General features: G+C 36.7%; 7 protein-coding genes and 1 pseudogene across 9 annotated transcripts; 5 read left to right on the top strand and 3 right to left on the bottom strand.

Annotated features, from left to right (window-relative positions):
* Nucleotides 1–91: 91 nt before the first annotated feature.
* On the top strand, nucleotides 92–4,761 carry LOC146163773 (uncharacterized). The gene is made up of 10 exons (XM_083380589.1): nucleotides 92–217; nucleotides 306–402; nucleotides 1,201–1,344; nucleotides 1,613–1,710; nucleotides 1,925–2,090; nucleotides 2,406–2,476; nucleotides 3,031–3,085; nucleotides 3,188–3,282; nucleotides 3,345–3,416; nucleotides 4,190–4,761. The coding sequence occupies exons 1-10, from the start codon at nucleotides 164–166 to the stop codon at nucleotides 4,301–4,303; spliced, it is 966 nt and encodes a 321-aa protein (XP_083236715.1). The 5' UTR covers nucleotides 92–163; the 3' UTR covers nucleotides 4,304–4,761.
* A 4,666-nt stretch (nucleotides 4,762–9,427) lies between these two features.
* Nucleotides 9,428–11,714, top strand: LOC146163774 (signal peptidase complex catalytic subunit SEC11A-like; annotated as a pseudogene). The gene is made up of 5 exons (XR_014494499.1): nucleotides 9,428–9,525; nucleotides 9,643–9,752; nucleotides 10,022–10,171; nucleotides 10,543–10,738; nucleotides 11,329–11,714. The product of XR_014494499.1 is annotated as a signal peptidase complex catalytic subunit SEC11A-like (transcript).
* A 1,674-nt stretch (nucleotides 11,715–13,388) lies between these two features.
* Nucleotides 13,389–18,311, top strand: LOC146163775 (rabenosyn-5-like). 2 transcript variants are annotated; one of them, XM_083382041.1, is made up of 10 exons: nucleotides 13,389–13,564; nucleotides 13,881–14,006; nucleotides 14,149–14,249; nucleotides 14,828–14,870; nucleotides 15,722–15,883; nucleotides 16,102–16,301; nucleotides 16,379–16,449; nucleotides 16,663–16,855; nucleotides 17,142–17,359; nucleotides 17,467–18,311. In XM_083382041.1, exons 1-10 carry the CDS (start codon nucleotides 13,426–13,428, stop codon nucleotides 18,149–18,151), a joined length of 1,938 nt encoding a protein of 645 aa, XP_083238167.1. In that variant the 5' UTR covers nucleotides 13,389–13,425; the 3' UTR covers nucleotides 18,152–18,311. The 2 variants fall into 2 exon arrangements, with proteins under 2 accessions (XP_083238167.1, XP_083238168.1); XM_083382042.1 differs by lacking the exon at nucleotides 14,828–14,870 and adding an exon at nucleotides 15,021–15,060.
* Nucleotides 18,312–18,435: 124 nt separating this feature from the next.
* On the bottom strand, nucleotides 18,436–20,473 carry LOC146163776 (origin recognition complex subunit 4-like). Its single transcript, XM_083381654.1, has 2 exons — nucleotides 19,957–20,473; nucleotides 18,436–19,733 (listed from the first exon to the last, which is right to left on the bottom strand). Exons 1-2 carry the CDS (start codon nucleotides 20,247–20,249, stop codon nucleotides 18,722–18,724), a joined length of 1,305 nt encoding a protein of 434 aa, XP_083237780.1. The 5' UTR covers nucleotides 20,250–20,473; the 3' UTR covers nucleotides 18,436–18,721.
* Nucleotides 20,474–22,052: 1,579 nt separating this feature from the next.
* LOC146163777 (isoleucine--tRNA ligase, cytoplasmic-like) lies at nucleotides 22,053–85,980 on the top strand. Its single transcript, XM_083381838.1, has 28 exons — nucleotides 22,053–22,190; nucleotides 22,270–22,426; nucleotides 22,568–22,687; nucleotides 23,006–23,197; nucleotides 23,538–23,687; nucleotides 23,951–24,106; nucleotides 24,206–24,301; nucleotides 24,740–24,862; nucleotides 25,592–25,782; nucleotides 26,606–26,806; nucleotides 28,510–28,633; nucleotides 29,459–29,616; nucleotides 30,561–30,696; nucleotides 31,423–31,505; nucleotides 35,684–35,814; nucleotides 54,485–54,576; nucleotides 61,574–61,651; nucleotides 65,664–65,779; nucleotides 66,467–66,569; nucleotides 67,019–67,205; nucleotides 68,097–68,247; nucleotides 69,103–69,223; nucleotides 75,016–75,189; nucleotides 82,118–82,241; nucleotides 82,430–82,576; nucleotides 83,264–83,428; nucleotides 83,883–84,032; nucleotides 85,757–85,980. Exons 1-28 carry the CDS (start codon nucleotides 22,072–22,074, stop codon nucleotides 85,810–85,812), a joined length of 3,801 nt encoding a protein of 1,266 aa, XP_083237964.1. The 5' UTR covers nucleotides 22,053–22,071; the 3' UTR covers nucleotides 85,813–85,980.
* Nucleotides 48,188–50,925, bottom strand: LOC146163778 (uncharacterized). Its single transcript, XM_083381839.1, has 3 exons — nucleotides 50,757–50,925; nucleotides 49,426–49,806; nucleotides 48,188–48,962 (listed from the first exon to the last, which is right to left on the bottom strand). The coding sequence occupies exons 1-3, from the start codon at nucleotides 50,813–50,815 to the stop codon at nucleotides 48,347–48,349; spliced, it is 1,056 nt and encodes a 351-aa protein (XP_083237965.1). The 5' UTR covers nucleotides 50,816–50,925; the 3' UTR covers nucleotides 48,188–48,346.
* A 6,606-nt stretch (nucleotides 85,981–92,586) lies between the features above and the next one.
* LOC146163779 (uncharacterized) lies at nucleotides 92,587–97,460 on the bottom strand. The gene is made up of 3 exons (XM_083380590.1): nucleotides 97,090–97,460; nucleotides 94,936–95,630; nucleotides 92,587–92,867 (listed from the first exon to the last, which is right to left on the bottom strand). The coding sequence occupies exons 1-3, from the start codon at nucleotides 97,365–97,367 to the stop codon at nucleotides 92,587–92,589; spliced, it is 1,254 nt and encodes a 417-aa protein (XP_083236716.1). The 5' UTR covers nucleotides 97,368–97,460.
* A 24,219-nt stretch (nucleotides 97,461–121,679) lies between these two features.
* Nucleotides 121,680–127,199, top strand: LOC146163780 (uncharacterized). The gene is made up of 3 exons (XM_083381162.1): nucleotides 121,680–123,146; nucleotides 124,197–124,568; nucleotides 125,609–127,199. The coding sequence occupies exons 1-3, from the start codon at nucleotides 123,139–123,141 to the stop codon at nucleotides 126,438–126,440; spliced, it is 1,212 nt and encodes a 403-aa protein (XP_083237288.1). The 5' UTR covers nucleotides 121,680–123,138; the 3' UTR covers nucleotides 126,441–127,199.
* The last annotated feature ends 9,957 nt before the right edge of the window (nucleotides 127,200–137,156 follow it).

Here is a 137,156-nt window from a genome sequence, read left to right on the forward strand (position 1 = left end):
CTTATTGGTAAAGTACCTAATACTAAAATGGTTGTTTGTCCTAATAAATGTAAACAAAAAATAATTACAAAAGTTTGTGCGAAAATTATAGCAATGATATGAGATTTAGACATTGTGCGAAAATAATAAAACATTTTCCTTTAAATGTATTTTGAGGAGAGATATGTCGACCACCAGTGAACAAAGTAATCACGAGGAGTATTACCAAAATATTAAGGTTTGTTTTTAGTTTTTGAAATTTGGATCTAATTCTTAGTCAAATTTAAAAAATATAGATTTCTAAAATCATTAATTTTACTTTCAAGGATCAAGATTCAGCTGTCAGTGATGAAGATGGACCTAATCAAAGAACATCATTAAAAAATACTTCACCTGTTAGACCAACCCATTTTCACCATCCACGTAAGCACACAATATTGCATACTGAATTAATTATTATTTGTACAACAAATTCAAGTTACAAAAAAAATTTAGCTTTTATTAAATCATTTGGTTTTAAACATATTATTAAAAAGTAGCTGTTGCAACTATGGAATATTCTTAATGTAGGCTGTTTTAAGTTGTTCTAAAATTATAATTATAATATTAGTTTGGCTAAAATATATTATAAGGAATTATAATATGAAACATTTGAGGATTGACTTCTATGATGCCTAGAAGAGGTTGCAGCTACTGAATTATTTACATGAATTTATCTTTCTCAAAGATGCAGTACCTCTTGCTGGTCCAACATAATAATGTTAAGGGTGTGAAATATTAATGAGCCTTTTTTATATTTGAGCTCAAATTTCACACTAGTACTATGTTTTTCTCAATGTATGATATCATTTATGGTGGCAATTGTTTTAAATCCTTAAAATAACTTAAGTTGTTTAAAGTATTTTTTAACTTAATATTTGTTTCATTTACACTATAAAATTCTAGAGTTTTGTAAAAATTCCACCTCTGTTAAAGGACATTTTGGGTTTTATAAATATTTTGGGATGAAAAATCAAGGAAGCGCATGAAAAAGATGATTTCCATAATGAAACAAAATGTAAAAATGCCTAAGCTAACAAATATTAATTTAAATGTTTATGCGGTCCTTACCTATTGGTGTAATGCCCTCTATATTGCATGCTGTATAATTATATAGTTGTTGGATGAAAATTTTAGAAAAACTTTTTGTCCACCATACATTGTCTGGTATGTGATTTTCAGGTTATATTGAAGAAATAAATAATAACACTTCTCCAGTTATACAATCTCCTCAGAGAAGACATTGCAACGTAAATCCAGAGTCTGGAATAGACCGGACATCTATTCTTAATGCAGATGCATGGAACAACTCTATTGCAAATCAAAGTAAGGCGCTACCATTGACATCTTAAAAAAAGTATACAATTTTTTAAAGCAAAAATTGACAAAACTATTTTTATTTACATGCTGCAGATTGGTGCTGTGAGTATTTAAATTATTTGATAGTTAACTTGTGTAATATCTGAATTCACACCGTTGTTTATATTGGTAAAAATGGGACAGTATATGTATTGCAATAATTGCATAGCAGGAATCCCACATTTAAAACACTGTGTTTATTAGAACAAAATTGTAAATTACGCTATTCCCTAAGGTACTTGGTACACTAGATGGCAGGATAAAGAAACAGAAGATGAACTGGAGAAGATTGAAAGAAGAAAGGAAAACCTTAGAAGGAAGCGCCTAGATCAGGTTCCAAACCAACTAATAGCTGTCCTGCGAGTTTAATATTTTAGTTAGTTAATAGAATTTTCTATTTCGTCTTAATAGGTAAAAATAACGTTTATAGAAGCATCACAAAAAGTGCAAATCCCTAACAATTGATTAACAATTAAAGCCAAGCAATCGGGCTAAAAATTGACAGTTAACAGTAGTTGAATAATATTCATTTACTGTGTTAACCTAGCTGCTGAAACTCCCCTGCAGCATGGGTAGGATGGTTCTAAAGGAGCAAACGAAACTGGAAGCTCGATTGGTTGAAGAGGAATCCGACCCTCGTCTGTCCTCCAGATCTCCTGGAGCAAATGCCTCGTTACCGTCACGACCGAGATACAACAGCCCTGTCAACTCGTGTAAGACATTACCACAATTATTTTGCGATTTGTGGACAACTAAAGTTTACGGCTTGGAATATTTTATTAGAAAGTTGCGTGCGAAACTAGTTTGCACTCAACATTTATGAACACATATTTTATCAGAGTTGCGTCCTAAATTCGTTTAGACATAACATTAATGAACAAAATATTAACATTGAATTGGTCAGATGTATCAAGGGGGGCACTTTAAAAATGCTCACTCTCAATAGGTTTAGTACACAAAACATAAAACTTAACCCTTTTGATACCATGTGAAAAAAAATATATAATAAGTATAATTCCTATTTTAAGCTCCTTCTCGGACACTGCGAGAGGCGAGAGACTATGGACTGGGATTGAGCTTTCAGAATCTTAATACCCAGGCAAGTATATGATTACACTATCTGTTTTGTACTAAGATTTTATTTATTGTCGATTGGTCGTGGCCGATACAATTTCCTACGTAATGGGCACGGCTGGGGAAATTTTATTGGTCGAAAACGGTGATATTTAATTCCGTATCTAAACGTAGAAATCTCTCTATCACACTCTATTTACAGCAGGGCTTCTTAAACTGGGGTCAATTGACCCCTTGGGGGTTCGTGAACTAGTTTTAGGGGGTCCATAAAGACCTAAGTGAAATATTAATGTATATTTAAGAAGTAATGAGTTTTCAAAGAAAAATTTTAATTAAAAATAAAACGGTTTTTCACTGAATGTATTTAGACTCCATTTAACTTTACATCTTTTGAACGAAATCGGTAGATTTCAGAAGTCTTTTTCTATTGTGACGTCAATTTATGACGTCATCTCTGAAAATGTCTTGTCTACCGTGGTCCACGCGAAGCAAAAAAACGAATTCGGGTCCGCGTTAAAAAGCTTTAAGAACCCCTCATCTTTAGGGACACCGTAAAAATGTTTTTCTGCTTATTTTCAGAATGACGGAAATATGAGTAGTTCTCTGGACGGTTCGCTCATTAATGACAGCGAAGGTACGAAAATACGACACCAATACGTTTCTATTGACTAAATAGATGTAACACAAGTATACTAGCTATTGAATCATATTGAGTATACGTAGTTTTATTTTCCAGACGAGGTTGACAACAGTACGTTCATTCATGTCAATAACGAAACCACTATGTCAAAAGGAAAATCGATGCCCAATATAGCAGGATCACGAACTAAAGTAAGTCTAAATTGAAACATTTGCAAACGTAGAAAATCCTGTCATTGTTTTTTTTTGTTCAGATATTTCCTTATCATATTTTGTCGACACTAAACAACAGATTGCCAAAAGGTGTGGACCGTACTTGCCTGGAGGTAAAATGTTAGTTTTATCTTTTATCCTCTGATATTATAACGATTTGCATTGGCCTACAGCTGGAGACCATACTAGATATTAATTAAATGACGTTTTTTTGAAAAAAAACTTCACCTCTAAACGCGAGATAAGCATTTTTTGTTATTCAACAAGTTTACCGTCGAATATTTAGAACAGCAGTCCGACATATTCTGAAATTCGTTTAGATTCCTTAATACGTGTCTTGCGGCCATAAGGCATTGATCTTTATTTATCGTACAAGTCGGTTTCCTAGCTATTAAACCAAAATACGATACTGACAAAATGAGAAATAAAAAACATGCGAAACGTAAACCTAACGCGTGCTAAGAGTGCAAACAACTGCAGAAGTCGTTCGTGGCGATTTGACACTTTTGGACTATGGCCCATTGCGCCCCTCTTATATTGTTTAAACGAGGGGGTTTTAACATGTTATAGACCCCTAAGATATTTTTTCAACAATTTTCAAAATCACAATTTCACGTTGTTGTTAATGGCGGCCATTAAGTTTAGGATTTACAATCCACTAAGCAGCTTTAATTATGAAAGTATTTTTTCCTATACTAATATTGCTTTGTCTTATAGTTGTTTTGTGTTTGGATATTTAAGACAAGTCCAACTTTTGTACCACACAGAATAGTGCTTTACGTTTATGTTTTTCTAATCTTTCGAGTCAGTTCTTTTTTGTTTCAGGAAATTACCATATACTAATTTTTTATATACATAATTTGCGAAATTCTGTATATTTTTGCAGAAGCATTTGACTGTCACGGAATTTGAACAAATCTTTCTAATGTCACGAGACAAGTTTTGGCGGCTACCCAAATGGAAGCGAATGGAAATGAAAAAGAAAGTTCACTTGTTTTAACTTTACTTACCACGCTGAATATGGTTGTTTTTTCACAGTCAACTGACTGTTGGTAAACCTAAACGCTACGATACTACTACTTTGTTTCTAGTTGTAATACTTGGATTCTTTGTGCTTTTTAACTGTAGCCTACGTATCCGTCAAATGCATGACTTGTGTTTTAATCTGTTAGACAATTCTTGTTGATTGACATTGCTAAAGCCACCAAGGAAAGATTAAGGGGGCACAAGGCCATGCCCCAATCTATATTTTCCACACGTAACTAAAGTCGAATTAACGGTTGTTGCGCGGGATTCGTTTGACTGTGCGTAGTATGTTTAAGCCCATTTTGAGAGAGTTGTGTTTGCCGAAAGGTGCCATGAGTACTGTAACACTCTGAAAAATGTATATTAAATAAACGATAAGAAATGTGTCCAGTGTATTGTGACATTTCTGCAACTGCAAATTTCAACAAAATAAATGCACTGTTTTGCGTTTTGCGCGAATATTGTACGTGGTTTGTCAGTTTTCGGCCAGACCGCCCCAACAACTTGTTCGCAAATCGTAAATATATTAAGAAATTGTGCGTTTAATGTGTCTCGTTTTCGCCTTTCCTGGTTCAGTTACGCTTTTGCGTTATATCTCTTGAGAACATCGAATTTCCTAAGACTACCGTTTATGACGTAATTATTGACGCAATTTATCAAAATCTTCAAGTCCCCATTTCCTAAACCAAAACCTGGATCGTTCTACCCTTCAATGTCACCCTATAAAGTTTATAAAACCACTGAAAAGCAGTTTGACAGAAATGGATGTGACTGCATGTAGCAATTACTAACCTACTACGTTAAGCACAATCGTTTGTATAACTATAGCCTACATTTAGTTGTACGAGACAAAGTGCAAACGAATATGGTAAAACACGCTTTCAATAGGCATAGGCTACTTCGTTATTTGATTTAGGCGGTTATTTTTTTTTTTATTCTTATTTCTCTTTTATGTGTTTCAAGCGTATGTTTATTTTCCACTTTGGTGTAGAGAACAATTGTATTTATATACTGGTAGTTGAGTCAGTTAAAAAACTATTAGGAGTAAACATATAGAGAGTTTAAAAAAGTTTTAAATATTATGAAAGTTCATAAAATTACTCCTGGATTATTGCATATGGTCAAAACACCTGCCTTGATGAGATATACATTTTTCGCGTTAATTCGACTGATTATTCCGGGAACTTTGCGACACACCAGTGTGTGACGTTGTGGAACACTGCTCTAGTGCATGGGTTCTTAAACTGGGGTCCTGACCCCTTGGGGATACGTTGACGTGGACTATATTCAAGGGAGTTCATAAATGTCTTATTCTTACTTTATAATAATTTAAAATATGGAATATCCTACATTTTTTTAATAAAAACAGTGCCAGTAAACGTTTTCTATTATTTTCCTTTTTTACAGATATGTGTAGGCTACCTAAAAAGTTCTGAGGTTTGCCTTTAATTTATAGAGCCTCTAATAAAATTACATTCGGAAAGCAACCGAAATTGTTAGGGTTAGTAGGCCTATCCGAAACCGAAATTTGATAAACCGTTTTTGGCAGTTTACTCGAACCATAACTGAATATTTGGGGGTCACTCGAACCTTAGCCGAGCCCGAATCAGTGAAAAAAGCGGTTTACCCCGAAACACTGGGAACAAACTGATCATAAACAGTGTTACGCGAACTGTGCGCCATGGTAGCGAGTCTCATGGATCGTCTTTAGTGGCCGCATTACTGTGAAAAGGTAGCTGTCGAAGCCAGGGTGACCAGATGCAAAATTAAAAAAAAAAGTTTCGCAAAAACGGGCACAATATGAGAGAAAAACGAATTATTTCAAAATTTGCGCTTCGTCTAAAAGTGAACACGCCAAATTTTTCCATCTGGTCTCCTAGCAAGTGTATTTTTAGTACAAAACTTGTATTTTAAAGTGAATCTTTTTTTTAAAGGGAACTTGGCGCGCTGTGGTTTTAATAGAGTGCAATCTTCATAAGTTATACCCTTACTGAGCTAAAATTGTCGCACAAACCTTTAGCTATCCAAGCCCTTCTGAAGCTGCTTTTTGACCAACGAGTACGGATTTCGTATCATTGATAAACCGAAAAGGAATTGAAGTGTGGGCTACGTAAAGGTCATCGAGAGCCGAACACAAGACGTTCTGGTATTAGAATTGTATTAGTCGATATGGCCATGGCCCCCCCCAAACTAAAAAAGATGTACATTATTTTTACTTAATAGGCAGCTTATTTTCGCGATTCCTTAGGTAGTATGGCCTATTTTCGCCAAAATAAGACATATTTTTAAGCTTTGTAGTGGTGTACGAGCTTATGGCGCCATATAATGAATATTTCAAAAAAATGATAAAATTCGTTTCGCGCACTCGCGCAAAGCGGCGTTTTTCAGATTTGCAGAGACGGCTTAAGTGACCGTACGCTGACCTCGACTATATAATAACTAACTTAAATCCAATTACAATTAAAAGCTTTTTTTGTTGTTAATGCAAATCTGTATCAGAACCAGCCTGCCAATATACTTCATCCGGCCCGCCGCCTCTTTTGACAAATTAGACACGAGTCCATTTTAAATACTTTTTGACTATTTTAAGTGTGTAAATGCGAAAAATGTTCGCGCTTCGCGCTAATGATCTTTATACATCTAGTGTGTTTACGTTTCCATGCTATTTTTGAACTAGATCAGCGCGTCTTTACTGTTGTGCCGTGGAAAGCTGCCAAGTGCGTCGCGGACAAACGAAAAACGTATTCAAACATAATCGACAAATATTTTTTAACCATTTTTTTTTAAATGTAACAAAAACAAGAAATTTAAAAGAAATACCAGTATACCAAAAAAATCGCGCTCGCATCGCTCGCCAGGTGTGCCCCAAATGGTTAACAAACACTAAAATAGATTAACTATAAAATTTATCGCGTTTTCTCAAAGTAGTTTTATTACACTTTTTTAATAGTAGTAGGGGGGGTGACGACGTGTGGACTCGAATTTTAAACCAAGTATACGCTTTTTCAGCGAATTTTCGCCAAGACTTTACTGCCTCCTTAAAAGTAATTATAAACACGTTGTAAAAGTGCAAAAAAAATCCAAGGCCCACCTGATTCACAATTTTTATAAAGTTGTAATAACACAGAATCTCATTTAACATATGTTGTGCGGCCCGCAGAGACCTTTCTGAGTTTGGTTTTGGCCCGCGACTACTACACAAAGGTTGCCGACACTTGTGTAAGGATTTGAATAACCTATCCAATGTGCTCACGCCTTTTCGGGAAAAAGCAAGATGTGTAGACAATAGACATGGTAGCGTCTTTCAGCGATATTCTTCATACCGGGTCAAACTAGGAAACCGGCCCACTGTAGAGGCTAACCTTATTACTTTTTCGTGCTTTCAAAAGGTCTGTTTTTCGCGTTATTTTGCAGGAGTTAGTTTATTCGGCCAGCCGATGTTATTTTTACTTGAATTATGACGTCACGCAATTATATACTTTTGTGACGTCATATCGGAAAAAATTGTGACGTCATATCTGAAAAAAATTCATGGCCCTCCCCAAACTGAAATCCTAGATCCGCGCCTGGCTGTCACCTAAGCAAAGACGTCATAAAACGTACAATACAAAAGCCATTAGTTGGTAAAATCAAGCATACAGCAGACTCACCGAATCGTGTACTAACAGAAATGTAGCAAGCATTGGCGTATGATTGTTTCTAGACTCGCTCCTATCTGAGCCTGTGTATCTCAGTTGGTAGTAGAGCGACGGTCCTGGTACGACTGAAGGTCGTGAGTTCGAACCTCGCTGTTTTCTAGTCTGCCCTGCTTGCATCATTGATCAAGAGATTCGTTGAGTCTGCAATGGCTTTTCAGTGTATTTTTTCGAGTGTTTGAATATTCAACTTTAAAAGGCCAAATTGGTAGTTTTATAAAAGGCCAATCTGGCAACCCTGGTGGAAGTTTATAACACATGGCCTTTTTTTATATTTAATCTTTTGTCACAGATTTTTTCTTTTTAAATATAGCAATAATATTAGCTTACATTTATTATATTTTGTGGGTGATTTTAGCAGTGTAGTAGTGTAGTACAAAAGATTCACGTTTTAAGGTGTAAAAATAATAATTTTTTTGTATTTTGTGTTACTTTCTAAACTGCAAAGGCACGGACTTGAACGCATTGAACCGATCAAAAAATAATACAAAACTTTCAATAACTGGAATTCCCCTAAAAACTTTCTTAGCTATCTGAAAAGTTTTGAAAACTGAAGTTAAAGTTTGATCTGTTACAATTCTCATGCACTAAAGTCAGTTGATATGATAAACCTTTCACGAGCATTTAACATGGCATTTAAAAAATAGGTATATTTAAAGTCATGCTGTTGTAAAATATTTCTCACTGCTGTACAAAAGCAACTGCAAAATGACGCTTTTGTTATTTCACAAAGAAAATCATAAAAAACTGCAGAACACAAAACACACTGTTCGATTATAAACTCAATTTCAAAACCTGTGATGAAGACAATTTTTTTTTTACTTATTGTATAACAAACAAAATTATCTGGAAAAAATTAGGTATTTAGTCATTATAGTAGTAGGCTATAATTTAAAACTGTTTTCTGTTTTTATTTGATACTAATATCTTATACACAAATTTTGAGGTGTGCAGTAATATTTTTTGCACACTTTAGGTTGAAAATCCTACCAAGTTTAAGTGCTCAAAATACCAATTAAGGTGTGCACACAAGTTGCCTTATAGAAAAAATATTGGTTGTGTACCAGGTTGGAAAGTAAGGCCTGTTTCCCGTTCGGCTGCGGTCATAACCCGCATTTTATGTAAAATCAATGTAAAATGTGATCAGCCGCGAAAAATCGCTTAAACCCGTCGCGCTAACGGTTTTTAGCATAGTACTCCATTTTCAGCTGTACAAATTTTACAAATAACGTTATTACAGCCGCGCAATATTGGGCGAAAATGTTATTACAGCCGCGCAATTTTAAGCTGCAAAATCGTCTCCCACATGCAAAATCCAAAGTTTCCAACCGGGGTTGTGTACCTGCCACAGAATGCAGAATGTGTTGTGTATGTGTTTTTATAAATAAATTAAACTTCTCTGTTAGTGTGGATATTTTAGGAGTTTTAAAGGTTATCAGTATTTGAGGAACCTCCTAAAATGGAGATGTTTGACGAATTGCGTCGGATGAACAAGAGACAGGTAAAATCACCATTTTTGTGTAAAAATACTATTATAAACAACAGTACGCAAATGTTGCCTCAGAGTTTGTTTCCATTGTTTTTTTGTTTAGTATTCTTTTATAATTGATTTTTTTAGATATATTTCCAATTTCTCAATTTTGCAATGATTGTTGCTTCTGCTCTTATGATATGGAAAGGCTTAATGGTCGTTACTGGAAGTGAGAGTCCAATTGTTGTTGTTTTAAGGTAAACATTTATGAATATTTAGGGAATATTTTCTTTGCATAAAAATCTATTTGGGTTACAGTCCTTAATTCCCCAACACATAACCAACTAGAAAGTCTTTTGTAAACCTTTTTAATATATTCCAAAAATATATTATGCGAAATGTAAATACATTTTTTTCCTGTATTAACTTTGGGTCAAGTGAGTAGCTTTGGCTGGCTGACAGAAGAAAGCATTAGTTTTAAATGAATAACATAGCAAGAATGAAAATAGTAATACCTTAATTACAGTGGAAGTATGGAACCAGCATTTTATCGCGGAGACTTGTTATTTTTAACAAACTACCAACAAGACAAAATCAGAGCTGGAGAAATTGTTGTGTTTAAGATAGATGGAAGAGATATACCTATTGTTCATCGTGTGATAAAAGTACATGAAAGGTTTGTTGACTTAAGTGAAATTGATGTGTGTACTCAAGTGAAATTGACGGGTGAACATTAGTTACTCAATGACACCTATACTTAAAAGCAACCCACATTAACAGAACAATTACTTTAACTTTTTTAAGTTCATTTTTTGTGGCAACATTGTTAATTTTTATTTGCCATATGCAAAATTGTATTACATGCCTTGTCTTCGTTATTTTTGTTGCACTTAAATGTCACTTAAAAGCTAAACACATTTTTATTAAAAAACAACAATATGCTAAACAGTTATGAGTCTTGTGGTGATCGACATTTTACTTGACTGGTCTGGTTTAATATGTTTTTACCTATATAAATGGAATTCACATTCACCTGTAAAATGGCAGACGAGATGGCAAGGGTTTCTAACGAAAGGTGATAAAGTTTCTAACGAAAGGTGATAATAATGATGTGGATGACCGTGATCTCTACAAACCCGGTCAGCTTTGGGTGGAGCGTGATCATGTTGTTGGCAGAGCGCGAGGTTTTGTTCCCTATGTTGGAATGGTCACTATCTTAATGAATGATTATCCTCAGTTAAAGGTATGCAATGTAGAAATAATTTAAACTCAATTTTTTTAGTTTCATAAGTAATTCATGGCAGCGTTAAGTGATGAAAAAGTATTATAAGAATAAAATTTTATTTTAAAATACAATTGTAGATCAGGCAAAATTTTCTGCATGTCTGTTCAACATTGTCTGGTGTATTGTTCTGTCTTAATATTTAGTTTCTTGGTACCAACCCCATTATTCCTTTCAGTTAAATTTTACACAAACTTCTCATATGGTTGAAAGTAGACTGTGTATGTTTAAAAGTGTTCGACATTTTAAATTGATGATCATTCCGAACCAACTATACTACAAACATAAATAATTTACGTCAGTTTTAAACCAAAAAAAATTGCTTACAAATTGTTTCCTTTTTGATGTTTCCAATTGCTTACATTGAAATAAATTTCCTAATTTTACCTCTTTTGTTGCCAATGACTTGTACTAGGACTTAACTGGCTGGAACTTCATTTGTTATTTGTTGAAAATAATCTGACTTGTACATAAGTTATTTTGCAAATCACTTGACCGAGACTATGGCAACACAGGTAACACAGGTAAACTGAGTTTTTTGTGTGTTCCAGTATGCAGTACTGGGACTCCTCGGAATCTTTGCGTTGGTACACAGGGAATGAAATTCCCACATGATCCGTTTATAAGACGATGATTCATTTCAACATTTGCCAAAAGCCGTGTTCTGCCTTTCTTGTGTCCTAAGCTTGAAATGTAATGTTTTCTATGTGTTTATTGTACTTTTCCTTTATATAATGTTTAAATCAACAATTTATGTACTAATTTCGCATTTTTAATGTATGTTTTTTCTATTTTTAATGGCTTGCATTCTACACCACTACATTGAACGTGCGCATGTAGAACCTGCAAACAAAAGCAATTGATTGTTATTTGCACTTTTTCGCGCTTCGTTTATCAAGCGTTGTGAAATCATTGATACACTACCATTAAAAACATTCCAAAATAATCTGGTCATTTTTAAGGAAAAAAGTTTAGGAATATTTCAAGTTACAGTACTGCCTACAAATAGGCAGCGTTGGCGTATAAAGCATGTCGTTCCTATTTTACCCCGTTGGGAGTTGTATTTCGCGAAAGTGTTTTTAATCGAACCTTGATGCTGCACGACGACATTTCACTCTATCACGAAGCAAAGAAGTAATTAGTAGCAATAGCATAAGCATTTGTAGGCCTAATGTACGTCTGGATTTCGCTCGGCAAAAACTTTGCTTCGGCAACAAACGAAAACACGATAGATATTTGACAGAAGAGGCGCTCTTTATTATGTAGGGGTAAAATGGCTTCTACAATTAGCTAATGCTAATCGACCACGCTTCGATATAAATTTAACGCTATTTTATCGCTTTACATATTTTCCAGCAGACCGTTTAAGCAAACCTATTTCGTAAGATTACTAGTTTTATGATGTTTCTTATCCGTAGACTCTGTGATGTTTTTTTCTGTTTTCTGGGGTTCCGGTAAAAACATTTTCAACGTTCTGGTAATGAAATGATTTTGGTTTTGCCCCTGGTCACAAGACGTTTGTTTCTGTTTTACAAACGCAAAATAATTTAAAATTATTATACTGCGACAAAACTAGAAATTCAAGTGGAATAATTTGATCTGAGTGGTACGATTCGGGCTCAACGTTTTTTTTCGGAATCCGATTCAGTTCCGGCTTCGGTCCGGAGCACTTTAAATATTGCGGCTTAGGTACATCTGGTTCGACCATAGTTATTTCAAAGCCGGTTTATATAGAATCGGTTCGGGTACAAAATGAGTTGCACTAAACCTAAAAATGCGGCTCTATATTTGTAGAGAATAACATTTGCATTGTAACTAGTACCGGTATAAGCCTAAGTTTAATGACGTATTAAAAACAAAGCAGGCTAATTACTGGAATATTTACAAAACAAAAATGCACCTTTATTTCATAAATGTTCATTTTTTTCCAAGCCCTGTGCTAAACGAAGGCTTTAGTTTGAGGGTGCAAATATACCTCGTACATTTTCTTTTTTTAACTTTCAGTTTAGGACTTTAGGCTAGAGGTTGAGTTTCAGGTAGGTTCAAAATTGACCCGGTTGGTTGTCTATTGCACAAAATAAACCCAAACAAACAATACTACCGCGAAGTATCAACAAAATAAACTTCCGTCGTCGTTTTGTGCGTCAAATATTTCAATTTTTGTACATCGCGTATTTTTAGTTTTTACTTGTTTGTGTTGTCTGTTGTCTCCCGTTTCTTTTGTGAATTTGTAAACATTGTACAGACTTCGATTTAGTATAGTTTTTTGGCTAATGCTGGGGTTCCGAAGTTGGTGTGAACTAGAAACACGGCCCGCTGTTTTCCTTTGAAGACCCTGCTTTGCTACAAATGTTTTTTGTGCTGTTGCAGCGATTATCACTGTTTTGTAAGTTACCGGAGATATACGCTTTGTTTCGAAAGTATCCTTTGGAATTTTTATGGGGTCACATTTATTCAATATTAGTTGTACGGGATGATAAAAAATAGGTTAACGAACATTTTTTTATATAGACTACCATATTTTCTATAATATTTATTTTGATGAGTCAGCCTACGTCATATTCTAGAAATACATTTCCTATTCACTGCAGATGAACCCAGAGCAATTAGTGTGTTGCATATTACTGAACTTGGCATGAAAAAGTAAGATGACAGACCAAGATAATATTCGCGAAGGCTTTCTTTGCCCAATGTGCATGCAAGATCTTGGATCTGTTCATAAATTGCAAAACCATTTCGAAATTGCACATACTGCTGAAGACAAGGCTGTTTTAGATCAAGTAAAAGGTATTGTTACAGAATCTAACTAACATCCCTATTTTGCAGAAGTAGCGTAAGATATTGTATACAAGATTAGCTTTAGTTTGTTTGGTTAGATTCTAGCATATAACTAATAAATATAAATGAATAAAAACCTAAAAATGGTCTTCGGTAATTTGAAAATCGATATTTTTATTGTGGCATTAAATATGACTTACTCTACATTGTGGATTAATCGCGAATAAAAAGTAGTAATTTTACAAGCAATTTTTTTCAAATAAAGTTTTTTGTGTTGATTAAAACGTTTGTTAGCTAAATGATAATAAAACTTTGATATATATAGGTTTATTTAGCAAAGCCAAAGGAAAAATACTTGGACGCAATGATGAACAGCAGTTTTCGGACAACTCTCATTTTCTGCCTGGTGTTCCTGAACCAGACGCTATAATTTGGGAACCACAAGAATTAGGTAAAACAATAAACATCTTGCTAAAATAAAAAATTTAATGGAATTTGAGCTTGAGGATTTACCATACCCTCTGTTATTTAGAAAGTGGAGTTTTACAAATTTGTTTTTTTGTGTGTTCTTCTCATCACTGTATTTTTCACAGGAATTGTAAAGTCCAGCTTTGACACTTTTAAAAAGTTCAGGGATGCCAGGATTGATCGTTTTGTGATAGAGTCAAATAAAGTATTAATTCGACTTGACAAGGTATGTTTATAGGTGGATAGGAAGTTCAAAACAGAATTCTTTAGTAATTCATATTAAATTGTTCTAGTGAGAAGGGCATAAAATTTGTATAATTGTATGTGGTAATGGAACAAAAGTCTTTAATGTAGGGTACACTATACACGGATCAGAAATGTAGCTTGATAATGTATTGCAACTTACCCAAAAAGGTTGAGTAGATCGAAATCATCTTAAAAAGGTTGTTTCGATATGAGCTTAACTGAAGATGATACAAGCTTGTATTGGAATGTCCTAATCAAAATGATGTCGATCTACTCAACCTTTTTGGATTTGCAAGTCTTTAATCTATTTTGTTAAAATCGTGCATAAATACACATAAGCCTGAACCAATCGACATAAAACATTATGTTGCCCCCCAAAATGTATTGAAAAACATGCTTATGTTATATACCTTATGCTTTGTTAAATCACCCCTGAAAATTGTTTAAAAAAAAAAAAAATATTTTTGAATAATATGTAACTATTAGAAGTAGATTGACTGTTAACCTGTTTATTGTTTTATGTTGTTTATAAGTAAAGTTTGAAAATGCCTGTTTCAGTTGATGAATCAAATTAGGATAACAGGAAGAAGCAACACTAAAGGTAGATTTATGTAGATGAGCACTGCACTGGTGTCAATCCAATTTGCATAGTACTTATTTTCAGCTGAAACCTTGAGTGTTTTCTTTAACAATTTTCTGGTGCTCGAACCTTACTAATCTTTTCAAACAATTTTTTTTATATTTTTTTAAGCTTATTTATTTGGATGACTTTGATACAACAAAGCGTAAAGGTATTTTGTTGTTTTGTGCCAATATTATTTTAATACTTGATTTGTATACAAAGCATGCAACGATTTTGAATAACACTTTATCCTTTGATTTACTGTTTTATAATTTCACTGGTGCGGTAGTTTGCAGCATGTTTTTAGCTTAACTAGCCTGTTTTTGAACTAACAAAAAGAGCTATAAACTGTATATTTATTTTTTTGCTACCTAACTGAGAACAGTATTTGATTTGAAAACTATTTAAAAATCATATTAAAGTATAAAAAAGTCCCAAACTGAATAAAGGTGAATTATTCTATTTTCGGTCATTAAGAATAATTTGGCATCTTAAATAAAAAAAAAAATGTATCATGGAAAAAAGACACCTGATGTTAAAATAATAATTATTCTCCAAATACCTAATGTACAAGCTGTTTCTAAAATAAGAATTAGTGTATTGTTTTCTTCACCACAAAATCCATATTTTACTTTTAAATTTCCATAATTCCATTAATTTAAACATTAGCTGAGCCAAATAATTTGCCAGAAACTCACTGTATATTTAATATGAAATAAAAACCATTATTCTTTAGATTTTTTCATAGAATCATGTCCGATTCAATTCAGAGAATCTATGAACACAATTTTTTTAATGGATCACTTTCTTAAAAAATGTTATTTTTACAGAATTCGAGCAAACCCTTGTACCTTGGGTAAGAGATGGCGATGTCCCATTTTGTCCTACTTGTGGCAACCGGTTCAATGTGGCACGAAGGAGACACCACTGCAGACTGTGTGGATCAATTATGTGCAAGAAATGCTCACTTTATGTGCAATACGACTTGGCAGGTTTGTCCATATTTTTCTTAAAAACTCACCTCATATAATAAAGTTCTTAACATTCTCAAACTTTTGGAACTTGGATGTAAAAGTTTTGCTTTACGGATGACTTTTTAACAGTCAATCAGCTAATTCGAGCAAATAATAACTATCAGGGTTTTGCCTGATTAACCTGCATGTTAAAAAGAGACACAAACTTAATTTTGTTTTTAAAATTTATGTTCAAGATCAACTGGTGCGAACCTTGCATGAAAGCGCACCTGTAGGTCGGCAAAGAAGCCAGTCAATGCAGCTTTTGCCTCAGTCATCGTCAAACTCAGAAAAAGAAGCAGTGCGCTGCTGTCACGACTGCTTTAGAATCCTTCAAAAACGCAAAGACAAATTAGAGCAGAGGTTTCATCAGCCATTGCTTGTTGCTCTCTATGAGGTAACTGACACAAGCGTTTTTTCAATTTTCAATTTGTAAACGAATTCAGATGAGATAAGTTTATCTTCCTTGTCTAGAAACTGAAAGTCGCCAGATGTTCCGCTGATAAGATGGGTCCAGTGTACAGGGAAATGGCAGAGTCCTTAAAGTAAGTTGTTTTTTGGTAAACCTTAAATGCCCACCCTTAAAATAAACTAAAAGCAATTATGCAAGTTGGCAATTTTTAGCATATATTTGTTGATTTTATGCAAATCAAGTATTTGTAATCATTTTTACATGAATATTAATTGACTGTCGGAAAAGCCTGGTATTGCTGTCATGTATATCCGAAATCAAATATCAAGCTTTATATATACTTCAGTTCCGGAGAGGATAGATTTGAATTGGGCAAGGCAAATGACATGCGTCTGAAGTTAATGAAGATGTACGAGACTGTGGATGTCCTGAGCAAAAAGATAGCAGCTCTGAACACGCAAGACGAAGACAATCCTCCTTTACAAATGGCCCTTAGCCTTCAGTCCACAGTTCGACAAGCCTCACATGTATATCTGCAGGTGAATGTTTTCTCAAGGAACAGAATATAACTGTTTACTCTAAAAATAAAATTATTTCCAGCAACAGTTTACACTTTACTACAATAAACGTTGTTTATTTTATTTGAGCTATACAAACCATAGAAACTACCATAAAATAACACTTTTTTTATTCATTTTTATTAAAAATCATCCTGAACAAGTTGATTGCTGTTTGGTATTGATAAACTTGTTAACACCTTTAAACCTGCGCAAAGTGTATTGAGCATGAGGACGATTTTTATTTTTCCTATTGTAAAAATTTCAGGATAACATGCTAACACTCCAGTCACTCCCCTCTCTTCCCAAACTGGAGATCCTTCAAAAAGAAAGAAGAAAAGAGCAAGAGAGAAGAGTGAGAAGACAAAGGGAAAAGGCGGAGAGAGAAAGAGCAGAAGCCAAAAGGTTGCAGGAACTGGAAAAAATGAGGCAGGAACGAGATCTTGCTGAAAAAAGCAGGGTTGAGACAAAGATACAAAAAATAAGGTATTTATTTTAATAATGGTTGCGTTTAGTTCGTGAACTTAATTGTCATTTTTTATAGATGTAAAGGTTTTATTGTATTTAATAAATTTCACCTTTTTACTTGTTAGTCCCAATAAATCTTCCTATTCGTCGCTGAATGGTCTTGTGCTAAGCGATGGCTGGACTCCAAAGAATACTCCTGAAGTAGAGCTGTTTCATGACCGAGATAAGAGAAACAATGATCCTATTTTGGAGCAGGTTGAGCAAGTTCAGAAAATGTTGCATCAGGCAGCTACATCTGGAAGAGCAGAAGAGGTAAAGTCGCTGACCATTAATTTGGAGGAACTGCAAAGCGAATACAAAAAACAACAAAGTGTTAAGGCTTTTGGGTTTCAGAGTGGCAACAGGACGCACAAAAGGGCTCCCAGTGGACAGGCTATTGTTGTAAATGAAAATCCATTTTTGTCTAAGGCAAGGCAACCAGAACGGCCTAAAACTGTTATTGTTTCAAATAATAATAATCCATTTATTGATAATGAAGATTTAAATCCTTTTCTGACATCTACAAATGACGAGTCTAATATAAACCCCTTTCTGGAACAAAATGGTTCAACCAATCCCTTCCTTGATGATGATGGATACAGTCCTGTATCTGAAAAAGATGCAACTGTTGATCCTATATTTCATCAAATCTGCTATATTTCTAAATGCCTTGATACTGCTGTAAAAGCAGGCAAGAATGATGAAGCTGCTATTTTGAGACAAAACCTTAAAGAGCTGCAGTCGATGTACAACAGCAATAGTAGTAGTTAGTTTGCCTCATCTTACCACATCCAAGTATTTTTTTTATGTTTATATGGTGCAATTTTCAACTGTCATTTGTAGCATTAAACTATCTAAAATTGAACCCTCTTTCCGAATATTGTAAATCTGTATTGACATACAATCAATTATATAAACATAATTTAAAGTAGATGGCCACGTAGCATTAATATTGGCATTACTAACCCTTGGATTTCATTTTTGGTTTTGTAACAAGAGTAAGTAAGATACCTGTCTAATGCCTGTGTAGCATTAATAATGGCATTACTAACCCTTTGATTTCTTTTTTGGTTTTGTAACAAGAGTAAGTAAGATACCTGTCTAATGCCTGTGTTCATTGTAGTGCTGCTCGAACGGGCTCTATTTCCTGTAAATTTTGCATGGTGCAAAACTAATTTTTTGTTTATGCTTATGTGCAGTAATATTGTTATCAGTGTTATGTGACACCAGCTTCTTCCTTCATACTGTAATTTATTTCATGAAAAAAAACAAAATAAATGTTTCCTAATTTAATAAGATCACTGATGTTACTTGAGAAATGTAATAAAAGTAATGTTTTGTTTAAACAATAGAAGACTCCGCCCATTGTTTAACATCTGTTGGACATGAAGGATATTTTATAATTGCCTCTGTCAGCTGTCTGTGGTCCACCAGCAATATCATGGGTCTATATTCTTTTTGCAATTTTGAGGCATTTAGCATCATATTCTCCTTGGATTTTAATAGCTCCAGTTCAACAAGGTGTTCAAATGCTTTTAGCACAACTGGTTTTGTATAATTTTGCAAAATGTGAGACTTTTTTTGAGAAAACTTTAAAAACTCATTATATACCATTTGAAAATTAAAAGGTTCTCCCTCATAAATGTTTGTTAAATGATTCATGGCTATTATTAAACAAAGTTCCAGCACTGAAATGCCATGCAGAACATTTTCTTTTGAGTCACCGAATATTGCATTAGCAGAATCTGCTATATCTCTCGGTGTAATAAATGGATGTTTTGCAGATATACTGCACACAGGAAAGTACAACATCTGGTGCAATGTTGGTACCTCTTTGCAATACTCGTATTGCTTGCTTAAAATTTCAATTATTGAGCTATTTTCCTGCAGCTCTGCAATATGATCATTCCACTTTTTTATGAACGCCTTGTGTTTGGAGTTTTTTTTCTTAAAGCCACAACTGAGGTCAAGCTTGAGGCAAGTGGAAAATTGGTTTAGGTAGTCTTTTAGTGTGGATGGATTGCAGATGTATATTTGACGGTGTGAGAACCTTGATTTCACCCGTTTTTCTAGAAGTTCCATTACATCCAATCTACAAGTAACACCAACAACTGCAAGAGGGGTTGAGCCAGCCTGGGCAATATCAAACAAATTATAGAGGAGAGTCTGATTTTTGTGTTGTGCAAACAGGTCAAACTCTTCTAAAACAATAACTACTGGTCTTGATTCGGCAGCATATCCGGATCTTAATGCCGCCAGAAGAAATGCAAGTGTTTCGGCAAATGAACCAAAAACTTTGTCTCCAATTGTGTTTTCCAGTTGTAGTTGTCTTGTAATTTCATCAAGTGCAATCCTAATAAATAAAACAAAAAAATTATTACTCTGACATACTTTCCCTATGTTTTCTATTTTTAATATGTTATACAGTAAAGTGATATTAAATAGATTGCTTTATCTTTCTTTTCAATGATCTTAGTCAATTAGTTATTTATTATCGGGGTGTTTCTATCAGAATTGTGGAGTCGTTTGAAAACAACTTAAGTCTTGGTTTGTATTGAAGTAAACTATTTTTTTACCTGTCGTCAGTTTGTAAATACCCATTTAACCAGACCACCAGCAAACTCTTTGCAACGATTTCATTTTTTTTAAGATCCTGGATCACTTTATTGACTAAAGTTGTTTTTCCACTTCCTTTGGCACCAATTATAAGGACAGAATTACTTTCTCCAAAGTCAACCGTTCTCCTCAGCAAGTTTCCCAAATCAATGGAGGCAGATTCAATATCTGGTCGTAATTTGTAAGCTGTGTCGGTTTGTGTGAGCCTTTCTTTCAGAACCTTTTGGGTTCTTTCCAACAGTTCTTCATCCATTTTTTATCAAAATCACAACAAAGTATGCATGTTATCATTAGTCTTTACCCTTCTAATTTTAAGAACGATATTTCAAATAGAAAAAATACAGATAGAAGTAATATATCACCATGAAAAACACAATTAAAATTTATAAAACTATTAAGTGTAAAACCTATAAAAATGCAAAAGAATCATAAAACGGTTTAATAAAACTGGTATTCTTACAAAATGCAGTAGTTGAAACTAGGTTTCACATTTTGCTTACAAACTGTTTACAATTTCATTTAAAAACACAGGTTCAGTGTCATTATCTTCAAGACATTTAAATAAAACTGAGAATGTTGCCTTATCCCCATTCGTCCTTAGCCATTCAACCATTGCCTTCATACATTTCATTACAGGCTGCAAGTGTAATTGATTAGTTTGTTCCAAATAATTGTAACTAAGTCCAAGACCATATATCATTGGTTCCCAATCCATTTTGACAAGGATCTTACTAATTTTCATCAACTGTCGTTCAGTTGGGATGCTTTGTAGAATTTCATCAGATATGACTGGCAAAGATTGTTTCCCTGAACCTAAACATTATTAGTTAAATTTTAACTTATGGTACAAGTAGAGTTTAGACGCAATAGTTACATAAAGTTTAGGTATAAATATTTAAACAACCTAATAAACAAGAGACATGATTACATTCACGAGGGATCCCCATGTCAACTGCATCTCTTTTAAGATCTTCTGCTATCCATTCATATTCTCCACTTAATGCTTCGCAAAAGTCCCAAAACGCATTATTATTGCCAACTACTACGCAGTCCAGCAACTTTGCTACTTTATCTAGTTGTATCCGTTCCGAATTGACAGTTTGGTATTGTCTTGTGCTTAGGCATTTATTCGAGTATAAAATTTCGACGATGTAACTTATGTCGTCCAGCGAACGAATCAAAACAGGTCGCCATTTAAGCAACAGATTGCGAACTGACATTAGGAAAAAATTAATTGTAGTAAATAAGAGTTTATAGACAAAGCGATGCGCTTGACTGGTTTTCGCACGTGTATACATGATGCTAATTAGCATAAACTATAAACTAAGAGGCGCTCTGTTTTTATCGCCAAATTTAGGTTCATTTTTGAAAACCAAAGCTTTGTGAGGCCGAAAAGGATATGTGTTTTTTCAGAAATAACCTTCATACGTTAGCTTCCCAGTTTGCGATTTTTGTATAACACACTGCTTGCCATTTCTGTTGTGTATTTAGAAGATTGCATCATTTTGTCGACTATAGCAAAAACGTGATCCAATATGTTGTGAAAACTATGTATGTTGCTTTCAAATGTAAAGTTTGCGTTACTTTCTACTTTTCGTATTAACAGAGCGCCGCCCAAATATTGTTAGCACTATAAACCCCCTTACGAAAATGTGGTAGGATTGTAGACCATCGCCCAGTTATGTACTGTTTTTACTTGACTGTAAAGGTTAATTATGAAATTGAAAGACATTATACAAAGTATCTTATTTCCCTTCACTTTGACTTTGTGGATTAAAAGCAGTTTTATTGTTTCATGAATTGTTGTTCATGTTGCTCTGCCGAATATTGCAAGAGATTGTGATAGTTTTTTAAACCTGACATAACTACGATTCATTTTGTATGTATTTGGCAAAAAACTTTTAATGACATACTATTTATATATATATTTGTAGACTGTAGACTGTAGTCAGTTATTATGTATATTTGATTATGTTTTTCACTAGTTTAGTTACAGAATATACAATGACAATATCAATTCATTTTTTTTATATTTTTTAAACACAGTTTAGTGATAACCTGTATCCTGTTATAAAATGGTTCAAGCAGTTGCTGAAAAAATTGACTTTCCGAAAGAGGAAGAAAATATTTTGGAATTGTGGAAAACTGTAGATGCCTTTAAAACTTCTTTAAAGCAATCCAAAGGAAAACCAAGGTAAGTTTTATCAGTTTTACTACTTTGTATTGTTTATCATTACCTTAAAATATCTAATTTGTATTATCTGTAATTTAAGATATGCATTTTATGATGGTCCACCATTTGCAACCGGTTTGCCTCATTATGGACACATATTGGCTGGCACTATTAAAGATACTGTAACACGCTATGCCCATCAGAGTGGATTTTATGTGGATAGAAGATTTGGCTGGGATTGCCATGGACTACCAGTGGTATGTTATTAACCTTATGTTAAATCACAATATTATATACAAAGTTAAGCTAAGTGACTTTCTAGGCACTTTAAACTGCTGAATAACAATTGTTTATAAACTGCTTTGTCTTTGGCAAAAAATTATTTTTTTCTTTCGTAGGAATATGAAATTGACAAAACACTGGGAATAAAAGGACCAGAGGATGTAGCAAAAATTGGGATTGCCAAGTACAATGATGAATGCAGGTCCATTGTTATGCGATATGCTGGAGATTGGGAGGTTTGTAAAAACAAATAATGGTTCCTTATTTGTTTTGTTCTCAGAATATGTTAATGGCAAGGTTCAACTCTGCTCAATAGGGACAATATATATATTTATATAATATACCTGACAATGTATGTTGGTGTTGTGTACAATTATTATATACAGCCAACTAAGTAGCCAAAGTGCATAAACAACAAGATAACGATTAAGACATGTTCTTTGTTTATTATATATTTCATAATTTGTGTAAATTGTATAAACAGCTTGATAAAATCAGTGTCTAATAAACTAGGTTGAGCTAAGGTGAAATAACTTGCTTAAAATTATTAACAGTATATTGTTAAACGGCTTGGGAGATGGATTGACTTCAAGAATGATTACAAGACCCTGTATCCCTGGTTTATGGAAAGTGTTTGGTGGGTATTCAAACAGCTCTTTGACAAGGGCTTTGTTTACAGAGGCTTTAAAGTTATGCCTTTTTCTACTGGGTGCCACACTCCTCTGTCCAACTTTGAGGCAAACCAGGTAATTAACATTTATTAGATGTTGAATCTAGGCTTTTTATACTAACAGTTACTGTTGCCGAATCTCTTTTTTAATAACCGGTTGTTAGATTTTACATGCTGTGCACCATACAAATTAACAGAATCTATGCAAATTTAGTTGCAATACTTAAAATAAAAAAATGTTGTATATATATAAAAAACATTGTATCTTCGGATTGCAACCAGCCCATGGTTTTGTTTTCTGAATGACACTATAAGTTGGATGCCAAATATAGTAAATAGCAGATACTTTTTAGGTTATATAAAAACATTTAAAAACTATTATTGTTTCTCAACACAAAACACTCCTTTATTTCTAGAACTACAAAGACACAGTGGATCCAGCTGTGATTGTTAGCTTTCCCCTTGATGAGGACCCTAACGTTAAGATGATTGCCTGGACAACAACCCCATGGACACTTCCCAGCAACCTTGGTCTCTGTGTCAACCCCAAAATGCAGTATGTTAAGGTGAACTATTCTCTAATTTTATGACTCTAAAATATTTTTTTATTTACCTAAATGTGACTGTACAATACAAGTTTAACTGATGGTTAAGTAACCTGCGTGTGGACCTGTAAATACCTACAAACTGTGTTGGTTGTGTTATGAACATCTAGAAAGAAAAAGTATATTTTAAACTAAAAACAATATCAAAAATAGAACTTACTTTAAAGTTTTCCACTTTGTTGTTTTTACAAACCCACCAACTAAAATATTTTCTTCTGTCACAGGTCCAAGATGCTTCAACTAACAACATCTACATTCTAATGGAGGCAAGACTAGTGGCACTGTACAAGAATGAAGATGAATACAAACTATTGGACAGATTTCTTGGTAGTTCACTTCTGGGAAAAACCTATGAGCCGCTGTTTCCATATTTTCATCATGTAAGGAAAAAGCAACTTCAAAATTAAATATTCGATTAACAGTTTACTAAAAAATTGATTAAGTAATACTTCGCTGTTATTTACCATTCTCTTTAACAGATGAAAAAAACTGGTGCTTTTAAAGTTCTGTGTGATGGATATGTCACTGACGATAGTGGCACCGGAGTGGTCCACCAAGCACCTTTCTTTGGAGCTGTAAGATATGAAACATGATGCATGCAATACTAAGCTTATGATGCATATACAAGTTACAATTATATCCAAGAAAAATTTTCAGCTATTTAACACGAAACATAGTTTACTGAATTGTAATATTATAAAGAGGCGGAAATGAGTCATAAGTGAATATTTCATTCTTTGAGATTTATTTCAACCCATCTGGGTGTGTGCATCTGAGTGCATTTAGCGTTTACTATTTCTCCACTCAAAGCAATTTGCCAACTTTCATTAACAACGTTTAACTGCAAGCCTATCACGCCATGACGACAATTACCTATTCGCAAATTCTCTACTGTCATATTTATATAATTTTTTGTCTATCAAAGACAACATTGTAAAATAAACTTGCCACCCTATGCACTGCATGCATAGTATGCAGGACATTGTATTAAAATTGCGCTGTTTATCCTAAAGGACGATTACCGAGTTTGTTTGGCTGCCGGTGTTTTTCGGAAAGACGAGGCTCCGATTTGTCCCATTGACTCCAGTGGAAAGTTCACCGAGGAGGTTACGGACTTTGTTGGTCAATATGTCAAGGTAAGGACTTTCCTCTTCTTTCGTTTACAGACCACTTTTTTACAGATTTCCTGCATGTTGATGCATACATACAAAATAGGGTTGTGAAAGTCTTGCTACTAATCAAATGCGAGTATGATTTTTGTAACCAACTAACCAATGCCCCAATTTCCGTTGCGTAATTAGGCCAGCTAGATTATCTAATAATTATGAAACTTGCGTATATTCTTGCAAGTTGCAATACTTGTGACGCGATGGTGTTAAGTAAGCTTTACTACTTTCTTGAAATAACTTTGCAGGATTACAATTTTCGAAAATGGCCCCGGCACCGCACTCCTGTCCTTTGCCCCGATTTCTTGGTATTGTGTGCTGTTCGCACTATTTTAGGATCGTCTGTTTCGTACTAAAAGGGGATGTGTTGCCCGAATGAAGAAAACAAGCTAACAAATGTAGTAAAATTGTGTTGTTCCTATTGAAATTTAAACGCTATTGGAAAGCATACAATCTAAATTAAATTTTACCATTTAATTGTATGTTTAAGAAAAACGTTTTAACCTAATACCCCATGCGTTTGAAGTATAGTTAGACTGACAATAGAAGATGTAAGCAATGTTGCTGATGACGCAGAAATCGTGTTTTGATTTCTGCGAGTAGCCGGCAATGTTGGCGGCCATAATACGTTTCAGCGCTATGGTAATCCTCACACCCCTACCAAGTCTTTACTTGTAATCAAATCGAATCGGGTTTTAGGACGCCGACAAAAACATCTGCAAGAAACTGAAGCAAGAAGGGCGCTTGGTGCACCAGAGCACCACAAAGCACAACTACCCCTTCTGCTGGCGCTCGGAGACCCCTCTCATCTATCGCGCAGTTCCCAGCTGGTTTATTCGCGTTGAGCAGATTAGCAAGAACCTTCTAGAAAACAACGCCAAGAGCTACTGGTGGGTTTAATAATTGTACTGTAGTTGATTAAGTGCATCACAATAGGTTTTCTTCGTAAAAATATTGGGAGTTGTTCTACTTAATCGGTGTGGACGATTCAAGTGTGTCATGTAGTTACGCGCGGCATGTTTGTTTACTGATTAGAATGCGTTTAAACTCCTCTTATGGTAAAGGTTTACTCCAAATCCAACCTTTCTTTATTATATGTATACGATAAAAACGCTTTTAGTCTAGGATTTCTGCTCTAACGCATTATTTATTTTAATTAGTTATGAAAGTCGTACTAATTATGCGTGTGTGGAAAAAACAATAAAGCATTATCTGTAGTATAACGAATCAGCTGTACAAAATATATAAAACGCATTGGTGGATATTAAACGCAATAACTGTAGTTTGGTTAAACAGCTTTTTATAAGTCGCGCCAAAAGTAATTTAATGTGATCCCAAGTTCACGACAGATGAAGTAGCTAAATTACAAACACGCCTAATAATACATATATGAGAGAATCCACACAACGTTTATAAAAAGCGTTATCTTGCCCATTAGCCGATTCCTACGCTGCGCATTTTGCCGAATTTGAAAGTACGTTCATTAGGTTACGTCCTGTTCTACAAGCTCCACTGTTTTTACAAAGTTATTTATTTGTTTTTTTTGCCGATATGTTACTGAAATAGATTATACAAATTACTGTTGTAGTGTAGTTTAAGGTGATGTTTGCTATACAAAGATCCATTAAAATAATTATAAATAGACACGTTTAAGCGCGTTGCAGCCTCAGCTCTGACCTAATGTTAACCGCTTTCCCCCAAAAAAATACACAGGGTCCCTGAAGCGGTCAAGGAGAAGCGATTTGCCAACTGGCTGCGCGACGCTCACGACTGGGCGGTGTCGCGCAACCGCTACTGGGGAACCCCCATACCCCTGTGGGTGAGCGACGACTTCGAGGAGGTGGTGTGCGTCGGCTCCGTACAGGAACTCGAGGACCTGAGCGGCGTCAAGGCCGAGGACCTTCATCGTGAGAGGTAGATGTTGAATCTAGACTTGGACAACTAGATTTATTTTAGCTTTTCAAAATTAGATTAGAATTAAAATTAGAGCCTTTCAGTTTTTCCAAATTAGATTAGAATTAGATCATTTTGAGTTTTGTCAACTTAGATTAGGATTAGAATTATCGAATTCTTAAAAAATCGAATTTGATCTAGAATTTGAACTAGAATTACATGAATATTTACAATCAATTTCAGTAAATCGTAAATTTTCCTAATAAGAAAATGATGGTAAAATATATGTGTGCTAATTTTGATGCCTTTTAGCATAGAATATGCTTTTCAGACTGTGAAAATTATGTTCCGACGAAAGAGTTTGAAGTCAAATTCTTTGTTTTGACTAAGAGAATAAAAATGCCCTTGGACAAAGTAGCATTTTTTGGTCAAATCCGAATTAGATTAGACCTAGAATAAGAGCGCTCAAGCAATACACAAATTAGATTAGAATTAGAATTAGCCGCATTTTGCCGTATTTTGCCGCATCATTCATTGAATTAGAAAACTGAAATTATCTAGTTGTCCAAGTCTCGTTGAATTAAGGCTTTTTATATTGAAAGTTACTGAAGTTGTGCCGAATCCTGTGTATCTTTATTAATAAGCAATTGTTAGATTTTTAGTGCTCTGTGCCATACAACTAAACAAAACGATAAAACTACAATAGACCCAATTTCTACTTTAAGGTAGGGACTTAATTTACCTTTAAAATATCATGGAAATTGTTTAGATATAATTCGTTAGAATTCTTTTAGCTTTCCGCTGTGGAAAATTTAGGTTTCTACGGTAGCCGTATATCCCGCAGGAAAACGCTTTATTTTGCTCGATTGGTATACTGCCACGGCCAGCAGGCATGATGTACAATTGTTGTTGTTTAGTCAATTGTGAATGGAAAATGTTCGGGTTGGTCTAAACCAGTGGTTCTCAAACTATATTAGCTTGTTGAACAGCAAAAAATGAAAAAAATCGCAACGTACTTTCTACCAGAGCTCCGGCGTACGGAGTCGGTTAAAAATAACCCGAGTCCGACTCCAACTCCAACTCTAGAATCTCCTTAAAACCCATTTACGTAACAAAACTGGGTGGATACTCAAATCCACCCGTAGTTGTGCCATATAAGTTTATCCACCCACAATACATGGTTGAAATCATATTCTATTCGACCTTTACAATTACCAAAAATATGGACTCGCGACTCTGGTAAGTCTTACTCGAGTCCTGAGTCCAGTGTCCGACTCCAGCAAAATAAACTGAAATAACTTTTTTATAACTTTAAAATAGCAAGGAAAAATTGTTAAGTCCCAATAATAATACTAGTTTACCATTGGATATAGTGTGTACGTTACGCAACCAGCTTGACATTCTCCTGAGGGACATTACTGTACCGCGGCAAACAGTTTGAGAATCACTGTTTTAAACTGTTTGCTTGCTGAGACTTGCCGAGACTTTATATACGGGATTTGGCTGTGCTATAAAACTCGACTTTGGTAGTTTGACGCCTCATAAGTTCGTTATTTGTAGAGCTGCCTATTGTGCTGTCTTTATATAGCAGTACTGTAAAGTTACCAGCCAATATAGGCTAACTTTACGTGCTCCATGAAGTACGCCTGACATAAATTTCATCTCTCAAAACAACGCATGAACAGCTTGCCGCATGTTTTAACTAATCCTTTGTTTGTTTGCAGTGTCGACCATATCACTATTCCGTCTCGGATGGGCAAAGGTGTCCTTCGCCGAGTATCTGAGGTTTTTGATTGCTGGTTTGAGAGCGGATCTATGCCGTATGCACAGATGCATTATCCTTTTGAGGTGGGTTGTTTTTTAACCATGTGCTATAAAAAGATGTGTGATGGTATGAAAGTTGACGCTAGTTCGTTATTACATGTTATGGTGTGCTAACATGCTATGTGGAATCCAGTGGGATCGATGCAAATAAATCCTTGATATTTGCCCTGGCTGTGGGACATTTTTATTGTTGGAAATTTTGTTGGGCAAGCCTAGACTACTTGCTTGTAATATCACCCAACAAAAGCAGTTTCATAGCTTCTGTACTATATGTTTATTGTAAATGCAAGATCATTTTACTGCTACGAGCTTCTGAGGTTTACAGCACTAATCTTTTTTCTTTTACAAGAACATTGCATGGAAAACAAGAAGGTTTATCGTGTTATAGGGATATTATTATTGGTTACTTAGTAACGAAACCGTAAATATGGCAATGTAATCCTTATATGAATTACAAACCATGACTAAAATGCTGATTGAGAGGGTAAACAACACACTAATTTATTCTACGTTTAGCGTCTCTCAATAATATTTTTTTTAAGTTTAGCAACCTTATTGTCTGCGGTTTTGTTTAACGCATATGCCACCAAAATAAGTACAACAGGTATGAAAAAAAGGTGCTTACACTTACAGTCTTTATGTTACAACTATGCACCTGACATTTTGTATGACGCAAAATTCTGTAACGTTGGCCTTTGTACCATTTTGACTTGCTGTTATTATGTTAGTTTTGCCTTACCAATGTAACTAAATATAATATAGAATACCGCGCATATTTGGCTAACATTGCAAGTTCTTGTCTGGTTTGAACTGCAATACGATAATAATAACCTCGTCGAAATATTTCAGAACAAGAAAGAATTCGAGGACGGTTTTCCCGCCGACTTTATCGCGGAGGGAATCGACCAGACCCGCGGTTGGTTCTACACTCTGCTCGTGCTGTCAACCGCCCTGTTCGGCAAGCCGGCGTGGAAGAATCTCATCGTCAACGGCCTAGTACTGGCAAGGTTGGTCTGACCCTATAGGCTTATAGAGCACGATGGCCAATTGTTTTTGACAAGAGGGCGCATCAGGAATAAAAAATCTTTTATGGGGGGGTCAAAAATAGATATGAAACTCACATTAAAGTGTGATTATTTTTAAAAGAAAACTGTAAATATCATTCCTTTGTCAAACTGATTGGAGCGGGGAAAAGTAACATATGTAACAAAGAAGGAAAAACGTAAAACCTATGTTTGCCTAAACAAAGTTTCATTTAAAAAAGGTTTGGAATTTTTTTTATAAATTTTTGATCTAATCACATAGTAATTGCTATTACCCATACCTGGTTACCAATAAGTGTTAAATTATTTTCTCTTTATTTTGACTTGATTTCAAATTAAGAGACGGTATTTTTAACGATCTTTTTGGTGTGCATTTTTTAGCTTCTTGACCTATGTGTCAAAAACGTATTTTTCGATTTTTTATAACAACGGTACTAAATATTCCCGCAGTATGCTGCTCACGCGTGTACCTTACATTGTAACTCGAGTTTTTACCCTGCCTGACTTCCAATGTAAATCTTCCAAAAAATAAGATTTTTGCGAGAAAAAATGTTAGCTAATATTGCTGTGAAACCTTTTGAATGTTAAATCCCTATATGATAACACCCTAACTCAGTGGTTGTCATCCTTTTTTAGCTTTCGGCGCACGAAAAAAACTTAAGTATTTACAATATGCAAATATCAATATATTTTAATTTGTAATGGATAAGTGCGTATTTAATTCTGAACTGCTTGTATGTATGCCTATTAGTAATAAAAATATTTTTTTCCCTAAAATTGCCAAAAGTTTCGCGGCACACAGTTTGGGAATCACTGCCTTAACTGGAAACCTGTCGCGCATTCGGGCCAAACGCCAGTTCGACTTGTTCGCCCAATAAACAGCAACGTCAACTCTACTTTCGTTTCAGCGACGGACAAAAGATGAGCAAGAGAAAGAAGAACTACCCAGACCCGATGAAGGTCATCAATGCGTACGGAGCCGATGCTCTCCGACTTTATCTGATCAACTCGCCGGTCGTGAGGGCCGAAAACCTTCGCTTCCAGGTCGGTGTAACTTGCAACTTATTGTACTGAAAAAGCTTCATGTTGGCTTCAAAAGCGTTCGTTAAGTTTACTGTTCCAGGTATTTTGCTTCACTTTTTTCTGTGTAAACCCGGAATAAACAGTGGAACTTTTTTAAGTTGCCATTTCAACTTAACTCTTTTAGTTTTAAACTGTGTTTCGACTGAAGATGAATTAAACACCCATGGAACTTTTTTAAGTTGCCATTTCAACTTAACTCTTTAAGTCTTTAAAAAAATTGGAGCGGGCTTAAATGTAGCTCGCAAAACTTATTGTACAGAGAAAGCTACATGTTCGCTTCAAAATCGTTTGTTTCCTCTGCTTTTCCCAGTATTTTTCTCTACCTTTTTTCGTAAACCCGGATTAAAGAGTGGAGCTTTTCTAAAATGCCCTGTTAACTGAACTCTTTTAGCATTAAGTGTTGTTTAACTGAAGACCCATTAAAAACCCATATAAAAAGTATAGCGTAGGTCTCTATAAAATTATCCACTGTGCCTAAATATTTTGCCTTATTGTGACACATCAAATGCGACAGCGGTAAAATCGCACAATATTTTTGTCGCTAGGTGGTGGTAGTAAGTCAATGTTTGAACGGCTTTTCATGTCCGTGATTGTTTATAGATCACATTTAGTTTGTGGTTAAAATCAAAGGTAGTTTTATTTGAAACGACAAAGTATGAAAATGAATCGGTATTTTTATTTTTTCAGGAAAACGGAGTCCGTGACATTTTGAAGGACGTTTTCCTGCCTTGGTACAACGCCTACCGCTTTTTGGTCCAAAACATCATCAGGTAAAAAGCTTTACGCTGTGTAGCTGTGATTTTCACGTCATCTGCAGAAAACCAATATTTTTTTTGCCTCAAATTGAAAATTTACAAACAACCATTTTTGGAATATTTAAAAAACAAGAAAAATTAGGTTAATGCTTTGCCAGTTGTATTTCAAAAAAGTTATTTGGAATTATTATAGTTAAATGCACTTTTTCTAATAATTGATTATTTTACGTACTTTTGTCATAGTTTCGAGAAAGAATTGAGCATTTAAAGTTTTGCCTAATAACTAAAATATACTTTCTTGCATATCTATAATAAACTCTCCTTTACGTGGCTTTAACGCCGTAGGCACCAACTTTTTTAAACTACCATTTTCCCCGACCTCAACAAGAAAGTTTACCGCAATCGGAATTCGCCAGACTCTGTCGATGCTAGTCTCAAAAATGTTGGCACCCGCAGCAAACATCTTAAAATAATTAGTAGACTTGCACACTACTTTGTTGATACTATGTTTAAGAATATTTCACGAAAAAACATCACAGCGGCCGCACTTTACACAAGGGGAAATACTAAATGAAGTGTATATCTACAAAATTATAAATGAACTTTATTTCATTGATACTATAAAATGTCAATGTCGAAGAATTATTAATTTAAAGTTGTTTTTTATCTCCTGGTAAACGTCTTCTAAAGTTTAATTTTAGTGATTTCATTTTTCTCCTTTATGTAGCTGAGTAGCGGAGCCATTTATTAGAGCAAACGATATAGCGGGAACATTTTAAAAGGTCTAGTTAAACTTGTTTGCACAGAAAAAAATCGATTTATTTTTATCAGGCGCGCTTAAGACTTTATTCATCTTTACTTGGCCTCCCAATTCGTAGTTACGCACGACACACTGCTGACCGGAAAAATTAAAATAATTCGGAAAACTCCTGAAGGTTGAGCCGGGGTTATCACTAGCAAAGTCGGAATAACAAACTAACCTCTAGTTAGTATATGATAATTTTTAACACTTCATGGACGTTAACTTTATAATCATCGCCATTATTACGATATGTTTCACGGTAGCTTTGGTGTTATTAACTGAATTTACACTCTGTAGCTCTTGGAAGATGGCTGGGGACGTGCTGTTGTTTTTTATTGGGCGCAGACTGGTAGTTAGCTTTTCGCTTGATATTTGCTTGTAATCGACGAACTGGTCGAACGAAACGAATATATTATGGCCAATGTGTTGTTCGAAAACAGTGTTCTATAAACTTTTTTTATGTCGCGGTTAAGGGTGTTCAAAGTAGAATCTCAAGGTATTCTAGATAAATAGGTTTCGAATTTGGAATAACGAATCCAGAATAGCGAATCCTAGTATATTTTTATTAAATTACACTGGTCAACAAATTTTAACTTTTTTTTCTAAACGAAATTGTAAGTATTTCATCTGAGATGTATTTTTCGCGCTGATTTTGAATATACCTTTAGTTTTTCTCTAGAACATCACATTTTAAAAATGTCGTCAAATTTTAATTTTCCGAAAAAACGCCTTGAAAACAATGCTCAGCTGTGATAAATGGCCCTTTAGAACGTCTGATATAAACCTTTTTTATACACATAACTCAAGTCATCACAATAGAACTTCTATGATGGAATTTTCAAGTATTTCCCTCTTTTATAATCCTTTGTGATGGGGTTTTATTTCCTAAAATGTCGATTTTTTTCTCACTAACTGAAACTAGGTTTTCTGGTAAAAAAATTAACCTGATGCGCGGAAAAGGCACTTCGGGGGACATACATAACCCATCTCTATGCTAAGCTAAGCAGATCATCAACACCGAACGGAAAAGAATGCAATTTGCATTTTCTAAAAAGTTAGCACACAGTCACCAAATGCCACCGAGGCGCGTATTACCACATTTTTACCATGTGCATCCTTTGATATTTTATTAATATTTTGTTCCATTAAGATTCCTTTCATTTTGCTTAGCTCAGTAGTGAAAACTTTTTGTAGAGAAAATCTAAATATAGCGCTCCATTTTTCTAATCCTCAAGCAGGAAAATTTTCCAAGAGGCGCAACGTTTGTAATATCAGCCACTTACGGTTCTTGGGACCACCTACTGTAGGCTGTCTGAGTTTTATTTCCGTTATGTATTAATACCACATCAATCTCAAGCAAGTGGTTTTATTTTAATCCTAATACAAGCAGTTTTGACTTTTCGTTTGAAAAAAAACAGGCTGTTTAAATCTGTATGGCTTTCGTTTTGTTCTTAAAAACTCCATTCAATCTTCAACTTTATCAGGGAGAATTCATGACTTTCATGAGAAAAAAGTGAAACACGCATTGGGGCATTATGTAGTATAGGTTTCCTTGCTTAATCTAACAGCTTAAGTACAATTGTCCAACTTAATAATATCTGAAGTGATTCATTGCTTGTCGTTGGTCACTCAAATTTAAAAAGGTATATGTAACAACATTTCTGATTAAAATCTGGCATTCCGAACATTTATTCATTTTGATTTTTTCTGGTGTAGTGCTACGAGAATTTATTTAAACAACATACTTAGCTCGGATGCTGTTTTTTACATCTGGAAATTAACTACTTAATTACCAAAATCGTCGATAAAAATCTTTTTCTATATGTTTTTTTTTGAGATATCAGCAAAAAACAGATAAAATGGTGTGTGAGTCACATTATAGTTGGGTTATGTCACGGTGCGTAATTTGCCTATGGAAATAATACAGCAATACATTAAAAAAATTAAAATGCGAATATCTCAAAAACCTGATGTCCGACAAAAAAAATAAGGGCATTTTCAGAATCAGTGCCGAAAACACATTAAGGATAAATTGATCACATCTCCGTTTAAAATTTGCTGTTGACCAGTGTTATTTAACCTCGATTTAAAAAAAAAATCTCCCATATGTTAAACTGTTATTTGAAGCAGTTGTGTAAACTGTAATAATATGACCACTGTCCAGGTTGTTGCCAAAACTTATATTTTTGCCAATAGTGATACAATGCAACACTGCACACCGAACTCTTTATCAATTAGGTCCTGTATTTTAAAGCCATGTTGGGTCTTAGTGTTTTTTTGTTGGCCAACATGATCTGTTATGCAGTCAAATAGTGTACTGCTACAAAGGATACAAAATTGCTGTTGATATAACAAAAACTTGACAATTACGCTGTACATAACTGCATAACCTCGCTGAATATTGGCCTAAAGTTGACCTTAAGTAACCCTATAGCACATTTTATCGACGGCCAGCACGTTTTTAAAATGTAATGTTACTTTTGCAACTCAACGCAATTAGGCAAATTGCGAACTCCGCACCTGACATTACACGTTAGTCGCTCGGCCAATAACGCTTGATTGACACTTAATTATTAGACGAACGTTATCCGAGACGCGAAGTATTTTGGTCGCCCGAAAAAACGCTGACACTGCACTACCTGGCTACATTTATAGCAAGCACTATAATTTAGTCGTCGCAGCGACAGTACAACTTACCACACGCGTTTGCCGTTTGTACAATTAGGCGCAACAATCGACGGTAAAACATTAAATTATATCGGTTCCAATTACCCGAAATAAACGGCAGATTTGGATTGGAATCCAAGGATTCGATATTCTACTTTGAACATCCCTAGTCGCGGTCATCTCTTAGCAATATTTTTACCTTGCGGCCCACTTTAACCAAAAAAATATTTTTGATCTAGCAATAGGGTTTAGTGAAAGTCATTATAGTAAAAATGGCAATAAATCGTAACGCGAAACCGTGTAATGTTTACCACAAACAGTGCGGTTGCCTCTAAAATTGATTTACGAATCACACGTGTGTTTTTACCCCCTGTTTTGCAGCATTTTCAGGAGGAACAAACGTGCCTACAGATTGTGTTTTCAATTTAAAACTTCAGACTTTTCGCCTGTTAGTCCATTGCTATTTATAGAAGCGAGCATTTCAGAGGTCGTTTGTAATTCGTTCTGCCTTGCAGTTGATGAAATAATAATAATAATAGTGTTATTTTTTTGTAGTTGTGTATCTTTTTTTTATATCGTAAGATCCCAGCGAAACCACAAAGGTTGTGAAAAAGATCCAAAAAACTTTATTCAACAAAAGCAGAATACTATATAGTTACGCAAAAAGCATCGTCAGTTCTGCTAAGAATCTTAATTCGAATAAACTTTTTTTTCTGCTTTGCAGGTTAGAAAAAGACGAAGGCGTGACCTTCAGCTACAGCGAAAGTGACCTTGGCAAGTCGAGCAACATCATGGACCGATGGATTTTGTCCTTCACCCAGAGTCTGGTGCGGTTTGTCAAGCAGGAAATGTCAGGTACGACTAGCAAATAAAATTCATTCTGGGGCCGCAAACCATAACGCCTACTTCAAACATAAGAAGCGAGTAATTCGATACATTTTCGCTTCAGAGTCAACCTATCCCCTATATAGTTTCCCAATATTTTGCCCGACTGGCGTTTTATGCTCTACAGTACACGCAGTAGCAAAATGCGAGATTGCTCGACCGAGCAATCACAGACCTATGTTGCCTAATCATCCATGTCGTTTCACCCCGAAGGTTACATAACAAACATATTTTGCTCTATATTTTTACGCAAGCCTTTCCGGCATATTCTAACGTTTCGTTTGTGTATTTTGTTAGAAATCTCAAGTGCATGTCTATAGCACCTATAAACGTTGCACAACATACGTTCATCAACTTTACTGCTTTGATATTTCAAAAAGGGAGAAATACGCCTTTTGAACTTCGCTTTGTTTTCTGAGATATTCTCGATTGAAAATATCGCGTGTGAAAATATCGCATGAAAGTAATTTTAGTCGACCAAAACGAGTCCTGGTCATTTAGGAGCAGTTTTGTCGCTTGCGCGTTTTATATGTGCAGAACAATTGAGTTTCTGGACGACGTCCTGATTTTTTTCCTATGGTAAAGCTTTGTTTGTTTTCCGTCAACTTGAGTCAATAGATTTCTAGATAAGGTAATGGTCGTTAAGTGTTTATGATGCATTACTTGTAAAGTGGCATAATAATATGCATATTGGCAATTATCTAAGCGCAGAATTAATCTTGTAAGACAGAAAAATACCTCGTTTTTCTTAATGGCTAGTTAGCTCCGTTTTTTTTTGTAAAACCATTTTTAGTCGTGTTGTTTCGCAAAACAGAATTTATATTTGGAGGTCCCCCCGAAAATTGCCATTTTGCCCCCAGGGGATCAAGGGACGCGGTTGAAATACTAACCCAAAATAGCAAACCACTACACCTGTAAAGGTTAAAAAATATTCAATGTATATGACCGGATGAACAACCCGCTTTTATTTCACATGTAAACCCAGTATTTTGAGTTTCATGGACCAATTGTTGTCCGCCAAGCAGTTTTAGGGGGTTCGCGAATAAAAAATGTTTTCTTCTAAATTAGTTTTCTTGTAAACTTGAAAAAGAATTTCTTCTAAATCTAAAATATAGGTGAACGGAATTAAACAAACCAAGGGAGTTATGAATTAGTTGCTCTCGGTCTGATTTCTTTTATTTTACTTCGGTTATCAAGTAGTGACGTTGTTCCGTTTAGTATATAGATTTGCAAGACTGTGAGTCATCTGCCAAGTATACATTTTTCCTTTTTTTCTCTTCGTAAATAGTGCATTAGTCCGATGAAAAACACCAAGCTGGCAAACTCCCCAGCCACCACTAGCCTGTTGCTGCTTTTCGCAGCGTGTGGACAAACATGGCCTAATTCACACACAGCCACACACATTCACTGTGGAAAACGGGAGGCGAGCCCAATTCTCTATTGCCCTTTTCCCTAGTTTTCTCAAAACCGACTGGCGACCAGCCTGGAGACCTGGAGCCTGAAAGGAAGGATGTTGTGGTCAGCGCATTGGCCACTTCTGGCGCGTCTTGTCCTCGCAAGAATTTGAAGCTTTTTCAAACGAGGTGAAAAGGCCAAACCCTTTTATCAAATGCGCCGTCTCTGTCTGTTTGCGTGAAATGGTTCCCACGCGCTGCCCCTGACTCGAACTGTGTTCTAATATTAGAAGCGGCTTGTGGTAAGCTATGTTGGAACAACCTACTGTTTTCGCCACTCTCTTTATTTGATTACGTGTGTGTCTATCTGTTTTCCTTAAAGCAGCAGTTCTCAACCAGTGGGTCACAGAGTAATTTAAAAAACTAGAATGAGCTTTAATTGTATCACTATATTTTATTCTACAGGAATAATGGATTAGGGAGGAATTAAAAAGGAATGTAAATTTATTGTTTAGTCGCAAGTATCTCCCTATTGCACGGCTGAATAAATATTCTGTTTTGAAATACATTCTGCTGTTTTGTTCTAAACCCATTTTACAGTTTTTTCTTTCATAAAACTATTGGGCCACAGAATGTGTTTGCAACGTAAATGGGCCACGAAAGAAAAATGGTTGAGAACCACTGCCTTAAAGCGATTGACATTAGTTGAAATATCTGGTTACACAAAGATAACATCATCTTCCAAAACTCGCCCGACTAAATTTCTTGTCCGTTCGTAACCCGGGCCACTATTTTTCTTTTCAAAGTCAGCATTCAAGTCGTAAAAGTGCAGCGTTGCGTCTACAGGACAGACAGGCGACCTGACTGGATTGAAAATGTTTTTTTCCGCGCGACCCGCAATTACCAGTATTACTACAGTCATTGGAATCTGTCCAAGCGGATCATGCATTGCTCGCTGGCTGAAGTATCCTAATTTGGCCGACTCGTATCCGCGTGGGCGCCGATTGCAATTTTGCCGCTGGTGCAAGTCAAACTTAACGCTCGAATCAAGTTATATTTTTTCAATCCAGCTGATTGCCGCAATCTGTAGCGTCAGCCAAAGTCCGGGAGCGCTCTGCTCCAACCACGCTGACCGATGTACAAATATGTCTTTTTTGGCATGTCGCGACAAATCGGGGGGACCTAGGTCGCCTATTAAAAGTTGTATTGCCCGGTGCCTCCTAATGGCTGTTTCGTTCCGACTGCACATGCAAGTAAATTGCAATGTTGACGAAGCAGATATACTGCCACTTTGTGGTTTAGCGAACTTCCGAATGTCTCTTCTAATCGCAATCGGTGGAAATATAGAAGTACTGAAGAGCTATTTGCCTACGAATTGTTTTTATCACTTCATTATCAAATAAAAGCTTGAGAAGCGCACCGCTTCGAACAAAAATCAGTCATCAAGGTGTCACATACTAAGATCATCATCAAATAGGACGATTTTAAGAAAAGATTTACCACCTTGGTATACCTTTCGCCTTTAAAAGTAACTAAAAAAATCGGCTGTACCGTTTTCTCCTTGTCTAGGTTGTTTTTTTATTGATGGTGTTTCTCTTTTTTTTACGATGCTTTCAAAGGTATGTTGATTGGGTTTCTACAAGGTAATTATAAACAAGGTAACTGTATTTCGTCAAAAAGAATCCTGATTTTGGGCACGAAAAGTTGATATAAATAGAAAAGCTGCAAACATGTAAATGCTTTTTAGCCACACTGCGGTTTCATTTGGCCCGCATGTCCCGGTCAAATGTCATTTTCAGTTGACTTATCAGTAAAGGCTGAAATTGGCGCGAGAGGTTATGTTTGATGTTTCGCACAAATTACCAAAACCCCCTGAGATTCGCGATGTAATCTGTAGTTGTTGTCACGAATTGTGTTTTCACAATAACTACCCCAGCTTCAAGAAAGATTAGATAGTTCGTTTATTTTGATAGTATTTTGCTGCGTAAGTTCGATGACGGTCTAGCTTTGCCTCGTATCAGGTTGGTCGCGTCTCTAGAACTAACCAACTGCCCGTGTAAATCTAAGTACGCTTTTATTGTCGCAATTGCTGTTTCGCTCCTGGGTAAAGGTTTGGAGTTGTTATGCGGGTCGGAGTTGTTGGTTGAATAAAGTTGGACACCTTTTTAAATGTCGATAAATCCCTTGCAAGGATTACAACTGTCAAAACTTAAAGAAAAACCTTCATTTAAAATGTCAAGAAATCTTTGTGTGAGGCGCGCAGACAAATTTACGTAAATGCTGTTGATTTAGAAAATCTCGGTATCTGATTTGGCGCGTCTACTTGTCAGGCGCCGGTGTATTGCTATTAAACAAACTCGACGTCGGTAATTAAGATTAACCTACAAAAATGCGTCGCGTGGATGTGTCTGCTTCGTGCCTACTGGTTACGACAATCTTCACAGTAATTAAAGAAAACTTTGGTAAATCGGACTCGTTGTCCTGGAATTTTACAAGTTTTTTGATAGTTTGGACTTGCGTGGGCGGACGTGTAGGATGTTGGGTAATAATCGGTGCTTATAGTTCACTGACGTCAAACAGAATATGAGATCCCACCTAGTTGTAAAATTTCAAACGTGATAATATAATGTTTAATGTGTGATTCGCTTTGCAACTTATTTTCATTCCTGACAGGCATGAAATTTGTGATTCCCTTAGTGTTTTGGGAATATAATACAAGAATTTCCTTAGGTTATAATATAAGGAAATTTCTCAGGCTGAGATAGAATTTCGTCTTTAAAAAGTAAGTTACAGCTCAAACTTTTTTATAAACGAGTTTCCTTGAAAAGGCGCCATTTTTTTAATATTTTACCTATTGATGTTTTCAAATCGTTGTTGTTCGACATCCCCTTTCTTTTATATGGGTTCTAACACATTAAAAAATATAAAATAAAAAAATAAAAACATGACGATTTGGTTGTGTCGCCAATTATTTGCTTCAGTTTTTTACAATAGTTGTCATGAATTTTTACACTTATTTTAAGATTCTTGTTTCGGTATTTATAGCATCTTTAAACATGTTTTAAAGTTATTGATGTATTTTGAATAAACTTAGGCTGTTAAATGAATGACGAATTGTGTAATTAGGTTTGCGGGGTTCGAACCCCCATCACTTAAAAGAATATGCACGAATACATCATTGATCAACCTGATAAGGCCACATGTACAATTGAAACAAAACAAGCTCGCAATATAGATTCTCTTTTCCCTTGCTTTTGTATTAGGATTTGCAACACATAGAAAAACGGGCTTACAAGGTCTGCCCCTGATCAAAATTCACTTGGCGCTTTGGCGAATTGAACCACCCATCAAACCACTCCCACTCGACTCTTCAACGTATAAACCGGAAAACTACATTACACTTCCTTTTGGGGGTAGAATATTGATTTTTTAAGTTTAGTTTTAGGGTAAACAGTAGAGCCTCCGCTTCGACAAATTTATAGGAAATAAACGAAAATGTTCGATCTGCACGGAAGACCCAAAGCTGGCTCAATAGATTTACTTCAATTAAAACGACTTTTTGCTAAATTTCATCCCGTTAAATATGCGTTTAAGCCGGCATATTGTTAGGGTAAAGGCAGCGCTTCTGACGGCTATTTATTATTTTTTCAATTTTTTTAATTACCGTGGATTTGATCGGGACCAAACATTAAAAATAAGAAGGTAGTAGAATAGAAGAGAAAATTTATTATCCAAAGAACAGAAAAATGTTTTCTAAGTAAATTTGATAATACATTCTCTCATATGTAAAACTTGCCGTATACAAGGAACACACTTTCAAACGTAATTTTTGAAATAAAAGATTAAAGGATGATAGAAGAAAAACAAAAATAGACAAACGGTCGAAGTTAATTTAATCACAACATTCCAGTCTTAAAAAAATATTTTAAAACTGATAAAACAACTGTTCGATTCTCCCGGAAGGTCAAAGACGGACTTGTTTGGAACAACATATTTGCTCCAATTAAAACGACTGTTTGCTAAATTTCAGCTCATCCAATATGAGTTTGAACCGGCATATTAGAAAGGTCAAAGCAGTGCACGAAAAATCGGAAAACAACTCCTTGGCATAAGCCGACTTTAAAGTTTAAAGCGAGATGAAGCACCCTGATTGAATTATTCGTTTACTTTACCGTTGGTTCAAAGCCAGTACAAACCACTTACTGAAAATGGTTGTTGTGGTATTTGGCTGAAATGTCGTTGCGGTTAGTCGCCCCATTGAACATGTGATCTAAGTGTCTACGCAGAAAAGGACCACTGGGGACAAAAGTTAAATTTATTTCATTCGGCAAACGTTTTCAGAAATACACGCTATTTTTTCGTTGTATTCTTTCGTTTTTTCAGTTGTAGGGCGTTTTAAATAATATCACTCCTATAAAAGAGTTATGCAAACATTGATTTAGATATATTTATTTTTTAATATTGAAAACAGACCTGTGTTTAGTTTTCAATTGGAAGCTTTAAAACAGAAACGTCAGCGTAGCGGCCTGCCTAATATTTAGTTGCAGCTCACAACTCATTGTCGCCTCAAGTATACCCTTTTTCAGAAAAAATGTTGAATATTTTAAAACGTGTGAAACGCGCAGTATTTTACATAATAGTGTTGAGCATTGTTAATGAAATGTTTGTGTGGAGCTTTGACCTGTCTCTAAATTAACGTTAAATGTTGCACACTTAATGTGCAGTTTTTGTTGCTTAAATGAAGAAAAGTAGTGTTTGTGTTTATAAAACTGCTAACAGGAGGTTTAAACTTAATGACTAAAACTAAACAGTATTTTTTTTCCGATTTTTGTAATTTCAATTACTGATTTGATCATAGTTTTAAACGTTAAACATAGGAAGTATCAAGAAAACAGAAAATTAATATCCAAAGAACAGAAAAATGTTTTGTAACTGAATTTGATAATATATTTGTTTAATATGATAAACTTTCCATATGCAAGGAATACAATTGCAAATGTCATTATAGTTCGAAACATAATTTAGTTCATAAAATATTAAAAGATAATAGAAGGAAAACAAGATTAGAAGAATTGACAAAGTCTATTCGATCATAACAGTCCAGTCTGACAAACATCTTGTTAAAACTAATATAATGTCAAAGTTACTTTATATTGAATAGTTTTGTTTCATGCAGCGGCATGTCCATCCTAAACACTTTTACAACTTTTTCCTCAGAATTTGTAAAGTAATTTATACTTAATGTCCCATAAAACACACGTTTTGTTTCACTTCGGCGCGCAAACGACGTCAGCTGTCGAACTTATTGCAAGGTTGCGTAACGCAGCACCGACGTGTAAACAACACGAATAATCCTGTTACAAAATAGGCTTGGCCCGCCTGCGTTAGCTGCAAAACAACCGACTGTAGGCCATATTGGCGCACTCTACGATTTTTTGCCGTTATACGAATGTACGAGTGTCGAAAAGCGTTCGCTCGTCGAATGGTAAGACTGACCAATCCTCGTTTTGCTGGCAGCGGATATAAATATATTGCCTTGTCCCACAATTTGCGCATTGTCCACTTGCCTTGGTGTCCCCGTCGGGAACACACAATAAGGCCTACAAAGCAGTATCTATAATAGCATAGTATTAGAACTAACGACTGACTAAAGTCAAATATGAAGTAATAGCCACGACATAAAAATACTTAAAATCGTCTGAAAAAGACCTAAACCTGCCGTGATAAGGCCTAAACCAGTGGTTCTTAACCTTTTATAGGTTGCGACCCCCCTAGAAATAATAAATAGATTACGGCACCTCTACAAGATTTTTCCGTAGGTAAAAATCACTAGAATGTCACAAAAACGGAACTGGAACAACCAGAACAACTCTGCACAACGTAGAAAGTAATTGGAATTATTTTACTCTAATCTAGAGTTGAGTAAAAATCAGATTCTTAAAGATTATCAAATATCTTTTTGCGCCCTTGGGCATTAAAACTGGCACCCCGGTTGAGAACCACTGGCCTAAACTCATCGGAACAAGACCTAAATGAGTAAAAAAACGCCCAAAACTGTAGGGGTCGGGTATGGGTCAGTCGGGGGCCACCCACCTCGAATCGGCTGTTTTGGGTCTACGGTTTGGAGCCACAAGCATAAAGCTCACCGTTATATAAGATGATGCATGGTTGTTCTTGCGTGATGCATTTAAATACGCTAAAGGTCGCGGGTCTGTGCATCTGACGGCACAAGGTTAATACTGATAAACCGCCGGTTTTTTTACTTAATTTTTTAATGAATTCCACAAAAAATGCTCCTGTTGCACCTTAAAACTTTCACGTCGATCATTGCTTGCGCTCAACTTGCGTGCAAAGATGGAAATTGTTTTGGGGTGTGTTTTCTTCCTATTTTTAGCGAAAACGCATGTTTTACTCGAAGACTGAATCCTGGCTCAAACAGTAATCGGAAGCTGTCAGGTGGGTGTTGAACCATTTGTGATATATTTCCTCTAGTTGCATCTCTAGTTGTTTCAGCGCCATTTTGTCTTATATGGTCTTTATTATAACTCGCAACTGTTTTTTTTCACACCTAAACACAGCAGAATCGCCGCCATAAATAATTTATTTTATTTACGGCCTGCTGTTGCGTTAGGCTAATAAAAAGATATTAACTAAATTAGACTTTAAAAAAAAAAAACCTCTGAAAAAAATATTTACATTCTATTTGATTCGGCCACGCAAAGTTCTGGCTTTGTACAGAGCTTGACTGCCCGACTGCCCGTGATTTGGCTTATCCCTCACTCGTCCGAGAAAAGTTCTCTCATTGTGTTGAATTTATGAGCCCAAAGTGCGCAATAGTAAAGTCTATAAGTTATATTACGCAACGCAAGTTATTTCTTCCAGAAAACTCGTATTAACAGTGGTGAAAACTTGATAATTGGTATACGGTTAAGTGCCAATCTGTAATCGCAATTAACTGCCTTTCCATGGCACAAAAAAAATTGCCCTAGTAGCCCACGAATATCACGTCGTCCTCCAAATCACTAAAATTAGTTCGCTTCTTAAAAAGCCCACAAAAATCGTGTGGTGGACCTCATCTCAAATTTAAAATGCTACTTTTTCTCTTCATGGCGACCTTTCCATGTCTGCGTATAAACAATTTCCCGGATATTAGTCCGAAAATCTGCCTATACCATCGTCTATTTGTTTTGTGGAGTACCTTTTCTGATTAAGAAATGTAAAATACCGTTCTCGCCAAACGATTTAACACGAGTGTTACTGTTCCTGTGATATCCGATTGCATTATTTTTCTAGTAATACGGAATAAACACGAGCGCAAATACAGTACAAAGGGCATGTTTTCTTCGCTTCTTAAAGCGAATTTCTCCATCACCAATTTCAGCGTTTACTTAAAGCCTGTGATAAGGAGTTGTTTCGCAAAAAATAGCGTCACATTTCCCGACCTACTTTCAAGCTTGCGTTGACGACAGTATCGGGTTACGTTCAGTCCAGCCATTCGAATCAGCCATATCAGCCTGCGGTGTTTTCGTGTTTTGCTGCGCAAATAATTTTGGCAACTTGGAAGCAATCTGGTATCGCTGACCTCCTGTCACACACAGCCTTCAGCGCAAGGCATGTTATACACTTGCCTCCTTGAACGGCCGAATGCCAGCACGCCAATAATGAATTAAAATGGCATTATTTAACAAAATTTGGCGCAACTTAGCTTTCCTTCAGGAATAAAAGTGTAACGAAAGGTGTCTTTCAGACAAAAATATGACAGGGAGTGCGTAACTTGTTGAACATAAAAAATACAAAAAAGTTTCAGCTTATGCGAAATATTTCCCATGTTTGTAAAATTGTCGACCATTTTGTCTATTAACAGTTTTCATTTTTCTGCAATACAATATCGAACATTCTTTAACAAGTTTTCGTGTTTGTTTAGTTTCCTTAGTTTTGGTGTAAACCGAAAATCAGTTTGGGTGTTACGATATCGATGTATGGTGTGTGTAGATTTCAACGAAAGAATTTAACTATAACGCAACTATTTAGTCACTATGTTGTAATACTATTGCCTAAATTTCGACTATTGAGGTTAAGTTTTCCTTGCGAAAGGTAAAATACATGAGTGATTTTTTTATAGATCGTAAATGCGACTGTCCAATCCTATAATTCGAGCTTTAAACCGTGCAGTTGACTGGAAGGTCCATTGGCCCATCGCTGCTCCGGCCGTATCGCGCGTGAACCGGCCGTATCGCGCGTTGTTTTTTGTCATAGCTTACTTGTGTATTTTAATTTAAGCGCTAACGGAAAAATAATATACTTACTTACTTACTTACTTAAAATATGCGAAAAACGAAATCGAATCGTCGTATCGAAATTTTGTTTCTAATGAATCATAATCGCGTGAACCGGCCGTATCGCGCGTTGTTTTTTGTCATAGCTTACTTGTGTATTTTAATTTAAGTGCTAACGGAAAAATAATATACTTACTTACTTACTCACTTACTTAAAATATGCGAAAAACAAATTCGAATCTTCGTATCGAAATTTTGTTTCTAATGAATCATAATCGTAAAAATCCATAAAACCGCACACAAAATTGAAATGCGATTTTTCCTGGAGAGCATCCTGATTGATCTCGATTTCGATCTTGGTACAAATTGCGCCGACGACCCGCGGGCAGGTCAAGGTGTTCCAGACGTCGATCCGCCCACCTAAACCGCGCGGCCAATAGCGACACTTCCACGCTTACTGTTCCGTTCGCAGGCTCCCATTATGGACGCTAATCGTTTCGTGTGGCCGACGTCCGCCAATAGGAATCCATATACGTGCCAAGTCACCGCTTTTCTTGTTTTACCGGCTTTTGGTCGGAACTTTTGTGTATTATTTAATGGCAAAATTGCGGGGGATGGGCCCTATTTAAATTGCGGTTATGCCAAAGCGTGTCAGCTGTTTTGCCGGCCGGCTTGTATATCACTAATTATTGGGGAGATTATTTTTTCACCTGAAAAATTGTAAATGTTGACCTAAAATTAAATTTTTCTAACAAAGTTTTAACCTATGAAACATTAACACACATATGTGTGTTTACAACTGAAATATAAAGTTTTAACGTATAGAAATACATTTATTTACACACCATAATTGTTGTTTGAAGCAGTGCATCAGTGTATTGGCGTCAACCACACGTTTTTGATGTTTTACTGACTAACGGTCCAATTCAAATAAGGTATTTTTTTCGGGATTATGCAAAGTTCATGGAAATGCTTAGTTGATATTTTTGTCTTTTTAAAACGTCAAACAACTATAAAAATGCCAAACAAAAACAAGATTCTGGTTATTTTTAGAAAAATGTAGTGTAAATAGTTGAAATACAACGTAAAATCAATTACAAAAAACAATCTTAAAAAGCTGACTATAGTTTTTTTAATTGTGTAAACGATTTAGGTGCATTTTTTAAAAATGTTGACTATCGTGTAAATTTTGACAAAATTTTGACTTTTTTTTTTTTTGAAGTCAAAAAATAATCGCCCTACTAATTGTTTTACCAAAACTTGAAATTATAAAATATAGAATACCCTTTTGACATGCGTTTTTTACAACAATATTTTTTATTGCTAATATTAAAGCGATATTTCGTTCGTTCTCAAGAAAAACTAAATAACTGTTGTCTGTAATCTTTCGAAATAGTTTTAAAGACGAGTGTCCGATACTTGTCATTTATTCCGAAACCAATAGCAATACTTTTGACAAAAAGTATCATAATGTGAACACAAGCAAAATAGATAATATGAAAACATTAAAGCATTAAAAGGTATTTTTTTAGGTTGTTCAAATTTCGGATAAATTATCTTTTTAAGGTAGAGTTACTGCTTTGAAAGGCAAATCATTGTTAAAATTATTATATTAATTTGGTATTGTATTGGCGCCGATACCACCCTAGTATCGGACATGTACCGATACTACCAATAGGCATCAGGCATCGGCTTTGATCCGGTATAAGTCTGTAAGCTATGCTACTTATTTTGCAAACGGGAGTTCCACTTTTGTTTTGAGCTTCTTAAAAATAATGCTTTCCAGGCATTTTACTTTTTGAGTTTTTGTGAATACGGTATACCAGTTGACCGACTTTAGGAATGAAGTGGTGTTTATGCAATATGCTTGTTTACCAAACTTAAAGCTTGCGATGCCTTTTATATAAATTGTTTAACTTCTTCAAGAAAATAAATGGAGAAAATATGAGGGCGCTGGTCTAGAATCCTACCACAACAAAGATTTATTTGAGTTAGGGTGCGGGTTAGCGTTTGAGTTTGAGCAGGTTAAACAATATTATTAAATAATAAATATAATATTACTTGACCCACTTTCACCCAAACCCTAACCGACACCCTAACCAAATATTGTGCGTTGATTTAATAATAATTGTTTCAAGTGAGTGGTAGGATGGTAGACCAGCGCTAAAATGAGATAAAAATTAAGTTCGGACAAAGTTTCAATTGGTGAATAATATTAAAAAAAGGAAAAATACCTCCTTTTTCAATGTTTGTCCTTGCTGGTTACTAATGGAAAGTTCCTATGTATAAACTAAGCCGTTGCTGTTTTCCCAGAACGTTTTAAAGCTAAAAGCACAACAAGAGTGACAAATCGCCTTAAATTAGATGGCCGAGATCCGATATCACATTACTCTTTAGCTTCGTGCCAGCTCTCCGAGAGTTTACCCAGATTACGTTGGTTTGTTATTGCTGAAACCGCTGATGGGCCGTTCCCATGTCCGATACGCTTTTGCTGTAGCGCGAACAAAGCCAGGTAAAAGAACACGAGATCGCCTCATCTGCGACCTCGGATTATGGGAGTGTCGGAGTGAAGCGACTGATCAACTAGATTAATCGTCATAGTTGTTCTTCTCTTTGCCAGAACTGCGTTTAATTTAAAAATCGCACTCATTGGCATACGCCAAACAGTTAGCTCTCGCGCGGTATGTATTGCTATAAAAATCGGCGAACAAAACGGGTGACAATAAAAACGTTGCATTGAAGAAATGCCACAAGGCAAGCAAGGCGAAAAGGAGAAAAAAACTGGCCAAACAAAAGGCGAAAAGTTCACAAGAAGAAAAAAAATCGAAAAGTTCACATTTCGATCATGACGTAATCGTCGTGAACGCCTGTCGCCGGTTCCCCTTGGTCCCGAACCCCGGGCCTCGGTCGCGGCGTCTGCCGGCTTTGGCGCGCGTAACGCCGGCCAAACTGTCCGGCTTTTCCTGATCCGAACGGGTCCATGATGAGCGTGTGCACGTAGAAGGGCACCGAGCCGTCGGCGTCGTGGAAAGGCATCCGCGAAACCGGCAGGAACCCGTTTGATTTGTGGAAACTCGCCGCGCCCTCACTGTGGCTTATTGCGGCCACTAAGGGAGACGCGGGGTCGCAAGCATCGTCGTTGTGAGTCGGTTGGAGCTTGTCGTTTATCGCCGCCAAGGGAATGGCGCGGTGGTTGAGCAAGGTGAATCTGTGCATCTGCTTCAGGTTAAACCCACGGCTGATCCGGCTAAAGAAGCCCTCCTTAGCGGCGTTGCTCGTCCGCCTTGCGTTGCACTGCGCCACGATCTGCATGACGTCCTTATACACGGCGCTGCCCAGTCCCTTGGATGCGTATTGCGGCCCTATGGCGCAAAATATTCCGTTCCACATTGGTAGCTTTGTGCGCGCCACGCGCTGCCGAACATTCTCGTTTTCCCAAGCTTCGTATCTGAAAAAACGTGCGAAAAATAGAGTTAAATTTGCCATTCTACACCGAACAAAATTGGAGTTTCAACCCTGTATTTTTGTAACGTTTTTCGGTTCGCAGCGTACAATTTTGTGGATTTCACACCTGCTCAAGCAGAATAACTAGATAGCCGTTTATCCAGTAAACACGACAATTTTTGGATTTGCAATAAACAGTTGGTTGCACGCTTTGCACCTGCACAGCAATGCCACCCACAGTGCTGTATCGAGCATTTTTTATGAGTTTTAGGGGGGAACGGCCTCTCAAAATTCCCCGACAGTCTGTGGAAGCCTACTTCTCTAACAATGCAGCAGAGAATTGGTAGTTAGTCTTTGTAAACCGATCGTTGCGGTCTTTTAAAACTCCCCCTGGTCTTTAAATGCAAAGCTTAGAGGAAACCTATAGCTGACGCGACTAAAAAATGAGCTAGCGGACTTCGCCTTACCTCCTAACTCTCTCAAGTCCTTCCTTGGAAATATCGGCGAGTCCGTGTTTCTCGTAAGCTTTCCAGTAGGGCTCGTCACTTCCGATCGCCCAACCGCACCCGTCGCTAGAGGGCGGTACGAACATAACGCCGCCGACCACCTTTAGCGGGCTCGCGTTGTTGTTCTTGTCCTCCGGCGCCTTGATGGCCAAAATGATGCCCTCCTCAGCCCCGGCCGTGACGTCATAGTTCGCGTCGAGGTAGGCGCGCAGAAAGGCGTCCCTCTTTGAGTCGTCGGGCACCATGTACTTGTACAAGGGGTAGCGGCGAAAGCAAACGACAAAGACTTCGCGGATTCGCGCCCATTCGTCCGGGCAGGTCGTCAGCTCCACTTTGCCTTGGCTGCGAACGCAGGAAAGATAGGCGTTAATTGTAGGCTGCTCGAGTGCAATAATAGCGAAAAGTGTTTAAAAGGAATGCAGCTAAACTTGTGCTTAGCGTAATCCACTGCTTGACCATTATTCTAATTTCTTGCTCAATTTTCATTTTTTTAAATGGAGTTAGCGATGTGCAATATAAAAGTGCTAAAAGAAAAACCTTGCCCAACGATACTTTACATAGCATTTTTATTTTGTTTTACATTTGTTTCACTATACACAAAATATCCCGGTTTAGATAATGTATTTAACCTTGGTTTCTTTTTTCTGCCTTCTGCCTCAGCGGTATATATATTAGGGTTGTTCAAAAAAACACTTTTTTTTCAAATTCCAGTGGGGACCCCCTGGAATTGTTAGGTTGCGTCTAAAAACCCCACAAACCAAATCTGAGCACGTTTGGTTCATTTCTGACCGTGCTACGTCAATTTGAAAATTCAGATTTGGGCTAAAATTAAAAAAAAAAGACAAATTATCCTCCCCCTGAAATTTTTTTAAGCCATTTTTCATACAAAACAGCTTAACAAATGTTGTTGAAATGTGACATTTGTACCATGACTACTCACTTTTTTACTGCAAAACAGGTTTATTTCTAGGTATTCAATTGCAAAGCAATGCAAAAAAAAGAAGAAAAAACAATTTTTTAGGGGAGGATAATTTATTTTTTTCAAAAATTTTAACCTAAATCTGATTTTTAAAATTGACGGTCAATACTGAACCAAACGTGCTCAGATTTGGTTTGTGGGGTTTTTAGATGCAACCTAACAATTCCAGGGGGTCCCCACTGAAATTTGACAAAAAAGTGTTTTTTTGAACAACCCTAATATATGTACTTAGAATCAGCCATGTTGAAAATGAATGCAGAGATGTTGGAAACGTCCAAAATGCTACCTACATCTATATATAATATATTCTTACCGGAAATGTCTTTTGCCTTCCATGTTTTCCCTGTTGTTGTTTTTGTTTTGCTTGCACATCCAAACTATGGCGATTCCTCCAACAAGTTTTGTTGTCGCTCGAGCAAGTTTATATGCAAGCCTTGCCAGTTGCTTTTTTTAATTAAATTAGCGAACGACGAGTTGCGATCAACGCTAAACAAAATTTGAAAAAAACATGTTTAAATTGTAGGATACATATTTAGTTTTTGTTAATCTTATATGAGACAGGCGGCAAGTAAAAAAACCTTCGGATAAAAACATGGAAAAAAATCTCTATTGGCGTTCGTTTCCAAAAGCGTTATAAGTGTTAATAAATGCTTAACGATGATCTGCCGCTGAGCACAACAACAATGCAGCTCTGCCATTACGCAATCAACAAAGTCCTTTCCTAAATCTCGGTGGAATTCACCTTTGGTTTAACGTGAAACAACAGCTCCTACCAGCTACCTTTCACTCTCGCTGTGCGCCACGCTCTTAGCGGATGCACCTGCTTTTAAACGCCTTCGATTTTGGGCGAGAAAAAGGTGCTTCGTCGACAGGAGAAAATTTACGTCGCACGCGTTGCGTCGACGTTACGTCGCCAGACTGCCAGCGACGCTGCAGACGAAATTCGTACGCCTGCTGCACCTAATTTGGTGCGTAGGCTGCGATTGCGGCCAAACTAATCGGCACAAGAACGCGCTATCGCAAGTCTGTATTTTCGAGTTATTTTCGCAGTCTCGCGTGTGGCCTGGTCGCTGCAGGCTTTATTCTTTCCGATGCTTATTGAAAGGCGGCTATTATCTTTTAAGGTAGGCGTTTTTGAGGTTTTTTGTTCGATCGGCTTACGTGGTTTGCTAATCCTCGTTTAGCCGTTTTTCCATTCTCACGGGGAATTTAGTTACATAAGCGCTCACTGCAACAAATTCCGGATGGGAAAAGTGCTGCAATAGGAATTTTTATTTATTGATTGATATGTTGTATCGTAATTCAATTGGTGCGGTTTTCTCGTAATAGTGAGTTGGAAGGCATATGTCAATGGATAATATTACCTGTAAAATTTTTATTACGCCAATAGAGTTTAGAAACGAAATGAAATCGTCCCAAAAAATGATAAAGACGCACTGTTGGAGATCCATTGCCCTAAATTATCAGTTTTGTTCGTTTGAAATGCATTGAATTTTAACTTAAAAAATCAGCCTAATTGTTTGACAATGATTGCAATGCAGATTTTTTCAATATCCTATCTTTCGTTTTCTTATCTACTGCTCTGTGATTGCAGCGTTGATAAACTTGGAAGAAAAAGGTTGCTATCTAATGGGTAATTAGGGTTTGTTCAGACTGATTTGTAAGATTATCTATGGAAACGCAAAAGTAAAATAGATTTGCGCAACGTTTGGGATTTTGCATTCGACTCGTCTTTCGTGCGGTTTTGGGAAGTAGCACAGCGCGCTTTCAATGTTTATTTTCGGTCAAGTCGGATGCCTGTCAAAAAGCTCACTGCGGCTGATTGTTAGTTCAACCTTACAGCTGCAAGTGACTATAATTCTGTGGTGCAAGCCGACAAACAATGTTTAGTCGTAATTCACTAACACTGTATCTCTCTATTGTTTCCTCTCTAAGGACAATCACAGGCATATCTGGCATTATATTCCGACAAGTTTGTTTCGTCCTTGCTGGCAGCCTGATTAAATAAAGAAGATATTTAAGTTACCCCGGTGTACTTCTTTTCAGTGTGAATAAAGTACACCATGCCTACTTGTCACAGAAATAAAGCATAACTGGTCATCACATTGCCAGGTAAAAATAGCCGCCACTTTAAACTGGCCGGTTTTTCAATTGATAAAGAGATTTTCACCAAGTCAACTTAAACAGTTTTTTTTTAATATGGTGGTATTAAAAGTAGGTTAATTTTGATTCGAACCGGGGATATACATAAATATTCTGTTACTGCCAGGCATTGTTTTACTTGTAAAATTTGTCTTCCGGCAAATTTTATTAAAGTGCCAACGTTTCGACCTTCTAGTCGGGCAAACTTTTTCAGGGCTATATAATTGCAAATGGGCGAAAAATAAGGATAGAAAACTATTTCTTTAAAAGTAAATGGTTTCGAGGAAAATTATGCAGTGTAGACCTGCTGTATCTGCTATACGTTAGACATCAGTATTAACTGCCCCTCTCCCCCCGAAAATAAAAAAAATAATTTGGGGGGGGAGAGGGGCAGTTAAACTTGAAAAACAAACGTGTAAAACTTTCCACGAACATATTTTACTACCAAATCTGTTTAACATTTATTTGCCAAAAATATTTGCATCCATAATTTGAAAGCACTTCCGGGGCGTGCAAACACTTGAAGCACAACAAATTTATATTCATAACTTGACCTTTTGGTTATTCGGAAGGGTAATATCTCGCAATCTACAGTGGAATGCTTTTCAAACACAAGCGTATTTATATAACAAACTGTGTCTAACGAAGTCTGATAGGTTCTGCCTACACCAAAATCCGTCCGTCGATTTCACCGCCAAAAGCGTAATAGTGAAGTCGTTTGTTCGGTTTTTGAGGTTGTGCTGCAAAAACCAATGTTTACCCATCACCGACCAACGCATATTGCAAATCGCTGTAATCTTCGAAAAAGGGTAAATTGTCTTTGCCACGTACGATATCTCGCCGAGTGCGATTAGGAAAGTTTTCCGCAGAGTTCTGCTTTTTCGGCCATTTTGTTTGGAGCTTAATACCCCTTTGGTATTCGCCTCGCTTTAGGGTTTTATATTCCTTATGTTTTATCGATTGTTCACTCGGTTAAAGTTTACACGTTTTTTTAATATTTTAAACCTTCAGCATAACGTAGAAAAATTTGCAAAGAGGTGTAGGATTTTATGATTTATTTTGTAAACTTCGTATATTAGTTTGCACCAACTGTAAACTATTGTGCGTATGGGGTAACCTAACTCCTATTGACGAAATAACGTTGACAATGCATTTGGAAATCAAATTTGTACAATCATTGATTTACGCAGTGATAAGTTTCATTTAATTAGAACCACTTGTAACGAATACCAAGTATATTTTTATATATATTTTTGCGGATTTGTGTTTTCGTTGTGCGTTGTGCCGTTCCATTTTCGGAATGTGAGCTATATCCATTTTCTTGTCTAATTGTGGTTTTAGGTTTGTTTTTGCCTTTCCACTTTTTCTTATCTACCGTGTTTTGCTACGTCACTGATTCTCATACCGCTTCCCTCTGGGCCGTGTTTTTATCAGTGGCTTTCTGCGGCCGCTCCTTTTGCTTTTGTTTTAATAGTAGTTGTTGGGGTTTATACGCAGACTGTCTTTGTCTTTGTTCATCTTGGATGTATTTTAATAATTTATTTTACATTTACGTTTTAATATTTTGATTTTTTACTATTTATTTGTACAGACAAACTGATGATGCCATTAATATGGCGAAATGCATATTTGTAATAAAGTTTTAGACCTTGCTGACTGATTTTTGTTCGGAGCGGTGCGCTTCTCAAGCTTTTATAAGAAGTTGTAGAATGTTTATTATCCACTTACCGTTAGCCGTGCGGGGGATTTGTGACTGTAAACTTGTAATACAAACAAAAGCGGCGAGCGCACTTTCAGGAATTAATCGTAAATGCAAAGCCCCGGACGTTTGATACCTCTTCAACAAATTATGCCCAATGTTCATTCCACTAACAAAATTTCCTTGTTGTTTTACCGCAGCCTACCGCCTCTACACCGTAGTACCGCGCCTAGTCACCTTCGTGGACCTGCTGACCAACTGGTACGTTCGTTCCAACCGACGAAGACTCAAGGTATGTTCCACGCACCGCGCAAACCGCAAGCTTGCCGATTTAATTTTGACGACAGAAGTTAGAACACGAAACCTTTTTTTTTTTCGCCATAAATTTTCTTTTTTTCTGTCCCCTGAAGCGTTTTAAAAGTTGCGGTAAAAACATGGTCGGCCATCTTTGTAACGATCGCGAAAACCGGTGTAGGATACTTTTTTGAAGCTCCATTATCTTGTGATTTTAAGTGCGTAATTCTTTTCAAATCGCTCACCTCGTCCATTGCCTGACGTTTTTTTACGAGAAAAATATCTATTAACATTCACTGCAGTTCTGTGTGTCTCGAATCAAGTGCCAAGTTCATAACACAGCTTTCCTAAATAGTATCGCACAATACCTGTCCTGTGGTCGATATGTGTAATGCAAAATAGCGGCGCACTTTGCTCTTACTGTGATTGTCCGTACGATAGCTAAATTCAACCATCGCGTTTCTAAATAAAACGCCCGTTTACCTTTTTTTGCCTTAACGCAAACTCACTTGTCAAGCGACACCTGTTCACAGCTAATCGCACGTAACTGCTCGTTAACGACGAAATGTGTTTGTTTTGTCCAGTCCGTCACAGTAAAGCCCAGGTCGTTCAGCCATTTAACCGAATACTCGAGTTTTAGTGCTTTCTCTTCTATGGAAACTAAAGCGGTTCAACCAGACTCACCGGCAGCTGCTGATCTACGTAAGAAACCCCACTCGGACAGTAAAATATATAGCAAAATCAAATACGTTAAGCTCTCGCAGTTACACTTTTAAACGACCTGAATTGCGACTTCCTTTTTCTCTCGGCCCTTTCTCTATGCTGTACCTTTTAGAATCTCACTTGGCAAGACGATACCTTGTTCGCTGCACTGTTTTTACCGGCCAGGAGTAAATATTTGCCTTCCTTAAGTACGACCCTCACGCCTAAAAGTTGTCCGACGTGATAACAGTAAGACGCCCGAAAAGAGGTCGATTCGAAAGCGTTAGAGTTAGAACGCTTTGCAGTAATGGCAATATAAGCTGTGTTTTGAAAAAAATTAATATATAGTCGTTTGGTTTCATAACCTGATGCAGGTTGGGCTTACGTGATGACGAGAGTAACTCAAATTTTTCATTTCACTCACAGGCGTGCACATCAAAACATAACGTTGCAATGGTACTGTGATATTTAATAGGTTTTATAATTGTGACTCTGCTTAACTTTGTACCGTATTAAAGCTTCTCAGGAAGTTCTGCACTCTCAAGCAAGGCATCAAAGAAAAGTCAGCTTTAAATTTTTTAACAAAATTTAATCATACGTCCTCACTCGTATCGCCATAACTGGAATAAACTGGACGAACCAGAATCAGCCGGCGTACACGCATTGTCAACTTTCAAGTCAAACTTGACCGATTGCATTTCGTCGAAACCGCAGATAAACGCCCTGCACCTTAAACTGAACGCCAGCTCCTCACTAATCATCATCTGGCAATTACAGCGGTCGCACGCAACCGGTTTACGAGCCCTCTATCGCTCACTGGCGTCGTTCTCCAATCTTTCGTACGATATTTTGCTCGAATCACCTGCCTATTTGTGACGCCGGCCAACAGTGCACCCAAATGCGCGTAGTTGTTTCCTCGCCATTGTATGTGCCGGTTTCTTACGACCCAGTACTCATTCGACGAGTAGAACAATACCGACCCGGCAATTACTTATAAAGGTTCCTATTTTTTTTGTTTACCCGCAAGGCATTTATCCCGAAGTAAATCAACCCGCATTCGTTTTATGTTATCCAGTTTTTTTTTTGCGGTACTTTAAACTTTTGCCATATAACAACGATATCGAGTCAATAATAAAACATGTTAAAGTGTCAATCCCGTTCCGTAAGTTAAACTACTCAACTCTAAAAAACGGTAGAAAGTTTAAACTGCGTCACTTTTTGCGAGAACCGAATACACAAGTTGTAATTAAATAACTTAGTTCTGTATAGCGACAACTGTTTGTCAACCTTTTTTTAAATGACGCTTGCACAAATATTTGTTCAGTATAGTTTTTCTAACGTCAACAACGATACGAGCGTCGATATAGGGTCCATGGCAATCATTTAGAACTGCGTGGTCCAACTACAGGCCCACGAGCCAAATGTGGTCAGTGGGCACTTTTATTGGCCCGCGTTTTATGTTTTTTGGCCAGTGTATAAACTAAAAATATTTTAATTTACATTTCTGCATTTTTTTAAATTTCGCTATATGTGTACCCCAAACTAATTTTTTTCCCCAATTTTTAACCATGTAACCGCAAAATGTTTAGCGCTTTGCGCAAATATTGTTTGTTTTTTCTTAAGTGTTATGCATTATGCCATGCCAATTTTTCAGGATGAAGGCACTGTATACTATTTTCACATTTTTATGTGTCCACAGCCTTTAGCGCTGTGTGGATTCAGACTATCTCCAAAATAAAATTTCCGCTAAATTTTTTAGTTAAAGCAATTTTATATATATAGCTTTGCAATATTGCTATTGTTTCGTGATTGAAACCTAACTTTTTATCAAGATAAACGCAATGTATGCTTTTGCGCTTCGTGCGAAATATTTACGTAAATTCGGTGCAGTTATTCAGGTGTGGAGATATTGCACACCAGTTCTTTGAAATACAGCACCTCTATAAGATTACGTTAATTAACTGTCGAGCCGTGACATCTTATTTAAAAAAAAATTGCCTTTCTAAACTAAAGTCCGTGAATCTTCCTTGCAACTTTGGCCCGCGATATAAAGTTAGTGGCGAGCGACAAAATATAGTTGTACCAAGCAGCTTTAGACAATAATAATTCTACGGGTTTCCCTGTCGTCAAAAAACTGTCACAAAGCACCTGCTCCTAACGCCAAGGGCCACAATAAACTAAACTCCTCCGAAGGATAAAAACTGTGAGCCATTTTCCAAATCGCCATGCTTGGATCATGGACTTGCTAGACGGCCACCTAAACTGTCGTAAATCGTCTATAACATCTATGCCAGTGCTTCTTAAACTTTTTTAGTTTTGTTCACCCCTAGCATCTATCTCCAAATTTCATCCTTCTCTTTTTTGAAATTCTTACCTGTTCACTGAACAGGTTGAACACCCGGACTATCCGCCCTGCTCGCAAGCTGTCATTCATTTCTGACGATTCACCCTTATTCCCCCCTTTCGGTTGGTTCACCCCTGCAAAAGTTTTATTCACCCTAGGGTGAACCATTCACCTGATTAAGAAACACTGGTCTACAACCAGTGCATCGTCCCTGTTCGATTTTTTCTAATGCGTTTCCTTAACTTTTGTTTATCGGCACTCTGCTTAATTTCACCGCGTTTTTTTGCGCTTCGAACATTCACAGCTAAACAATGGGGCGATTTGGAAAGCGCCTTCTCACGATTGCACGTCTTTGACCGACGTGTTCACAAAGAAACTGCGCGTTTTTTTTCACAAAGAAACAGCGCGAAGTTGGTAACGTCAAAAGAACTGAAAGCCTAGAGGTTTTGTAAATATATTATTAGAACAGCGCTAAACAACTATACTTTTAGTCGTACGTAACACACATTATTGTTCACCCAATACTGTTTAGGTATAGTGTATGGTGACTGCCTGTAAAACTCCAAAAACCACTTAGTACCACAAGCACCAATAAAATCGCTTTGCCCCAACTGTAATATTTCAACGCAAGTTTTTTTAATTTCCAAAATGTTCATAAAATGATCCAAAATAATCATAAACGCAATTAACAGCATTCACGTTAAACTTTTTGAGATTTTTCAGGCGAAACTTTTTTACAATTACAATCACGTGTACTCTCCACGTCATACCACTTACATCAATCAAAGGCCCAACAAAATGTCAGCGAAAGAAACACTATACCAGTTGTCCACGAACACTCGCATTCACCTGTAAGCTCTATTACAAATGTTTATTGCTCGACGTGGACATTAACACTTCGCCGATTGGCTGTTATTACTTCATGACGATGAACACACGTCTCCCTTCCTTTCCCGTTTGACACATCTAGGGGTGTTAATTGCCGATAAATCTGTCAAGCGATTTCTTTTCTCGCGTAAATGCTTTATCTTTGCACCATAAAGCTGAAGCTGATCTTTAAAATGACTTCTTACAAACCTAAATTCGGGAAAATGATAATTTTATAGTGGATAAGCGATATCGATAAATGTGGACATATAAAATTTAAGACCCGTTTACACTACAGCTGCACTGAGCTGAGCAAAGCGTAATTTTCATTTAAATTCTATTGTTTCGAGCTTTTCAATCTTTGCTAAACACAAGCCCAGTGCGGATATAGAAAAACGTTACGTTTTGGAGCGATTTTTACGCCAGCTCAGCTCAGCTGTAGTGTAAACGGGCCTTGAGCGTTGTAAATTAAATTTGTGCCTAACGCTCATTTTATTTTGCGTTTTTATTTGTATTGGAAAACTAAAGAAGTCACTCACCTGGCCCACTTTCATTTACGAATGCACTTCAGCTTAGAATAAATTTCTGACAAGTACCAAAATAAGACTTTTAGTCAAGTAGAAATATACATATATTTCATTGTTAAGCTGTGCGAATACAGGCTTACTGTACAACTGCTGGAACCCAAACATGTCGTTGTTTTCTATATTGCAAGACACACCCTGAATACTTGCAACCGAGTGGTTTTCTTTTGCGTTAGAAGCACAGGCGAATCTCAACGTAGTTTGCGGTAATTGCTGGGTGCTGTTGGAATTGCGATTAAATATAACGACAGTGATTGTGTTTGTTTTGATTTCTTACGATTTTCAGGATAATCTGGTTTTGTGTAAAACTTATCTTAAACGCTTATCGTTTATAATTTTATGTCTTGTTTGTAAAACTACAAAGTTACTTTTAAATCCAAATCGTTTGTTGGTCCGTTTAAATTCCTATGTCTTTTTGTTTGTATATATATATACATGGTCCCCCCCTGGAATTTCAAAATCCGATTATTAGTATTATTTATAAGTGTAATATGTATTACTTATGAAGATTAAAAATATTATACATTATCCATTGCCCCCAGTGGCATATCCAGGGGGGCGGAAGTTCTTACTCCTTTTTGAAAGTGATATTATCGTTTTTTGTTCGTTTTTGTCATGGTTTAACAAACTGTTCGAAGCGGCGTGCTTTTTAAGTAATTGGGTGACGCGTCTTAATCTAATGCGAAACCAAAATCGAGCGCAAAACGGCGTTTTTCGTCTTTAGTTTGGTCGACCGTAAACCCTGGATCGTTTTTCTCTTCCGTTATTTGTTTAGGTTGACTATGATTATTAAGTCAGTATTCGACAATTGACAACGCTAAGTCAGATGTTGCGCTAATCGTGGCATAATAACACCCGGAAAAAACGATCTTCGTTTAGTATTGCAGGTGGTAAAAGACGTCATTGTAATTTAGCGCTCGTTCCGTTCATGGAACTTGAAACCTTCGCTGCTGATAGTCGAATTATGTGTGATTCTATCACAATTAATCACACATATTTCACGGTCTTTGTTGTTTTTTTGCCTGAAGTTAACGATTGTACTTGTACACCGTGATGACGCAGCTGGCGCCTGACAGGATTGTCAACGACACACGTGGTCGCTTTTGCTGGACGTATTTGGCTGTTTCTGATTAGTTTTTTTATCACGTCTTGCAATCACCATTCTATGACGTCATACTGTCACTGTTTTATGACGTCATTATTCATTAACGCCAGACGAAAATAGGGGAATTCCCTAAGTTGAAAATTCAGGACGCCCCTTTGATTTTCTGGTTACGCCCCTGATTGCCCCCCTCTGGAAAATTTTCTGCGGGCGCCCCTGTATATATATCTATATTAGGGTGGTTTATAAAAACACATTTTTTGTCAAATTTTAGTGTGCTAGGTTGCGTCTAAACCCCCCATAAACCAAATCTAAGCACGTTTGATTCAGTATTTACCGTGCTACGCCATGTGAAAATTCAGATTTAGGTTATATTTTAGAAAAAAAAAACAATTTTATTTTACTTTTTTTGCATTGCTTGAAACGGAATAGCTCTAAATAAGCATGTTTTTCAGTTTAAAAGTGAGTAGTCATTGTACAAATGCCACATTTCAACAAAATCTGTTGGGTTTTTTATACGTAAAATGGCTTTTTAGCATGTATTCATGAACTTTAAATAAGTAATTGATATAATTGTATGAATACTAAATTCACTATTTTATTGATTTGATTCCATGTGTGCTGCATCTACATTATTTTACAACTAAAAATATATTTTTATTAGCTAGAAGAATTTGCTGCCAATATACTCCTTCGCTAGAATCTAGAAACCACTGTTGGTTGATCATCAGGCCTAAAAGCAGCTGATGGGAAATCTTGATAGAAAGCCTGAACACCACCTCAAAGTCTTGCCCATAGTTCACGTTTCCTTTTTTGTTTTACTCAGATAAGAAAACCTTGGTCTTATAGTAAAGAACTGATGTTGTACTTATCACATCTGAAATGATAGAGAACTAGATTTTCCTGTCAGTGTGGATTCCTGAAATCTGGTAGCAATCTCCGTGCGGCTTCTAAACACCAGAGAATTAGATTTCGTTACTCTTGTAGTCTTTCATGATTTTAACTCCACGTGGGCAACATCGTTGACACGTTGTTAACTGGAAAAGGTCAACCATTTTTTTTCTACAAAAAAAATATATGCAAAAATATATTAATACAGATAGATCGCCACTTCAAGAACCATGACTACTTACTTTTAAACTGTAAAAACGGGTTTATATAGAGATGTTCCGTTGCAAGCAATGCAAAAAAAGTAAAAAAAAATGTTCAGGGGGAGGACAAAAATTTTTTTTTGAAGCCTTAGATTGCAAGATTTGCAAATTGTTCAATATTGCGCGGCGTAAAAGATATATTTACATTTTCAGTTGAAGTTGTTTTTATCTATTTTAACCTTATATTTCAAGATATAATAGTAAAACTATACTTGATTAAAATTAAGTGGTTTATTTTTTTGCAGGGCGAAGGCGGCCTCGAGGATTGCCAGAATGCTATCCAATCGCTGTTTAGCGTTATTATCACTATGACGCGCGTTATGGTAGGTCTTGTTGATGGCAGGTAAATTTAATCCTACTTTGAGTTATTGTTTAAATATTTAACCTCAAAACAACCTTAACAGTTTTGCAAAACCCTTAACTATATTACCAATGTTTATTTACATGTAAGCAGTCTTGGTATATTAGTTTAGAGAAGCAAGATGCTTTTTGTTTATAGTACCCAGAGTCCCAGATCTTGAATTAACTTTTTGTGTTGTCCACCCTTAAATCAATGGTTAACGTGTTATTGCTGTTTTGCTCGAGGTAAATTGCTCACTTTACTAAAAAAGGCACGATTTCTGCGAAAAAGTATTTAACTTGTATAAATTTGCCGCAATGTTTCACTCGGGTAGATAACTATTCTATCCGGGATTTAAATCTGGAAACTCCGTACTAATTTTGTAGGTGTGTTTTTCCAAGCAGTTTTCGAAGAAACTGTGGTGCGATAAATCAGATATATGTGTGAATGTAGTACATTGTTAACTTAGTTGACTACTGACCTGGCGACCCGGCCAGTCTTTACCAATATTTAGTGTAAATAACTTTGGTTTTGACATGTGAATGTAAAACAACATAACCCACTGTTTGAGTTCAAGGTTTATGTATTTAAGACTAGCTTTTTAACCAGCGTCGTGTACTTTTTAAAACCGCGTCGTGTACAAATATTACAGAGCTGACGTGATTTTGTCTCTTGCACGACTTTTTTACCTCACACATGATTTTGAGTTTGTTTTGGCAACTTACGTGCAGGCTTCGCCCACACAAATACCAGTAGATCTGGCACGCTTGTGATTGACCTTGAAAAACAGCGTGCAGGCTAAAACAGCCAAATACATAGAATGTCACCTAGACGCAGCAGCATCTAGCAATCAACTGCAGCCCGTGAAAACAAAACTGAACAAATTTAAGAAATAATCTTTTTTTGCGAATTTTATGAAATAGATGGCCGTCCGGTATTAAACGATACCTGTTCTGCATTTATTTTACGTATAGTTACGTGCAACCTGTAAAATAAGTCACTCTCTTTAAAAGCACTGTTTCGTTTATCCACACGTATTCTATGTTTTAAAGCCTATATCAGTAAAATCCAACTAAGTATATTGTATGTCAAACTGTAAACCGAAAGAAAGATAGCGTATACAACTTGAAAAAATGCAGGCGAATATAAAGCTTGGGCCATTGGTAAAATATAGATTACTTTTTATTAGAAACTCACGCATGTGAGTTAAACCTTGACAAAAAACGAACTAAAAATGATCATATCACTTACTTAAATGGAGGGTCCGAATTGTGTCGCATTGCAATCACTATGGGCAAAACTTAGTTTTGGCAAAAACCTTGTCTTTCTATCATGTATCATGTTTTATTTTTGTTGTTTTATTGTGTAGTTATTCATCACAATTTGTTTAAGTGCTTTAAATGGCAGATTTTTTCTTTAATGACAGTTGTCGTTTAATTGCTGTTTTGTCACTAAAGCATGTATATGGTGATTAATCTGCCCCCAAAATAACTCGGTATTATGAATTCCTTATTCTAGATTCAAACCCTATTATTATAGAATACCTACGGATTCTACTTAGAACACCCCTAGATTCCCTAGTGATAAAATTCGCAACTTACAGACGTTTCGGCAATTATTCATGCCGATTCGATTTTTACACTTATGAAGGCATGAATTATTGCTGAAACGTCTGTAAATTGCGAAATGTCGATTTTATCTAATATAATGATTTAAAATTTTTAGTAAAATTACTAAAAAAAAACGTGTATTGTGTTCCAAAATCCCTAGTGATTTTCAATCATTGACGGGTAGACACTCTAAATTCTTAGCTTAGTGCTTCGAAGTTAGTTTCGACTGAAGACAGCCAACTTGTACTTTGAACTTTACCAAAGGAGAGAAGTTTTAAATGTTATCACATATTGTGATACAAACAATCAAGTTGACTTCACGTGGCTCACTCAAACTGCGGCTGCCGAAGCGCAAATCGCTTTAAGCGTTACCGCAAGTACGCACGCCGGATACTTTAGGTTCTTTTTCAGCAATAGCGACATTGATCCTTTGGTTTGTTTTCAATAATAACAACATTGATTTTACTGGTGTACGCCAACCAGCAATGTTCGCTTATTGAGCGAAATTAGGCTAACACAATCAACTTGAACATTTAACCTAAACTACTATTTGTTTTATGGATAGCTGGTACACAAACTTTAAATAATTTTAAAATTTTAATCTAACAAAAATATCATGCAAACTTAGTTGAGTAGAACAGTTTGCAGTGCTAGTCACTGACTTAGCCTCGGCGTTTTTTTTTTTCAAGAAATCCAATCTATTTTAACAAAATCATTCAGTCCTAATCAGGTCCAGCATGTTTATGTCAAATTTGTTTCTTTTTTACTAAAACATAAAACACTGCTAAAAAACATTAGGGAAGGCAAAAAATAAAGCATGGCTGAAAAACATTACGGAAGGTCTACTTGTTTAAAAAAAAGAAAAAAATAATAATAATTCATTATCAAGAAATTATCAAATCTTGTCTCAAACTATTGCAAATTCATATAAAGAATTCATTCAAAAATCCATTCTAATGTACGAAAAAATTTCTTGAACTTTTTTTTTCTAATACTCTAATCCAGGGTTTCCCAAACTGTGGTCCGCGGACCGTTGGTGGTCCGCGACGACTGCACAGGTGGTCCGTGGCGATATGACAAAAAGTCAAAAGTCACACATATACGTTGTACAGTACGTACCCCTTCAAAGATAATTGCCGCTGTTTTTCACAACTTAATAATTTCGAAAGTTTTTTCTATATCCAGTATCCTAAATCTTACTTGTTGCATCTTCGTTTTAGTCAAAAAGTGGTTTACGAAAAATTCTCGTATTCCTCGTCTATGACGTAATAATATATTCTTATCGCTATTCGGAATTTGCGGTTTTGTTGGATCATTCAAAACCGAATAGTTTTATCTATGTGTATATTTGTATTGCGGTCCGCGGAAAAACATATTCAAAAATAGTGATCCGTGGTTCAAAAAAGTTTGGGAAACCCTGCTCTAATCAACCGATGTGACCTAATCTTCTTAGCTCAGGTAACAAAGTCTGATCTTTTGTCTTACATCTTTAAGTTCGCGTTATGCACTGTTTTAAAGATATTACTAATTTGGACTATTTTTTTATTTTATCTCGGCAGTCTGGAGTTTTTTTTTTTTTTGTACTTGGAACAAGACACTTGACTTACTTCTCCTGCACAGGCTTGATGATTATATAATACAAACATACTAAAAACACTATTTTTTGAGACCTCACAATAATGGTGCTTAAGTTTTTAGGTAAAGTACTTTGTTTCTCAGCCAGCCGGAAAACTTTACAGTCATAATATCAATTTGATTAGTTTTGCTGATTTAACCGTAGTAATGATGTCATTTGGTATTGTATCGAATTGAGGTTGATTTCGCCCAAATAGGAATAAATTGCCAAGTATCAGGCATTCATATTTCCAGCTAAACTTTACAGTGAAAACAGAGATCCGTGTTTTCCCACGAGTATATCAGGTTTTTTCTGTTTGTTAAACACTAAAATAGCTTTCCACATGGGCTAAGCCTCGACCACAGTCTGAATCGCTGCACGCGGTTGGCTTGGCTTTAACGTATATCTGGTTAGATAAAATCCACATTGACGATGTACGCTAAACAAGGTTGGTCTCCAATGATGCCTATCTTTGTGTGTTTGATGCTAAATCTCTCGCTGTGGGACGGGTGCAGCGACTGCGTACATCGCGGAGAATCTGAAACACAAATTACTGTATTATCTGGGGTTGCTTATCTGTCTTATCTGGGTTGCTTATCTGTTTTCAATAGTTGAACTTCAGTTTGCGGAAAATTCGTCCACGGTATTAATCCCATTGAAAGAAGAACTTTCCGAATTGCCTGCATTTGTGTATTGGAATGTCGTTTTGCAAATAAGTATTAAGAGTTCGCGGTAATACGCCGTGAAATTGAACTTGTTGTTGCACGCAGAGTCCGTTCACTCCCTTCTTGACCGAGCAAATCTACCAGAACCTGCGCAAGATCGTTCCGGAGCTACAGAATGAAGATTCTAGAAGCGTCCACTATCTTCTGCTACCTGAAACTTTGTGAGTTAGATACAGAACCCATTTTTGTAATCTAAATCACAATATTATTTTTTTACCATCTCTTTATAGTTTATGATGTCGTTTTAAAAGCAACAATTGACTTCTTTGACAGACTGTTTTTTAAAAATGTTCCAAAAATACTGCCTGTTTGTTTTATATGTTTCCCACGTTTTACCTGCCAAATGCTTGCCCTGTAGTAATTGCTTCCTGTTGCATTTCTACTGAATATCGATCTGCAACGGATTATCCAATCAAGTGTTTTAACAATTTAACGGCCCTTGGCCCTTTTCGCATTGTTATTTTTTGTATAAAAGGCTTTAAAATCTAAAAAGCCTAAAATAATAACAAAAAAGCCTATTTTTAACAAATAAACTTCGTTTACTATGCGTAAACAAACCTATAACTTATATTATGTCGAAATTGATTTATCCAGAAGCATTTAAACTGCAAACAATTAACTGTTAATTATCATTTCCCATAAGGGCTAAACAGTGGTTCTCAACCCTTTTTTCTTTCATGGCCCATTTTCGTTGCACAAAAACAATGTGGCCCAATAAGTTTTTATGAAATAACAAACTATAAAACTACCCACTAGTAAGCCATGGTCCACTGGTTGAAAACCGCTGGGCTAAACGAACTAAAACATATACAGGCCAACTTTAATCGCTTGAACAATATTATTTAAAGAGACTCGCTCATTGACGAGGGAATCGAAAAGGCGGTTCACAGAATGCAAACAGTCATCGAACTTGCGAGAGTGGTCAGAGACAGGAAAACCCTTCCTACCAAGGTAATTTGCCCGAAAAAAATAAATCCAGCATGTATAGCACAGAAAAAAAGCTATACCAAGTGTTTCGATCATGTTTCCAAATTATATTGCATTAGTCTACATTCTAAATGTTATCAGTAATGATGGAAATATTAAAAGGCAGTTATCTGTGTATTATAAACTTCAACAAAACCTGTTGATTTTTATTATACCCTTAAAAAGGACATTTTCCCAACCTAGAGTTTGTGATAATATTTTTGTGGGTACTTGGTTGGCAGTTGAAGTTTTATGTTTGTTTTCATGGTAGTTACGTTAACCTTTTTATTAAGTTAGTGGCTTACTGCTAGTTATCGAATTCCTACTTTTTGATGTTAACTTACTGGAGGTTAAGCTTGACTTTTATATTACTTACGGCTACTTAACAGGAAAACTGTTGAGAACCCCTAATTTGCACTTTTTTCGTACTGTAGTATCCGCTGCCGGAGCTTGTCGTCATTCACAAGGATCCCCAGTACCTTGCTGACGTCACCAGTTTGGAGCGTTACGTCACCGAGGAGCTGAACGTGCGTTGCGTCACGATGTCGTCAGACAAGGACAAGTACGGCGTCAGTTTGCGCGCCGAGCCCGATCACATGGTTTTGGGAAAACGACTTAAAGGTACAGAATGGACGCCCGTGTTTGACTATAAAGATTTTTTATTGTACTACAGTAATAACATCGAAATAAGAATAACATCATCGTTATAAAAAAAACACAGTTCGGAATACGACCATTTGGGACTAAACTCTTAAAATTAGTCGTAAAAAGATCTTAATCCGAATAAGACCGAAGCCTGTCACTTAACAACATCTTGCCTCACCCAAATCCCCACTTCTAACTTCGTCACTATGTTCCTCATTTTCCATACAAATTGTATCAAGTTGTTTGTGATTGCGGGACAAAATTGCGCTTGATTTTTGACGTCGCTTGACTTGCTATCGAACTGAACACGGTGAGAAACAAATAAGCCTTGGAATGAAGACTTCTATACGTGATCGAAACAACCATTGTTAACAAAAATGTTGCAAACGACCCCGGGTTCAACAGAATCGGGAACAGTAACATAAACAGGGATTTCTGGTACCTAGTACATTTATTGTTTTTATAGAAAATTACGTCAAAACTGTATCATTAGGAAGCCTACTTCGCCTTGTAATTTTTACTTCTTTGAATTTTTTTCATGATAATAACTCCGTGTGATTACCATGTTTAAAAAGCGCAATTTTTTTTTTTACCTTCGGTTACTTTATACTTTTTTTTAAAAACTTTTTATTCAAAATAAAGAAATCGCTGCGTTGGAAGGCAAATAATGGTTGGAATTTCTATATTAATTTCCAAAACATTTTTAGTATCGGACCTGATACTCCAACCCTTGGCATTTGGTTTCGGCTCCGATCCGATATTATCGGTCATCCCTAGTATCGGCAGCGAACAAATATATGGGTTAATCGTCAGGTTGGCAGCCCGTGGTGTCCGTAGAATAACGCAAAAACTCTGTTCATGACTCAGGCGACTTCAAACAAGTGACTGCAGAGATCAAGAAGCTGGACAACGACCAGGTGGAGGAGTTTATGAGGAGCGGGAAGATCAACATCCTCGGACACGACCTCGCTCCTGGGGACCTTCGCATTATTTACCAGTTCTCCAGTGAAGATTCAAAGTAAAGAATTTCAAACTAGCCACAACTGAACTATTCTGTAAACATAAAAATTAGTCTCGAGCACACCTGGGCAAACTACGACACGCTAAGAAATTTGATCCGTCCCGCGGCTCATTTTCCATAAGCGTAATAAAAAATAACCCTTTACGTTTTTCATATTGGGTTTCTTACATGTTGTTAAATAAATTACACTTCAAGGCAAATAACTTTTCACCATTTTCACTAAATCAGGGGTTCTTAAACTTTTTTTTCCGCGGACCCCTAAATGTTTTTCAACCTAGCGTGGACCACGGTCGGCAAAAAAAATCCAAAATGACATCATAAATTGACGTCACAGTACAAATAGACTTTATAAATCTGCTGATTTTGGTCCAAAAATGTGAAAGTGAAATTGAGTCTAAATAACATTTAGTGCAAAACCGTTTTATTTTTAATCAAACGGTTTTCTTTAAAAAAAGATTACTTCCTAAATATACACTAATATTTTAAGTAGACCTTCATGGACCCCCTAAAACTAGTTCGCGGACCCCCAAGTGGTCCATGGACCCCAGTTTAAGAACCTCTGCTCTAGATTGTTTAAGCATTTATTTTTACATCTTTGTTTTAAAAAAACACTTGTAAGACGTCTTATTATGCGTTTTTCAGATCCTTTTTTTGATCCCCATATTTCAGATCCTATTGTTTACCCGGCCTTCCAAGATTTTTGTTTGTAAAAGCGATGCCGCGAGGCTCCGTTAACGGTTTTTCGACAAACTATCTCTTTCCTAATATTGTAAACAAACATACAAAGCCAGCGCCTGCACAAAACGCCCAGCGCAAACCGAAACTAATCGAGAGTCGTGCGTTTCGTCACAGGTACGTGGCCCATTCCGACAACGATGTCCTTGTGCTACTTGACGTCACGCCAGACCAGGCCATGTTGGACGAGGGAGTGGCCAGAGAGATCATCAATCGGATACAGAAGCTGAGAAAGAAGGTAAGGGCTGATGCTGGTTACTCGCACTGCGTTCTAGATAACAAAAACTCGTTTGAGTGTTTGCAGCCGTGTTGTCAGTGTTTCGATTTTTAGTTCTGATTAAGAAGATTTTAAATATATCGTTTCCCGTTTGAGTTGGCTAAATCTTTGGGGCGGCCGTATTTCTTTATATATTGAACTCTAGGTCAGGGACGGCGAACCACTGACCAGCGGGTCACACAGTGACCTATTACAGAATTTCAGTGACCAACTTGTTCGTCTAAATTAAATAATAATTTGGTTAATTATTTACAACTGAACTTGGTATAATCAATCGTAAGGAATCGCCGAAGTAAACTTTTGAATTACCAGTCAAGGATAATTTTATTTAACCAAATATGCAGCAGCAATTTTGCATTAATATTGACAAATTTTTTCTGCGCCTATATGTAAGATTTAATAGATAAAGGTCCTGTTTGTGGCCTACGTAATAAAAAGGTTCGCCTCGAAGCTCGAGCTCAGTGTTACTCAACCTTTTTTTGCGGCAACCTAAAACTAAGCGTCAGTATAAAAGCGAAGCTTTGGCGACCAAATTTCTCTTTGAACTTTTTGCAAGCGAAAAAGAATTTAAGTAATATCGGCCCTGTCGTCGTAATGCTTCCGCTAATTTTTTCGCTCATGTGTTAAAGAAAAATCTCAAATAAAATAAGTCTAACCATATAAAACAAATGCTCCCAGCGACTCAAACAAATCAAGTAAATTTGGTTCATGACCCATGGGTTGAGAAACAAGGCTTAAGTTGCTTAATACATGGTTTCTTTTAAGTTACTTTGAACTATAAGGATAAAATTCACATTTACATTCGTCATAAACTGTCACCTCCACGCGTAGCCCGATTTCCTTTCTTTTATGTTGTTAGAAGAAGACTAATTACCTGAAAACTGAAATTAATCACTGTTTTCAAGCAAATTATATTGATTTCTATATGAAATTGTTTGCCTGGTTTTAATTTCGATTCAGAAACGTTTGTGTCAACATTTTACCCGAGAGTTTCGAAGTGCCTTGGAGTTTCGAAGTGTGTCATTTAGGTGTGTTTCGAAAGTTTCTTGTGATTTTCTCCTCGCGAAAATGCTGCGATCACACGACAGTTTCTCCAGTTACTATGCAGTTCCAAGAGCTTCAGATCGCCAATTGGGCATCGTCGCTCAATTTAATATGCGGTTAAAGTTTCGATCGAAACCCCTAATTCTTTAGACATGTTTCATACTTGTATCTGAACAATTTTCAGTATGCTGCGTGGGCACAAGTAGTTCGTCCAAAGCGGCGCCAGGTGTCTAATGCAGGTTTTTCCGATATCATGACATATAACAACATTTTTGTTGCTTAAATAAGAAACGACTTGCTTGTATGGTACGATATATCGTGACAAGTATACATACATACTACTTCGAAGATGATCTTAGACATAGGCAGTTGGCCTTATTATCCTAACTCGGCGATATTTGCACAGGCTGTTGTGGAGTGTTCATATTGCAGTACCAATATTATCGCAAATGTCTGTTGTTGGGTTGGGTTGGGTTGGGTTAGTTCTTGACATTTTTGTAAAATTCAACTCGTCTTACGACAAAAGAATTGCAAACGCTTGGTATCAAAAACGTCGAAACAGATAAATTGTAATGCTCTTATACCACCTTATAAACGATTCCTTTCCATGTTTAACTGTGGGACTACACCATCGGTTTAATTCTTTAGGTCCGCAGAATATTTCCCAAAAAAACAATATTTTCCCAAAAAAACAAGAGTTGATTAGATACGCAACTAACCTAAATTCCAAAACAAAACTTAAACTATATGACATTTGCATAAAGCTCAATGTCAACTTAAATGCTATTTTTTTATGTCTTCTTCGATTAATAAGAATAATTAAGTCCAATTAGGTCAATACAAATTTTTATCCTGCCTGCGATCTCCATTCTTCACAGTTATCCACCAGTTTGGTGCCCCTGGCGTAGACCGATATTATATGGCGGTTTCGGTATCTGAATTTATTTGTGGTAAACATAACGGTAAAAGAATTTTACTCAAAAGTTCAAAGTCCGTGTATCGCATTCTACATCACATGGATCCGGTTTATGGAGGCTGACCGTGTTGTCGCTTGAAACAAAATAAGGTTCACGATGTGGCGTTTGTTGATTGGCTAACAAACATGCACGCGAGTGTTTCGAAGTTTAAACCCGTAATCAGTTGATCAGACAGACTGCTCACCTTTCCATTTTCCGCTCGTGGTAATTTTGAGGTTGTGAATGGAGCGGATTAAAAGAAAGGCGTAAACAACTTTTATATGATCTACACCGTCACAGATGTTAACTTTGCGCATTTCAGGGTAAGTGGTTTAGATGCCTTGACATTGTAGTTGTGTTAACGGCATTTGACCACTCAAATAAATTGCCCACTCAAAATAAACGGTCAATTGACCAGTCAAATACTCGTCAAATAGGTCAAATAGGTCAAATATTGGTCAAATACTTTACACTCTTTTAAAATGCAATTTAAGTTAAAAATAAACCTTGATTTTAACTTTAAATAAATGTATGAACGTTTTAGCCCGTGTTTTACCGGGCTTGCCAACCCTACTTATAAGTCTATGACAATAAAGTTTTGATGCTGTTTCTGTATCAATACCATTATTTGATATGTATTGCCATTCATTCGAATTAACATATGAATACACTTGATTAAGCCATTGTGTTCTTAATAAATTCCTACACACTGATAAAGGCTTAAATCAGTATCGGATCTGATCCACTGGTTTTCAACAGACCAACCTCCATCCTTTTTACCGCTGAACAGATTGAAGTACGATATTATGCCCATGGGGATGCTGTTTGACGGCGTGATTAAACGAAATTTTCGGCCCCGATAGTCCTCAGAGTTAAACTAAAAAAACAAGCGTTTCCTGGCCAGCGGCGATGTTTTTTTCTTGCGTGCGTGTAATTGGTGTTAACAAGATTTTTTCACGATTGCCTCGATAACAACGCAACGGAGAAATAGGTTAAAGCCGCCCAGAGTATGTCAAGACAGTTTCGCATTATTTATTAACTCAAGTAAAATTATTAAATCAAGTACAAAAAAAAGGAAAAAAAAAAGGAAAGTTTGTACCGCTTATTTTGTTATGAACTATGACGTATTTTACTATTAATTCGGATTGTACATAACAAAAAGTCGAACTTTAAATGTTTAAACAATCTGTCATTTTGTACTAACCCACAACTAACGATTTAAGCGCAAAATATAGAAGATCCAATCAACAGGCTATAGCTCAGATTTAGCCGATTAAAAACTGATTTTTAATGACTTCCCTCGACTAAGTTTTTATCAGTAGGCGCAATATGGAAATAAAAAAGTAAACACAAATATTAATTAGAAAAAAAGATTTCCGTATGAACTAAGGGCAGCTCAAAGTATTTAGATCAGTTTTTAGCTGTTAAAATATCTGATTTTTGCCCATGTTCCGACAACAATACCGAGATTTTAAATTACAGAACAGACCCTCAATTTTCAATAATTTGACTTTTTGTCTGCAAAATACCAATTCTAGTTGTTTTATTCAACCAAATAATTTCCAACCGATATATACCAAAAACATTAAAATTTTGTTTTCTTATTTACCCTGGAATCAGCTTAAAAATTTTGTTGTATTTAAAAATAAGAAAAATGTTGTCCAACGTTTGACTGCACGCTCGCTACATTAATTTATTTGCCATGATGTTCTGTCGCCTTTGTCAGGCCTCTCGAGTTTCACCTTATCGACCTATCATATGGTGCCGAAGGTGATGCCAGGTTTCAAAGGAAATTAATCTTTTGCGTTCGTAATAATAACAGTGCCTTCGGTTTTTTTAGCGTGTTTTTCTCACGTTTCGCTGCGGTTAAGAACTAAAAACTCACCACAGGGATCTTTTTACTTTAAAACAACATTGACGACTGTTAAAAATAAAGACTGAACATGCCACGTGGTTTGAAAATGGTTTTTGCATCTTAAGCATTTTGTCAAAAAAATGTGTATTGTAGTACGTTTTTAACGCTTTTTTTTACACAATTCAAACCCTTGATTAACTTAAGATGTTCGCTTTTATTTGGTGTCAAAACCGTTGAATGATTTTATTTTTTAATTTTGACTGCAATATCGTAAATTGTTTTTCGGATGCTTCTCTTAACTAAGCTTTGGCAAAATAAAGTTAATTTCATTTTTAGAGGAAAATAATCTTAAAGGAAAATCAATTTATTTTTTTTAAAGAAAAAATACAAAAAAATCAATCTTTAAGAAAAATCAATTTATTTTATTTTGAAGAAAAATTATAAATGAAATTAATCTTTTCTTTTTTAAGAAAAATTTGAAAGGAAATAGATCTTTCGCGTTCGTACTAATAACAGTGTCTTACTAATTAAACTATTCTATCCAAAGCATGTAACATATGGGTTGAATGATTTTATTTTTAATTTAGACTGCAATATCGAAAAATGTTCGTCAGATGCTTCTCTGAACTAAGTTTGGCAAAATTAACGTCAATTTCATTTTCAAAGGAAATCAATCCTAAAGGAAAATCAATTTACTTCTTAAGGAAAATTTTAAAGAAAGTAAATCTTTCGCGTTCGTAATAAAAACATGGTCTTCGTTTTTTGAGCGTGTTTTAATACCTGTTCCGCTCCGCGCAGGAAAACTTTTACACCAAAACAGGGCTCTTTTTACACCAAAACGACATTAACGACTGTTGAAGCTACAAGGCTGAAAATGCCACCTGACGTGCGTATTCCGCCATTTACTGCTTTTTTGTGCCGACGTGAATCTCTTATTACGCGATATGCCAACATATGTTTCACATTCTGCCATTTATTGCTTGGTTTGTGCCGAAGTGAATCTCTTATTACGCGATATGCCAGCATATGTTTCACATTCTAAGCCACAAACAGGTGTTGCGGTCCGGAGCTATGCGTTAGACATATTAAAACAGCCTTTTTTTTCGTCGATGAAAAAATATTTTTTGCATCTCTGTAAGCATTTTGTAAAAATAATGTTAAAGTACGTTTTAACGCTCTTTGAACCCTTAACGAATTTAGGATTTAGGTTCGCTTTTAATGTGTATCAAAACCTTGATTTTCACAAGGCACAGATTAATGGCCAAAGATTGAAACGAAAGCAACACGCGTTAGATGCCCCCTATAAGGTTAATTCTTTCGACTCACGAATGTTGCAATCATGTAGCTGCTGTTTTTTTAAGTTTTAACAGAAATGTTGGTCGAATCTTGACTAAGTTTTGGAAAAATAAACGACAATTTCATAAAACTCACTATATATTTTGTTTAATATTGCAAGCGACACCAAATTTTATATCTTGCCTGCGACTATCAGTCATTTGAGTTAACGCGGTTTATGTGAGGTTCGAGCTAAACCTAGTGCGATAGACTAGGCCTGGGTGGTATTACTCCAATGAACATATAATACAGTCATAATGTCGTTAAATATATTTAAAACTATATTTTTTTTGATAAAATGTTTACTGGCACATTTTACAAAACTCACATTTTAAAAAGATGACTATATATATTTTTTTAATATTCTAAACAATTTATGCGCATTTTTATCGATTTTGACTTAACGTGTAAATATTGACAAAATTCGCCCGAGTGATCACTAATCCCAACCACTCGCAAAGAATTGGTGACGCCTGCAATGGAACACCGTGGGAAGAGTCGTTCACCTCACCGTGTTAAAGTTTCCTGAATTGGAAACCCCTCAATTATTTTTCGCCCCGCAGGCCAAGCTGGTGCCAACCGATGACGTAACAGTTTATTACGGCGCGAAAGGCGCGGATGGATACCTGGACAAGGTGGCGGAAGAGCACAGCGACTACATCTCGTCCACCATCAAGTCGCCGCTGCGAAAGTACCCCCCACCCACCTGTGACGTCATTATCTTCGAATCTACTCAGGTCAGCGGTGTAGTGTTTCCTTAGGGCGGTGGAAAACGTTTCAGTTTGGTTGCCCATGTGAAAAACCTAATGGATTTCGATTACCCTGTTTACAAACTTTTTGCAATTTTTCTTTTTTGCGAATTTTTTTTTCGCGAATATCAATAGATGATTAAACAACAGAAGAGTGGCGTAACTTGCATTTTAACATTTGCAGGGTTGTTAGTACTTTGTTGCAAATAGGGTTAAGGATAACATGTCGTATAGCAGGGGTAGCCAACACGTCGATCACATTTTACCTGGTCGATCGCGTCGAATATGTGTTACGTCACTACAGTAGCAGTCGCACACAAGCGGAGCATTAAAATTACCAATTGTTATCTGGATGGGCCTAAAGTGTTATTTGACGTAACAAATTAACCTCCATCGTTGGTTTTGAATGACCTTGAAATGTTTAATAAATGTTCTTGTAACTTTTTTTCAGTCGATCGCAATCGAACATAGTTGGCTACACCTGCCCTATAGTATTGTCAAAAGGCCGTGTAAAACTTCAATTATGCCTATTGTGGGTAACAATATCTACTTTAGTAGGGCTTTCCGAGTGCTTTGGGTATTCAGATGGAAATTTGTTTTAGCTCCACTGGCGCGTTGGTTGCTGCCAAACAGGAGCCCCTCCAATGCGCCTAATTCATGAGTCATTGATATACAGATCGAACCGCGTTTCCATCATCATGCTTAAACGCACACATGAACCCATCCCACCCCCAACATCGCTCGCTAAACCTACAAAAAAGTGTTGCTTGTATAAACCTGGACCGCCTTCTAGTCACTTGCGCGCAGATATTTTTCGCGCAACTATTTTTAGCGATCGCAAAACCTGAGGAAACACAGTGAAAAAAAATGATAACGTTCGTTAACTTTTCATAAGATTAAATCTATAGCCTATTATTTGAAAACAGTTACACATACTACATGTGCATCGAGCCCACTATTAAGGCTTTGGTGACATATCTGCAACGGATAAACAACTAAATTAAAAAACAAACTAGTAGCAATTTGCTGAAAAAGGCCAACGGCACATACGTTGAGCATTAAAAACATTTCGAAATCACAACACTAAAATGGTGTTCTGCGTATCTCATTTGTCCAGATGAGTCGCATGTTTTTAGGTTGGTTTAATTTTCCGGCTTCATTAAAGGGCCCTGGAGAAAGTCTATAGCAGTGGTCGGCAAACTGTGGGCCGCGGCCTAAATGTGGGCCGCAGAGCCATTTTTAGTGGGCCAAGAGTTACTTTTGAATAGCTCAGTGTTATAATGTAGTTGTGGGCCGCGCAAGTGCCAAATGTGGCCCTGGGAGCCTGTCGAACCAGACTTTTTGCCAACTTAAAATGTATGTAATTGAAATTTGTTTCGCGCTTCGCGCGTACTTTTCTTTGTTTTATAGTATGTTATACATTCTGATATGGCGATGTTTTCGGCACCAAAGCGACGTGGTATATTTCAACCCTAAAATCAAATATCCTGAATCCGCCACTTTTTGTAGTGATTTTACGTAGTGGGTCTTCAATAGCTCTGAAAAGAGTCCTTTGGGCCGCGACAAAAAAAGTTTGCCGACCACTGGTCTATAGCTTTAGATTTTCACTTTCGTTGGTGCTAGATTTAAAAATACAGAACTTCGTTTTTTAACCTGAACCTGGTATCTAATCTGCCTATTTTACTTCTGGTGTCAAACGATTAAAATAAGGAACGATGAAAACACGCCATATGTTTCAGCACCATCATTAGGTTAAGCTAACCTTTGACGTTGTCTTGTTTCATAACTTTATTACAAGACTTGGTCGTAATCAGGAGTAATGTTAAAGAAATACAATGTCCGCTACTAGATTAATGTCAGCTATTACAGAAAATACAAACGTTAGTTGAATAGTTGAATTATTGGTAATAAGCTCAGGACAGTTTATATAGTGATGTATAAGGTAACTATAGTTAGGCAGATGTGTTTCTGATTTTCATTTACTTTCCGTTCCTTATAAACTGTCACCTCCACGCGTAGTCCGATTTCTTTTTATGTTTTTCGGAAAAGGGCTTCCGAATGCAACCTCACATTATTTTTCGTTATTTGCCTGAAAATTAAAATGAATCACTGTTTTCAAGCTTATTGATTTCAACATGAAATTATTTGCTTGTGCTGTACTTTTTTCGATTCGAAAACGTTTGCCACCATTTTACCTGCAACCGCATTCGTCTCATCTATAGGTGAGCTATACAGTTTCGAGGTGTGTCATTTAAGTGTTTTTCGAAAGTTTCTTTCTCCTCGCGAAAATGCTGCGAACACACGTCAACTTCTTTAGTCACTATAAAGTTTAAGAGCTACAGAGCGCCAATTGGGCACCGTCGCTCAATTTGATATGCGGTTAACCTTTCGATCGAAACTCCCCCTAATTCTTTACACTGGTATAATACTTGCATCTCATCAATTTTCAGTGTGCTGCGTGGGCACAAGTAGTTGGTCCAGAGCGGCGCCAGGTGTCTTATGCAGGTTATTCGATATCATGTTTTATAACAACATTTTGTTACTTAAAATAAGAGACGACTTGCTTGTATTGTACGATCTTTCGAAACAAGTACATACTACTTGAAACGCGATCTTAGACTTAGTCATAGGCAAATGTCTGATGGATTAGGTTTGGTCATTCTTGACATTTTTGTCAAATTTAATTCGTATCACGACCAAAGAACTGCAACCCACGAAAAACGCCAAACGCTTTGATATTAAAAACGTCGAAGTGTATAAAGTCTATTGCTATTGTATCGCCTTAATATAAACGATTTTTTTCCATGTTTAACAGTGGGACTAGACTAGGGGTCAGTTAGCTACAGTCAACCAGTTTAATTCTACCGGCCCGCAGCATATTTTCTAAAACAATTTGAATAGAAGTTTATCAGATGCAAAACTAACCTAAATCAAAATTTACATCAAGCTCATTTTCTATTTCAAAAACTATTTTGTTATGTTTCCTTTCAAAATAATCAAGTCCAGTTCAGTACAAAATTTATATCCGGCCTGCGATCTTCAATCTTTACAGTTATCCAGCAGTTTGGTGACTACTGGACTAGACCGATATTACGTTATGCTTTTTCGGTATCTGCATTTTTTCTCTTTTTGGTAAACATAACGGTAAATAATTCTACTCAAACGCTGAAAGTCCTTGTATCGCAATCTACATCACATGGATCCGGTTTATGGCGGCTGACCGTGTTATCACTTGAAACATGAACATCCCCGATTTGACCTTCGTTGATTGGCAAACCCGTAAGAAGTTTATCCGACAGACAGCTAACCTTTTCATTTTGGGCTTATGGTAATTTTGAGGTTGTGAATGGTGGGCTAAAGGAAAGGGATAAACAAACTTTTATGTAATTCCACCGTCACAGATGTTAACGCGCATTTCAGGGTAAGTGGTGTATGTCCCTTGATATTGTAGTTGTGTTTAACGGCTGTTGGTGTTACTACCTTGTCGCGGTAGGGGCTCGCCTTGTTAGTTACTTATAGTGTTTGACAATGAAGTTTTATTTACACCAGTGGTTTTAACCTTTTTCTAGCTGCAACCTTTTCAAATCACCAAACAATTCTCGCACTCACTTCTAAAATTGCTTAAATAACAAAACGATTGTAAGTAACTGATAACACAATATCAAAATGTGAGTTAGTTTTCTTTTAATTGGTCAAAGAAATAAATTACAGTAATACATTTTCTGTGTCTGATTCAGCATCCTCACACCCCTTTGAACAGTTCTCGCTCCCCTGGTTAAGAAACCCTGACTTACACTGATGCTGTTTCTGTATCAATACTATTATTATATATGTATTGACATTCATTCGAATTAACATATGAATACACTTGATTAAGTCATTGTGTTCTTAATAAATTCCTGCACCCTGATAAAGACTTATATCAGTATCGGATCGGATCCACTGGTTTTCAACAGACCAACCTCCATCCTTTTTACCGCTGAACAGATTGAAGTACGATATTATGGCAATCAGGATGGTGTTTGACAACCTGATTGAACGCAAATTTTCGACCCCGGTAAACCTCTACAGTTAACTAAAATATACAACCCTTTTTTAGCTGGTGTCAATTTTTTTCCGGCTTGCGTGTAATTGGTGTTGACAAGATTTTTTCACGATTGCCTCGATAACAACGCAACGAAGAAATAGTTCAAAGCCCCCCGTGTCTTTAAGATTTTTGCATACTGAGAACCAATTAAACATCGCTTCAAAGTGATTTCATGTCTGATGCGAGGGTCTTCATATCAGATGGGCGACTAAACCTCTCTACAAGTCGACACCCAGTTATGTCCCTAGCATTAACTAAAAAACTCATGAAAATCGAAAAATGGATAAGATAAGTTATACCGTTATAGGATGTGGTCCACCTTAAAAGCATATAAGTAAGTACAGTCATCTGGTTAAATATAACTATAGAACTACTTTTTTAGTAAGTTTAGTCGTTTGTATTAATATATAACAGACATTTAAAGATTCTCTGTGTTTGTAAATATTTTTCATTTTGCACGTAAAAAACAACTCGTATTTCGTTAGAAACAAAAAGTTTGTATTTTCACTAAACGCACGAGAAGTATTACTCGGGAAAAAATCTAGGTTAGTGTACCCTTTTTTTGCTTCGCGTGGACGACGGTAGGCAAAAAATTAAAAAAATTACGTCCTGAATTGACGTTACAATACAAATAGACTTTATAAATCTGTTGATTTTGCCCCAAAAAAATGTAATTGTGAAATGGAGTCTAAATACAGTCTGTGCAAAACCGTTTTATTTTAAATTAAACTGTTTTCTTTGAAAAATAGAATACTTCTTAAATTTACACCAATATTTCAATTAAGTCTTCGTGGACCCCCTAAAACTAGTTCACGAACCCCCAAGGGGTCCATGGACCCCAGTTTAGGAGCCCCTGCTTTAACAGAACAACAATAGAATCATTTTACAATCGCCCTTAACACACGGCAAGCTATATGTAAATGTCTCAATATGATTAAATTGTTATGGGTATTGCGTATTCAAGTCTGAAAGCTTGCACGTATGCCTATTGGTAATACAAATACTACATTTTCCGAAATTGAAAAAAGTTTAATCTCTTTAAAAACAGTTTGGGAATCATTGCCCTTTCCGACCCGCCATTCCAGGACTCAATTATCCGGCAAAAAAATTAAAAAAAAAACGTTTTGTGACCCGTGGACTACCTACTAGAATAGATATACGCTTTTCTAATTAAATTACACCCTGACTTGTTGTTTCGTATCAATATTTCAGATTTGTGGCGTATTTATCAGTTGATATCACAGGTTGGGTAACTAACCTTGCACCAAGTGCCTCTTACCCAAGTAGATCCACTTTTTATTATACTCAAATAAAGCACGTTCAACTTATCACATTTATTTCATTGATGTTTCGTCTGGATGCTAGAGCGTAAACTTTGCAAAAGCAAAACCAGATATCCGTTCAGCTATTTGGCGGCAGCAAAATGCAACTTGATATCCTTTGAGGTTCTTGGGACAGCCTCCGCCCACTTATCCACTTGACTCGGCGACGATCGATAAACAGCAGTTTAAATACAGTTAGATAAAAAGAAAGGAAATAGCTAAAGAGAATTGCGTTGACAGAAATTATATTTCTACGAAGTCGTGGTGTTTTTTCCATCCGATGTAACCCAACGATAAGTAGCAGGAAATGTCAACAAGTCATCTGTTGCCTTTTTTTTTGTTTGTCGGTTATATTCTTTAGACCAGTGGTTTACAATCTTTTGTTTTTGCGACCTCAAGATGTCCGGTAAAGATAAGTAAAAAAATAATTTTGCGCTTGTTACGTAATAATGGAAAATTGACATCCCGAACGGTTAATTTGTAAAGAACCTTGTATTATCTCGCATTTCCCTGAATTGGTCGAGTGAGAAAAAATGTTGTTACCGGAAAATTTAATTTTGTAGAAATATCGTTACATAGAGTTTTGAAGTGTCATAAAACGGCTCCTCAATTGTATATAACCGTTCCTATTTGTATTAGACAAAACTATTAGACTGGAGCTATGCCATTTATTAAGTTCAACTGCAATGGTGACATAATAAACAAACAAATGAAGCTTATGAAATTGTTAAACTAGCAGTGGTTCTTGCTCATTGTACTGTTATTTTTTTGTTTATATTGTTAAATAGCACACGGCGACCCTCCAGTCAACCTCTTGCGATCCCCTTAGGGGTCGCGGGCTCGCGCCCCCCAGGTTGGGAACCACTGCTCTAGATCAGTCGGAGAATATTTAGGCAAGGGACCACACACCACTGTTTTTCACCAAGGGTAGTGACAAGCAACATTTTCTACTGTAGTTTTCTCATATTTTCTTTCTAGACTGGTCTTAAATCATTACAAAAAATATAAGAAAATACCACTACTTTTCTGCGGAAAAATGTTCATATAGGCATTTCCTCTTAAACGAAAAAAATAACTTGATTGGCTTGCTCTTAACATTTTTATGGTTATAAATGTTGCCAAACAAAGAAGAAAAATGGCACGCAGGTGGACTGTATAAAAGGGCATGGCTCACCGCTTACTAAAAGCAATTTTGCTTTACAAAAAAATTCTTGGTTTGCTACGTTTTCCTTTGTTGTGAAGCGTAAACCGTTTCAAGCGGACTACAATGTCTATCGCTAAACAATTACCCAAAATTAGTGCTACAGTCCGATAGACACCAATGGGAAACTTATTTGTTGATAAACATGGGACGATTTTTTTAATCTATCGTACTCTGGCTGATGCAGCACGAGCGTCTTTTGATAGAAATTGGGACAAACTTAACTTGTTTTCCAATTGCCTATAGTCTTTTTTTATGACGCACTGTTAGTAAATGCGTAAATAATTTTCTTTTGCATGATTTTAGCTAAAAGGCAATCAACTTGACGTCACGCTTGTGCGTGGTCACGTGCAAAATGCTGACCAATCGAAAGAAGGGCCGCCATGCAAGTATTTCAACGTGCAACTGAGATCGAACGGACTTTACACTGGTACGCCTCAATTAAACTAAAATACCGTTAAGTTTACCTAGAAATCCTTTTTCAATATATTTTAGGATAGTGGATAGTAGATTAGCAATTAGGCACTTAAATCAAAACGAGCTTCCTAATTTAAGAGGTTTGGTAGGGTCAAACTTTTAGTTGGTTATTAAGGAAACAAAACATTTTTGCCGTTGAAGGTCCCCCTGGCACCGTCCTGCTGGAAAACCCCCGCAACTACGCGGTCATGCGAAACATGAATGACGTCACCCGCTTCGTGTCGTTTGTTTTCGGTCTGAACGAGAATGGCGCCAAGCTGCAACTGTCGGTGTTGCGTGATGGCGTGGGTAAGAATTGCATATGCTGAAAATTTGTTTTCGAGACATATTTTGTTTTTCCCATTATTCTATGGACCAAAAATTTATTTTCGGCACGTATCTTGTTTTTCCTGTTATTCTATGGACAGAAAATTTATTTTCGGCACGTATTTTGCTTTTCCTGTTATTCTATGGACAGAAAATTTATTTTCGGCACGTATCTTGTTTTTCCTGTTATTCTTTTTTGGGGTTGGTTTGCTTTGCATGTTTCAATACGGATTTTAGTACGAAGCTTTATAGAAAAAGTATACATCGTAGATTTTCACATTTTTAGACATGGTGTATGTCCTAACCTATGGTGTATGTCCTAACCTATGTCCTAACCTATGACCTAACCTATGGTGTATGTCCTAACCTATGTCCTAACCTATGTCCTAACCTATGACCTAACCTATGATCTAACCTATGGCCTAACCTATGGCCTAACCTATGGCCTAACCTATGGCCTAACCTATGGCCTAACCTATGGCCAAACTATGGCCTAACCTATGACCTAACCTATGTGCTAACCTATGTCCTAACCTATGTCCTAACCTATGACCTAACCTATGACCTAACCTATAATCTAACCTACGACCTAACCTAACATAGCTTGCCATGTTCGAGTATACCAGAACGGCTTTTCGCAGCAAGCGCATAAGATTGTCCTTTTGCCAGAGTTGCCGATCAGCCTTCAAGCCGACCCCATGTCTCTGCACGGCGCCACACTTCTTGCTGACGTCGTGCGTGGAAACGTCTCGGCCAAACCGTCTGCGTCGGCTCCATTAGGCGAGATCGCCTGCAAATACTTGAAATTGCATCTGGCCAAGGGCGAAAACCGAAGTAAACAGGATGTTTGTAGTCTGAATTCCTTTTTTTGCGAAACGGTTATTTTGCAACTTTCAAGTTACCTTTGTAAACAGTCCGGAATCGATTGAGCGCCAAAGCGTGTTTTATATATAAAAAAAAAAGCTATAAAGATAACTGAGGAGCAACCGACTACAGTTACTTTGCTAGGTGCATGGAAATTAAAAAGTATGGTATTAAATCCGCTGAAAATAGTGTAAAAACGTTTTTGCTGTGCAAAGTTGATTTATGCATAAAACCCCTTCGTAAAGGATTTCGTTATACCATAATTTGCCATCAAGCTGTTTTTACACTTTTTTGTGGAGTAAATAGGACGGCGTACGCCAAAAAGTAAAGCTTTCCTCAGCATTAAACCATTATTATTATTTTTTTTTTTTTTTTTTTTTTTTTTTTTTTATTATTTATTTCGCAATTTTTATTTATTTCGCAGGTGATGGCGACAAAGTTGGAATGGTGTTGTTGGAAAACCCGCACGGCGCAAATGATCTCGTGTTCGAACAGCTGGAAGAAGAATCAAAGGCGTTATTCGGCCACAGAGGAAGGGGGGTCAAACTTTACAAAACACCCACCTTCGAGTCTGGTATGAAACCATCATGTGACAGTAGCGAGTTTGGTCAATCTATTGTACGCTAGAGCAGTGCTTCTTTTTTTAGTTTTGTTCACCAACTTTTTAGTTTTGCACCTATCTCCAGTCTTCGGATATGAAAAAAATATCTCGTCTATATATAACAGCACACCCGGAATATCCGCCCTGCTCGCAAGCTATCGTCCATTTCTGACGGTTCACCCTTGTTCACCCCTTTTGATTGACTCACACCTGCAAAAGTGTTATTCACCGTGGGGTTAACCAATCACCTCATTGAGAACCTGATTGAGAAACACTGCGCTAGAGATTTCATTCAGCTTTGCTTTGATATTGTCTTGCCAAAAGCTAACTCCAGGCGAAAATGTCACTTGAAAAGTATATGTCGATCACACGTTCGCACTATTAAATCCACACCTATAAGTTCAGAGCCCCTACCCAACACCGGTGGGAGTTAGACTACACGCCCGAAACTAGCCGAAAATCGGTTCTAATTCGGTCGTCAACTCATTCTAAAAAAGCAAATCTTTCGAAAATTAACGAAAAACTTAATCAAAACGTTGTTAACATGGTCATTGCTCTTAATTATTATATTTATTTTACCTCTGTACTGACGTAGTGGTATTTAATCAGATGGTCATACTTTCACGTAAAATATCGGGGAACACAAAATCAGACCTGAAAAGCAACAATACCTAAAGCAAAAAAATGTACAAGACCAAAGTATTTAGACCAACGACATAATAAGGGCAAATACGCAGTGATATTCAGTACAGATTAATTTCAAAATCGTCTAAATATGGCCTAAATCTGCAGCAATACGTCCTAAATGCATCGGAATATGGCCTTAATGACCAAAATAACGCTTGAAACTGTAGGTAGAGATCGGGGGCCTTCGGTCTGGCTTTGGCCGTTTTGGTTACTAACTTTAGACGCCCTAGTCTGACCGGCGCCGTTAGGGCTCCGCTGTTTTGGCACCGCATTTTTAGTCGTGTTTGGGGTTATGGGTGGGGTTAGAAAATGGGTTAGGGTTGAAATTATTAGGTGGTTAATTATGTATTTAGTGGTGGGTTTTAGACGATATACTACGACTATTATAGGTATTAGTGCTAGTTTGGTCTTATTCCGAACTGTGTTTAATTCCGACGTTGATATTGTTCTTATTTCGGTCTTATGGCTGGAGTCCAATATCGGGTATTGCAATCGGTAAAAAAATACGTGTGACAACTTTCAAATATAAAAATAACTAGAGCCTTTATTAGAGATGTTTAAAGTAGAATCCCAAGGTTTCTGGAATAATAGGTTTTAAATCTAGAATAACGAATATGGAATATCGAATCCTAGTAAATTTTTAATGAACAATTTTTGGCCGTAATTTAAACGTTTCACTCGCGTATGTTCTTCACAAATAGACACAGCTTTCCGCGGTAAAAATGATAAATAAATACCTGTTCTAATTACCCGATATAAACGGCAAAATTCGAATCAAAGGATCCGATTTGCTTTGAACATCCGTAGCCTTTTTAAACTATTTACACTGGAATCTAAAATGTTTGCCACACTTTTTTTCTAACGTGCTTTATTATGAATATATACTTGGCGCGTGTTGTACAGTAAACTCCATCTAACGAAAGAATTTCAATTACCTTAAACCGTTACTCGTGCCTGGTGAATGATGAGAATTCGATAATTTTATAACAATAAAATATCTCACGTTTCAGAACTATCATCTCTCAAGGACCTCAAGAGCGATGACGTTGTCTACGTAGCGGTGTGATGTGACAGCATAAAAACCCACAGTCCGACTTGCAACTTATACCAATTCGTTTTTGCACTACAGGACAAATACTAAATTCTCGCAGCAAGCTTTAAACCTTACCGTCATGTTTTTATTGAAATCTCGTTCCGGTGCGTTTCGCTGTTTAGCGGTGTCTTCTATAAATTTATTAAACGAACAAACGTGTTTTGTTGATCGAGACCGGGATCTGTTTATCACGCAACCGACGAAGAAAATTTATCTTAGTCATAGTGTTTTAGTGGCTCACCAATTAAAAAAGGCTTTGCCGGTAAACATAGGGCTCCATCAAAGTTCCTAATCAAAAAATCTCATCTTCTTATTAATCATTCCCATGTGAAATGTGATGGATGGGATTTAAACACGGTTTACATTCAATCAATCATATTTCATTTGCATGGAAGCTACAACCCAAAGTTACACAACTCTATACCCTTATAATGAAGAGCAAGGGTGCGTAAGGGTAATTTCGGAACATTTTCCGGCATGAAACAATATTACAAATGGCTAAATGTTTGCTTTTTGAAGAAAAACAAAATATTATGCCTGCAGGAATTCTTATTTATTAAACTCGAAATAATTAGCGAACAAATTTACAAACTTATAATGAAAGGGTATATTTAGGATATACACTTTACATAAATGCAATTTTCTGGAAACTACCTTAAAAATCCAGTACAGCAAAGATAAGTCTTAATAGAACAACGAAAATTTCAAAACTTTTCAGTTTTGTTTTGATTCATCACCCTTACAATTAGGCTACTGACTGGTCTCAATAAATAGTAGGTTATACCGGGGTTTGAGTAGGATCTAAATTTTACATGATTGCAATTTTTGTTAAATACTAAATGTTTTTTTTTCGGTTAGTGTCTAGGCGTCGTCAGTATGTACGTTCTTAAGGGCTTTATGTGGTGTTTTGTTGATTAGAATTTTTGTTATGAAAAATAAAAGGCATTTATGAAAATGCTTTTTAAATAAAAAATACGCCAACTTTCTTGTAAATTAGCCTACTTAGTAAACAACTATCAAATGTTTTGACAAATTTTGATCCAACGTTTGATTTAAGTCAAAAATGATAAATCAACCTAATTATCACTAATAGGCGTAATAGCAGCAGCTTATAACTTATGCCCATATGTGTGCATTGGTTTTCGATTTTTTTTTTTGGTGAAATTGACTTTTTTATTTCTGAATTAACAAATGCTCTACCAAACGCGACTGTTCCAAATCATTTTAAAGTTTGTTACTGGGACCATGAAAAATCTGGATGACGTCGTTTTGACGAATTAGACACGGCGTTTCTCCAGAATCTTTTGTTTAGTGCCTGGCATCTATGATCTATCTTGTAATGAATCAAGAAAATCCGCAGCAATTACTTTAAGGTTAAGGCCGTTTTACCTTACTTGTACAAAACTAAAATTGCATTAGGATATAACATTTCGGGACAATAACTTATTTCTAATCGCTACTTGAATTAAGATTGCTTACCACAACATTATGTTTCAAACATTTGGTTTAACAGATCACATGAGTAGAAAACCTTTTCATTCAAAGCAAATTTTCTTTTGTTTAATTTTTTTGGTCAACAATCAAGAGTTTTTTTTCTAAAATATATATTTTTTAAATATATCCTGAATTTACATTTCAATTTAAACCAACTAGTCACAATCCTACTGATAAAATGTAGGTCTGCGCCACAGGTTGAACGAAAAGCCTTCTTGTTTATCGTCCAGGAAAGTTGTGTATTATGGGTTATCAGTGTCCCTTAAACGTGATTGATCGGGCAAATTATGATTGAAATACATGAACACCTCAGCCAAATGTCACATCATACCACAACCGGTGTATAAAGTTACAATTAGGGGTACAATCTGAGTTGAGTTCAACGAAAATATGTGGAACAATAAGGGAAGGTAGCCTAATAATTATTTAATTATAAGTAAACTCGTATTTAATCTAAGTAGCGCAACGCATTAAAAATCAAGTAGCTCATTGTTGAAATATTTAAAACAATTAAAAGGAAGCATTTTATTTATTAATTTTTTTTTATATATAACTTTACTCCGTAAAATACAAGTTGTGACGTTATGCTGGAGTAAACCGCATTTTTGTCAGGTTGGCTTTCGGTTAAGATTCAGGTTCTTTCAAAATATTCGGTTCAGTTCTTGGTTGGCTTCTTAAAATTTTACAAAAAATGGTTCAGGTTCGGGAATAAATGGCCACCAGTTTATAAAAGTCAAAGTGCCGGTTTGGTTCGATCCGTACATTATACGGGGTTTATTAATCCTAGGTTACTATGTATTCATAGGTCTAAAACACAAATACCTTATCGTTTCTTTATAAATGAATAAATATACTAACTATTAAATGTGTAACAATATCCTACAACACATTCAATTTCAAAGATACCATATTTTTTGTTAGAAAGTGCCTATAGCATCGTTGGTGAAAAGTGCCTCACTCACAAAGAATTCGATATAACGCATTTTTACCATATGTTTATACATTTAAAATTATTTACCTTTGCATCTCCTGTAAATTTGGTTTTACTAAAACACACTGTGGTTACCAACAAGTTTTAAATACAGTTCAATAAACGACCAAAGAGGGCACATTTAATGAAAGGATTGTTCGGTTAACAATAATATTTTGGTTTTAGATTTGAGAAGTTTATGTAGAAAGAAGACTTATCGTCGGCCATTTTGTATTACGGTTCAGTATTATAGACGTCATGTTCATTTGAGTAGCTCCTAACTTACTGATTCCATATTTTTTTCACTAAAAAGACACCAGATATTGTTCTGGTGTGCAACTTCATTAACGAGCGGAATAAATTTTTAATCGGAGAACACAAAAAAGGCATTTGCTGTCCTTGATATAAAACTTTTTTTAAATGAAAAAAATTAAGTTTATATTATTTCAACGGCAAACACTTAAACCGATTGGAAATGCGTGACAGACAAAAGGTGGCACATTTCTGGTGTGATGTGCGCACTTTTGCGAAAAGTGTTTTATATTTTTAAACACAAATGGCTGTTTATTGCAAACTACGTTATGTTATTATAGCTATCGGAGTAATTAGGAAACCATCCCAAATTGAACAAAGCTTAACTTAAATGTAGGTTGTTTTGCCTTTTGCACCATAAGTTTGCTTACTATGCCGCTGATTGTTTTTTTCCTATAGTTTAACATGCTGAAGCTCTATTCGAGATCTCTTAACGGCTCTCAACTATGTACACCGAAGGTAAATCCATAGAAAAGCTAATATATTTTTCTATTCGGATTTGGATTGAGTTTGTTTCTCTATTCGGATTGAGTTTGTTAAAAAAATGAAAGTGAAACTCATGATTTGCATCTACTTGTTCGGATTAAGAAGGTCAACTAGGTTGCGCCCAGAGGTCAGAGCGAGTTTACTTTAGTTCAGTTAGGCTCGAAATTATACTAAATGATATAATTATCATTGTGCGAAGTTTGCAGCAACTGACGTGTCTGTAAACCAGTGACGTGCGGTGAGGTTTCTAGATGGTAAGGCACAAATCTTTTCGAGTCATGTTTTTCTTTAACAACCACAAAAAACGGTATCATGTCAATAAAAACAAAGTTTGCACTTTTTTTGTTTAACTTTTGTCATTGTATGAATTACGTATCGAACACAAATAAATATGCTAGCAAACCGTTTCGAGCAGCAACTGAGTGAACTCATTGAGTGTTGACGCAGCACTTAAAAACAAAATGACTAAAAGTAGTAAATACTTATAGCCAACGTAATAATGACTACATCGTTTATGACGTAATAGTCCATGACAATTGAAGGTGTGGCATGTCTGTGATCGACTGTTGTGCTACTGCTTAAAAAGCTACAAATCAAATTATTATTAAGAGAACAATATTAATTAATTTTTTTCCTTTCTTACCAATAAAACAAAAAAAAATATTTATTAATTTTTGGGTGGTCATGCCCCCCCTGGCTACGCCCATGACAGCCACAAATCCCCCCTTTTTTACCAATCTCTTTGACAGTTGCGTGTTATTTTTTTTTTGTCCAGTCGTTTGATGCAAAATTTTTAAATTTGCAACAGGTCTGCCTTTATTTATGACTTCAACTTTAAAGCTTACACTACAGGAAGTCAAAAAAAATACGCATGTAATACTTTATGTGGCCCGCAAAGAATCTGCAAGAAAAATTGTGGCCCGCGATGCAGTAATCCTTCGACCACCCTGCCTCAAATCATGTCTAAATCGTTCATCATGTTTTCCGAGAGAATTTCCGAAAGAAAAAGACACGCATAATGCACTTTTGCAATCTGAACAGAGGCACGGCTTGACGCTGCCTCTCTTCGCGTATTTCAACGATTTTGACCGCGTGAACGCTTTATATGAATAACGCAGCAGAAATAGAAGAAAAAACTAAAACCTCACCGTGCCTCACCTGCCTCCCCTGACTGGTCGTCCCTGCTGTAAACCGAGCAATTGCACGCGAAACAGTGCCAGTTACGCAAATCGCTAAATAAATATTGTAGTTCATCACATTGTATTGTTTTCTGGACAGGTATGTACAATTGCACATATCCGACCGATCCGTGGACCCAGTTATCCAAACTAGAGGCACTTTTTAAAATGCGATGTTGATTAACGTCAAACTTCCCCACAATACAATTTAACCGAGCTTTAACATGTTTAACATAACACGACGCATTAATACGTGACCCAACTCTTTTAGGTAAAAATTAAGCTTGTTTAAATAAACTCGGTAATCGAATCAGCAATATTGCGTATCGCATTTTATTCTTTTTTAAAGAGAAAATTTATAGTAAAATGGAACGGTAACAATATACTTTACTACGAAATCCAACCTTTCATGATGGTTATTTGAAAACCAAAATTTAATTTATCTTTATTAAGCCCAGTTTTACTAGACTGTTGATTCGCTCATATTGTTCAATAACAAGGCTTGTCCAATGCTGGCGCCTGAAGGCAACTTCTAATTTAACTATAGTATACAAATAAGAAGACTCATTTTAACTACGTATTTGCTCAGATGTACATTTCGCACGAGCACCCCTATGGTCATATATTAGCACACAATTTATTAGTTTTCTTTGACTGTGTCGGAAAATTTGTATCGTTTCATTAGAACTGCATTTAGAGGCTTTTAGTTGCCTTCTTCGTATACACGCAAGTCGCAAGTTTGAGAATGAACTTGCAGTGTGGACGCGTTTTTAAGGTTTTATGTTTACCAAACAATTACCACCATTATAATTAGTTTTACAGTGAATATAATTCATCAGTGGTTTGGTGATTGCGATTGATTTTGAGTTATGGGTATCGGTAGAACTCTTTCGCGAAGTAATGTGCAACTTATAGTAGAAACATAATTGCTTATAGTAGGAACATTATTTAAGAACTTACTGCGGCCAGTTAGCGCTGAGTCAGTGCCGCGCCATGATTCGAATCGCCTCCCGGTATACTAGCTTGCACATAAGACCTTTAAAAAAGACTTTGGAATAATGACCAGTGTTGTAAACAAGTCATTTTGAAATCACTAAAGTCCCAGTCAAGTCATTCGTAAAATAACTTAAGTCCAAGTCAAATCTTTTTGAAAAAATAACAAGTCAAGTCCTAGTCCAAGTCATCGGTTGCCCAAGTCAAGTCCCAGTCAAGTCATAGTTAGAGCAAGTCAACTTCCAGCCGTTGTTAAAAAAATATAACTTTAAATTATGAAAACCGGCAAACTCCTCCGATTATTATGAGCAACTCAAGTAAAAAATAAAATAAAATAAAAGCAACATATTACAAGCAAATTATTTTATGTGCAAAGATTGGGATAAATAACGCAATTTTATAAATAATTGCTTAATTAAAACAATTTATTTTAACCCAAGTCATTTGTCCAAATGACTTAAGTCAAGTCAAGTCATTTGCCCAAATGACTTAAGTCAAGTCAAGTAATTTTGCCCAAAAGACTTAAGTCAAGTCAAGTCATTTAAAAACAGTGACTTAAGTGATACAACACTGATGATGACGCAAACCGTCTGCTCCACCTGGGGAGCTTTTCTAGGCCCTTGTTTTATGTTCTACCCTTCGCACCTGCAGTTATCCTCATTATGGGTTTAGCGATGCCCATCTTCTAAAGCTTTTTGGTTTGGGCTGTATAAATTGATTTTGAAAGCCTTTATCATTGGTATTTGAAAGGAGTTTAAGCTTTATCGCTTCCTAAAGCTGGCTTTGCAAAAATCTAGCCACTCTAATGGAACGACAATTCGTAGTTTTGATGTATACGGTGTTATTACCGATTACGAAGCCTTTCTTTTTTTAGGTGAACACGAGACGAATATAAAGTTCATTCAGATTTGTTTAGAAGGCTTCTCTACACTTTTTGGCTTCATAGGCTAGGCCGACTATTCAAAAACCGATATTTTTATGAGTAAATTTTTGTGATTCTGTCATGCGTTTCTCCCTCATTTCAGTTTTATGTTGACTGGAAAGAAAAGATTATTTTTCATTTTAGAACAAAATATAACACGTTCACTTATAACCTATCAAGTCGAGTCTCCCATCAACAAAATTGCCTTAAGGCAAATATTGTTTGTGTCTCATATTAAGATTTCGAGGGAAAGTTCAGTGGTTTGAAATAACGCTACTTGAAGAATAACATCAAAAATACGTTTGTTTCATTTTATAAAATTTATCGTAAAATTGTGGCTAAATAGAAAAGGAATACTTAATTTCTACGACCTTTTAATTCGAGGACGATTCTTATTTTTTACGTTCCTGTAACCAATAAACTTGAAAGCGTGACGGGTCTGTGACTTCAGCGGCCAACGACACGTCGATCGGCATCTGTCGGTGGTTTAGCAAGCTGAAGCCGTGGAGAAGCTTGGACGAGAGCAAGTCTTTAAGTCCGCTGGTCGGATGAGAGGCCCGCTCAAGTTCCGCTATCTCGGGCGCCCGCAGCAGCCGTAGCGCTGACAAATTAGCTGCGGCCAGTTTGCGCTCTTTCTGACCGCATCTTCGTTTTCCCACGCTTCGTACCTGTCCTGCGGTGATTGCATTACGCCTAAGGCGGTGCTAATCAGCTAAATACTCTTTCTGCTTGGATGTATAACAGGATTTTGGTGAACTTGAATTTTTAAGGAATGCGCATGATGAGCGTGATCTCGCGCAAAAACACCACCAGCGAAAACCAATAAACCAATAAAACCGCGCGGTTTGCTTGTTGATCGACATAGATTAGAAATTGAAACTTCGATGATTAAAAAGTCTTTGTGAGGTAGGTACGAGGCAAATATGAGTCGTTGAGAAAATAATTTGAGGCATTTATTGCTGATTTACATTCCAAATGATTTATAAGGACTGTTTTTAGAAATAAAAAGTTATATTTACGCAGAAGATAGTTTACTACAGTTCTTTGCTACATAAGTACATAGGTTGACAGTTTGAAAGCTGAATTAATTCTTCATTAGTCATTTTTAAGTGATTCCGTCATATTTTTTTTTCACCTATTTTATGTTCATGACGATTTAGAGGAAAATGGAGATATTCAGTTGGCAGAGTTTAATGCCTGTATTTCAATTCATCCAACTCGAGTATTTTTTAATAAATTTGTTTTAAGGTAAATTTGTTCGGAGCCCAACTCCTATTCAGCAAGTTCTCAAGTGTTAAATCTATTGCACAAAAAGCAGGCAAAATGCTAAAACCGATTCTCACCAAATGGAAATGTGGTTTTTGCTAAAGTGTAAGTTGAATGAAGTAAAATCAAATACAGCTCATTTGATAACAAATCGTATTTTTTTGTTCTTCGGACCATAAACTTTGGGGTCAAAGAAATTAGAGCAATTTTTTGGTGTATTTATTTTTATATGACCATTTGAACCGGTCTAAATTGTGTGAATTACATAACAATTGAATGGCCAACCGTAGTAAATTTGTCAACAAATTTGGGCGTGCGTTTTGTAAAGACGATTTCGATACAAATTCGAGAATCACTTTAAAGAAAATTTAATATTGCAAGCACAAGTCAATGTCATACAGGTCTTTTCCAACTCCCAATTATTTAAGCTCTGTTAGCCAAAGACAGACTTTGACACGCACAGCCAAACCTCTACATAATGCGCTGTTGCTAAATCCGGGCTGCGGTAGTACAAAGTTTAATTGAAGCCAGTGAAGCTAAGACTGTTTAGATAGGCATATGGCATTTACGACGTACGCCATTTAAGGCATTATATTTTCCCGATTTTAGCAAAATTAGACGATTATGTGTATTGAGGAAACTGTACTGCATTTACATTACCTAAAGTGTTTGTAATTGAAAATAGTCCATAACATGTTACCAGTTATTCCTAATTCGTATACACCCCTTTTTGATAGTAGTGCCCTTTTTAACTTACATATAGATTACATTTCATAGCGACTCTTTAAAGGCAGAGAGGTATCCGACAATTCGCCTTTTTTGTGTTTAGATATGCGATTTTTCGTGCGTTTTGTAACATCTGCGGACAAGCAAACATATAGTAACTTCATATTATTATAAAATGGGTCAAATCTTTATTTGTAAATCCTAATTTTTAAAAGATGAAAATGGCGCTGTTATTGTACCACAAGACGCTGTTTTACCTTTTCTCTTGCCTTTTTTATTCTTAATCAGCTCTGTAGATTCTTGACCAAATTTATTATCGTCAAACGAAACAAAGAATAAACAGTTTGCAGAGATTTATAGTGGCATAATTAAGTATACCAAATTTTAACATTAACGCTTTTTAACTTGATTATGTATAGATTTATGGAAAAATTATGTTAATGTATAGAAAAATCAGGTAATACAAAGACCGAGAAATAAAAATAGACAACCGGTTAAAGCAAAAAAAAACTAAAACAAAAAACACCATATCGTCAGTTGAAACAACTAGGAAACAATGAAACACATCGACAATGTTAGATATTTGTTCTTTTTGCAATTTTGACTCGCGAAAAAGTGCCGACAACGCAATTCGCAAGCTCAAGCGAACGAAAAAACGCGAGAAGTAAACGATAACAAAACGTTAGAGTGCTACGTAGTTTTTTGTGCCGAAGCAATGACGTCACTGACGCTCGTCCGGCATGACGTACCCAGTTGCGTTTGCGCAAGTTTCGGCGTCGCGCTGCCCTTGACGCCACCCGTAAGCGCCTCGTCGAATTCGCCGAGACGCCCCGTTCTGAAGGGGTCCAAAGCCAAGACGTGCGCGTAAAAGGGCGCTTCGTCCAGCGTCGCATCGAAATAAGGGATTCGGACGACTGGGTGGAAGCCGTTCGAAGCGTGAAAGCTGGCCGAGCGGTCACTGTGGCTTATAGCCGCAACAAGGGGCGCTCCAGGGTTCCTCAAAATGTCCAGGCCGCTTTCGGTTTGCGACAAGATTTGCTGTTGCGCGTCGTTGCCACTTTGAGCTTGAAAGCGTGACGGGTCTGTGCCTTTGGCGGCCAACGACACGCTGGTCGGCATCTGTCGGTGGTTTAGCAAGCAGAAGCCATGGAGAATCTTGGATGAGAGCAAGTCCTTAAGTCCGCTGGTCGGATGAGAGGCCCGCTCAAGTTCCGGTCTCTCGGGCGTCCGCAGCAGCCGTCGCGCTGACAAATTTGCTGCGGCCAGTTTGCGCTGACTGTCCTTCCAGTGCCGCGCCATGATTCGAATCGCCTCCCGATAAACCAGGCTGCCGAATCCCTTCGATGAAAACTCTGGAATGATGGCGCAAAACAGTCCGTTCCACATTGGCAGATTTGATGACGCGATCTTTCTGGCGACGTTTTCGTTTTCCCACGTTTCGTACCTGCGTCAATCGCAATTATTGGATAAGGAAAGCGATGCTCATCAGCTTAACAGCTCCATAAATTTGATATGTAGATTTGATGCAGATAAGTTTGCTGCTATACCGCTTGGTGAATGCCTGTACGTTAAAATCCGAACGTAATGCACGGTTTTACTGTTATCTCGCGCCAAATGCTTGCAGAATTTGTGAAACGAAAAACCTTTAATGGAAATTCGGACGAAATCGTTAATAAACTTTAAATGGAAATTCGGACGGATTTTCCATGACTCTGAATTTAAGGACGAAATCGTTAATAAACTGAAGAAAGATCTTCCAGTTTTTATGGCGTGCATTTGGAATGACGATCACGACACACAATTCAAACAGCTCTCTTGGGCCTGTCTATTACGGAAAAGCTCAAGTCGTTGTCAACTATGTGTCGTATAGTTCGTTGCAAAAAAGTTAGATAAAATTCAACATTTAAAATAACTTGGCATTCAATTATTTCGTTACAACACACTACCTTTTATGGAACTATACTTAAGATGTAGGTGTTCTTTCACTTTAATTTGTAAACAACACTGTCAAGGGTCAAACAGTGTATACAATTCAGTGTCAGCCACATTTAAACCAAGGTAATGTCGTTCTTTTGTTTTTTGCAATCAAGATAAAATCAATTTAAAGAAGGTAAAAATTCCCCGGCATGACGTGGTTGCAGACTATTTTTGGAATCACTTTTCGTATCGCCATTAAAATACAAACAAAGCTGTTCTACGATTTGATTAGGGAAGACAATTTTTATTTAGCACAAGATTGTATCATTAATCTTATTGACTCAGTTATGTACTTTGTACACTCCCGTCTACGCCTCATATAGCCCATTACTAACACCAAAATTTTCCATTAATTCACAACAATTCGTTCTACAGGGTGTTGCAGAAAAACCTGCCACAATTTAAACAATTACCGTACCAAAGCTTTAGCAGTCTGACAGGAGGTTCAATTGAAAGTTTGCAGCAAATGACTTACCATTTGTGTTTAGTTTTGATATGTAAATAATGTTTTGTGCAAATTTTTAAAATTTTGTATTTGTATGTAAAATATCCTGAACTGGCAAAACACTGTGCATTAATTGTGGAAGATTTCTTTAGAAATGCGGAATCTGTGACACGAGGACGCTTCTACAGGATGTAATCTTTAAAACATAAATACATTAAATGGCAACCTTTTGACTTGTGACAATAAATGTTTTGATTGCTTTATTGTCTCTTTTTCCTAGTTTAAAATGTGGTGGGTTTTGTTTCCGCTCCCAGTACAACCTATTGTATAAGAAACAAAACATGTGCCATGCAGATGAGGAAAATGTCGTACGTTGCAATCTGGTCCTCTGACAGCCTCACCATTTTGGATAAGTGAACATTTCAAATTAAATATCAATCGCATATAGGTTATCGAAGCGGAGCAATATAAAATATCTTACCTCATAACTCTCTCCAGTCCTTCCTTGGAAATATCGGCGAGTCCGTGTTTCTCGTAAGCTTTCCAGTAGGGCTCGTCACTTCCGATCGCCCAACCGCACCCGTCGCTAGAGGGCGGTACGAACAACACGCCGCCGACCAGCTTCGTCCCTTCTCCTTCGCCGTCCTTACGTCCGCTGATGGCCAGCAAAATGCCCTGGCCGCTACGCACTGTGACGTCATAGTTTGCGTCGAGGTAGGCGCGCAGGAAGGCGTCGCGCTTATTGTCGTCGGGCACCATGTACTTGTACAAGGGGTAGCGGCGAAACGACTGGACAAAGCACTCCCTTATTCCCGGCCAGTCGTCGTGCGAATTGGACAGCTCGATCCTCGCGTTTCTAAAATTCGACGTTGGCTAGATTTCGACTTTATGTTGTAAAACATATTTGGTTTATTTTGCATAAGGCTTACGCTGTTTTCAGGTTATAAAAAATCCTATATCAGAATTTGGCTACGACTATAAATTATTAAAATTAATTTATTGTGACCATTTTTGTGCGAGCCCATTACTACACTCTAAACGTCGAAACCTTCTTCAAAAGTGGCTTGGGCACAACTAAAATAATCAAGATATGTCTGTTTCATAATGAAAACCACAAGGTATTAAATGTGAGACGGAGCGGACGTGGAACTATTTTATCCGAAAATGTATAGTGAAAATTCCGTGCGGCCGCAAGCAGTTAACATCACATCACACAACGCTAAGTCAATGTTTACGTGGCGCGCCCATGGTTTCGGTATAACCTTGTGTGAACTTCGTGTGGTTACTATGCCACATAGGGTGGAAAGAAATATATATAAATGAATTAAGCCACTATATCGTATGTTAACAAACAGCACGTAAATTGTAAAACAAACTTGTTAGTAAAAAATAAACTAATCTACCTTTTTTCGCAATGCACTTGTCCTGTCATCTTGTTGTGCACAAGCCGAATGAAGTTAACAGAAATATTTGAAAAAAGATCGACAAATCCCCTGCAAAGAAGATACTGCAGTACACCTAAAATTATAAAACGTGGTAGACTCTTTCCAAGATATTAATTTTACTTTTAGCTTAATCGATGTTTAAAATCAGGGTGGACGCAAATTGCCTGATGAATACGAGCGACAACACTGGTTTTGTATTGTACCCTGGTCACACACAGTAAGTTGGCTAAATTTTGTTTTGTAATTTAACAGGACAAGTTTTAATCCATCTACAAACTACTTGTCAAATTTCTCTTTAAGTACGCTGGTATAGAAAAGTTTACTAAACTGAACAATAAAATCGTCGTGTTAAACTAATTTTTGCCGGCCTGGGTTACACAATTGTCAAACTGGTAAAACTGTACCCTATCAATAGACTTAAATAGCTAAAACCAGGTCTTACGGATTACACATATTCGTTTATCTACAAATGCACAAGGAAACGTCAATCGTTTCGGGCCTTCTTTGGCGTTTTATCTCTTGTGTATTTATGGAAAAAAGGCAGAACTCTGTGGCAATCTACCTAAAATAGAGTGGAACGCGTGTAGCATCACAACAGCATTTTAAGGTTTATCACATCAACATCTTGCGGATAAACAGAGCTTAATTATCCTTGTTTTATGGTGACTTGTAACCAAAATCAAGAAACGACACTTACACATTACATAAGTTTAGGTTTTGGCAAGCCTTATATTTCTTCTATTTGGTTAAAAATAATCAAAGTGATGTACTAGTTAGAATTTACTTCAGCTGGTCACGTAAATCGGACATAAATTCGTATTTTTTATAAAAATCAATGTTACTGAAAGTATAAATTCGACCCCTATTTTAAAAGCAGTAAGTCTTCAACAATAGATTCCCAGAACGCATCGCTGAAATACCGGAATTATGTATTTTTTGACTTAAAAATAAAATATCTTTACCTAAAATCTAAAACTTTTGACAAATTTTGTTCTCAAAATACTTTATATTAGGAATACATTAATTTAAACAACAGTTTATTGATTGAACAACAGAATTAATATATATAGGGTCGTGAGACAAATGTTAAAAGTTTTTATTGTTGTTTTCGACGTAGGCGGAAAGCAAATCAGTTGGATTTTTGAAGAATATAACGAACGATTAAAAATGCTTAGTTTATATTTGTGGGACAAAAACAACGGCAAATAAGGACTTAGATGAAATACCAAGTACTATATCTAAACAAAATGTAAACTGGACGATAGTTTTAAAAAGCTCACCACAGTTTTTGTTTAATATTCTTCGTTTACTGATCACAAAAAAATACCATACCCGGCCAGCGTTTGTTAATCGTTGCAATAATCCGGACAAATCTTGACCAAACGTGTGGATTTTCACTTTTTTTTTTTTTTTTAAATAATCGCTTTCGTGTTCATAAACACACACTAGCAATGGCCTGGCCTGGTTCTAACTCCCACTAGCTCATCTGATTTGTCAAAGGAATTATAGAGCGCTAATGCCACTGACACAAATTGCACAATTTATTCCTTGCGACGCCTGACATTTGTTTCTTGTCAGCACGGCTGCAAAACGTCAACTTGCAAAGCACAAGTTGAACATTCAACGACAACAGTAAGCACGATTAGTTAATGTCAGGCCTCTGTATAAGCAGTAAACATTATTAGTTATATCAGACCTATTGCAGATATATAAGGTCTGCATAAGCGGCAGGTCAAACTGCTAGCAACTTGTCGTAATAGTAGAGATTTTCTCTCGATTTAGTAGAGATTTTCTCTCGATTTTCCCTTAACCAAATTACAGGATAATACAATTCCGACTGCTGCGATATAACGTTAGCCTTGCTTTTATCTTGATGTGACGTTAAAACAAGTGACATTGTGCACGTAGACTACTTGCCCCGTTTGACGTCCTTTAGTTAGCAATTTACATACGGCTGTTCTCAATGTTAACTTAATACGTCGCTGATTGAAGACCCCTCAAGGGGTGGATTGTACAGCGTTAAAGCCAAAATGGAGTCAAGGTAATGGCGAGCTACCAAATTTCCAACCTTTTGAGACTAACAAACGTAATTTTGAAAAGAGGGATTTGTCCTTATGTTCACCGTTTTTTTTAACGTGCTTCAGCTTTTTGAGCTTGCCAAGTGAAGGAAAAACACTCGTTTAACCCTACCTTAATTTCAATCACAATAGTTAGACAACAAGCCATCCTAATTCACGGGCTTTGATAGCGCGAGAAAATCCAACAACGCTAACGTTTCGCTAAACTGACTGTTATGTTCCACTATTCAACTGCTATCAAGCGCTGGTCACTCGTCCGGTCATTATTGACTGTTCGACGACGGCCAGTTGTGCCTTTCAACTCTCCTTCGCGTCCGAACCGTTTAACGACAATACAAACCCTCGACTCGGCGCCTTCCCTCAAGATACGAAATCCCCGCGAAAAAAGGAATTGCGCTCTGCCTTCTCTCGTGCATTTCTTGTCTTCTCTCGTGCATTTCGTGTAGCTCGGCAAATTGTCCGCAAGAAGCCATCGCAAACAAACTATATGCCCGACAAAGCACCAGTTGTAGATAAAACTCGGCCGCGCGCGGTCAGTTGACCCAACTTTATCCGAAAATCGTGCGCGGCATGGAAACCATGCAGATTGGTATAGAATTTATACTATTCCGATAGAGCCAGTGAACCTTTAACGAGGAAATAATATAGATATATCACTATGCCCAACCCCATATTATCCAACGAGATCGGCCTGTGAAACAGCTGCACGAAACAGCTGCATCCAGCGAACAATAGCGATATTTTTTTGATACGAAACTCAACCACAAATTATATAAGGCCTGGCTTAAAGACGCGCCCTTTGCCCTAAAAGCAGGAATGCTATTCGTGATTAAACGTGACAAAAACAAAAAGAAAAATACCATACCCACTGTGTTTTTATTTTTGCCGGTAGCTTCACCGGTCGATCCCGAAAAGAAACGATCAAATAAATTCGCGAGAACTTAATTTGAATTCCGTAGAAATTCGTAGAGCCCCCAGTTTGAAATTGATTTTATTCCAGCTCTTCGATTTTATTCCAGAGCCTGGTAAAAGTCAGAGGATAAATTGCTTACAGTTCCCAAAGGATCTTGGTTAAGTTTTGCCTACTTCAACTTCTTATATAAGTCGCACGGGTATTGCGCCACCGTTGCAGGTGTCTGGCCCTGTTTCGTAGCCCGTAACTTTGCATATTTACGCCATTTTAAGATGCCTAACAAAATATATCGATTTAGCCACTAGGCTCTGGCCCCGGGGAATTTAAATTGACGTTAATTTCGATAGCGCAAAGGCACCAGCGAATAAAATGTGTTGGCCAATGGTAAAACTGTTTTTAGACAAAACAAGAAAAATATCTCTGTGGAAATTGTTAAAACCTCAACCAAGCAATCTGAGAAGGACCGAAAACGAAAACGTTGGTTTAGCCTAGCGTGCATAGAAATTGGAGAAATAAAATGTCAAAGGTTTGCACGAAAAAGTAAAATACTGTATGTTAGAATACAAAAGTTTGTAAATTGATCGCAGGAACGCATCGAGTATGAAATACGATATTTATTATAAAAATATATTTACTCAAGTACATGCTTCAACGAACCTTATCGTTTCTTTTGCTATTTAAATTTCGGTTTAAAACTCAATTTTACGTCAGTTTGTATTAAGCAAAAAATAATACTCACCTTATTGTTCGATAAACTACCTATATGACAAGTAATCGACAAGCGTTTTCGTCACAAAATTAACAATACGCCGCTACAAAAACAAACTCAGTGCGTATCCAACAAAAACACAGTTCGCAATACTTCGACAATAGGTGTTGAAAATCGGGCTTTGGATCCAACTTCAAAACTTTCTATGGCAACATACTTACTGCACCTACATTTCTATTTTTGCTACAGAGGAGAAAAATGGTTGAAATCCTACGATTAAGAATTAAACCCTTTTCTCACGTTATGTACAAACAAAATGCTTTACCATACATGTTTCATGCTGAAATTTCTACTTTTTCCTACGCTCACACTTTACCTTTCGTTCAACAAATCTTGATGCTTCTGCTTGCTAAAACTGAATAAATCAAAGAACCATGACTTGCGTGTCGTAACTGCCCATTTGCATGCTCTTCGCCCATTGTGTTAAAGTCAAATATTTATCCCTACCAACTAGCTGCAAAACTGTAAAGCGCCGCTTTTAGACATTAACCAATGCTTACAATATCCAGGAAAGTTCAACCAATGCAGCCTCAGTGTCAGCAGTCTATTGACAGATGGGCTACAAATGTAAGCAATCTCGTCGGCTAAAGCGCTGTAGGTGGCTGCGAAAAAGTCCTGCACGTTTGTTGAACTTCAGCAAAGAAGTGGTGTCGATGACCATGCCATTTCTAATTTTGTCGGTTTCTCGAAACCAGACGAGCTTAGCCTATGTCTGATATTGTGTTGTCGACTAAAGTGCTGTGATTTGCTTATAAATAATAGATTAAAACAACAGTGGCATGAGTTTACGCTAGAGGCTAGTTTTTTGCAAATGTGACATATTTATTGCTAATTAATCTATGCAATCAGTTATTTATAGTGATGACTATCAAAACATCATTGGTACTCGTTATCGACTAAGAATATCCCATAGGAGTTTAAACAGCTGGAGAACAGCAAACACATTTATAAAGCGGAATTCAATCTTTCATGTTTGCATTTGTGTTAAACAACGCAACAGCGTTTACCCCCCAATGTCTACGGTAGTTCGAACCCAGACCATAAATCCTGAATTCGACCGTGTTGCCATGTGTGGTCCGCGACCAAACTATTAAAAATATTGTGGCCCCATAAACTTGTAGGGGGACCACCCGGCAGACTTTCAACTAGATAAAGCTAATTAGAGCAATATGCGGCTAGTTCTAATCCTAATCTAATTTGTGGATTGCTTGTATGCTCTAATTATATAGTTCTAATCTAATTCAAGTTTTAACGAAAATTGTTCTTTATCCAACGGCATTTTTAGTCTCTCAGTCTCTTTGGTTGGAACGACTTGTATAAACTTTTACAGTTTGTAAAGCATTGGCTATGCTAAAAGGCATTGAATTAGAACAGAAATATTTATCATTTACATTCCTATTGAAATAATTTTCGCTTTAAACCGAATTGATTGATATAATTAAATGTAATTCCAGTTAAAATTCTAGTTGAGATTGTTTTTTAAGAATTCTGTAATTCTAAGTCTAATCTAATTTAAGAACACTAAAATGGTCTAATTTTAATTTTAATCTAATTTTAAAAAGCTAAAATAAATCTAGTTATCAATGTCTGCCATCCTGGTCTACCTTACGATTCACAATTTGCTCATTCCCGCAACAAACCCGGCACCTTTGTTTTACGACATTTGACTCGCCATCTTGTTGCGTCAAATGTTTTTTGCAATATGCTCTATGTATAGTGTTTATGTTTTTTGTGTAATGAAATACATATAGTATGTTGTTAAACTTTAAATAAAATGGTTTTGATGTTTCGTGTTATTGAGGCACGATATAAAAACTTTTTTCCGGCAGAAAAAAAAACTATTATTTTTCGTCTTTGGCGTATTTAGTATGGCATTTTGAACAAAGTAGCTAATCCCATTTTGCGTTTATTTATCCTGAAATCAACAAAGGTTGTGTGGTCAAAAAATCAACACACTTCAATAGAGTGGAAATTCGCATTATTCGCATTGCAACGTGGCATTTATTTTTTATTGTTTTTTGGCAATTGCTTTGGACAGCGAGTCTCTAATCTGGCGACACGTGTTTTTAAACAACCCCTTGTATTGACGCGCCGTTACGCTTACGTGTCGTTAATTTCTTTCAGTTTTTTCTTAGATCATTAATTGCCGGCGTGCTAAATGCACCGTGACTTATAAAAGCAAGAACAGCCCTAAAACAACAACAGGTCGCTTTTAATCACCGTTGATATACGTTTACGTTTGTCATAAAGTTTACGTGCATTATTAAACCAAATAACAACGGTTTTTCACCAACTCTTTGCCTGCCCTAAATAACAACCGACGAAAAGCAAACTAGTTATGCATTCAAGCAAGGTGTAGTTATAGTACGAGAAAAGCTTGCAACGCAAATCTTCAGTTAAGCCGACACGCCTTTGGACGGGTACCAACTCAGCAGTAATCAAACGAGAGAAAAATGATTATTTTTGCGTTGGTAAATTGTAATTGTTCGGACTTTAGCGCATATAGCTGGCGACGCATTTCGCAAGATTAGCGAGTTGGTAATACGTCAATAAATTCCACAGCAGCAGCAGCATCGGAAATCGTGTTGAACACTTAAAGCAGTGGTTGTCAACCTTTTTGTTCTCGCGACCCCTTTTAAGTTTTCGATAACTTGCGTGACCCCCCCCCCCCCAATTATAGAGCAAAATAAATAAACTTAAGTATATAAAAACATGTTTAAAAATTAGCAAAATGCAAATAGGGAAAAATCTAGACTACGGTTGTTTTAAAATTTTGCTAAGATGTACTATGCACAACAACAAGCTAAATTTGCGGTTTGAGCCAGGGTTACCAGATGCTTGGTTTAGGATTAGGACATTGATGGTGTGAAATTCGGACAAAAAAGGGAGTTAAAAGCAGGGCTGGGGAGCCGGAGCCGGAGCTGGAGCCAGGAGCCCGGAGCTAAGCATTTTCTCTGGAGCCAGAGCCGGAGCCGGAGCCATTGTTATTATTTTTGTGGAGCTGGAGCCGGAGCCGGAGCCATTTTTATTATTTTTGTGGAGCTGGAGCCGGAGCCGGAGCCGGAGCCATTTTTATTATTTTTGTGGAGCTGGAGCTGGAGCCGGAGCCCTTTTTATTATTTTTGTGGAGCTGGGGCCATAGTTTGTGCTAAAGCTAAGAAATTATATTTTGTTCCATCTCCAACGTTAGTTAGCCAAAAGCTTTTTTAAAAACTTTTTAAAACTTGCCATTGAATAAGTGACTGGTGGCACCGGAGCTCGAGCCGGAGTCATTGGGTGTGTGTTTGATGGCTCCGGAGCTGGAGCCGGAACCAAAGGATTTGAGTTTTACTACTCCGGAGCTGGAGCCGGAGCCAAAGGATTGAGTTTTACGACTCCGGAGCTGGAGCCGGAGCCATTTAATAATTGCCTGGTGGCTCCGGAGCTGGAGCCGGAGCTAATGCTATTTTACGGTGGCTCCCCAGCCCTGGTTAAAAGAGTAAAATGGGGACTGGCCAAAATTCCTTACAAATTTACAAAACGGTTAGTCGTTGACAGCAGTGCAATAATAAAGCTTTCCGTAAATTCTATTTCCTTTTTCCAAAACTGCAACACCAAAATTTGATTACCGGAATTCTGTGGATGTTTTGGAAAAAGCTATGTAAAAAGTTATGACACCGCTGAAAAGTAGAAATGCTTTGCCTGTAACCTATTGTAAACCTAGCACAAATTTGTAAGTTGGCCTAAATTTCAATTTAGAACCAAAGCGCCCTATACCGGTACTACACCTGACGCTTTTGTGCTGCACATAATTATTGTAGAAAATCGCATCACAATATTTTTTTTGCATTTACGTTTTTAAATTGGTATAAATATAGTTTGGAGGCCTCGTGAGTCCGCCGTGGTTTTACTTCATCCCACAATGTTACAAATAAATACGGCCAAATTAGGACAGAAAGCTTACTGTCCTAATGATTTACAAACCGTCGGACGCAGCAGTTAAATTAGGACAATTTATCATTTTGTTCCGAATTTTAGGCCATCTGGCAACCCTGGTTTGAGCGTCCAATCATCTTTATTAGCGTTGTTTGACTGCAGCAAGGGCTGATTCATTAATTGAAAAGTGTAATGGTGACGTCATAAACACGACTGGTTCAATGCAGCAAAAGCCACACAAACACAAATGTTAGACTGGCGGTTGCTTTTTTCCTTCTATACTGCTAAGCTTTTAGTTCATATTGCCTAATTCTTATTACTATTTTCTTTTTGAAATTCTACACGGCGAACCCCCAGACAACCCCTTGCGACTCCCAGGTTGAGAACCAATGACTTAAAGAGAACTGTTACTGTATCAAGATTGGTTTCATGTTATTTGATATCAGTGTGTACAAAAATTGCGATAATTTTTTTTTTTTAATTCAATTTTACATTGCGACAGAAAAACCATCCTCTCAGTCATATACACTTCGTAAACTTTGGTTGATCTTTACGAAGATTTTGAACAGTTGCACGAAAGTTTAATGTGGCTAGCAATTCCTTTACAGCCCTGATAAACAATCGCTTGCAGTTGACAATTAACACGTTGTTATGGTGGCACTAGCAAATTCGCGTGTTCGATTGGTGCAAAAATGTTTTGCGTGCTGATTACCATTACCCATCAATTGGATCAGCATATTGGCACTGAAGTAATGTTGAACTGGGTTTATTAAGCGCCCTCGGAAGAGTGAATATCAAGGAAATCTAACAGTCCGTTTTGAAGGCGTGCAAACAATCAGAAAGCATCTTACCTGGTAGCTTTGCACGAAAATCGACCAAGTAGGGATTGCGGGTATTTTAATTGCCAGGTGGTCTGCGGTAAGCCGTTCCTGTGCAAGCACTTCTAAGCACGCTTCAACTCAAATGGCTTGTCTCCGGTTTATAACAGATCAAAACAAGAAGAAACTTTTATCTCGATTAACCGGTGGCCTACAGTAAACTAGAGGCATAGGCATGTGTGGAGGGGGGTTTATGTGCTGCAACAATTGCTACAGGAAAGCGTAATTTTAAGGAAGTTACCAGTATTGTACCAATTTCCCTGCTCTTGCGGTAAACCAGGAAAGTGCAGACAACAAACATTGCAACCGCTTTCTTGTCGAAAGATGCGGTCTCCTATTTTCAGTAAGCTAATTTGCGGTTCTGCTGGCGACAGCGAAAGATAGCGTCTGCGACCTGCGAACTTTTCAATTGTTGCCGGTTGTTTTGCGTTTAAAAGTTTGCCGACAAAGCGACTCTGTTGAAACAACTATAAAATGGAATGGAGCGCTCTCCAGAAGGATTTCACTCCCAGCTGAGCTCATCGAATTTCAGCAAACCGTGGGTTTTCGATTGCTTTGATTTCCGCCTTACCTTTCGCGAAAAACCTGTCAAATCGGAACGCAAAAACGACCCTTAACCATCCCAAGAGAATAAGTGTGACGCCTTTCAAAGGACGTTTCGCTCTTTTAGCCCTGGAAGCGACCCAAATCCGTTTAGTGTCAATTAAATTGGCGGAACGGAGGCAACGAAGCCAAACATTGATGTTTCCTTTGCTCGAAGGGAACTTGTTTAAAAACTAGAAAATCTCACCAGACTATTCTTTTGAATATTAAATGCTCGTTTTACGGCGCTTATACGAGCTTGGCGCTAACATTTCTTCTATGCGATATGACTGTTCTTGGTAAACGTTGCTGTTTTTTTTAATGTGATGTATTAAGTATGTCCCGGGTGTTTTAAAACTAGATAAACACCCTTCTTGGTTAAACAATTTTGTTTTCCTGAATTAGAAACAAACTAGCAAACAAGTTGAAATCCAGGTTATCAAATTTGTGCCAGCAATCGTCGTTTTGTTTTGCACTTAAAATACCAAGACTATGGCATTCATTAGGGAAAACAAGATAAACGTAGCCTATAGATTCGGAAAATATACGCAAAAGTCAATAAAGTATTTTAGCGGACACGGATTTAAGAGTATAAAATGGATCAATCTTAATTTGGGCAATCGGGATTTTTAAAGCTTTATTTACTGAATGGAATGAATGTGTCGATACGATCACATTATTTTAATTTCATTTAAGTCTTTTAAACTTCCTAAATGTTCTACAGTGAGTTCTACAATTTATCCCTATACATCTAGTAACAAAAAAGTCTGTTTTTGCGAGAGCAATGTTTTTCGAATTCGTTATACCACATTTTTTGGCGAAATCTAGTAATTTTGTTTGACAGCCAAATTTTCCAAAAAGGATGTCACATAGTTACGTAATTTATGTAACCGTACAAGTCATCTTATAAACTTTTTGTTTCCGGTTGAAGTATAGAGCGTAAATGTCTATGTTAAACTTGGTCTAAATAGATTAAAAAGATAGAGCCAAGCGTTTCCTGCAAAAATTCGTTTGACTTAAAAAACAGGGCAAAACCTATACGTAAAATAACACAAAATTATCTGTTTTTCGGAACTGCCCCTGTTTAAAACACTTTGCATTGCCTTTGAGGTTTAACCACTAATTATAAAAAACCTTGGGCGGTTTGCTGAACTGGATCCGTTAACCGAATTACAGTATTATGTGGGATTGCTGAGTGATATACATAATAAACAAGTAAAGGCAGCTTTTACCTATTTGGGGACTACCGCAAACCAAAAAAATGTATTAGCAAACATCAAGCTGTTGCGTTCTAAATGCGACCCAATATATTATTAATAGCATTGATGGTTAATAGTTAAGTTTACGTCGCCGCACCGATTGTTTCTTTATGTTGCCCCCCAGCGCCAACGGAAAATAAACATTACTTACTTACTAACCCGTAACACACTCACAAAATTCCCAAAATTTTCGACGGTCCTAGTCATGTTTTATAGATGCATATCTACAGGACTGGTTGGCAAGGTATAGCACATGTCTTGGGTATAACACATGTCACTGATTTTTAATTTAGCGACCCTTGAGGTTTTACCAAAAGGCACAGAATATTTTCACCATGACCTTTCTGTACTATTAAAATAAAGTGCGCTCCGTTGGAAGATTGTGTTTCGCCTAAGTTTAGGGTGTCATTTTTAACTCAAGTGTGCTGAGAGATATTTCAAATTCCTTAGTATTCCAATTTTTGCTCTAATGTTAAGCTTCTTGATACAATTTTTTGTGTACGATAAACGTGCAAAAAATCAAAAATGTTTATTTCAACCTTGTTGCACAGTTAATGTGCTATTTCAATATCATTCATTGTAACGTTACAGTTGAACACCTAGCAAAAATACGATCAATGGTGCCGCGAACTATTTCTAATTTCTGTAGGGTGCCGCAAGCCAAAAAGGTTGCGGAACACTAGACTGGATAAATGTCATTATATCGAACAAAACCAAATATATGAGTTTTTTTCGATTAGACTGCATTTCAGCTACATATCTGCGCACGAGTTCGCTCGAGAACAACGGGTATTTAAAAAAATAAGTGTTTTATGACATAACATTATAACGTTACTTTGTGACGTCATATATGAAAATTAAGTTGTCATCCCTTAAAACAAATATATTGGTGAGCGAACCGGTTGTTAACTGCATAGATGGAAAATACCTTGTTGTTGAAGCAATTTAAGAGCGGCAGAGTTGGAAGTGTTTTCTCACACCTAAAGCTGTAGGAAACATTGCTCTATCATAAATATATCAGCTTTCGCAAATTTGTAAGTATAGCCTAGGCCTATAATGGACGAACCTTTGCTTAAAAAGCCTTTTGTTTGAATAGGAAAAGCCTCCGAAAATTGCATTTCTAACTTGGAAATACCTAAACACTTAATTTCTAGGTGTTTATCGGCATAATATCAAAGTGCAAAGGCCGAACCAAAACAACTAACGACCAAGACAGTCTTAAGTGCAGTTCATTAACATATTTACATTTTTTTTTATCCCAGTTTTTAGGTTCGGGTTACCGAAATCGCAGGGTCTGATTTGACCAAACATATCCGCTTGTGACATGTGATATCTACAATAAAAAGCATACTCTTTCGCAGTTTAGAGTTACGTGTCCAACAAATTAGTTTACGACGCCAGTCCTAAACCCTTCGTTAATTTTTTTAGATGGATTTTTATAAAGGGTTTATACTTTTTGAAAAATATGCATCATTTAAATACAGAAAACATACAACGGTATGCAGGGAGTCGGACCGTTTTAATTTTCCGATTCGGGTTCTGTTAGGGTTCAAGGATTTTTTCAGAATCCGGTTTAGTTCCGGTTTCGGTTCGGAGGAATTTAGAAGTTCCGGCCCAGCTCCGGTTTGACCATCGTCATTTCAAAACCGGTTCATATAGTGCCAGTTCGAATACAATAAAAGTTGTGTTAAATCTAAAAATGTGGGTCAACAAATGTAGAGAATAATCTTTGAATTGTAAGACATTTAAATCTAAGTTAAGGCATAACTTGACTCTGTAAAATACAAGTTGTGACGTCATGCTGGAGTGAACAGCTTTGGTTTACAGGTTCGGGTTCGGTTAAGGTTCATGTTCTTTCAAGTTATTCGGTTTAGTTCCGGTTCAAATCCTTAATATTTTACAAAAAAAAGACCCGAAACTGATTGAGAAAGTTCCGGTGCGGTTCCGATTCGACTCCCCGTAAAAATTTCCATAAACTTGGATAAAAAAAGTGAAATACGATAATTTTTGCCAATAATACAAAATTTGACCTAACAATCTATTTTTATGACAAAATTTTAAACCTGTTAGAAATACTTTAAACCAGCGGTTCTTAACCGGGGGGCGCGCCCCCCTAGGGGGGCGCCAAGCAATTCTAAGGGGGGCGCGAGCTCGACTTCAATTTTTAACTTTTTGCAGTGATTTTAATGGTTTCGTTTGGGTTAGGCATAATTCCTACATACAAACTCTGTATTTTGCCAACTTTAACATTAAAACTGCAAAAATTTTTCGCGCTGCGCGCAAATCTAATAATTTCCTTTTAGAAAATCCACGGTATCACCGCCCTATTATGTTAACTTATAGATAAACGATATCTATTCCCTTTCGGACTATTTTTCATCCATATTTTATATGTGATAACAGGCTATAGCAACAGAGGGAGTCGAACTTTTTTTGCGCGAAACTATATTGTTTTTGCAATATTGCCGTTGTATTGTGTGTCGTTACATCTTTTGAAACACGCAATATTTAATATTTGCGCTTGACATTTTATGCGCTCGACATCATAGAACTCTTACAATTGTGGAGTCAATGCCCTCGCAACACGTTTGTCAAAATCAGCTCGATAAAATCAATGTGTCGAGCTCGCGCAATTTGTTGTGTGCCCAATGCGAAACGCCTCTTCGGTTGCAGTTTAGCCAATTCGACCAAATAAAACTCAAAATTTTTCGCGCTTTGCGCGACCAACAAAACCCTTCACTATTCTACTGTTTTCTCAGTGATATTTAATTGCAAAATGTCGAAATATTTTCATAGGGGGCGCAAGGTATGAGAAAATTACAAAAGGGGGCGCGGCTGAAAAAAGGTTAAGAACCACTGCTTTAAACTAACCAACTTGTTGTTGTATGAAGTGCTGCATTATAGTGTCTTGTCGTCGTCAACCACACGGTTTTGATGTTTTTTTTCAATACACTTGCGCAAGTCTGGGTGGTTAATTCTGCAAGCTCGCCTATACCGTATATTGCTCTAATGAAGATATAACACAGTTTAAAGTTCGTTAAATATACCTTATAACTACTTTTTTTTTAATTTTAACTGAATTACAATTTCAAAATTTGACTGTATTTTCTTTTACTTTGTCAACGATGTTCTGTGTATAGTATGGTTTTGCAGCCCTGATAACCTGTCAATATGCTAGCCTTTGTTAAATTTACTGCGATGACATAAGTAGTCAGTTCGCTCAACACGCCCTTGTGTAGTGTTTATCTAGTGTGAATTCTGTAGATACATATCACGCTATACTACAGTTGACCAAACGCTTGGTAAGTTTTACGTTTATGCGTGTGACGTCTTAAAGGCACACTGTTCGTTAAATTGCTTGTGTTGGAGGGACTCCAGCCATAAGACCGAGATAAGAACAACATCCACGTCGAACTAAAACACAGTTCGGAATAAGACCAAAATAGGACTAATACCTATAATAGTCTTAATACCGTCTTAATCGAAAAGTCCTAAACAACTAGTCCTAAATGGTCAGAATCAGGCCTAAAGAACACGTTACCTAACAAACCCCAAACTCCTCCTCTACCCCTAACGACGCCGGTCAAACTAGGGCGTCCAAAAGTCAATACCAAAACAGTTGATGCCAGACCCATTGCCCCCGATCGACCCATGCCCTCTACCCACAGTTTCAGGCGTTGTTTTGGCCATTAAGGCCTTCTTCCGATGAATTAAAGACGTATTCCGGCCAGATACTACTGCGTATTTGGCTTTACTATGTCGTTGGTCTTAATACTATGGTTTTACAGATTTTTGTGCTTTAGGTCAGGGGTCGGCAACCTTTTTTGCACTGCTGACCGGTTTAAAACTGAAATTTTGTCGCGGAACGGCCTTAAAAAACAACAAATGTTCAGTAAAGGAAATTTATTAGAACTTTTTTAATGCGGACTTTAAGCTTAAACTACACTTGTACCATGAAATTACACTTGTATAGCCTACCATTATTACCTATTCCTACACCAGCTTGTTAAAATAACGATATATAAAGCATTCTTTCAAAGTCCCAGTTTGTATTATATATAATAATGTATTTCAGATCCCCTTACCATGCAGACCCTATACACGACACTTTCTAAAGTTACTTAATACAAAAACTTTCACGTACATGCCAGATTGGATTTTTGCAATAAAAACATATGCATTTTTGGATATTGCGAACGTGCCATGTAATTCATATGGTCACAGCATACTAATTGTTTTGATCCTCAACGAGAACTTGATACTAATTGTGATTTTTTATCATATCGATCAACCGTGATGTATATTTAAACAAAAGTTAATGTGTTTTAAATATAAAAACACAATTAATTGTTTTGGACTTTTTTAGGTTTGCACGTACAGTTAAATCAAAAAAACATTTTTTTGTTCAAATAAAAATTTTATTTTGGCAACCCTGCTACGGACCGGTAATATACATCTCCCGCGGACCGGCGGTTGCCGACCACTGCTTTAGGTATTGTTACATTTTAGGTCTTATTGTGTGTTCCCCTTGCGGTTATTTAGGCGCTGGGAATGTTATTGCTACTAATCTCTCTTGATTCTCCAGTTTCCCCCTAAAGTTGGTGAGTATAATATTTGAAATTGTATACGACTGAGTTAGTTCGTTTGAAATATTGACCTTTGTGTATAAACCGTATAATCCTTCGTCTATACTGTGCCAACATCTTTAAATTTTGTTTGACTTCGGCAACAAGATGTAATTGTTTCGTGGGTGAAATAGGAGTTGCGTTTCACTGCAGGAATTTTGCCCGAAATAGCGTTCTGTGCATACCTGGAACGCGTACAAAGAACGTTATAGTCAAATTTTACAAGTTGGCGAGGCAGCCTTTCTTGAAGTGAGCATGATGTTTAATATCTGTGTCTAACTTAGAGCTCCTTCAAATGTACTAATTGACTTTTCTGACAAAAGACCCGCATCGGTTGTGCAAATAGAAAACATAAATAAGAGACCCAAAAAAAATTAATTCGCTGTTACCGTGGCCGAGGTAACGTTTCAACATAACTTATTTCTAATCAAAATTCAATGGAAGAAGATCAGCGGAAAATTACAGTGTTGGTTGATTTACCTTACATGGTGTACAATGTTTTCAGGTTTCGGAATTGATTTGAAACTATATCTGTGTAAAATAAAATATTATGTAATTATACGTCGTTATTCATTTCAAGGCTATATGATCGGAGCAACTAACGATTTTTTGCAAAGTAAACAGGTAAAACAGTGATGAACTAACGGATATTGACTTCTAGGCGGATATTTTTAAATAATAAGTAACCTTACATTTTTTCGCGTTGGTCACATCAACGTCAGAAACGATATCTCTAAATCACTGTTTAAAAATCGTAACACTATACTGTTAAATTAAATCTACGGAATTTCTCTCCCTTAACCATGGGGGTTTGGGTACGCGTAACCCAGTTTGAGAACCCCTAAATGTTGGGAATCTAGGAATAATAAGAAATCTCGTTTTGTTTTTTCTTGTCTGACGTAGTTTTCTTTTAGGTAGAAAATTATAGTAGGTAAGCCCGAAATACTCCAACGTTTCACGTTAATAAATTGTACATTTTAAAGCGTCATTATTACAGCAAACATTTAATGTTGATTTGTTGTTGAAGATTTTGAATTCACTTCTTTTTACAAAATTTCACAGCATATGTATGGGTGCAAAATCAGTATTTTAGCTCAACTACGCCATTTCGCCCCGCCGAATGCGACATCATCGACATAAAAGCATTTTAAATATTCGCTTTTTTAGCGAAACTCGATCTTTAGCGAGCTCGTGCGGAAACCTACAAAATTGCGGAAATGCAATTCGAAGAGTATTTAACTACACACAAGCAATTTGCCATAGTGTGCACGACGACCTGAAATATTAATTAATATTTTTTATTTATTTAAATAGTCTGATGTACCTCGCCCTGACAAAACCAGAATTTACAGAAATTCAGGTTAAATGTCAACACTGCCGAGTTTCCTCAAAATCGCCGTTATAAATTGTCCAAACGTTATCTAGCAAATGCTTTCCTCGAAGGCTAAAAATGTTTTGAGCAGACACGCTAACGGGCTCTTGTTCTCTTGTTTTACGATTTTATATATACAGGCTGTATATTGGCCGCAGTAAATTAACACCTCTGATTTAAAAAAAACTATTTTAAAAAGTCAAAATTGCGTTTATTTTGTCCAAGAATCGCCAAGGTTTAACAACTACATTACATCCCTTTGTGACTAAAATGTTTAAAATATTCAGCATGTTTATATTGTTAAAGTGAATAATGTCAAGTAATTAAATCCAAACATGTAAATTGGCCAACAAAAATGCCAATAGTTTGTTTTGTTGCATTTTATTCTTTCACAGACAGCTATTAAACTCAAGGACAAAAGGGGAGCGGCAGCCTGAACTTTTAAAATTGTACGATCATACCTCTATAACTATATCTAAGACAGCGGTTCTCAACCAGTCGGCCATGGCTCACTGGTGGGCCGTTGAAACTTTTTGGGTGGGCCACAAACCAATTTAAAAAAGATATATTTATTGAAGAATTAATTTTATTTGTGTCACTATACCTAATTTTACAGGAATAATGGCTTGGGGGGAATTGAGAAGGGATGTAAATAAACATAAATTTATTGTTCAGAAGCAATAACCTCACGGTTGAATTAATAATCTGTATTAATATATGCTCTGCTATTTTTGTTCTAAATCTTTTTTATAGTTTGTTCTTTCATAAAAATTTATTGGGCCACATAATTTTTGTGCAACCGAAATGGGCCACGAAAGAAAAAAGGTTGAGAACCACTGATCTAAGATAACTATCGTAAAGTGCATTTGGATAAACTATGTAAAATATTTCACGACCGTGCTAATCGTCTAAGCGCGTGTTGGTCGTATATAGTTTGCTTTGCGTAACCGCTAGAGGTCAGAATTAAATTGCAACATTTAACATTTATAGCGAGTGCCAGATCTGTTATCTCGGCTATCCCTGGAGAATGGGACGTGCCTTTGTTGGTGGTGCATTGGAAACTTTAGCAGCAAAGTGGCTGCCAGCCGATCCTATCGAAACTTGTGATAAATGTCGTGCGTTATCCTGTTCATATGTTGTTTGGTATTGTGGCAGATAACTAGGAAACCCTATTGAATTGTTTATTGTTTTGTGCGCGTTGTGTTATTTATCGCTGTAAGTACGCCGAATACGTTCCGAATTTAAACATGTGACTTAATATGATCAAATCGATCCGGAAAACCGAACTTTTTGTTGCTATTTAAACTAATAAAATAAATTTACTTTCTGTGCAAGTGGACAGGGCTCTGTTGAAACCCAGTCTAAGTGAACCGAGCTGAACAGCTGTATTTTAATGCCTTCCTGCCAAATCACTGCTTTCTAACATGGTCTCATTTCGCCTCTTTTTTTATTGCAATCGTTTCTTGTATATTTATATGAATAAAAAATATATTTGAAAGTAAAAAAGAGTAAAGAACAGTGATGGGATTCAACCGGTTAAATATTATTTCATGATTTAGGATTCGTTAACTGTTTGTTAGAATTACTTTTTCATTTTATGATAACCCAAAATGATGGCTAAACGCGTACTACAAACTTAAAATCTTAACACTATGTTCTTATCTGTTTAATTAATCGCTTTAGACAACTTCTCCTATATAAAATGTAGGCATTCCATTATGTATATTATGGGGCTATACAAATGAGAATCATTGATATTTTTTACACACGCATCTTTGAATAATATTCACATGATTTTGTATATTCTCCCCATGCACTTGTTGTTTTCGTGCCTACAAACTCCCCTGCCACCTAACGCTACGAGAAAAAAATCTTACTCCAAACTTGCCTTGTTTTGAAGAACCCCAAGTTACATTGTACAAATGCGTTTTATGCCAAAAAAACTGTTGAACATGGGTTCGTAAACATGTGTTTGTTCATTCAGCCTTTCGGGAATTCGGAGTTAAAGGATTGTCTTTTTGTGTAGTTTGTTGTCGTCATCATCATCATTCAGTGCCATGCCTTAACCAGGCTTCGGCTGCCATGAAACACTGTTTTCTCCATATGTTACTATTTCTTGCTAATTCAAAAATATTCTCTGCTTTGATGTTCAGAAAGTCCCTCAGTTGATTTATAAGCATTTTTCTTTGCCGTCCAGGTGCACGATTTCCACATATTTTGCCACGCGAAATTATGAATTCTTGTTTTTGATATCTGGTTATATGGCCGAAAAACTTCGGTTGTCGTAGTATTTTATAACAACGGTTGTATAACATCGAAACACAAAATCATTCTTCGAAATTGGACTACAAAATAAAGCGCGTAAATAAGCGTCTTCAAACCTATGAAAAACACGTTTAAAATAAAAACTAATAAATTCCTCTCAAAGTATACAACAATCACTTAGGACTATTTATTCACAAGGAAGATCAATCAAAACACGAAACCGCGATGAAAACGCACCGCAATTGCAAATTTGCGGATTAGGGTAATCCTTGATTTAAGTCCTTGAGAATTCCTTTGAAACGAATCCGTCCTGCGAGCGACCTAAACGCCGACTAAGTATACTAGTGTAGAATTTAGCGTTATTGATGTACGATATGTGAAAAAAATAAAACTGTTTTTTATACAATAAAAATTATATCAATAGAATTGTAGCATTACGATAATATTACTTTATACAATTTTTTTGTGCGAAACGCATAAAACGGAGATTGTTGAACGCAATTTTTCTCATTAAATACTTGAAAACTTTGTTTAAAAAGCTGTTTTCTCGTCCAATCGAATATATCAAGAACTGAACTCGGATAACTTAACAAGGTGCGAAAAGTAGGACGGTCATCCGCCCCATCCCATAGGGGTAACTCGATAAACATGTTGACGTAAAGTAACCCCCCTGCACTACTACTTCAATGCGACTTGCCCTTCCGCACCCTGACAGGTCGCAATCTTAGTAAATCGCCCGTCCATCGGTCAACAAGTAATCCCCCAGGTCTTTGCCACACCCAAACTCCTCTTTCTGAAGCCCACAGTGACACAGCGTCTAATTTAGTTTCATTCTTCCAATTGTCGCTGACCGAACGGACGCTCTCGTGACAGCGCCACTCGTCCGGCAAACCGTCGGCAATCATTGGATTTAGATGCTATCTAAGGTTTTTTGTGGACGAACGCCCTTGCCAGCCTACGAGCTGCTATCAACCGCAGAACTATATAAAACAGCTGCGATTCGACACTTTTATCTTTAAATCGTAATGTGTGGTTATTTTTTCATCGTAATAGAACGGAGACTAAGTTTGGTTCCTGTACAACTTCAACCATATACAGCACAACATTGCTTGAACAATGCGCTGTGATTAACAAAACAACAGTTTAAAAAAGATATACGGTCAATTGCAATAGTTGAATGTTGTTAACGTTTATAGAAAGCATTTAATTTTGAGATAAAGTGATTATTGTGGTTATAGGTAATATTATCGTCGCAAAAATAATAAAAAAAATAAAAAAGCTTGCCTAAAAGTTACAGTTAAATAAACGAATTTGGAAGTCATGTTTTATTGTAAACCTAATGTAAAGTGGTTTTCTTAACCTATGCTTTCTTTGCCACCGTCAGTTGTACCCCATTCACACACGATTCTATAGGTTGAAAGTGATGCCCTAAAATAACTCAGTTCATAAAACTTTAAAGGTAATCCCTTCCATACCGGGCTGAAATAATTGAGGTTTGAGCTTTGCTTCTTCGGCGAGGCCCAGTTAACTGAAAACATTTAACAGTCAAATTTAGTATTTTATCTTGTTTGATACAAATAATGCAAAATTGTAACATCTTAAAGAATTAATGCCCAATAACACCCCTTACCAAACAGAACAAAATATATTTGACAAATACTAAGCATGGTTAGAATTTCGTTAACTGGTTTTTACATAAGGTAAGTTTAATTCGCTAATAACAGGTCTGGGAATATCGTAGCCATTGGCCAATAGATAGTTTCGTAAAAGATAAAAACCTATACCCAACGACACAAAGTACCCTACCTTACTAGAGCTTTTTCAAAATTTTAAAAGTCAATTTCCCGTGGCATTTTTTGTCACGGCTGAACGACAAAACTACTTTGCATTGTCGGGCCACACAGCGCTCTAAAATAAGACGGAACTGTTCCATAACCAGCTGTAAAAAATCGGCTTTTTCTATTGGTGTGTAGATTTAGGCAGCTATTGTATATTTCCGACAAAACGAGTCTAACACAGATTACTTGGTTTAAAAAAAATAGAAGGCGAGATAAAAGATATATGTTACATAACCAATATTCCAATGTTCCATTCCGAAACGTTTAAAATGTACTTCTGGATGGCCTTTGATATTCCTACTTTGTCTTACTACAACCTCCAACTATTATGCTCCATAATTCCATACATTGGGGTATGTTTTAACCCTGCTTTGCTGGGCAAAGTGCCGCCAAAACGATTCTCGGATGAAATAAGTCACCCTGTGTACCTGCCATGTTGTCGTTGAGTTCGCTTATGTCTATATACTTTTTCACATTGTTGACTTGTTGGTTAAAACAACAGCTGTTATCGTTGTACCCTTGCTAATCACAAATATTGGTATTTAAATAAGCCTACTACCGGCACGGTACTCCCATGGCTTAAGACAGTGGTCTCCAACCCCTTTTTATAGGCGACCCCAATTTAAATAAAATAAAATCAGAATTTACATTGCGACCCCATTTTGGGAACCGTGGCTACATATGTGCACCAAAATGATTTATTTTAGAAATTAAATTATGAATTTGAATCAGGCACACGAACGAACCCAAAAAATTCAATTAAGTTCAACACTAAATTGCATTCAGTGCGATGGTTGCACTTGCATGGTATCAATCCACCGCGACTTCACCTTGCATGAGATAACCGTCATGCTTTACTTCTATGCGCTTTACGATGTTTCGTTTTTAATATGCACATTGCGTTGAATTTCGTTAAACACAACCATGTGCTTAAAATGGAAACAAGTAGGCTACCGTAGTTTACTCACAAAATTGAACAGTCGGGCTTTAATGGCATCTAATATACAAAAAATCGTGCCAAAACAGTAGAAACATGATGAGTTATGGCGACCCCGGAAAAACTTATGCGACCCTAACACATAAAATCGGCGTTACACATTGATGACCTAAAACCTTTTCAGACAGCGCATGTATGCAATGTATGGTAGATCCTTTTGGCGAAAAGAAAACAAACACAGGTTAGTTAAAGTAGGTTTGAAACATCCATTTTCGAAAAAAGCCGAACGTGACAGAGGTAGTTATTGGGTTAGCATCGTTTTGGTTTTAGAAGCAACAAGGCGTCCAATGTTTGATCAGCGCACACAAAGCTTTCGGTGGTTCCCGACCGCACATGAGAACCTATAGAATGCACAAATCGCGCGGCATACATCCATTTATCTCTACGAAAACCCGATTGTGTAAAATTCCGGCCTATCCCGGCAATGAATTCGAGGGTTCTCCCAAATATACACAGCAGCGCACAAGCGGAGCACTTGTTTTTGTCGTGGTAAAGTGAACCCTCGGCCGTGCGGGCATTTTTCTCGCTTGAGACGGAACAAAGCGGGCGTCCGGGACAAAACTCCCACAGGTTTTAGCTTTAGCGTCACTTGCGAGTCGCACTTAGCGAGAGAAAGTGAAGTCGGTACGGCGTAACCCTTTCGTGGTTAACTCACACGGAAAGTGCAGTGCTCTGTTGGATAATGATGTTGTCGAGACGAGATAGTGAAAATAACTTGTTTAGTTGTGGTCAAGGGCAGTTACTTTCTTTTTACCACGAGCATGTCATTTCGGACAGTGTAAAACAAGTTCCCGATGTATGTTTTCAGAAAGATTATTACCAACAAATATTAAAGCAAAACGTTAAAAAAAACCTTTAAAGGAAATTAAAGGTATGCACAACTGGAAAAATAGGTTCCTTTTGGCGTTAAAAGAGCTCTATAATTATTGAATAACTTAGTTGCGACCAAAAGCGGCAATGGAATGCTGAAAGGTTGTAATCGAAACTTACTGAGGCGTAGAATTGGACAAAAACGCTTCGGCAAAAGCACGTGAGTATCGTAACTTTCGCTTCCTTTTGGTATTTCATACATTTTATTTTATTATAATATATGACTACAAAACTGTGTGAAAAAAATGTTTTGGTAACAAAAATGTTAGGCATTGTAAGATGCTATATACCTATCGTCCTTGTACTTCTAAGGGATTCTTCGAGAAACGCAATACGCCCATAAACTCTCAAGAGACTTCATAGTTTTCTGCGGCTGTAATCAGCTTCTAGACTTGACATTCATAGGGTCCAACGAGGCTAGTGCTGATACTGCTGACAATGAAGTTGTGTGCAACGTTTAACAAAGACCAGGGTAAACGTTCGACCATTGTGTTCGCGTTGCGTCGGGTGTACATTGGAGGAGTTCAAGTCAATGGCCTTCTGGATAAACGGCGGCTTCTCTTGAAGGTTGTTGTTGCAACAACAAAAACGTTTGCATTTTGCCTGTTGAGTTTATACTCGAAACATTCTGCTTTCAAAATTTAGGAAAAATGCGGTTTTGTTTGATTTGTTTTTAATTTTTATTCTCCTCGAAGGTACTTTATTGCTCTAGGCCGCAACTTTTTTTTGCTCCGAAACATTGCTTTCGAACATTAATTATCCATGCCAACTGTGAGTCAATTTGTGTTTAGTAATTGAACTTTTAATATGAGAATGGCCTGTTATTTCTACTTCATTTGAAGGTTAATTTTAAATGAAGGATTGCTTTCTACTTTTTTTCCAACTTTTTTTCCAACTTTTTTTTTTCTACTTTTTTTTCACACACGGACACAGATAAAATACTGTAGAGAGTGAAATAGTTTTATGGTAACTATAAGCGCTAAGATTAGGCGCTTTGTATTGATCTTGATTGTGCGGTGATAATACGAGGTAAACTTAAATGGTGTGCACCGAGTCCGAGGTGATATGGGACAAAACTGCTTAAATGTTTACAATCGCTGCATGGCTTTTCAAAAGATAGGTGCTGTCTCGTTGATTCCGCTTGGTTACGTTATACCGTTTTTTTAATTGTTTCATTCAGTGACAAAAACTAAACTTAAAAAAGGCTTAAAGTTTTTAAAAGTTTATAAGCTTTCACCTTAAATATTGCAATTGCCGTACTATGGAATGTTATTGGTTGATGTGTTAATTTAACCACTTATTTTTTGAAAGCCCACTTTGTAAAATTCCGGTTACTCAGCGCAGCTACGTTCTGGCAAGGTCTCGCGGCACTGGTCGTGGAGCATTGCTCAAAGCAAACACTGGAGAAACTAAATTGTTTACGCAATGCGAGGTAAGTTTCAAACACTATACAGTAATGCATTTTAAATTGAAGATTGGCAATCAGTTAGTGTCAAAAAGGCAATTGATTTTCCGACCGCGCGAATGGCACAAGGGCACAAGAACGCTGCCAACCACCACGCTTCGAATTAGTATGACTTCCGCCCCAACTATTTATAGCCAATATAGCTACCGCAGTGGGTAAACAGGGTCGACACCGGCGAATGTGAGTTTGTTTGCTTGCATTGTCCAGCAAAACATACATGCAAGGAAGTTGTTTTCATTAGTAAAAGTGTCTCTGACAAGAACTTTGGATTAGTAAAAAATCGCTGACAAAAAAGACAAGCCTCGTTTAAATTCGAATTGAAATATAGCATGCCATATATGCCAAGTGGGTTGTCGTAAATAATTTTGTTGCAATGTGAATTTTTGAGCAATATAGTTTGTCTAAAAAATAAGAATTGTTTCCATATTGGAGATTTTAAGACCTATACAATGTTCTTAGCAGGCTGGCTGCAATACTGCGTTAAGCCTAAAATGTGTCTTTCCTCTTCTACAGTCCACGGCCTATCGAATAGATATGTTTCCAAAAAAAATGGCAATGTCAGTAGAATGTGTTAGTAGAAAAACAAAAATTAGCTACCAGTCACCAAAGTACATAAACAAGAACGCTTGATATTTTAATAATTATCCGAGCCTTTCTCAGAATAATTGCTGCTACCGAGGAATCTTTATTACTACGTTAGGTAAAAAAATGTTGCTGAACAAAGTGATAAAAAAGGTGACATCTACTGATAAAAAGGTGGCTTCCACAAACGCGAAAAGATAAGAATATACCAAGTACAGGTGCAGCAAATTTAATTTAATTTTAAGGGTGTGGAACTGTGAGTAAAAAGGTGGAATCAAAGAAAAAGAAAAAATCGTTGAAAAGCAGAACGATTACACTAATACAAAAGGCCAGAACTTTTTTTACCAAAAATGTGGCATAACAATGTTCTATACAATTCTGTCAGTCGTTGCGTTCTCTAAACACTTTTCTAACTGCCATTTATCCTTTTAGCTTAAGATCGTCGCCTGGCAAATTTACGGTCTTAGTTTCCTATTTAATTTTGCTACTTTTAAATTAAATACTGTTCGTTTTCACCTTGTAGGAAGCTGTAAACAAATAAAAGAATATTCATCCAATACGTTCTTAACTTTTTTTTTAACTGAATCATTTTCTAGTTTTCAGTTAACATTATATAGTGAATAAAAAATCTGAGTCGATGGACTGAGTTTTGATTGAAGCAACGCTATCTTTCAACAATGGACATGTAAGTGGTAATTCATTAGCCTATACTGCATATTTGTGTATTGTGGTCTGACGGCGTCATAAGTTCGACATTGATAAAGTGGGCGCTGTTCTATGGGTAGCATTTTTTAAAGATAATTTTATTTGCAGCCGTGCTGCTGTGTTTGTTTATTCCAGCTGAGCAATTGGTAATTTGAGATGTAAGCCGATAATACATGATTTACTTGTTTTAATCTCCAATTTAGGTTAAAAAACAACCAAATTTTACTAAATTATTTATTGAAAACACCTCAATGGCGTGAGTCTTAGTTCAGTTACGTGTCGAAAGGATTCAAGTCCAGGTATTTTGTCTGAAACATTTAATCAAGTCATTAACCTAATTGTTACAATACTGTATATTGGTCCCCCCAAAACACGCATGTTTCTATTTAACACAACCTCGATATTACAAAACCGGTTGTATTTCGCGTAGCTAAACATATTGCACAATTGTTGATATACGCTGCGACGGAACATGAAAGTTCCTGGTCAAGTGGGGTCTTACCGGCGGCAAAACTTTCCGCTAGTTACCGGAAAAGGCCATATGCGAAATTTCCCAAATCCCGACGCCGTACAATGGCTGTTTACCCACAGGCCGTTCGTCTGTATTCAAACCACGTCGTTCAGAATCGACCTTGTTTTGAAAAGCGGTTCTCGCTCGTCTTCAAATGTTTAAGCCATGAGGCATGAGTGTATGGGTTGGGGTCCAAAAGCGCCAAGCTCAACCGGTAAACAAGCGGCGCGCCTCTAAGGTGAAGGGGAGAATTTATCGGGCTGTCGACGCGCTCAACCCCTTTACTGCTAACGAAGCGTGGAGCAAGGGCTCTTCGTCGATATTTACATACTGCTATAGGCACAGCGCTCCTTATATGCAGCGTTTCGGCCGACACCGCTGGCTATAGATGACGAATACTATTTTAAATATAGTTCGTTTTGTTAAGTCGCGAGACCGCCACTGCCTGCGAATGCATTTCAATGCTATTCCATATAGATTACCAAATTCCATTTCCAGCCTTTGCATTTCACTTTTCAGACAAAACGAGATTTTGCTCACAAGTTCGTTCGAGGATTGGCTGGAAATCCGCGACATCTATGTCTACTCGTTCAGCCGCTACCCCTTGTACAAGTACATGGTGCCCGACGACACTAAGCGCGACGCCTTCCTGCGCGCCTACCTCGACGCCAACTATGACGTCACCGTGGGCAGCGGCCAGGGAATGGTCATCAAAATGAACGTGACGTCACCCGATAGCGGGGAGGTGAAAATAATCGGCGGCATCCTGTGCGTACCGCCGGCTAGCGACGGGTGCGGTTGGGCGATCGGAAGTGACGATCCCTACTGGAAAGCTTACGAGAAACACGGACTTGCCGATATTTCCAAGGAAGGACTGGAGAGAGTTAAACGGTGAATATAAAAGGACCCCTGCTTATTTTTATTTTACGTTTGGGCTTTATGTGTATGATTGTAATTTTTCTGCAAATGTGCTTACATCGACCGTAATCTACAATAAAAGCTATGTAAGTATAAGGATTAGATAAGTTACATCCTTGGTCATATACAATTTTTATAGTCCGATGTTTTAAAGGGCGTGCAATTTGTCATACCTAAAAGGAAGGACTAAAAAGAGTTAACGGTATAAAACCGAAAGAACAATTAACCAATTCTTCCAAGTTACCGACCGACCAAATTGCTTACTAACAACTTCGCAATTGTAGCTTGTTTTTGATGATGTATAAGGGGCAACTTTGATGATATTGTTACAACGTAAAAGAGCTTCTTATTTTAGTGTCTGTGGACCTGTAGCAAACCAGTCCTCATTCTGGTCAAGAATTCTAGGTAAACACCACGCTTATGCGATCATATCAGTAAATATTTCGAGATTTTAATCAGGGCATATATAAACACGTGCTTACAAAGTCAATAGCTAGGGATGTCCGACACTTCACATTTTAATCTGATACCAATACCCGATATTTCATACAAACAGTATCACGACCTGATCCGATACCAATGACGTCATTACTGCTCCAAAAAATACAATAGATTAAATTAAAACGTTTTTTAACTAACTCTTTCAAGACGATCAGTCAAAATATTTGCTTTTAGGTTATACCATTGTTTTTTAACCTACTATTTTTTGTTTTTGATGAATTTACTTCTGAAAGTAAAAAAATTCTGCATTCATGGCTTAAATTCGTATATTAATTTGGAATCGGATCGGCACCGATACCAACCTAATGTCAGACGAGCGCCGATACCAGTCGGCGTCGGGTATCGGCTCCAATTCGATATTATCGAACACCTTTAGCCACACCACATTACACGCAACAGCGTTTATTACTTTACTTTGTAGACATACAATAATCACGAGTTCAAGCAGCCAGTCGATTTCCAATATTAGCACAGAGATTTATATAGCCTTGTGGTGTGTTGCACTTTCAAAGGTACGAAGCGTGGGAAAATACCAGGATAGCGAGCAGCTTGTTCGCCTGTCGCATCCCGATGTGGAACGGACTGTTTTGCGCGATGCGTCTCGACTTCGCTTCCAAGGGCCTGGGCACCACGGTCTACCAGGACGCCCTGCACCTCATCACAGAGCACATCGAGTTCGTAAGAAAACAGGCGATCAAAGAGTCCCTTTCCAATCAGAAATCCAACGACGCGGCAAAGCGACAGAATCCAGCAACGGCCCAGTCGGTTGTTTCGACACGCGCAGATGGAAAACACTCCGATAACGATGTTGCTTTTTTGTGCTCCAACTCGGCAGGCAGCCACGTCGAGCGAGCCCGATCGGATCGAAATGGCGATTTGCGTCGCAACTCGGCGCCGGAAAGCGGACACTTCGAGAGCCTGTGCCAGAGCCTGTTCAAGAGCTGCTCCTGGAAAGACATGAACCCTGTGGCGGGCGGGGGCGGCAATTGTCGCGTGACGCCCACCCCTGGCCCAAACAAACCGAAAAACGGGGTAACAAACTGCCAAAACGACCCCAGCCCTTTTGAAACAACAAACAACCGCGCGGGTGCGGCGCCCCTTGTCATTGCGATCACGCACAGCGATCGCTCGTCTCGTTTCCACGCCTCAAACGGCTTCCACCCGATCGGCAAAGTGCCGTACCGCGACCCAGTCGACGGAGTGGTGCACTTTAACACGCACGTGCTTGTGCTGGATCCGCTTCGTTCTGGCAGGTCGGCCTGCTTGGACCGGGTACTGGCCCAGGCACCCGACTACGTGCAGGATTTGGTGGTCGACGCCGAACCGCCAAAGTTAAGCATTTGATCGTCGTCGACCTCAGGCTACAGCTGTACGCATGAACACATCGTTGTGACGTCACTGTGTTGTAATGTAATGCTGACCACACTGATTTTAACTCAATATTTTTTTTCTTTTTGTGTAGTTAACTTTCATCTGCAGTAAAGGCACCGACATGTAATGCTGTAGAATGGAGCAATGAATAATGCATAATTGACGAGTTGACGAGATATAATAATCTTTTTCAGTGACAACGATGTGCAAAATATTTTGTATTCTTTTGTAATATTTGCTTAGCTGTAGATTTTCTTGCTTGACAATTGACACTCATTTGCAAATATTTGACGTCTGACGACCATTGAATGACATGCGACGGTGTATATTGTTATGTAAGCCTACCTAGTCTAATCAGCGTTTTTCGCTTTAATATCTTAATAAATTACCTTGAGAAATTTCTTTATTAATTAAAAAAATATTACTATTCTTTAGACATAAAGGCAAATTTTTCTTCCATGTTTAGTGATGTAAATACATGAGCGTAAAACACAAAACAATTTTGCATTGTTTATATATAGTATACCATTTACTCTATTTTTGTAATTCGTTGTAAGCACTGCCTTGTTAATACATGTAATGTACTTCAGTGACGTTTTTATTGTTTTCGTACTCTCAAATAATAAATAGCTCATGAAAATATGTTTTTCAGTGTTATTTTAGAACAAGATTGCCAAGAGTCTTAATTTTTTTTAACAGTGATTGATTTACATATAAAAAAACGGAGGTCGATTGGTTTGGGATTTAATTTTGAGAAGGTATTTTGTCTGAGAGATGCAAACAATGTCTGTATGGTTTGTAGCTCAGTACAGGATGTGCAGGGAAACCATCTTAAGTATAGGAAAATTTCCCAAACTACCACGAAAGGAATCAAGTACGTTTCTAAAGCGAACCGATAATAGCAGATATCTATAATGATTGCATATAAACTGACCTAATTATCACTTAAAAACGAGAGTGTAAAAATTAATTCAGTATTTAACAACTGTAATATTTTCGGGTAATCAGTATTTCTTCACGATTTAAACAAAAAGTCCAAATTTTTGTCCGATTATTTGTTTTTTTTCCATTGGTCTAAATCAGACTAACCTTGTGAAATAACCTAAATATTTTTTTGTTTTTTTGGCGGACCTTTGGGAAAACGCAAATGACTCGGCGTCATCTTTTCACACCCGGCCACATAGAAAAGGCGCGTCCGGCGTGCCAATCTTCGTTAAAACAGGATTTGTTGCCGAAATAGCGCCGGAGCATTCCTGTCACCTCAGCGAGGCCAACCGGCCACAAAGGGATAAACCCTAATTGGTAAACAGCGGCGCTAAACTCTCGCTAAGCGCCCGGGGCCCGAGTGGCGAAATCCCCTTTCTTCGCGCTCCGCCCTGCTCTTCAATAAACTAACGTTTCACAACACGCGCGCGCGGCAAGAAAGCGAGGAAACTCGATAGCAGGGACACGGCAGTCCTAAAGCTTGTACAAAGACCCGATTAAACTGCGTCTTCCCTGCAAAAACGTTCCGGGATAAGCTGTTTGGGTGGTCGCTTATATTTATTGTGACACGCACGGGTCAAATCAGTTAGATTTAAAGACAAAACCAAGGTAAATGCCGCCACAGGTGCTCATTCAATGGCAAATCAGATATAACCTCCAGCACCACCTACCCATAAAGCATCCGTTTTTTAACTGTGTTTCTTTAATTGACTATCTAATTTAGCATTCATTCAAAACACATATAAATCCCGAAAAAAAAATTTATATTGAAAATAAAATATATGCCCCCTTTTTTAGGGGTGGTTACAAAAAAGATAATTCTTGTGCCCAAACTCAATCTAAAAACTGACCGAGGATAATATTTAAAGTAGGATACTATTTCAGCAGTTTTCCCATGTCGTTATAGTCTATTGATTTTTTTTAAAAACTGCTGACAAAAACTGTGACTTAGCAGTTTCCCTTATTTTGGCATGCTTGACAACTAACTTTCCGCGCTTGGTCGATTTTTCGGTTCTAGAAAGGCCGCAAAGGACATGGTAAACCGCTACAAAACGAATTTGCTTTCCTCAATAGTCAAATGTCGCTGTTCTAAAATTTAATCAACCGAAATTCGGCCAATTTTTAGTCGAATGAATAACGTTTTTTTTAGCTAACATAGGGATAATTATGGTATATTTCCCATAAGCTAAGGGTTGGGTCCAAAACTTTTAATTATATATGAGATTCCCAAGTTAAGCCTTTATGTGTATCTTATTTCCTATTTGACAGATTTTAATTTTGCAACATATATTTTGCTTTTCAGTGTTCAAATCTAACCCAACAGAGATTTTAACTCTCATGGGTAAAAGTAGTGGACGACACAATGCTAAAAATGAACTGGTTTAACATAAAACAACTTTTAACTTTAGCGTTGCGGCATTTAAACTAGCAACAACCACAAGTGTATTCTTGGCATGGTAATATTATGTATCGAACGCTCAGCAAGTCAAGAGGTAACATAACCATTAGTATCCCCTCCGGCTTCAAAACAAATCTCTTTTGAGTAATAAGAACCTGCAGTCAAGATAGCGACTGCATTGCAAAAGCAATGGTGGTATAGTTTTCACAAATTTCCGATACTGGACTTGTAACTCCGATACCCGATATTTTAAACAGAAAGTACCCTGATCCAGTCCAATACAAAATCACGTCGTTACTATGCAGGCTACAAAATAAAAAAATCCAAATCCGTTTTTTAGATGATTAGGTCAATATTTGCTTTGGCTTCAAGAGTTTACCTCCAGTCGTTAACCTTCTGGTTTTGTTTCAATTCAGTTTAGAATCACTGCAGTAAAACCCACATTACTATTGAAATGCACAAATTATTTCTGTGACACCGATTAGCCTACCACTTGGCCTAGTCGAGTCGTCAACGGTTGCTTTTAAGTTTATGCTCTAGTACTGTATTTTTTCATGCTTTAAAGTTTTTTTTATAACTTGGAATATATAACACCGTATCAGAAAACAGTGTCTTCCTATAAACAATATGCCCCAGATTTCTCATTCTAATGTACCACTTTCTGCTGATGCAGCAAAAAATATCCATAAATTTCACGTTAAATTTTTATGAGATCAGTTAGTTAATGAAGTGTACATGGAATATTTTCGCACATTAAGTTATACGTTAAAAAGTTTACATCGGATGTGTTAAACTTGTGTAGCTTGTTTACATCGCTTTTATAGTAATGTTTAAATGTATTTTTTTTACGCTCTTAAAGGTGTTTGATTTTCACCCGATAAAACAAATATCGATTTTAATAACTAAAACTAAAGAGTTGAACTACAAAAATGAAAGATTGATACAAAATGACTAACAGTACTTTTTTATTTTGCAAAATGTATCCGTCAATTGTCTTGGTTAAAAAAATATATTAGCTTATAAACTATTTTTAACATATAACCGCTTGATGTCGATAAAGTACAATAATTTAATAAATACCTAATCGCGAAAGATAAAATCACTGATCATTCAAAACATGATTTATGTTTGTACCTAGACTCGAAAATGTATCAATGAGCCAGTTGTATAATAGACAAACAAAAGGCCGATAAACATAAAACATTTAAGCACGGAGTTATTGCTTGTTGTACAAAATATAGTTGCGTATTTTCAATGATTTGTGACAAATACAAATATTTAACTGTGAACTTAAAACCACGTTGTTAGCTGTGATTATATCAATCCGTACCTGGAAACCATTAAGATTATAAAGGCTGCAATCCCATTAGGCATTGCCTGTGCTTCCAGTATTACCTAGATAAAATTACAGGCTAAGTTTTAGGTTTCCAGCCTTTTTGCTTGAACAAATTTATTTATTGAGCTTATAGTTTGTTGTTCATTCTTTTAAAAAGTTGTGTAGCTTGTTTAGAATAAATTTGTATATAAATGCCTATATTGAAACCCAAGGGGGAGTAAAACAAAACTAGAGAAACTCAAGAAAGTTTTACAATCAGGTGTTATTGTAACTATAACATTGACATATATGAAAAATGCCTACTAATTGAAAAAAAGTCTACTAATTGACAATAAAATGTCTACCTATTTAAACATGTAAAAGATTAGAAAAACAAAAATATTATAAAGATATAAAACACAATCAAGCTGTTAACAACAACAATCGAACTGTCACAAAACCTGAGCCAAATGTCGGTCACATATTGAAATCACTGATCTCTATGAAATTTTCATTAATTTTAAACCATTATAGTTGCGGTTCCATGCTCCATAGATATCAGTGGTTGAAATATCTTTATAAGCTGATGTGACCTCTAGCGACACCAATCGGTCAACAATCATAATGTAATTTTGTATTTTCGATTTTTTTCTTCTGATAGGCAATTCACTCTTTCCATAGGGAAAATCTTGTTCCCTTCTTTTATTTTTTTCGACAGGGGGGGGGGGGTTAAATTTCGTTTGCGATTCCCAATATAGGCTCATTTACAGATCACTAAAATACAACAGTATTTTTCTCAGTGAGATTATAATGGGTATAATAAATATGCTGTGGCTACCAGGCATAGTATATTTTAAATAGGTATATTCAAAATAAACAAACGTTTTGGGTAGTCGCTCTCTCTTGCAACAACAGAGCCCTCATCAAAATTGATACCGTGTTGACGATTGCAGGCGTGCTGCGCCAAGGCTGACTTCTCAGCGTCGTTGTTGTTCACGTCGCGAATATGTTTTATCTGCAATTACGAAAACTGTCCATTATGTTTTTATAAGCCTATGGATTTGTGTATTTTTATTCATTAATGCATTAGGCAAACCACAAAATAATCCATTCTTTAAAATGTATCATGTTACTCTAAAAACCCGTACTACGGTATGTAGTGGTTACGGTATGTTATGGATTCTACTCTAAAAGCTAACATTGTATAACGTTGTGGCCCTAGTATGATTTAGCTCGTTTTAATGGAATCGTTCTGCAATTCTATAAGATTTACAAAAGTAAACTTTGTATCTCATGCAGCTCTTTGTAAAAAACTTGTCTATTTTGGTTTAAATGTTTAAAAAACGATTCTCAATTGAAAAATTATTTTTTCAAATTTAATGTCACAATAATATGTCAATTGCAGTCTTAGGATTTTAGGAAAATCATTTTTAAAACAAAAATACAATTTGTAAGTGTCTTTTATTCATTATGTCACGGTTGGGCGCACAAACGTTTGACGTCTTTTTCGCAGCTGCAGTCTGGGGGAGTTTATACTGCTTTGCAGTGAAATGATCTTTGGTTGGCTGCATTATATTGAAACTGATGCCTGACCGCCCTAAACAGACACCGCGTAACGCAATATAATTTATGTTTATTGTCGCGTACAAACTGCAGTGATGTGGTTTTTGTGACCTCCAATGCACCTCATGGGAACAAAAATACCTAATGAATAGCGAAACATATTAATCAAACCGAATTACCCTATAGGATTAATCAGAACCGGAACCTTTTACGCGCTTGCAATTACCCAACAACCCAACAACGTTTATTTATTGCTTCACTACCACAAAAATATAATTATTTGCAAGGATTAGGAAGAATTACAATTTTGAATTTTAACTGGAAAAATTAATTACACAAAAACTGTAAAACTTTTCGCTTGCAATGGTAGAATATAATGAGCAATTATAAAACAAAATCAGTTTTTTTGGTGGTTTTGGAAATTTCGTTTCCTGTTTTAAAAGATCTAAACGAGTTTGCCGCAATCTATTAAGTGGAACTTGCACTAAATGTTTTATTAATGCACAGGGCAAAATATTTTCACTTTTAGCCAAAACACACACTTCAAAGAAACATTACAATCTCCATTACCAGGATTTATCATTTAAAACGCAAAGACTGGCATAAGTTATGTTAAAAGTCGAATATTGGGCAAGATCCATTATAAGTGTGGTACAACTTTAATATTTGGTACAGCTGTTCGGACTATAATTTCGATAGCCATAATAGGTTGAAAGGAAAATGTTGTGGAGGTTGTTTCGCGCTAATAAATGACAAAGGGGCACCTTGATTGCAGCGAAACAGATTACGTAAAAGCGTTGTATTTTACTTTAAAACGCCAGAAGCCAGTATGCCAAACAAATATAGACAAAACCTAAAAGTCTCCCTGGCCATCGGATGTCATATGCATTTATGGAAACTGTTTAATATGTTACCATAAGCATTTATATTTCGCAGTATAACCAGTTTATCGAAATGTATAACGTCATCCTGAAATTGTGTGCGCATTCTAAGTTTTATCTTAATAAACAAATACGGAATATGGTAAAAAACAGTCTAATGAATTCTAGACAAAAATCTCACAGTTTTAAGAAGGAAATGCAATTTTTTTATTGTCTATATTGGTAAAAGCAGTCATCTATTTATGCAACGAAGATGATATAATGATTTTATTATATTCACAAGTAAACAAAACAAAATCTGTTGGGGAATACTATTTCCTAGGGATGACATATTTTTTACATAATCTCTGCTAAACAACATGATGGTTTAAGGGGCATAAAAAGGCCGGAAACGTCATAACGTTTTAAACTTTAAGAAACTTGCTGTTGTCACGCGAAACGGACCGCAAACAAGCGGTTAAGTTAAGTGTTTTTGCGCAAAGTGCGAAAATGTTTTTTTTAATTGTTTTTACCATGTTCATCATTCTTATTTAAAAACGGATTTTGTTAATTGTGCCTCAAAAGTTTTGAGGGTCTATAATCTGGTACTCATAAAGTTAACCTTTAAAAATTGACATATTCGGCTTTCATCTTTAAAATTTATGTTTATTATGTAATTTTGGTTTATAGGTTTAAAATTATGAGCGAGTCCTATTTTTTCGCAATAAAATAGTGCAACGTTAAGTTATTTGAATCTCTCTACGCCTACCTAGCGACAGTAATATCTAGCAATATATCTCCCTTTTGTAGTGTTCGCCAATATGCTATTTATGTAAATCAAACCGCTAGTAAACTATAAAAATGATACTACAAATCACTTGTTTGTTTTTCAGGCCTAAACAACCCAACAATCGGGTGCTTTTGTGGGAAATATACAAAAAGTTAATTTGAGTTTAGATAAAAAAAGATGATGAAGAAGGTTGTAGATTTTTGTGATTTTGGCCCAAGGGTTGGGGTAGCATTTTTTGAAGGGCATTTGAAAAAAAGAATTCAAGAATATTGTTTTATTAATGAAATATTTACTCCCGGGTGGAGAATGTTAGTTTTGTTTGTAGTTTATGTTTGGTTTGGGGGAATCAAAAATATTTTTTTAATGGATTGCAGGTTTTTTATTAATAGGGGGGAAATAAGTTTTATTTGGTTTTGGGGGAGGGGGTAAAAACGATAGGCATTTATGTTTTGTAAAAATATTTGCATCTACGTCAGAAGTGAAGGCAGGAAATTTTCGGCCCATATTTTTTTTTGCTTGCAGAAACAAGACAAGAGAAAGTACAACCTAATGTAAAGCGTAAAACGAATAAACCAAAGTATAATACGTAATACTACAAAAAATAACCTGGTAGAACTCTATTTATAATGTTAATGACCCAATTATTGAATACCCCATGAAAATAAGGCCCTTAAAAATACCCCATGACAAAATATACAACAACCGCAACCCCGTCTAGTTTTTATCTCCTTTTTTCTTTGTGTCATTTTATTTCGCTTCCTGTGGGCTATGTGTGTCAGTCCCCGACGAAGGCTTGCCGTATAGTAAGCCGAAACGTTGGTTGAAGAAATATATGCCAGAAGAACCTATTTTATAATGGGTATATGGGGCAACAAAATGCATCCACAAGGTCGGCCAAGTTTACATCTGTTTGTAGTGGTATGTACGGCAATAGACGCATGACGCCTTTGGGCTAAAACGATTTTATCAAAATGGGCTAAGACATACTTAATACATAACTGCATTTTGCATTTCCGCATTTACGTAGATAAAATATGCAAGGGGGCCACATGCCACGCCCTTGGTCCGCCCTGTTAGCAGCAATATGAACATGGCTAAAATTTTGAGCAAGATTTGTTAGCAGGTTTAAAAAGGCGATTCTTTGCGATAAGTAATCTTAATGGCTACTTTGAAAATGTGGGCTGGATACCAAATTAATCACATTGTGAAACGAATTAATTCAAATCTGCCACACCTGGGCCACCAGCCTGACCAGATTGAAGAAATGACCTATATACTTTAATCCGCCCTCGCTGGCGTTTAATGCAACCGAAAAACATTTTTCCTGCAGCGAAGGTCGTACCTCCAAAATAAACAGGCGAGTTAATCACCGGCACTTCACATCGCTAACGTCCTTGTGTGGGACTAAACGACATACCAACGCGAATGCGGTTTAACGGCAAGAGCCAAAAAGCTTAACCGGCTTGGTCCGCGTGCTTTTACAAGCTATGCCGCGATGACTCACGAGTCAGTTTGCTTTGAACAAACGTCGGATTCTGCACGACTGCTGGGCGGCAAAAACGCCAGCGCCAGCAAATCGCGCAGCGATGATTCAAGGACCTGTTTGCTTTGGGTGAAATTGCCTTTTCCTGCGAGGGTGTAGTTAGGAAAAACACGCCGCCAACGCAATTTTTCGGTTTTAATTCTTCCGGTTTGGAATGAACAGTGCAAAAAAGTTGCGCAATTTACAGAGTATAGTTTGTGGGAGCGTTGTCTGAACCCAAAAAAAAAAACCTAGTCAAAGTATCAAAAAACTCCTTTTCGAAATACACAACAAACATTCGAAAGAACACAACCCGTTCAGACCTTGAATTCGGGTCTAGACATGGGGCAAAGTCACCTCTGTGTGTTCGCTAAACCACAAATTGAACGCCGCGGTCTTGGTTTTATCGCCTAACTCATGAGGCACCTCACGTCCAAGGGAAAAAATGAAATATCCGGAAGCGACGAGCAAAGCCTAATAGCCAACCGCACCAACAGTATTAAGTCTATCAATACAAATTCGGTTACTCCCAAATAAATATAATGACTTACCCTGTAATAAAATATTACTATACTACGGATGAAAATGGGTTTTGCATTTGACTATAGTGTTTTTCTAAAGTACAAGTATTATGCCGATACAGGGCTTTAGGGAAGTAATTCAAATCGTAGTAGCCTTGAATAGCGTGCCCACAAATCCGAAACCGCGCTTAGCCACGAAGAAGAGCGCGACACACCAACAATATAACAAAGACTCTGAGCGGCGTGTTAGAAAAGAATTCCACCCCATTCATCGATTCCCAGGAACTTTGGCGGAAATCTTTTGTTAAGTTGAAAATAGCCTCCCATTCACCGACTTGAACCGGGTCCTTGGAATGAATGCGCATCGGCAATATGCTGGTCTTGATGCCTATATCCTGATCTTGATGCCTATATAAAGCAGACAACGGCATGATTGGATGTGGTTTGCAAAACTACAAACTGATGAACAAAAACAACAAACATGGAAAGGCGTCAATTGAAGTAACTCACAGCTACACAAAAGTGACCACGGCGAGACTTGCAGCCTTGATAAAAGAGAGTTCCTGGAACTTCGTGCTCGAACGCCCACAACTTAACGCCGTGATTCACCGGTTTTGATTGACGGCAACAATTCTGTCGTGAGTTCGTCGAATTATCACCCACGTATGAAATATTGCTCTATATAAACCGATTTCAAAAACAAGTTCGTTAAATTATTGGTCGCATTTCGAACCTAAAAGAAATCTTGCAATTAAAATCGCGCAGCAGAAAATAGTGAAAGTTATATTTTACGCAAAATGTTTTTTACTTTTAGTGTAATCTTATGGGAAAAGTAAGTTTTATTTTAAAGTAGCGTTTAAAAAAGCTTATTGACTAATTTAATTGATATCAAATGTAATATTTTACGTTTTTGTCATACGACCGGGTTTATATTCCAAAACGTAAAAGGACGCCATTTTTCTACGTGTTAGGAACTTGCTTTTATGAATGGATAATTAGTTTTTGGGTTAAGCTGCTACAGAATATTCCAACAACAGAAACTTTTTTTTGGTTTTTGGTATTTTAACATTAATTTCGGTAAAAGTTAAAGTTGAGACAAAACACTGTGCTAAGAATAAAATGGCGAAAAGTGTCTTTAAATTAAACAAATGGCTGTATTGAAGTTATCTGAATATTATAAAAGTGTCGTGTATTGTGTGTTGTAAAAGGCAAGAAACAAATTACTTAAAGTGATTGACACTAAAGGTTTCTCAATAAATTTAGACTAATAACTTAATCAAGCATAGAACAGTTGTTTTCACATCAGTGCTCTGGAAAAGCTATATTGTAACGAGGCGATATTATGATTTCTATTTTAATTGGTATTTTAATCTTACCGACAAAGAAAAAAGTATGTTTCCGTTGTTTTTGATATACTGAATGATCCGATGCAAAGGATTACATAACGTTTTCAACCGCACAATACGTTCGCCATTTTGTGATTAAGTGAAACTTTGCGACAGGTACTACGGTCGATCGAAATTTGCCGACACCAGTTATGACGTATGTATAATTATCCTGTTAAGCCTATTGCATAACTTGTTAAGACTATTGTAAAACATGTTAAGCCTATTGTTTACCATGTTAAGATTATTGTATAACATCTCAAGCATGTTGTCTTTATGCCATATTATAATAGATGTGTTAGATGTGTTAAACTTTCTGTTTTCATAAAGTAAAGGGTTAGCGCTTCAAG

Source organism: Ascidiella aspersa, chromosome 2, assembly GCF_963924565.1.
Source record: "Ascidiella aspersa chromosome 2, kaAscAspe10.2, whole genome shotgun sequence".
Taxonomy (NCBI): domain Eukaryota; kingdom Metazoa; phylum Chordata; class Ascidiacea; order Phlebobranchia; family Ascidiidae; genus Ascidiella; species Ascidiella aspersa.

Coding starts and splice junctions, on each gene's coding strand:
- LOC146163776 (XM_083381654.1), bottom strand. CDS start 20,249: ATGGATGAAGAACTGTTGGAAAGAACCCAAAAGGTTCTGAAAGAAAGG. Junction 19,734..19,956: donor TATTTACAAACTGACGACAG/GTAAAAAAATAG, acceptor TTTATTTATTAG/GATTGCACTTGATGAAATTA.
- LOC146163780 (XM_083381162.1), top strand. Junction 124,569..125,608: donor GGACTGGAGAGAGTTAAACG/GTGAATATAAAA, acceptor GCACTTTCAAAG/GTACGAAGCGTGGGAAAATA.
- LOC146163779 (XM_083380590.1), bottom strand. CDS start 97,367: ATGGTGCCCGACGACAATAAGCGCGACGCCTTCCTGCGCGCCTACCTC. Junction 95,631..97,089: donor GGACTGGAGAGAGTTATGAG/GTAAGATATTTT, acceptor CGATTGACGCAG/GTACGAAACGTGGGAAAACG. Junction 92,868..94,935: donor ACTTGCGCAAACGCAACTGG/GTACGTCATGCC, acceptor CAATCACCGCAG/GACAGGTACGAAGCGTGGGA.
- LOC146163777 (XM_083381838.1), top strand. CDS start 22,072: ATGGTTCAAGCAGTTGCTGAAAAAATTGACTTTCCGAAAGAGGAAGAA. Junction 22,427..22,567: donor ATTGCCATGGACTACCAGTG/GTATGTTATTAA, acceptor TTTCTTTCGTAG/GAATATGAAATTGACAAAAC. Junction 29,617..30,560: donor AACGGCCTAGTACTGGCAAG/GTTGGTCTGACC, acceptor CTTTCGTTTCAG/CGACGGACAAAAGATGAGCA.
- LOC146163778 (XM_083381839.1), bottom strand. CDS start 50,815: ATGTGCAAGCAAAACAAAAACAACAACAGGGAAAACATGGAAGGCAAA. Junction 49,807..50,756: donor GAAGGCAAAAGACATTTCCG/GTAAGAATATAT, acceptor CTGCGTTCGCAG/CCAAGGCAAAGTGGAGCTGA. Junction 48,963..49,425: donor GGACTTGAGAGAGTTAGGAG/GTAAGGCGAAGT, acceptor ACGTTTTTTCAG/ATACGAAGCTTGGGAAAACG.
- LOC146163773 (XM_083380589.1), top strand. CDS start 164: ATGTCGACCACCAGTGAACAAAGTAATCACGAGGAGTATTACCAAAAT. Junction 403..1,200: donor AACCCATTTTCACCATCCAC/GTAAGCACACAA, acceptor TGTGATTTTCAG/GTTATATTGAAGAAATAAAT. Junction 1,711..1,924: donor GAAGGAAGCGCCTAGATCAG/GTTCCAAACCAA, acceptor GTGTTAACCTAG/CTGCTGAAACTCCCCTGCAG.
- LOC146163775 (XM_083382041.1), top strand. CDS start 13,426: ATGACAGACCAAGATAATATTCGCGAAGGCTTTCTTTGCCCAATGTGC. Junction 14,250..14,827: donor TATTAATTCGACTTGACAAG/GTATGTTTATAG, acceptor TGCCTGTTTCAG/TTGATGAATCAAATTAGGAT. Junction 15,884..16,101: donor TGTGCAATACGACTTGGCAG/GTTTGTCCATAT, acceptor TTTATGTTCAAG/ATCAACTGGTGCGAACCTTG.